Source organism: Budorcas taxicolor, chromosome 10, assembly GCF_023091745.1.
Source record: "Budorcas taxicolor isolate Tak-1 chromosome 10, Takin1.1, whole genome shotgun sequence".
In the NCBI taxonomy this organism is placed as follows: Eukaryota; Metazoa; Chordata; class Mammalia; order Artiodactyla; family Bovidae; genus Budorcas; species Budorcas taxicolor.
The window spans coordinates 4,251,913-4,396,091 of record NC_068919.1 but is presented as its reverse complement, the minus strand read 5'-3'; the positions used below and the strand labels follow the sequence as shown (position 1 = coordinate 4,396,091).

Genomic DNA, 144,179 nt, shown 5'->3' with positions numbered 1-144,179 from the left:
ACTGCTCCTCACCTTGGATAAGGGGTATCTCCTCACTGCTGCCCTTCCTGACCTTCAACGTTGGATGGCTCCTCTAGGCCTTCCTGCGCCCACGCAGCACCATTCCTTGGACGTGGGGTTGCTCCTCCTGGCCGCTGCCCCTGGCCTCGGACGCGGGTTGCCTCCTACCGGCCACCGCCCCTGACCTCGGATGCGGGGTAGCTCCTCTTGGTCATTCCTGTGCTGTAGCAGCCTGGCACTCTCGGCTGCTGCCCCTGACCTCGGATGTGGGGTAACTCCTCTTGGCCACCGCCCTTTGGGCATGGCGTTCTCCCGGCTTCTGCCCCTGACCTCGGATGTGGGGCAGCTCCTCTCAGCCGTGTTTAGTGCACCGGCCGCAGCCGCCGGCGCTTAGTGCGCTGGCCGCAGCCCCTGTACATTTAGTACTAATAAAGTACTTCCCTGGTGGCTCAGAGGTTAAAGCGTCTGCTCGCAATGCGGAAGACCTGGGTTTGATCCCTGGGTTGGGAAGATCCCATGCAGAAGGAAATGGCAACCCACTCCAGTATTCTTGCCTGGAGAAGAATCCCATGGACAGAGGAGCCTGGTGGGCTACAGTCCATGGGGTCACAAAGAGTCGGACACAACTGAGTGACTTACCTTTGACTAACTTTCAAAGTACATTTATTCGCCCAGGAAGGTCAAAGGCCCAGGGGCTGTGCTGATTTCAGACAAGGCTGGATTTAATGCTTCAACCATTGAGCTGTTGTTGGAGGAGGCAAAATGAATTCTAGGGAGGTAATCCACAGCTGTGTATGTTCTATTATTAGCATAATTATTTTTAAGCTACCACTATTTATACTGTCCCTTTAGTCGCTAGTACCTGGCACAGTAGCTGCATAATCCATGTTGAAGGAATGGGTTCTTTACTAGTGACAAAGGTGAGGTCAGTCCTCTCAGCCACCAGTCAGACAAGACAGGGCTGGTGAGAGTCAGGGGCATAAGTGAAGAGAACATTCTTCCCTTGAAGCATCAATAGTATATCAGACTTTAAAGCAGTTCTTCAGATCTCTGTTATTAGATTGTTTTGATTACATAGGAAGCATTTGCACATGTTATAAAGTGAAGTACACTTGATATCGCTATATAAATGGATGGTTTTAAGTCTTTCCCTCAGTGAGTGAGTCTGACACACTTCACTTTCAGCCAGGTTGGAATGCATCCAAAACGTGCTTGCAGATGTTGCAAAGGCACCTCCATTCTATTGCCTCCCTGTCTGAGCAAACGTCTTCCCACCCCTTGGACGGGGGAGGACGGAGGCAGAAGAGAGAGGAGGAAATTGCGAAGTCAGCTCCAGCAGTGCAGAGGGATGGTTCTTTCTTTTGCATCGTTCCACTCCTACTGCTTACTTTTTCTACCCTCTAAGCAGAGAAAGGCAGGACCAAGACTTTTGGTGGAGGACAGGACACAGAAGATTATGTAACTATTTCTAAATTCTCCCAAGAGTGGTACTGAAAATGACATATAGCTAGTACCATTCTGTATGCACAGAGATGAGATAATTCATCACTAGCACCATTGTATGTGCATAGAGCAGAATTCTTTCATTACATATAATGCATGTTTTAGAGCAGTAGAGAATAATTCTCTCATAGAACTCTGCTTGAGAAAGGGTGAGTTAGATCTTGGTAAATCATCAGCTTTGTTTTATTTGAGCCCCCTATTGTCTGTTAAAGAAAAGAAGGTTCATTATTTCTCTGGCCATGAACAGGAATGCAAACTGGGAACTGCTAAGTACATGCACATAGACACATGTATGTATGTGTGCACATATAACATATCGGTACAATACATATCGTGTTTGATATATTATATATATATATATCCAATGTCCAATATACATTATATATTTCAAAATATATGTGTATATATATGTATATGTGTATACATACATGTACACACACACATGAAGTTCTTTTTTCACCTTGGGAAGGAAGGAGCAGTGTGGCGTCCTGAGTGTGAAGGAGAGAAAACCCCTCCTCAGTACCCAGGGCTCCCCTTCAGAGATGCAGAAATTGCTGTTGAGGAGCATCCCAATGGCCCAGTGTTAGCAGGAAAAGACAGTGTGGTCAACTCCACCCCGCCCCCATCACCGGATTCTCTAGGTCTGCTCTGCGAAGGGCGGGTGTCTTCCCCCTTGACGACACTGTGTGGGCGCCCTGGGCCGTGGTCGCTGTGGTTGCGCGTCTGCTTGGGGAGGAGAGCCAGGTGAATCTCGTGGAGAAGCACTTTTCCTGTTGCCTCCTCCCTGCCCAACCTGGCAGCCCTTCTGGTGGGAAGAGGCCCCTCCCTTCTGCAGAAGGCTGAGCTTCGCCACTGCCTTGCCCTTTTCCATGAAGTAAATGAAAAGATTCTTTTGACATATCTGTCTTCGATTTCAGTGCCTGGAATGAGAGCTCCAAAGACGGGTATAGAACCATGAGTCTTCTGACAGAGTTACAGGCAGTGTCAGAACTATGGGGTAGAGACAGATGGGGGCTCTGTGCCCTTGGTCGTGGCTCCGAGCAGCAGCGAGCCCAGAGACTATGAAAGGAGCAGCCATGACCCAGGTCAGAGATCCAGATGGGGCATCTAGGGTTAGAAGAATCCTCCTGTCTTTGCTATGAATTAAAGATCCTTTCGCGGTCTGCACAGACCACATAGGAGTTGAATACCTTGAGTTTGCATAATGCTTTTCATCTCGCTACTTCAAAACACTTCTTTGGAGAGAATTTCTAAACAGAGAAATGAGAAGAAAATCGAAGCTTGATTGTCTTAGCCTAACTCTGGTTTTATAACATAGTGAGCCAGAACTGTCTGTCGTGTCACTTAATATTCCGGTGCTTTTTTTTTTTTCCTTCTCTCTCCACTGACTGCTTCTCAGGGGTAATTTAACAAGATCCAGCAGAGGATTTCATCAGTCAGGGCTACATTATGAAATTTTGACTCCCTGCAGGCAATTTGGTGAGCAACTTTTCAAAGCTGATTTTTCATTAGAAAGAAGATGGGAAGCTGGGGATTAAGTGGGAACAAAACAAACTGGCAAGGATATGTATTACAGCTGTTAAGTCAAACAAACAATGAGTCATCTGGTTTTGCCTCAGTTTTTCTCTGTGGAAGCTGCCCTGCCTGCGGACTGTGCTACCTTTTTGTATTTGTAAACTGCAAATAGGTTTTAAAACATTATTCTGATAAAGGGTGGATTCACTTTATTCTTGTTCCCTAAGGGCTGACCTAAGGATTGGATTTAGGAGTGGATTTTATTAATAAAAACTGTTCAAATATTTCATGATTTAAGTATTTATTTAATCCTTCATTTTTAAATTAAAATTCAACTGTCCTATTTCACATAGCCTTAGCCTAGGAAAAAGTAAAGTTTATCTTTTATTCTGGTGGCATTAGTGTGAAATATTTGCTTCATCACAAAACAAACTGAAAGAGCAATTTGAAATCAGGTCAAATAAAATCAAAAGTCAGTTTGGATAATAGTCTTTTCCTCTATCCTTGCAGGGTTAAATTTTTCATAAGAGAAAAAACATGTAGCAACAGAGAAAAAGGGCAAAAAATGAAAATAATAAAAACAGATTACTATGAAATTGTGTAGAACGTTTTATGACAAATTGCTGCTGGTGACAAGTGTATATGTATGGAAATACTGCACTTATATCTTCATTAATTTGTTAAATATTTATAAAGTACCCAGTGTGTAACAGCTATAGAAGTGATGCAAGCAAAGTGATTTTAGAAGGTCACGCTTCACAAACTCAAATGGCCAAGGAATACAGATGAGTGATTGTGACCAAAGCCGTAGGGGTGACCAGGCAAACAGAGAATGTTTATTCAGTTTAAAACATTCATATTGAATTTAAAGATTACTCAGGACCTGCTATGGACTTTCAATTTTCCATTCCTGGAACATGGAAGAGAAAGTCAACTCTTACAGAAAATCTTTTATTTACTTCTATTTATATTGAACCTTGCATGTTTCCCTGGTGGCTCAGAAGGTTAAGAATCCACATGCAGTGTGGGAGACCTGGGTTCAGTCTCTGGGTTGGGAAGATCCCCTGGGGAAGGAAATGGCTACCCACTCCAGTATTCTTGCCGGGAGAATTCCGTGGACAGAGGAGCCTGGCAGGGTACAGTAGTCCATAGAGTCGCAAAGAGTCAGACACTACTGAGCAACTTTCACTTGCAGAATGAGTAAAACTCCCCGCCCTCACCACCAAAAAAGAAAAAGAGCAGGAAGGGCATTCTAACCTGAGACGTCTCACAAGCACAAGCCTAACTGGCAGGGGAGAAGAGCCTTTGTGGGTCGGGTGAGGTCTTGAACGCCTGTGTGCGGAGTTTGAACTTTATTTATTGTGCATAGAATAGAATTTTTAGATCTGCTCCAAGTATCTCCTTTTCCCAGGTACCGTGGCTCAGAAATGTGGCTACCATTCCACCTGTCAGTCTGGCCCAAACCTAAGAACTACCATTTTCTACTTTCTTTTTCTCTCAGACCTCAGGGACAGAGTCATGTTTTGTGGATGTGAATCTCATAAATTGGTGATGGGTTCTCTTCAAGAGAAAGGCAATATAGCCAGGTGCAAATATGAGTATTTCGGGTGGTCTGTGCAAGTGGCAAGAAACCCACTTCTGCAGAATTTATATCAAAACTATCATCGGAATCTGCTGCCTCTATCTTGAAAAATACATTTCCAGACCCAACTGCTCCTCTTGGCATCCACCACTACTTCTACAAACCAAGCAACCATCAGCTCTGGTATTTGTTGTTGTTGAGTCACTCAGTGGTGTCTGACTCTTTGCAGCCCCATGGACAGCAGCACACCAGGATTCCCTATCCTTCACTATCTCCCAGAGATTGCTCAAACTCATGCCCATTGAGTCGGTGATGCCGTCCAAGCATCTCACCCTCTGTTACTCTTTTCTCCTCCTACCCTCAGTGTTTCCCAGCATCAGAGTCTTTCCCAGTGAGTCAGCTCTTCACATCAGGTGGCCATTCAGTTCAGTTCAGTTCAGTCGCTCAGTCTTGTCCGACTCTTTGTGACCCCATGAATTGCAGCATGCCAGGCCTCCCTGTCCATCACCAACTCCTGGAATTCACTCACACTCACATCCATCGAGTCAGTGATGCCATCCAGCCATCTCATCCTCTGTCGTCTCCTTCTCCTCCTGCCCCCAATCCCTCCCAGCATCAGAGTCTTTTCCAATGAGTCAACTCTTTGCATGAGGTGGCCAAAGTACTGGAGTTTCAGCTTTAGCATCATTCCTTCCAAAGAAATCCCAGGGCTCATCCCCTTCAGAATGGACTGGTTGGATCTCCTTGCAGTCCAAGGGACCCTCAAGAGTCTTCTCCAACACCAAAGTTCAAAAGCATCAATTCTTCGGCACTCAGCCTTCTTCACAGTCCAACTCTCACATCCATACATGACCACAGGAAAAACCATAGCCTTGACTAGATGGACCTTAGTCAGCAAAGTAATGTCTCTGCTTTTGAATATACTATCTAGGTTGGTCATAACTTTTCTTCCAAGGAGTAAGCGTCTTTTAATTTCATGGGTGCAATCACCATCTGCAGTGATTTTGGAGCCCCAAAAAACAAAGTCTGACACTGTTTCCACTGTCTCCCCGTCTATTTCCCATGAAGTGATGGGACTGGATGCCATGATCTTCGTTTTCTGAATGTTGAGCTTTAGGCCAACTTTTTCACTCTCCACTTTCACTTTCATCAAGAGGCTTTTTAGTTCCTCTTCACTTTCTGCCATAAGGGTGGTGTCATCTGCATATCTGAGGTTATTGATATTTCTCCCAGCCATCTTGATTCCAGCTTGTGTTCCTTCCAGTCCAGCGTTTCTCATGATGTACTCTGCATAGAAGTTAAATAAACAGAGTGACAATATACAGCCTTGACGTACTCCTTTTCCTATTTGGAACCAGTCTGAAGCCTGCAATTCTGCCCCCTCAACTGGTCCCCTGCTGACTCTCTTGCCCTGCTGCAGTCTATTCCAGACACATCAGGCAGAATGTTCCTCTTAAAGTCTAAATCAGATCACATCATCTCTTTTCTGAAGATCCTTCAGTGACTATCTACCATACAAAGAATAAAATCCAGAGTCCTTCCTCTGGGTTTCGAGCTTCTAGTGTATAGCCTCTACTTCCTTCTCAGGCAACACCTTCTGCCCCTCTCCCCACTGGTCACTCCACTGCAACTACACTGGCTTCCTGGCTGTTCCTTTAACAAGTCAAGCACTCCACTGCCTTAGGGCCTTTGTATTTGTTTTTCCCTGTGCTTGGATCACCCTTTCCGTAAACATTTTCACATCTCTCCCCATCATTTTATATAACCTTAGCTAGAATGTCACCTTCTGATCACCCTGTCTAAATGTACCACTCTTTAACCTCTATCCCTTTTCTTTTACTTTATGGTCTTTATCACTGCTTACTTTATGATTGATTTTTCATGTTACTGTCTATTGTCCCCACTGCATGTAAACTCCGTGAAGGCAGAAATTTAATCTGTTTTACTCACTTCTGTTTTCCCAAAGCCTAACAAAGTACCTGCCACAGAGAATAGTGTAAATCCTTTTCTGGAGATAGATGGGATTCTTCAAAGCCTCCACAATTTTTCTGGAGATAGATGGGATTCTTCAAAGCCTCCACAATTTTTCAAACCCAGCGTTTCCTTTTTAAAAAAAAAACTCCAGGCATACCAAGAAGGAGGACCAAAAGAAAAGAAATAGAAAGTAGAACGATACCTTAAGTGACCCACTTATTGAAATTATCAGGCACAAACTCTATATTAATTAATACCTTTTAAAAAAGCCAGATTAAACACATGAGACATGATGAAGATCCAGATGCAATGTGCTAAAAAGATCTAACATGAGTACAGTGGGACTTCTAGGGAAAAAAAGAAGAAATAGGCTAAAAATAATGGCCAAGAATCTTTCAAAAGTCATTCAAAAAAAAAACCCTTGCCACGAATTCAATCAGCTCTCCAACCGTCTGAAGGGTTAGTGTAAGTCGCTCAGTCGTGTCCAACTCTTTGCAGCCCCATGGATTGTAGCCCACCAGGCTTCTTTGTCCATGGGATTCTCCGGCAAGAGTACTGGAGTGCGTTTCCATGCCCTTCTCCAGGGGATCTTCCTGACCCACAGATTGAACCCAGGTCTGCTGCAGTGCAGGCTGATTCTTTACCATCTGAACCACCACCCTGAAGGGATAAATACAAAGCAAAGCATGATGAGGTGCATCATTGTAACACTGCTGAAGGTGACAGAGAGAATGCCTTAAAGAAGAAGGAGGAGGGAAGGGAAGAAAGGGAGGGGAGAGGAAGGAGAGGGGGAAAAGGAAGGTAGGAAATTAGGCACTTCCTTCAAAAGAATGACAATAGGACTGACAAATTAGGTCACATTGGAAGATGTGGCAGAAGAGGGACAGTGGCGCTCAGAAGGCAGTGTAACGGCATCTTTAAAGTGCTAAAGGAAAATGATTGTGCTCAGTCACATCAGTCGTGTCCGACTCTCTGTAAGCCTATGGACCATGGCCCACCAGGCTCTTCTGTCCATGGGATTCTCCAGGCAAGGATACTGGAGTGGGTTGCCATTTCCTTCTCCAGAAAAAGAAAATAATTACCAAAAGGTAAAATTATGTTACCTTTTCTGATCCACAGAAATGTCGGTGATAACCCCCCTGTGATCTTCTCAATGTGGAAACCAGTTCTTCCAAGGCCTCCTACCAACACTGGCTCGCTCACTTCCTCTGCAGGCCACCCAGGGCTCGCCTCGGGGCTCCCGTCCAGGCCCTGCGCCCTCGGCACACTCTCATCCCCAGCTGCTGCTCCTCTGCCCTCACCTGTACTCCATAGCGTTGCTTCCTGCTTACCCAGCGACTACAGACCGGCTCCAGGCTGGGAAAACCAGTGAACCTCTCTACCATCCAGTGGTCCGAGTTATACCTCCCACAAGATCTGAACTCCTGTGTTTGTCCTTTCTTAAGAATTCTCTCAAATTCTCAAATAATCTCTCCTAATCTCTGAAATTCTCAAATAGGATGCCACCTCGAGTTTCCTTATACTTTATAGTCACTCTTATCAGGGTGTAGTAATTCTTTATTGTCTATTAACATTATTAAGCTTCTACTGTTAAGCCACTGATTGGACTCAGATTAATACAAAAGACTATGTCAAAATGATAAAGGGCCATTTCACCAAAGAAACAGCAAATTCTAAATTTGAATTCAGCTAATACAACTTCAAATTACACAAAACAAAAATGGACATAACTAAAAAGAGAAATGAATTAATGTATCAGCATAGAAATTTAATATCTCATAGTAACTGAAAGAAAAAAGCAAATCTCTATATTCCAAAGCTGTTCTTTGTATAAACATCCTTGAAAAGGTGTCTCAGAACAGAAGCAGCCTGTGCCTCTATACACAAAATTTGCAGAAATTCAAGAGACTCTGTGGAAAATTATCTCCCAACAGTTGTTTGGTGGTATATGGGTAAAGAAAAGTTTAAATATTTTTCCTTAGCAGGCAAGTTTAATTTTTCTTGCTTAAAGCATTTGACTAATATTTTTTTAATGTGAGATTTGCACTATGTATAATACATTGGTGGGGGACCAAATGTTCCTGGGCCCTTATACGAGAACTATAAGGGCCCAAATATTCCAAATATAAGGGACCAAATATTCCTGGGCCCTTTTTCTTTTTTTGGAGGAGAAAGAAAGAGTGGCTTTATTACTTTGCCAGGCAAAGGGGGAACACAGTAGGCTAGTGCCTCAAGACCTGTGCCCCTGAGAAGTCTTAATAGATGAAATGAAGCTTATTCAGTGTCATTATCCATGTCCACTCTCAGTTAAGTGTTCACTGATAACTCAGGCAGCTCTAACTGGAGTGCCTTAAAAATAACACCGGTTAGTATAAATTCTGCCATATCCATGTAAAACCCAGCACAAGTCTCATTTACAACAAGATAATGTCTTATCTTAAATTAAATGGACATTTAATGTCTTGGAAGAATATAGAAAAAGGGGCTTGGGGTTGTCTGGGAAAGGAGAGAAGGGCTAAGAATGTACAACAGGAAGAGCTACCTGATTCCATTACTTAACCATACACAAAGAGAGAGAAGCTTTTCTCTGAATGCACAGCAGCGCTGACCTCCCCTCAGGTATCATGACATAAGTCGGACTTCACTTCATCAGTTCCAGTGTGGAGGGCACCAGCAGACTTTGGAGTCAGATATTCCAGCCTTTATGGCTGACTAGCTTTGAGAGTTGTGCATAAGTTTCACGTTTTTGCTCCTTAACTGGGAAGTAGATATAATAATAGCACTTACCTCATAGGGCCATTATGAAGAGTAAATTCTGAAAAGTGCTTGTATAGAGTCTAGTATACATTGTCAGTAAATGGTAGCTTATATATGTGTTGAAAAGACATTAGTGATGATGGTCTTAATGATATATGGGGGAAAAAAAAAACCATGTCTTGTCCTCTATTCATATTCCTCACATACGTGAGACAAAAGCCATTCTGTAAATCACCAATGGTGAGTGTAGACTCGCCATCAGAGTGATGAGGCATCTCTGATACTCAGTGCACCTCCAGGCCACAGTAAGGTTTCTCTGGCTAATGATCATCTGTCCATTTCCTGGACTCTGTGCAGCCATAGAGCTCCCAGATCCAGGAGTGGGCTGCAGGGTGTGGTAGTTAAATTTACAGAATGTTCAATATGTATTCTGGTTCCAGTTCTTTTTTATATTGAGTTCACTTCTTTTTCATATTGAGTTATCCCTGGTGGCTCGGATGGGAAAGAATCTGCCTGCAATGCAGGAGACTCGGGTTTGATTCCTGGGTTGGGAAGATCCCCTGGAGAAGGTCATGGCAACCCACTCCAGTATTCTTGCTTGGAGAATCCCATGGACAGAAGAGGCTGGCGGGCTACAGTCCAGGGGGTCACAAAGAGTTGGACATGATTGAGAAAGTAACAGTTTCATACTTACACATAGTTGATATACAATATTCTGTAAGTTTCAGGTGTACAACACTGACTCATAATCTTCAAAGGTTATATTATAGTTATTATAGAATATTGGCTATATTTCTTGTGCTGCACAAATATATCCTTGTAGCTTGTTTATTTTATGCATAGTAGTTTGCACCTCTTAATCACCTGCCCCTATCTTTCCCCTCCTCCCCCTCCCCCCTACTAGTCTCTTCTTTGTATTCATGAGACTTTTTCTCTTTTCTTATATTCTCTAGTTTGTTTTGTTTTTTAAATTCCACATGTAAGTGATCACACAGTATTTGTCTTTATCTGACTTATTTCACTAAGCATAATTCCCTCCAAGTTCACCCATATTGTTGCAAAGAGCAAATTTTCATTCTTTTTCTATATCTGAGTAGTATTCCATTGTGTATATGTATATATGTGTATATATAGTGTTTTTAAATGAAACAGAATACTACTTCCCAATCATCTGGGGTCTAGAAGAAGCAGCTCTTGCAGGAAATCTGAAAGTCCTTAATTTTTTTTTTTGTCTTACTCATTTTATTTATTTATTTAATATAAATTTATTTATTTTAATTGGAGGTTAATTACTTTACAATATTGTATTGGTTTTTCCATACATCAACATGAATCCGCCACGGGTGTACATGTGTTCCTCATCCTGAACCCCCCTCCCACCTTCCTCCCCATATCATCCCTCTGGGTCATCCCAGTGCACCAGCCCCAAGCATCCTGTATCCTGCATTGCACCTGGACTGGTGATTCGTTTCACATATGATATTATACATGTTCCAATGCCATTCTCCCAAATCATCCCACCCTCTCCCTCTCCCACAGAGTCCCAAAGACTGTTCTATACATCTGTGTCTCTTTTGCTGTCTCGCATACAGGGTTATTGTTACCATCTTTCTAAATCCCATATATATGCGTTAGTATACTATATTGGTGTTTTTCCTTCTGGCTTATTTCACTCTGTATAATAGGCTCCAGTTTCATCCACCTCATTAGAACTGATTCAAATGTATTCTTTTTAATGGCTGAGTAATACTCCATTGTGTATATGTACCACAGCTTTCTTGTCTATTCATCTGCCGATGCACATCTAGGTTGCTTCCATGTCCTGGCTATTGTAAACAGTGCTGTGATGAACATTGGGGTACACGTGTCTCAGAAAGTCCTTAATTTTAGTGAGCATAAGAATCACTCAAGGAGCATGTCAAAAGTGCAAAATTCCCAGGCTCTACCCACAACATTTTTAAGTGAATAAATCAGGTGGTGCCCAGTAATATGCATTTTTAGTAAACTCCCTGGAGATTCTTCTGCTGTCGGTGATGCATGGACCCCCCTTTGAGAAATATCGCCTCAGATGTACCAAGCTGGTTGGGATTACTTATTTCTGTTTCTCTTTTACCATATTCCATCATAAAAATCTGCTTTTCAGCATGAGATGTAGAACATGGTGAAGATCAGCCAGGGTGAGGCAGGCAGCTGTTCTATTTCCATCCCAGAATCCTAATGTGGGTATCAGGGCCTGGACTTGACACTACAAATAAAAAGTGAATTTTCCAGTGATTGAGAGACTGTGTCTTGGTTTGAGAGAAGAGAAATGGAGGAATTTCTGACTTTAAGGGCACAGAAATACATGAAAGAAAAGGTTATCAAAGAATAAAGCAAACTGTTTATTAAATAAAAGGAACACCATCCGTTAATGTGGCTGGTCAGTGAAGATTCAGGTTATTATACAGATAAATTCAGAAGTTTATATGTTTTCAGTGACAAAAATGGACCCTCAGGTTATAATTCTGTTAATTAATATCTCCTGTACTTGGAAAAGTCATCTGAGGATAAAAGTGATGATAAACACTGTGTCCTCTTCCATGTTATCATGTTGCAGGTGGAAAATACATGATAGAGAGTGGCTGTCAGTTCTTGCCCACAGTGTAGGACTGGGGGCAACTTGGTTATTATGGTCAGTTCCCAGCTGGCTGTTTCCTAAAGAATGAAGTATTTCTGTTACAGAGACTCTGTGTTTCTACAGGTGCTTTCCTGTTCATTATTCAAATCCATACAAATACCTGCTTCAGCAGCAAAGTTTCTTTGCTTCAAAATGGCGAGGTATAAATAGTTTTGTAAAACTGAGTGCCTGCATCATATAATGTTGAGAACATTGGCATATAGCTGTGAATCAGGTTTCAAACTGTTGTACAATTTCTTGGGGGGAAAAAAAAGAAGTGTACTTCTTTAATTTATCCCTCAAAGGTCTAATGAATTTAATTGCTCCTATTTTCAGCCTGGCTTCAAACAGTATACTCGATTAACCGGGCTGTATTTAAAGGAGGAGGGAATATCATCAAATCAAATAAAAATGCAACACCCAGAGATACAAAACTGAAAACAGTGTTACTCTTTATTGAGTCATTTTTTGAGAGGAGTAAAGTGACCTCTTACATGCTGCCGCTGTTGCTGCTAAGTCGCTTCAGTCGTGTCCGACTCTGAGCGACCCCATAGACGGCAGCCCACCAGGCTCCCCCATCCCTGGGATTCTCCAGGCAAGAACACTGGAGTAGGTTGCCATTTCCTTCTCCAATGCAGGAAAGTGAAAAGTGAAAGTGAACTCGCTCAGTCGTGTCCAACTCTTAGCAGTCCTATGGACTTCAGCCTACCAGGCTCCTCTGTCTATGGGATTTCCCAGGCAAGAGTACTGGAGTGGGGTGCCATTGCCTTAGCAAAGTAATACTCAAAATTCTTCAAGCTAGACTTCAACAGTACATGAACTGAGAACTTGCAAATGTTCAAACTGGGTTTAGAAAAGGCAGAGGAACCAGAGTTAAATTTCCAACATCCACTGGATTATAGAAAAAGCAAGAGAATTCTAGAGAAACATCTACTTCTGCTTCACTTACTATGCTAAAGCCTTTGGCTGTGTGGATCACAACAAACTGGAAAATTCTTAAAGAGATGGGAATACTGGACCACCTTACCTGCCTCCTGAGAAATCTGTATGAAGGTCAAGAAGCAACAGTTAGAACTGGATGTGGAAGAATGGGCTGACTCCAAATTGGGAAAGGAGTATCTCAAGGCTATATATTGTCACTGTGCTTATTTAACTTATATGCAGAATACATCATGTGAAATGCTGGGCTGGATGAAGCACAAGCTGGAATCAAGATTGCTGGGAGAAATGAAAATAACCTCAGATATGCAGATGACACCACTCTTATGGCTGAAAGTAAAGAGGAACTAAAGAGACTCTTGATGAAGGCGAACGAAGAGAGTGAAAATGTTGGCTTAAAACTCAATATTCAAAAAACTAAGATCATGGCATCCAGCCCTATCACCCTATGGCAAATAGATGGGGAGACAATGGAAACAGTGAGAGACTTTATTTTCTTGGGCTTCAAAATCACTGCAGATGGTGACTGCAGCCATGAAATTAAAAAACACTTGCTCCTTGGGAAAAAGTTAAGATAAACTTAGACAACATATTAAAAGACAGAGACATTACTTTACCAACAAAGGTGCATCTAGTCAAAGCTATGGTTTTTCCAGTAGTCTTGTATGGATGTGAGAGTTGGACCAAACAGAAAGCTGAGCACAGAAGAATTGATGTTTTTGAACTGGGTTTTGGAGAAGACTCTTGAGAGTCCCTTGGACGGCAAGAAGAACAAACCAGTCCATCCTAAAGGAAATCAACCCTGAATATTCATTAGAAGGATTGATGCTGAAGCTGAAACTCCCGTACTTTGGCCACCTGATGTGAAGAACTGACTCACTGGAGAAGAACCTGATGTCGGGAAATACTGAAGGCAGGAGTAGGGGATGACAGAGGATGAGATGGTTGGATGGCATCACCAGCTCTATGGACATGAGTTTGAGCAAGCTCTGGGAGTTGCTGATGGACAGGGAAGCCTGGCATGCTGCAGTCCATGGAGTTACAAGGAGTCGGGCATGACTGAGCGACAGAATTGAACTGAACTAAATGACCTGGAGACATGAAGTCTCCAGGCCATCCTGTATTTGGAAGTGAACATGGACACAGTGAAATGGAATGATTGACTTCCTTCACCAGGAGGAGTACACTGATCCACAGCCCAGTGAGGGGAGAAGAAACTTTCTTCTCCATTTCTAACACAGAGAATATCACACCTCCATAAATTCCTAAGAGAGAAAGTCTTCCACCACCCTCCTGAAATTCTGTCACAGAGGATATGACAGATGCTGTGAAAGATACTGATTCAGAAACTTTCCTATAGTATCTTTAAATGAAACAGAACACCGTTTGCCAATCATTTTTAATCAATAAGACAACCGTGATTTGCTGTGCATACCTCGTTTTCCTGGCCCTTATTTAGATCGAGCTGTCCAGCCATCCATCCATCTCTTCCCTCCCACTCTCAGATTCATTGTTCAGAGAAGATCATTTCCCCAACACTTTCCACTGTGGTCACTGACTTGTCTAACTTCTTATTCCCTCTGTTCAAAAATTATCGAAGGAGAGTGATGAAGCTCAGAAGGCTGGGAATTACTGCATCTTCACAATGTACCACAGTTTCTGTGCACGTTTGAGAAAAGCACTGGGTTTGGGAAAACCAGATAAAAGTAACCAGCTGATACTTTAGGGGTGTTTATCATGTGTCTTTGGCCTTGTTCTAATTTGCTTGATCTCTACATCAGGCCATGCATTTATTATATCCATTTTACAAAGAAGTGAATCAAGGAGGAGGAAGGGTCAGTGACTTGCTCAAGGTCACAGTTCACAAGGTTTGGAACCAGGATTGGAACACGGGCTGTAGAAGCTATGCCTTTAGCCACTATGGAAACAGGAAGACTAACCAACAGTGTGCACTCAAGCCCTGTTCTCCTGGCCAGACGTTAAGTGGACCGTGTGACTTGGGGGAAAAAAAGGGGGAAGAGCCAGCGCTGCTGCTGTCACTCAGAGTGGAGAGGGGCAGCCTGTCCGCAGCTGAGAACCTTTGGAGGAGGCTGCTGGCAATGTTACGTGAGCCCCTCAGACCTGGGCTCTGGAAAATAGGCCTCCTTTCTGAAGCTGCTAGCTCAGCTGGTAAAGAATCCACCTGCTATGTAGGAGACCTGGGTTTGATCCCTGGGTTGGAAAGACCCCCAGAGAAGGGAAAGATTACTCACTTTAGTATTCTGGCCTGGAGAATTCCATGAATTGTATTTTCCATGGGGTCACAAAGAGTTGGACACACTGAGTGACTTTCACTTCACTTCCTGAAGCTGCAGGACTCTAAAGATCAGTTGACATTTCACTGTAGGTGTCAAGACGTCCATCACATGTGCTGGTGGGGAGGGAGCCACTGTCTTTTGTCCTGACTCTGTGTTTTATCATTATTAATTTTTATTTCTTTATTTGGTTGCACCAGGTCTTGGTTGCATTCAAGATCCTGTGGCCTACAAACTCTTGATGTGGGTGTGCGAGCTCTTGGTTGCTGCCTGTAGGATCCAGTTTCCCAGCTACTGATAGAACCTGGGCCCCCTGTGTTGGAGTCTTAGCCACTGGACCGCCGGGGAAGTCTCATGGCTCTGCTCTCTTGAGCCTTCTCAGCTTCATTCGCTAACACAGAGGTGCCAGAGCTCCCCCCACTGCCCCTCTGGTTGGCGGAGTCCTGAGCTGTGAGGATGTGGTGCAGATGGAGGGGTTTTCTCTGTGAGCAAACAGGACCCTCAAGGCCCCAGGTGTGGCAATGGGAGGTGCACGCCTGAGAGAAGGAAGACCCACTTCCTGTTAGGGCCTGGTCCAGCATGGCCCTGGGCACTCACACAGCGACACTCATGGGCATCTTTCCTGTAGTCCACTCACGGGGCAGCCCCTTTCATGTGGCCCAGGATCAGGTTCCAAGTGCAAAAGAGTATGTAAATTACACCTGTTTTAATCACTTCAGATATGTACGTGTGTGTGTATATATATATACAAACTCAGAAAAATCTCTAGATGTTGTCTTCCTTTCTCTTTTTCTTTTCTTGTTTTTCTCCCACACGATTAAAGCACAGAGTATTGTCTGTAGTTTTGAACAGCAGTTCTCTTTGCTAATGTTCCCTTCACTGTTTTAATAATAGTGCAGTAATTTCTAAACTTCAGTGCAATGCAAAGCTTGCTTGTCTTTGACAAGTAGAAAACCATTTTTACAGAAACAAAAGTGCATACTTCTGTTTATGTATGTTTGCACTAACATGGAAAAAAGATTAAAAGAATGCACCCTGGGTCAGGAATATTGGTTATCTTGGAAAGGGGGGGATAGTAATAGGGGGGTAATTGAGGCAGTTTATATTATTAAGGTTTTCTTTATATGTTTTTTTTTTATTGTTTTACTTGTCAGAATAAGCATTTTTTTTTTTTTTTTTTTTGTAGACTAAGAGAACATTTTCAAAGGAAAATGGAGACTTCCGCTTCTAAAAGGGTGGGGTAGAGTATACACACTTTCCTCTCCTGCTCCCACCAAGTGCAACTAATAACCCTAGACAATTTATATAAGACAAAAATAAAAATACTCCGAAAGGTAGAGAAGAAGGCAGACCAGCGTCGGCCAGAGGACTCCATGGAACAACTTGGTATTTAATTCTCTGGGTTTTCCCTTCTGCCTTCTTTATTCCTGACTTTGAGCTAAAGAAGCTAGCCCCTCAGAAAAGCCAGTGGATACAGACACAAATAAAGCCTAGCAAAAGCCTGCTGTTTGTAACCAAAGGACCCGGGAAAGGGCAGTCTAGTAAGACAGAAAGCATTTAGATAAGAACCACTCTCCTCCAGCCAGGCACCCAGCAAAGGTTGAGTGGGGAGCCTAGACTTCTACCCCCAGCATACTGTCAGAAGAGGGTGTCAGAAAACACCAGATCAAAAGCCACTGTGCTTGCCAGACAGTAATAGCCCCACACCTTTGTGATGTCAGGTGGGAGCGTGCGGGACCTGGCCTTCCACCCTGCAGGGTCAGTGACAGGCACCCCCCGCTTCCTACCAGGTAGCATCAGGGCAGTCACCACCATCCAATGGCAAGGAGATGCCCTCCCCCCCAGGCAGTGTCCATTGGGCAGTAACAAGGGACTTCCAGCTCCTCCCAGCCAGGGAGGTACCCACAGAGGCCTCATGGGTATCACCACAGCCCCTCACCCCCACCGTAACATCTATCACCAATTTTTAAAAGCTGTGAGACTCAGAATAGGCAGAGTTGTATCTTTACTTGACCACTGAACTACTAATTAGCAATTCACTCAATATGTGCCTTGAATGTTTGAAATACCTGGTTTCCTAAAAAATTTTATAGAATATATGAATATATTCTAATTTAAGAGTCTAAAGTCTATAGACGTATGGAGAAGACAGTCACAGCTAGCAGTTTGATGTATACCTTTCCAGAAAATTATATATCCATTTATATAAATATACACATATATATTTATAGACCTATGGATAGAAAAATAGTCTTTGAAAATTTTAACGTAAGTGGAATTAGGCTTATGTGTTATTTTACTTTTTAAAAACTTATAAACTAAAAAAAACTTAGCACAATATCATGGAACCCTTTACATGGTAGTACATACTAGAACATGATATTTACGTGACACTGAACAGTCTTTTCTCCACTGCTGTGTATCTATTACATGCATATATCATAATGCCATCATTACCGTAATGAATATCTTTGTATTCTTTGGGCACATATATATGTATTTTTCTAAGGAAACTCTCTAGAAATGAAATTTCTGGTTTGAAAATCGTGGCACTTTTAAAATGTTGACCATCCCACCGCATTGTCATCAGTAAAGCGTGTACCGGTATCTCCTCCCAACGTGAGGGAGCCTCATGCCTCTGTATCTGGAACCCAGCGTCTCTGATGTGGGGGTACTTGCCAGAACAGACCGTCGCCTGCAGCAGCTCTCCAACAGTGTCCTCTCTCAGCCCACTTCTTCTTACTGTCTTTCAGGAAATTTTCAAAACATCTGTTAGTGGCAGTCCTTGTTTTCTAGCATTCCTTTATTTATGTTTAAAATATGGATCTTGTTAATTGAAAGGATTTGGAGAGGTGGGTATGTGGGCATGTCATTCTGATCTTTAAGCTCTGCTCAAAGGGAAGATGAGTGATTCAGAATTGTCACAGGAAAAAGACTTACTAAGAACCTTTACATAGAAATTCTCTAGGAAATTTTCCTCTTTTGGAAATCTCTGACCTTGAAATCTGCCAGTGGGCTCTATGAAACATCATCTGTCGTGCCAGTTTTTTTGTCGTTGTTGAATGTTTCTCTCTGTGGGTCACGGGGGCAGAAGACATTAGATTTTTGTATCATCCTAATGGATTAATGGCTCAAAATCATATCCTGGCAGAATATCAAAGACTTACATCAGAAACACAAGGGTGAAAGTTCCGTTTCTTGAAAATGTATAATTTGGGACTTGTTGTAAATGTTGAATATATTTATCATTTTCTTTTCATCTAAAAAGTCGAAAGAAAACCACATGGTACCAAAGTGAGAAAGCAAGCCTCCAAAGAACACAAAATAATTTTGGAAGCAAGAAAATCCACTTTAAAAGATTTGCTCATTTTGAAGAGCAGCTCAGTGACCTCATATTGTGTATCAGGTTTCTGAAGTCTGGACGATCGTATTCTGTTCTCTGTGTAAAAGTCCCGTCCCAGCATCCAGGCACTGCTTTCTCCAGCTGCGTTGTGCCTCGAGCTGTCTCTGCTCTTTTACAGGATTTCAGTCGCTTCAGGTGGCAGGAAGGTTTCCAGCCACAAACTCCATACTCAGTGCTGGATCTCTGCAACGCTGTGAAGTCAAGAGATTTTCTTTTTAATCTGACTTGCTAGTTTGAACAGCCTTTTTCTTCTTCCTCTGCATTTTCCTCCGTCTCCTGGCTGTTATAAATCTTTGGTTCTTTGTTAGGTTTAGGTTCAGATAACCGTCAATAGCTTAAACATTTACCCCTTTAAAAGTACCTGCCTCTGATCATCGACGCTGTAAATGTGACGCCCTGCTGTCAGCAAGCAGGTGAGGGGCTGGTGACACAGGCCTCTGTGGGAGCCAGCACCTTCATCTGCTTCTCTTCTCCTCAGGACTCTCACCTCCTTGCAGCCAACCAGTTCCTGTGCCTTTTCTGTTCAGAGTCTAGAGTCAGCAGGGCTTCATATGGTCACTGCTTCGGAGTGAGCCCCTCAGAGGGCTCCAGGGGAGGAAGTTGGTGAGGGCAGGTGGGACTCCCGTCCCTCCCTAAACCCGTACTTCGACCAAAGTAATTCTTATTTTTTCCTTTTCTTCAGTGTAAAATGTTTCAAAAGGGGGTTCTGTAGCCAAAGGAAAAATTAAAAAAAAGGAAAAAAAGTTGTCTGGAAAGGGAAAGATCTGGGCTCTAACTCCAGCTTCCTGGAGCTCAGGTGAGTTCAGTATACAGTTGTATATTGATGAATATACATGTCAGAATATACATGTATGAATGGGCAAATTTAACTCAGATGACTGTTATATCTACTACTGTGGGCAAGAATCCCTTAGAAGAAATGGAGTAGCCATCATAGTCAACAAAAGAGTCCAAAATGCAGTACTTGGGTACAATCTCAAAAATGACAGATTGATCTCTGTTCGTTTCCAAGGCAAACAATTCAATATCATAGTAATCCAAGTCTATGCCCCAAGCAGTAATGCTGAAGAAGCTGAGGTTGAATAGTTCTATGAGGACCTATAAGACCTTCTAGAACTAGCACCCCCAAAAGATGTCCTTTTCATTATAGGAGAATGGAATATAAAAGTAGGAAGTCAAGAGATACCTGGAGTAACAGGCAAATTTGGCCTTGGAGTACGGAATGAAGCAGGGCAAAGGCTAGTAGAGCTTTGCCAAGAGAAACACTGGTCATAGCAAACATCCACTTCCATCAACACAATGGAAGACTCTACACATGGACACCCCCAGATGGTCAATACTGAAATCATATTGCAGTGAAAGATGGAGAAGCTCTATAGAGTCAGCAAAAACAAGACCAGGAATTGACTGTGGCTTAGATCACAAACTCCTTATTGCAAAATTCAGAATTAAATTGAAGAAAGTAGGGAAAACCACTAGACCATTCAGGCATGACCTAAATCAAATCCCTTATGATTATACAGTGGAAGTGACAAACAGATTGAAGGGATTAGATCTGATAGTCAGAGTGCCTGATGAACTATGGACAGAGGTTCATGACATTGTACAGGAGGCAGGGATCAAGACCATCCCCAAGACAAAGAAATGCAAAAAGTCAAAATGGTTGTCTGAGGAAACCTTATAAATAGCTGAGAAGAGAAGCGAAAGGCAAAGGAGAAAAGGAAAGATATACCTGTTTGAATGCCGAGTTTCAAAGAATAGCAAGGAGAGATAAAGTCTTCCTCAGTGATCAATGCAAAGAAATAGGGGAAAACAATAGAATGGGAAAGACTAGAGATCTCTTCAAGAAAATTAGAGATACAAAGGGAACATTTCATGCAAAGATGGGCACAATAAAGGACAGAAAGGACAGAAGCAGAAGATATTAAGAAGAGGTGGCAAGAATACACAGAAGAACTATACAAAAAAGATCTTCATGACCCAGATAACCATGATGGTGTGATCACTCACCTAGAGCCAGACATCCTGGAATGCAAGGTCAAGTGGGCCTTAGAAAGCATCACTACGAACAAAGCTAGTGGAGGTGATGGAATTCCAGTTGAGCTATTTCAAATCCTGAAAGATGATGCTGTAAAAGTGCTGTACTCAATAGGTCAGCAAATTTGGAGAACTCAGCAGTGGCCACAGGACTGGAAAAGGTCAGTTTTCATTCCAGTCCCAAAGAGAGGCAATGCCAAAGAATGTTCATACTGCCACACAATTGCACTCATTTCACATGCTAGTAAAGTATTGCTCAAAATTCTCCAAGCCAGGCTTCAACAGTACGTGAACCATGAACTTCCAGATGTTCAAGCTGGATTTAGAAAAGGCAGAGGAACCAGAGATCAAATTCCCAACATCCACTGGATCATCAAAAAGCAAGAGAGTTCCAGAAAAACATCTACTTCTGCTTTATTGACTATGCCAAAGCCTTTGCCTGTGTGGATCACAACAAACTGTGGAAAATTCTTCAAGAGATGGGAATACCAGGCTACCTTTCCTGTCTCCTGAGAAATCTGTATGCGTGTCAGGAAGTAACAGTTACAACCAGACATGAAACAACAGACTAGTTCCAAATAGGGAAAGGAGTACGTCAAAGCTGTATGTTGTCACCTTGCTAATTTAACTTATATGCAGAGTGTATCATGCGAAATGCCTGGCTGGATGAAGCACAAGCTGGGATCAAGATTGACGGGAGAAATATCAATAACCTCAAATATGCAGATGACACCACCCTTATGGAAGAAAGTGAAGAACTAAAGAGCCTCTTGATGAAAGTGAAAGAGGAGAGTGAAAAAGTTGGCTTAAAACTCATCATTCAGAAAACGAAGATCATGGCATCTGGTCCCATAACTTGATGACAAATAGATGGGAAAACAGTGAGAGACTTTATTTTTGGGGGGCTCCAAAATCACTGCAGATGGTGACTGCAGCCATGAAATTAAAATACACTTGCTCCCTGGAAGAAAAGCTATGACCGTCTTAGACAGCATATTAAAAAGCAGATACATTACTTTGCCAACAAAGGTCCATCTAGTCAAAGCTGTGGTTTTTCTAGTAGTCATGTGTGGATGTGAGAGTTGGACTATAAAGAAAGCTGACTGCTGAAGAATTGATGCTTTTGAACTGTGGTGTTGGAGAAGACTCTTGAGAGTCCCTTGGACTGCAAGGAGATCCAACCAGTCCATCCTAAAGGAACTCAGTCCTGAATATTCATTGGAAGGACTGATGCTTAAGCTGAAACTCCTTTACTTTGGCCACCTGATGTGAAGAACTGACTCATCTGAAAAGACCCTGATCCTGGGAAAGATTGAAGGCAGGAGGAGAAAGGGACATGGGAGGATGAGATGGTTGGATGGCATCCCCGACTTGATGGGCATGAGTTTGAGCAGGCTCCAGGAGTTGGTGATGGATGGGGAGGCCCAGTGTGCTGCAGTCCATGGGGTTGCAAATAGTCAGACACGACTGAGCGACTAAACTGAACTGATATGAATGAGTGTCTGTGCCATACCTGTGCCCTACAGCTGCTGCCCAGCTCAGGCCACACATTTGTAGAGAGAGGACTTTTTCACTCCTCCTTGGGGCAGGAAAGATAATGTACATGAGTACATAACCAAAAACCACCTGGTTTTTAGTAAACATGGAAAAGCACACTGTTGTAAGAGACATGTGATATTTTAACTGACTCTCCAAGCCTCAGTTTCCTCATCTGTAAAATGGGAATGATGGCAGTGACCTCATCGGGCTGTTGTGAGGACTGAGTAATGAGGAACATGCAAAGCAGTCTGCCCACTGTTTGGCCCACAATCAGTGTAAGTACAGCTATTATCATTAAGGATATGCTGTTCTGTTTCATTCTCCCATCTCTTTTTGTGGGACAGTGTGTCTCCCAGCTGGACAGGAAGTAGTTGGAAAATGTCCTATGTTTTTAAACTCCTATTTCCCTACTGCACCTAGCATGGTGTCTGACATATCATGGATTCTCAACAAAACTTGTCGGTTGAGTCATAAATATTGCAGCTGAGATCATGAACTCTTTTCTTCTGAAATCAATGAAATTGTGTCACCTTGGCTGACCTCATTTCTGTTTGTTCTTCATATATATAGAACTCCACATTTCCTTCTAAGCACTTTTTGATTTTTTTCAGAAAGAAAAGTTTCTCCTATTTGATCTTTTGGTCTATGTACATGAAAATGTAAAGGAAAAGAAGGGATAAAAATCAACTTCCTCTGTGTTTTTTTTAAATGTACTTTTGAGTCAACTCAGTAAGAGCTTATATTTTCTGCTCTTAAACTATAGCATGTTGGAAGAATCTTTTGTTTTCATTTTGCTTTATAGTCTCATCTTATAAAAAGAAGAGGAAAATATGTTCCTGTGTCTTACAGAGACTGTTTTGTTTTTGTAAGATTAGAGAGGTAAACATCAAGAAAGATCAACTGCATAAAATGTGTTCAATAGTAGGGACACGAAGAGAAGAGGATTACATTCTCTTCCATCGTTGGGTGGATTTTAAGTTAAAAACAGATCTGATACAAGGTTAGGTTTGTAATTTATGAGGTGGCAAAATAATGACTTCATTAAGTTTTTTAAGATTTGTTGTTGTTCAGTAGCTAAGTCATATCAGACTCTTTGTGACCTGATGAACTGCAGTATGCCAGGCTTCCCTGTAATTTTAAGAATTACAGAGTAAATATTGTAGTTAATATTAGATTACAAACGAGTTTTCTTACTTAACGTATGCTTTATAAACAAATAGGAATAAAGTGGTAGAGTTACTCCAGAATACAGTTGGGTAGTTTCTTTACTACTAAACATGTGCTTATCATACAACCCAGCAATTGCCCCTTGGGGGATTTATCCCAGAGGAATGAAAGCGCATGCTTACGTAAAACTTGTACACAAATATTCACTGCAGCTGGAAGCAACCCAACTGTCCTTCAGTGCCTAAGAGGTCAAACAAACTGTGGTCCATCCATTCTCAGCAATAAAAAGATGAGCTACTAATATACACAACAGGAATTATGCTGAGTTAAAGAGCCAATCTCAAAATATATGGTATTCCATACTGTATGACTCGATTGTGACTCCATTTTCTTGAAGTAGCAAAATTAGCACTATGGAGAACAGATTAGTGGTTGCCACGGTTTAAGCAGGGAGGGCATAGCTGTAAAAGAGGAGCAGGAGGCAGCCTGGTGTTGATGACACAGTTCTGTGTGTTGATTGTGGTGGTGGTTACATTCATCCACACGTGTGATAAAATTGCATAGAGCTGAACACAAACATGCACACACATAAAGGCATGTGATGCTGGTGCAACTGAATAAGCTCTGTGTGTTCTACCAGTGTCAAACCCCAGGTGTTGGTATTGAACTAGCTATGCAGATGATACACTTAGAATAAACTGGATAATGGGTATTTGAAAACTCCCTATGTATTTAGCCCAGGTATGTTTATTAATCTCTTAAAAATCCAGGAGCATTCCCCAGCATACTTATCCATATATTTAGGGAAATAAAGCATAAAATGTCTCACTCTATGTCTCACTCATAAACTCTATATAGTTTATGCTACCGAATTATTAGCATATAGTTTATGCTACCGAATTTCTGTTATCCCAGAAATTCTTCATTCTCCGCTATTCTCTGTATTTCTTTGATCCTCAAAATAATCACATGGGATATGTAGGGGAAAAAAACAGAAGTATAAAAATCTTGTGTGTATGCTCAGTTGTGTTCGACTCTTTGTGAACCCATGGACTGTAGCCCCCCAGACTCCTCTGTTCATGGAATTTTTCAAGCAAGAACATTGGAAGGGGTTGCCATTTCCTCCTCTGGGGGATCTTCCCGACCCAGGGATCAAACTTGCATCTCCTGCACTGGCAGGCAGGTTCTTTACCACTGAGCCCCCTGGGAAGCCCGGAGAACACTGTGTTCTTGCTGTTCAGTCCTCAGTCAAGTCCAACTCTTCACAACCCCAGGGACTGCAGCACGCCAGGCTTCCCTGTCCTTCACTATCTCTCAGAGCTGGCTCAAATTCATGTCCATTGAGTCAGTGATCCCAAACAACTCATCCTCTATCATCCCCTTCTCCTCCTGCCTTCACTCTTTCCCAGCATCAGGGTTTTTTCTAATGAGTCAGCTCGTCACATCAGGTGGCCAAAGTATTGGAGCTTCAGCACCAGTCCTTCTAATGAATATTCAGGACTGATCTCCTTTAGGATGGACTGGTTGGATCTTCTTGCAGTCCAAGGGATTCTCAAGAGTCTTCTCCAGCACCACAGCTCAAAAGCATCAATTCTTTGGCATTCGGCCTTCTTTATGGTCCAACTCTCACATCCATACATGACTACTGGAAAAACCATAGCTTTGACTAGATGGACCTTTGCAGGCAAAGTAATGTCTCTGCTTTTTAATATGCTGTCTAGTTTGGTCATAACTTTTCTTCCAAGGAGCAAGCATCTTTTAATTTCATGGCTGCAGTCACCATCTTCAGTGATTTTGGAGCCCCCAAAAATAAAGTCTGCCACTATTTCCACTGTTTCCCCATCTATTTGCCATGAAGTGATGGGACCGGATGCCAGGATCTTAGTTTTCTGAATGTTGAGCTTTAAGCCAACTTTTTCACTCTCATCAAGAGGCTTTCACTTTCATTAAGAGGCTCTTTAGTTCTTCTTCACTTTCTTCCATAAGAGTGGTGTCATCTGCATATCTTAGGTTATTGGTAATTCTCCTGGCAATCTTGATTCTAGCTTGTGCTTCATCCAGCCCAGCATTTCGCATGATGTACTCTGCATATAAGTTAAATAAGCAGGGTGACAAGATACAGCCTTGACGTGCTCCTTTCCCAATTTTGAACCAGTCTGTTGTTCCATGTGGCTGCTAATATTATAGTTCTTCCATGAACTGCCCAGATGTTCATGCATACCCAGGCACAAGTGCCCCCAATAGCCCAGAGACCACAGGTACCCCTCAAATATCACGTAAAGGACCCAGTGTGCAGTGACTTGACAGGTCCTGCAAAGCACTGTGCTGATCCAAGCATCGTGTTGTTTGCCTCATTACATTCCCTAACACTTTGTTCTCTGACAGTCCTGTGAGGTAGGCATCTTATAAAGAATCCAGATAACCTGTAAAACTTGTTGATGGAGTCTGTAGATAGGTAAGCCCAGGGCAAGTCCTGGCCATGCCACACTTGAAGTGACTCTATGCTCTGTGGGTCATGCAGTGTGGGTGTGAACTTCAGCTGTAGGGTATGAGCTGTGCCATCCCATCTATATGACCTCTCTGTGCCACAGTTCATCTGTAAATTAAAGGGTATGATTGGAGTGCTTTGAAGATCAAGTAAGTTAATACAAGTAAGTCATTTAGATCGGGGGCCATCAAGCTGTGTCCTGTGGACCTCATCCAGCCCCACCCCTGTTTGGGAAAATTCAGTGTCGCTGGAACATAGCCATTCCCGTTCCTTCCCTGTTACCTCTGGCTGCCTTCTCACTGCAACAGCAGAATTGAGCTCTGCTTGCAACAAGACCATCTGGCCCACAGACTGAAAACATTTTCTGTCTGGTCCTTTACAAAAGTTTGCCAACACCTGAGTTGGATGAATGCTTGGGGAAAACTCAGTGTTTAGGAAGTGGTGACTGTTGTTGTCACTGTTAATAAAGTTGACACAGAAGTCTTGGGGCACAGTTTCGCCCCATCCATTGAGGGCCTAGTGCAGTTCAGACTTCAAGTAGTTTATCCTTCAGTCGTCATTCTGAAGCCTCACACTACGGAAAGCCACACGGTTGGGCATGTCTTAGGCCTCTGTTACAGGCCTCAGTCATGAGGGCAGTAACCTGATAGAACTGTTCCCTACTTTCAGAGAAAACTGCAGTCACTCTGATTAACTGAGTATAGCTGACCTGTCAAAAGTGCCGGGTCTTGGCAGAGCTGCAGCATGGCTTTCCCAGGTCAGACCAACAGATGCGTTTGCTAGGAAATCATGAGGCAGCGGACTGCTTCTCTCCTCGACTAGGTCGTGATGCTCATGTCCTCTGGGGATGGGAAAGGTTATCACCCAGAAGGCCCTGCTGTTTCTGGAGGTCACGTCTAAAGATAAGGAGAAAGAGAAACTAATCCGGATTTGCCAAAAACAGAAAATAAAAATAACAGCCCTTTCACTCACCCGAGGAGAACTCCTAGGTGAGTTGATATCAGCCCAAATCACAAAGCTAACATAGATCCATTTGTCACACAGCATGCCGCTCCATCTGTGAAGACACAGACCAGATTACGTCCCTCCTTTGACTAAAATCTTTCACCAGCTTCTCATTTTAACCCAAAATCAGAATTCTGCGATCCCGCTCTGCCACTTCTCTGACCTCAGTTTGCCACCCTCCTCCCGCCTGCTCACGGGGATCCATCACGTAAGCCTGCTTTCCTTCCCGGCGTGTGTCAGGCTCCCCCGCCCGGGCTGTGTGTGCCTGCTCCCCTCGCCCTTCTGCCTGCCTGGCACACCGTGTCCCCGCATCTCCACGGGGCTGCCGCGTCCTGCTCGCATCTCAGCTCAGATGGCACTCCCCCAACCCGTTTTCTCTCAAGATCTCCCACTCACGTTCTCCATGACATCTTCCTGTTCCATTCTGTGCAGAGCCGTCACTGCTAACTGAAATGATCTTATTTGCTTATTTGATAACCATCTTCTTCCATGAGTACATGAACTCTGTGAGAACCTAGAATTTCCCTGGTACATGGTTGGTCCTTAATAAGTAGTTGTTTGATGAAGAATGAATGAGTCGGCAAGGTTTTTACCTCACAATTTACCAAAAGTCTGAGGTAAAGAATGGTAAAAAAAAAAAAAAAGAAAGAAACAAACATGAATAAAAAATAAGAACTTTCTAGGGAAAATTAATTTGGGTCAAAAAGCAAGGTATAGTGGAGTGTTGTTAGTATAAGGTGGCAGAGACTGTGTCAAGCAGAGGTCTCCTGGATGTGCTTCCAAAAGATGATGTCCGGATAGGTGCATCCTGTCTCCTGCCACTTAGGCTGGGCTTTCCTACTTGAAAAGTCTATGGAAGTGTGTTTTAACTAGCAATTCCATTCCTCCTTGTTAATCTTCATCAAAGTGCCATTAAGGCCAGCAGACAAATGAAATTTCCCCCAGTGCTGAGTTCACCAACATGTCTGCAGGTAATTTTTTCCTTTCAGGTAGTTTTTCCTCTAGCAACGTGGTCAAAAGGTCAATCAAGTCCCTCTTTCAGAAGAGAACAAGAATCACTTATAAACACTTTTGAACTTTTGGTTAATGGTTCCATTTCCAGTTAAAAAAAAAACAAACAACGTAAAATGTTATTAACATATAAAAGCCCATTAAGGAAAATCATGTTGTATGTGAGCGTGCGTGCTCCTTCTCTCAGTCATGTCTGACTCTTTGTGACCCCATGGACTGTATGTCCCTCTGTCCATGGAATTTTGTTGACAAGAATACCAGAGTGCGTTGCCATTTCCTACTCCAGAGAATCGTCCTGACCCAGGTACCAAACCCACATCTCTTACATCTCCTACATTGACAGGCAGAGTCTGTGCCACCTAGGAAGCTACGTATGCGAGAGTAGTTCTCTCATATTTTCACAAAAACTAAAACTGGATTTGTCATATGGAAGAAATGATGTCATTAACTATTGGAAAGACCTCAACCATAAGTTCTTTTGCATTATTACAAAAATTAGACAAATATTCCACACAGAATGTGAGATCTAAACAGCCTCTTAAATTATCTATACTGGCAAACCAAGGCTACCGTGAAAGCACCCATCTGTTCTTCAGGTATGTCTCTTAGGACCAAACATGTCTAAATCATTTGTCAATAGTACATGCATATTGTCATTGAAATGTGTTTAAATCTGCATGCAAGGTAAAATGTACACAGTTCATACACGTGAAAAGCTCTAGATAAACTTGAGAAATCAAAAACAGGGAAGAGTTTAAAATAATTTAATGAAAAGAAAAACTACATGTAATATTCTGTGTATTTAGATGAAAGAAGCTTACCCTAGTACAGATCTTATTTTCTAGCCCAGATGGCAAAAAGTGTGGCAAAAAGCTTACTGGTTCATTCACCATTCATTCACTCAACAGTGACTTATTAAGTTCCTACTATGTACCAGGTAAGATTTTAGAATAGAACTTCTATACTGGTGAAAAGAGACAGATAATTATGCAAAAAAAACCCCAAAAAACACAGAACTTACATACTAGACAATTATCTAAAAAAAACACACACACAAATAAATTCAATTCCATATTTAAATCTGGAAGTTTTAAATGTCAAACAGATGATCTGAAAATGTTATAGTCTTGACCAAGCTTTAATATTCTTCATGTAAATTATTGAATGTTGGTCTGAACAGACTTAAGGAATATTAACTCTAGCAAGAAATCTGAATTTCTCATAGATACAGATTTGAGTGAGAATTTCAAAGTGGGACAGATGAGAAGTGTGTCTTCCAGTAGGATTTTATTTTTAATGAACTGAAAGAGGATTGGCCCCTGATTTTACTGAAGCAAATTAAATATTGGGTATTTGCTCTAATCATGTAACAAAATACATTTTCTAAATGGAGTTTATAAAACAAAAGAAAGCTTTTCATCTATTTAGTGGCTTAGAAAGGCCAGTCTTTCCTGGAACCACGCATTTCGCTTTTTCCACAGAGTGCTCCTCTGAGAGAGCATGTGCAGGAAAACAGGGCCTGAGGCTCTGGGGCTCTTGCTGGGCTCTGCCAGGGTGCAGACGGCTCTACAACCTTATTTAAACAATCACCTTATTTAAACCTCACAAACAACCCACCCAGACACGCAAAGACAATGACCGGAAACAGTTAAGTAATTTGCCCAAGGTTTGCACAGCTAGTGGGTCAATGGGAGAATCTAGGTTTGAATTTAGGTCTGACTCAAGAGTCCATCCTGGAGGAGGGCACGGCAACCCACTCCAGTGTTCTTGCCTGGAAAATCCCATGGATAGAGGAGCCTGGTGGGCTACAGTCCATAGGGTCCCATGCAGTTGGCCATGACTGAAGCAACTTAGCATGCACGTACGAAAGCAAGAGTCCATAAACCCTCAGCTGCTTCACTGGGACCTCTCTCAGTTGAGAAATATCTGGTGAACTTGAATTTGAATCAAGACAGTGTTATGGGCCATTTGACTATTTCCCTAAAGTGAACTCCTCAAGTCCCCTGGATAAACTCCTGGCATTTGACAGGCTTGTTTTAACAGTGCTGGTCAAAGATATTTTGTCCCAGCGCTTTTGTTTTTCACTGTGGATCTTCACTGTGGGTTTTGCCTTAAGTTTTTGATTCTTCCCTTTAAGTTTGTTAATAAACCTTATCCAAAGGAAATTCATGACATAGTTAAATGCTAAGAGACCAGGGGACAAACCTAGGGCTGGAGACAGTGACCTGGTTTCTCTAGATATCACAGTAAAATTACTGATTTATAGGTCGCTGCTCTTTTTTCTACCAGAAGTGTTTGACTAAATTAGGTTACAGCCTGTAGGCCCTTCACCTGTCTCTCAGATAAATAAAATTTCCCAAGAGTGGCCTCTCAGCCCTGCTCATTGGATGGCTGACAAAAACATTTGAACTAGTAAAAATTACCTTTAGTTTGTTTGTTCCAGGAGAGACTTGGTTCCCTCAAATGAGCATGGGTATGATATGAAGATCTGCTCAAAGCCAACGGTAAGTGATAAAATGTGTCTGAAAGGATCCTTCTATGCCTAAGACTCTTCGATTATAGGATATGGAATTGAAATTAATGTGACATGTTTCACATAAATGAGCAAATCTAAGATTAGAAGTATGTCATGATTTAAAGACAACTCCAAATTTGTTTTTAGGCTACATCAATCTTTCAAGGTTCCTGAGTTAAAAAAACACATACTCTGGTTAGTTTAAGCAAAAAAAAAAAAGAAAAGTTTTATTAAAGGTTTTAAGTAGTTCTCAGAATCTTAGTGAGGACAAGAGAATCAACCATGGATGCTCTGAGACCGGGAGCCACGTGCAGGTTACATAGGAGGATGGCTCTAGAGGATACCCCGCTGTCCCTGTCTCCCAGGGTCCTCCCACCCCAGTGCTAGAAACGAAAGGCTCCTGCTAGGACCTCTGGCCATGGCCTCTAGAAGGCGCTGCCGAGCTCACTTCCCCATGGAGTTCTCAGTCAGGTGGGTCTGATTGGCAGAATCTGGACCCTACATCCTCAAATCTAAGGTGCCAAAAGAGTTTATGACTTCTCTGGAGAGCAGACTCTTAAATTAGTACATTCTCCAAATACGAAATGAGCCCAAAGGTAATGAGTAGCCAAATAACATGACGAATGCCCGCTTCAGTGAAGCAGTATGACCTCAGCTTCCCCTCCATGCCTGGGGAGAGTGAGTCATGCCTTGCCAGGGTAGTTAACGCTCCACGGGGCAGACTCATGACCAGCGGGAAAATGAGGAGTGGGAAAGAGCTAACAGATCAGTTCCTTCCCTTTCCCTTCCCCTGATTGGCTGCCTTGCGATGCAGTAGCTTATCTGGTCTTACTGAACACATCCCATGAGATGGAGCTTAACTCTACGTGTTACCAACCACAGGCGCACTCCAGCCTCCCTCGCTACACTTCCCCTCACTGTCGCTTTCCTGACATGGCTTCTCCTTAGAAAGTGGCAGCTCATCAGCTTTTCCTGTAGGCTTCTTGCAACCCAGAGTACAAGAACATCTCTTGCAGATGCAATATAGTCTCACTAGAATCAATTATTTTCTCTAGAGAACTGGTAATAGCAGCTTGTGCTGATTTGTAAACCTGTGTTTCCTATAACTGTCACTCATTTTGAAACTTTTCTATTATCTCTATTTTTTTCTCATGTGCCAAAAAAAAAAAAAAGGAATTATTCACTGGGTGGGGCTGGGTTGTGAGAGTGGCAATGGAGGGATTAACTAGCTTCTAGTTAACTGTCTTCTAGTTCCCTAAATGAGCCATTGGGTCTCATTTCTCTGTGCCCTCTCTCAGATTATTTTCTCTTCTGAAAAGTTGTTTGCCCTTTTTTTGTCCTTGAAAACTAAGCTTGGGTGTCTCCTCTTTAAGAAAACTGTCTTGAGGACCTCTGATCCCAAATTTAATTTACACTGGGTTAGGTATTCCCATAATAAGCTGTACATCGTATTTATGTGGGCCACGCTGGACTTCACTTGTTGGTTTTCCTTGAACATCTGTCTTCCCTAAAGGATCGTAAGCATTTTAGGGGCAAGGACATGTCTCATTTGGCGTTGTAGCCCCAGCTTAAGTCAGTGTAACTGGCACTTAATGATTATTCAATAAAACAGCTGCTGAATATGTGATTAATACTTATGGGATGACTCATGGAATGATTCCATTCATGATCCCTGTGCAATGCTGTGGCAGTGCTTGGGAAAGTCCCCCATCCAAGCTCTTTCCTGACTGGAAGAGCTACCCTTGCACCCAGCTAAGAGGTGGTAATTGCACTGCAGTGTCCTACCTGAAAAAGCCCAGTAATTTCCCCAGGAAGGAAGAGAAACCTACGAAAGGATTTAGTGTTGTATCTGTGCTTGATTCCTGAGTGAGTGAATGAAGGTGATAAAAAAAAAATTCCTACTGAAAAAAATATAAGTGTAATGTCACCTAAGATTTGCTTCATGAATGACCAGTGGTTTTGTTATCTACATACCACTTGGCCAGTGGACAAAAATAGTTGTTAAAAAAAAAGACATTTATTTGCTCTTGTATTTGGTAACTCTGTCTAAAGTTAGTCCTCATTTAGTATATGTGTCCAAATATGTTCTAATTTTCTGTTTAGACGAAGAGGGAAACAGGAAGATGGACAGGGCCACAAAATGCAGGATTTGTAGGTCATTTAAGGAGTCTGCTCACACACAATAGGGAATAAGAGACTACCAAAGATGAACAAAATTATTGGTAAACATTAACTTGTGAACGTCAAAGTTACAAGTGTCTAATCTTTTGGTTTATATTCTGAAATAAGTAGTTGAGTTTTTTTTAACTGTTTATATCATATAGAAATTAGTAGTATTAAAAACTATTCTAACAATTTTCACTAAAAAGACTTCTTAGATTTAGTATAAAATTTGGGAAAGTGAAATCTATTTGAGAGACTGAATGTCAGTTGACTGTATTTGAGAATCTGAATATGTGAGTAAATGTTTTTATTTTCCTGCCTGGGTTTTAACTGGTATGTGCCTTCATACCCTAAATGGTGATAGATCCTAAGAAGAACATTCTAATTTTCATGCATAAAAGATGAAAATATTTTTTTGTTAAGAATCATAGTCTCTCTACTGTTGATTATTGTCTCTCAGGTGCCATCTGGTGGATAAAAACGAAAATGCAGTTTTCTGTTTGGGAATGAGAAGCAAAGATGAGGTTCTCAAATTTCACTGCTAAGAAATCATTAAAGAATATGAACTGAACAGGTTGAAGATTAATTTTGCTTACACTTTTGATGTTCGATTTTCTACATTAAATAGGCATCCTGGGGTCAGATGTAATGGAGAGAACACTCTAGAGAACAAATCCAGGAGAGAGCATGCTCTCCTAGATTTGGCAGGCTTTGAGTTCTGCTCAGATTTCTGACAGTAAATAGCAAGATGATTTGCTTTTGTTTTTTCTTTTCTAAAGAGCTTCCAAGTTAAACGACGAGATTAGCTATAGATGGAAAAGAATCAGATTGTTCCTGGACTTCTCAGTGGCAATACTGGGTAGAATAGAAAAGAGAACGATATCTTCAGTGTTTCTGAGGGAGAATTTCTTTCTTTCTCTAGAGTACTCTACTGAGCCAGGCTCTCTCCTTCAGGTACGAGCAAAATAAAAGCACTTTCAGACATACATAGGTAAGAAAGTTATCCTTTCATATAAGTTCTCTCTAAAAGAGTTACTAATTTCAATGTCATCTTTGTTAGGCCCTGTGTTTCGGTTTAACTTTAGATATTTTCCTTTTTGGCTATTGCAATTTTGGTGTTCATGTCTTTTTTTTCTTTTTTTGCTTTTTTTTAAACTTGCATATCCATGATGTCTTCTGACTGGTTGTTTGTATAAATGAAGGCAGTTCATTTTTGCACACTAATCTGGTATCCATCCATCTCATAAGTTCTCATATTGTTTACAACAGATTTTTAACTGAGTTTATTGGGTTTTGCAGGTATACAGTTATCTATTAATAATAATAATGTACCACTCTTCCAGTGTTGTTACCTCTTATATATTTCTCTTGTCTAATTGCATTGGTTAAGCCTCTAGAGTTATGCTAAATAATAGTGGTGACTGTGGACATAATTGTCTTGTTGTTGATTTTAATGGGAATACTTCTAGTGTTTCCTCATTAAACATAGATACTGGCTTTTAAGAAATATTTATCTTTCCTATGTTGTGAAGATTTTAAAAATTAATTATGGATGTTGAAATTCATCAAATGCCTTTCCAGCATATTTGAAGAAAATTGTATACTTTTTCTCCCTTTTAACCTATTTTATCAGCCAGAATTCACCTGCAGAAAAGTGAAAGGGATTGAAAGGGATTTAATACAGGGAATAAACTGCTTCTGAATCAGTGGAGAGCTGGAGGTGCAAGCTCCTCTGGGAATATCGCCCAAATCCACACTGTAGACCTGACCCACCAGGAGACCCAGTCCCCCTGCCATAGTAGGAGGTCACGCCTGCACTCTTAGCTCCAAGAGCACACTGTCTTCGTGTGGTCTGGGAACAAGAAGTTGCTACCAGAATTCTTAGCTGCAGGAACATACCTTCTTCTCTCTCATACCTCTGAATAAGGAAACTGATGCTAGAATTGGCAGCTGCAGGGTTTTACTGCGTCTGCTGTGATGTGTCCTGGAAAAATGTGCCTCACCAATGTGTCTTCCCCTACTCAGTTGAGTTCTGAAGTGGAATTTCACACAAATGCATCTGATTAGCAAAATAGATTTTACATTGCAAACCCTAACTACAAGGGAGCCTGGGAAATGAGGATTCGGAGCTTTTCCGTCTCTGCAGTATAGATGGCACACCAAAAGAAGCTGAAATAGATGCTGAGTGAGCCAGCGGGTGGTACCCAACCACTGCGTAATGGGAAATTATACTGAAACGCTCTTATGATACTGGGTGGGGACAAAGTAGTTTTCTTTTAATTCTTCCAATATGTTACTGGATTCTGTTTGCTGAAACTTGGTAAACACTTTCTGCATCAATATTCATAACTAATTTCTTTTTTGTGCTATTGCTGTCAGTTTTTGGTAACAAACATATGCTGCTATTAGAATTTGGAAGTTTTCCACTCTTTATCTCGGCTCTGGAACAATTTAAAATGCATTAGAGGCTGTTTGTTCTGTTAAGTTTCATAATATTAGTCTATGAAGTCCTCTGGGCCTGGTGCTCTTTGGGAGCCTACCATTTTAATATTTTTTCCTTTTTTTTAGGTTTTTAATATTTAATGTAGATTTTTAATTTTCCAACTTTAGTAAGTTGTATTTTCTTAGAGAAATGATCCATTTCATCTGGATTTTCAAATTTATTTGCAGACAATTGTGAGCAAAGTTGCCTCCTGTGATTTTTCTTTTCTTTCATTTTTCTTATGTATGTTTAGTGGGGCTTTCTTGATTTTAATTCTTGATCATGTTAGCTAGTGATTTATCTGTCTTAACTGGTTAAATTTATTCATTAGAATTGTCATTTCCCTGTTTTTTATTTAATTTTTTTTTATATTTCTTAATTCATTTCTCCTTTTTTCCTGTTCTGATTATTGATTTTTTCCCCATCTTCTTGAGTTGAATGGTTAGTTCATTTATTTTTATTCTTCCTTATTTACTAATATAAATACTGAAATTGCTTATTTTCTTCTGAGGATGGATTTAGCTGTATTCCATGGATGTTGGTTTGTAGTGTTACCAATGTATTTTAATTAGATTGCAGTTTTAGTTTTCATATTTTCTTTGACTTGGGAGTCTTAAATATTTATGTAATAGAGTCTTTATGTCTTTTCAGTTTTGTGTATGTGGGTGTGTGATCAGAGGATTATATCTGCATTGTTTCTGCTTTTTGACGTTTATTGAGGTTTTGGTGGCCTAAATATATGGTCGTTTTTGTGACAAAAATGACCCACTTCATGAGTGTTAAAAAAAAAGTATAATCTATGCTTCCAATGAATACATTTCAGGATATGTCAATTGGAATTATCTTATCAATCCATCATCTAATCTACTCCATATTGAAAGCTCCTGTCTGTGCCCTTCTTCATATAGTCTCCCCATGGCCTGACAGCCTTAAAGAAGGAAAACAATTCTGCAATAGATGTCTGATAGCTACAGTCCCAAACTCTGCCAAGTAATTGAGCACTCCTGCCTCCCAAGCTAAGGACTAGCCTTTGCAGAAATATTGACAGACAGAGGAAGCAAATCTTACTCATTTACACTGACCAATAGCCAAGTCAGGCACACACTTGGCTGTACATATTTGTTCAAAACCAAAACCTTTCCTTTTTTTCTTTCTTTCTCTCTTGATTCCACTAAGGTTTTCACCAAGTACTTCCTGCAGACAGATCTGTATCACCCTCTGAGCAATCTTTCAGTGCTGCCCAAGTCAGGGTGGGCTGTCCACTTCCTTGTATTTTCCTGTCCTTGGAAACCTGGTTTGATATCTATAGTCTTTCACTGATAATGGCCCTAACACTTATTGATTTTCCTTCCAATGTGAGCAAGTCATATAGTGTCTTTGTGCTCCAAATTTTGCCTATCACTAGACATTTCCTTTCTGTTATATGTTATAAGCACTGTAGAAGGAAATGTCAACCCACTCCAGTATTCTTGCCTGAAGACTCCCATGGACAGAGGAGCCTGACAGTCCATGGGGCCGCAAAGAGTCCGACACCACTGATCCGGCATGCATGCAGAAGCACCATCTGGGGCCTCCCCTGTGGCTCAGCAGTAAAGAATTCACCTGCAGTGCAGGAGACACAGAAGACATAGGTTCAATCCCTGGGTCAAGAAGATCCCCTGGAGGAGGGCATGGCAACTCACTCCAGTATTCTTGCCAGGAAGATTCCATAGCCAGAGGAGCCTGGTGGGCTGTGGTCCATGGAGTTGCAAAGAGTCGGACATAACTGAAGCGACATAAGCACCAGCTAGTATTAAAATGTTAAGATTATCTCAGTCTATGTGTAACAAAAATTCAAAAAACACTGGTTTAAAAAATAGTTCTTTTTCTCACATAAAAAGAAGCCCAGAGGTAGCCAGTATATAGCTGCTCAAATTAATATATATAATTGTAAATAAACCTCAAACATTACAGAAGTCCCAACCATTCAGTAATATTTTCTGTATTATTTTCATGATGTACAATTTATTAACTTTCACATTTATATAAAGAAATGTTTTTGATTTAAAATTCTCAAGTAAGAGTAAATAAGTCATTGAAAATTTATTATGTTCCTATGAGCCAGGAGTTCCTGACATTTTTTGGTATAAATCCAAGGGAATATATATGTATGATGCATGAGTTTAATTTTCTATCCAACTGTAGAAGAATGACCCTGCAACATCTTCTGAAATTAATTTTTAATGGTAGGTTCATGTTCATCAGATGGGTTTGAATTTTCAGGGAAAATTGCTCTATTGGGATTAAGGGGTGTAGTCATAAAACTGTCAACCATACTAAAGATTTTTCATTTCCTAAGGCTGATTTGAAAGATGTAAACCTAGGACCACCCGAACAAAAATAACCAACATCCATTCAAACACAAGTGATTCTCTTCTTTATTTTTACTTGTCTCCCAGGGAAAAAAAATATTTTTCAAAAGAAAAAAAGAGACTTAGAGGTTTTTTGTTTGCTTTTGTTTTTGCTTTAGGAAAATAATTTTAACTATTAAGTTAGATCCAAGTCAGATCCAGGCTTGATGCTTGGCTCTGCCATATTCTAGCTATATTATCTTAGAAAGTTTATTGACTAAGATTCTCAAACTTCATTTATTTATAGCAAAGAGTAGTTATGTGTGTTGATAAGAGTGTTTGGCACCAATAGGTCATCAAAAGTGAGGATTATTATTTTTAAAGTAAATAGTCACATTTTCCCCTTTTATCTAGACCTACTCTCAAATTGTCGTAACAGTTTCATCTGATGTAAAGATCCACTGTTGTCGCTTTGGCTGCTGTTGTTGTTATTGTTCAACAGTAAATATTTCTGGCCCTCCCCTAGGGAACTGACAGCCTGTTGAAGAGTATTTGGTTAAGGAACTCTAATATTACAAAAAAACTATAAAAAAAGAGCTGAAAGACTGGGAACTCTTTAAATCACTTTCTCTTTTCAGTTTCTAAGAATATAGCTGTTTAAACAATTGAACATTTTGCATGGGGATAGTCATTTAATGGTTAGTAGAAGGCGTTCAGCTGTTTTTATTTGAGAATGAAATGAAAATTGTTGAGAAGTTATCATCTTTTACATAGGTAATAGGGCTTGCCTGGTGGCTCAGTGGTAAAGAATCTGCCTGCAGTGCAGAAGACCCGGGTTCAATCCCTGGGTTGGGAAGATCCCCTGGAGAAGGAATCTTGAATGGCAACCCACACCAGTATCCTTGCCTGGGAAATCCCGTGGACAGAGGAGCCTGGTGGGCTACAGTCCACTGGGTCACAGAGTCGGACACGACTGAGCGACTAACGCTATATAGGTAACATCAGTTAGCTTGTATTCTAATTTCTGAAGTCAATATGAGACAACCTTATTCTAGCCCTGTCAGTTTATACTGATGAATTCTATAGCTCATCATACAATTATCCATTTGTTAGTGTTTAAGAAGATAATACAAATATTTTGTTATTAATTAAGCCTTATATAAAAGAATAAATCCAGTACCCAGGCATAAGAGTATATGTGATTTTGCTTAACTGTCTGGAGCAGTTCCACACATTTTCGGCATATTATTCTGTGACTTTGGAATGGGTCATAACTGTTTCATCATGCAATAGTGATCTCTACATAATTATTAAGACAAAACATTTGCCTCTTCTAAGTCCTTGTTCCATAATCTGACCGTGCTGGTTGCTTCAGTTGTGTCTGACTGTGCGACCCCATGGAGTGTAGCCCACCATGCTCCTCTCTCCATGGGATTCTCCAGGCAACAATACTGGAGGGGGTAGTCATGCCCTCCTCCAGGGGATCTTCCTGACCCAGGGATTGAACCCAGGTCTCTTATGTTTCCTGTTTTGGCAGGCAGGTTCTTTATCACTAGCCCCACCTGGGAAGGGGAGCCCAAATTGACAGCCTTCTTCTGTCTTCCTGTCTGGAGTAAGTGTGAGAACTGGAAAGAAACAGATGACATTATCTCTATTTGCAGATAATGTAATTGTATAAAGGGAAACCCTAATGTAAAAATATAAAATTAAGAAATCATTCTTAATTGTACAACCCAAATTAAAAGAATTGATTAAAGTAGCAATATAAAAAACTAACAAAGAAAAATCAACAGTGTTTATATATCCAAAGAATAACACTAGAGGATATCAAGGGAGGGTAAATCACACCTGTAGTTGCAATAGAAAATTATTAAAACCTAGGAATAAGCTTAAAATACTCATTCCTCACAGGTGCAAAAGTAGCCTTGAACAAATGAAAGGCCTTTGTTCACGGGTAGGGCAAGTCTACATCATACATATGTAAATTCTCCCCAAGTTAAGAAAACATTTAATGTAATTCCATTAAGAATATTAAGATTCTTCTCTTAAAGTAGACTCTTGATTCTAAAGTTCTTTGGGGGTCAGGAAAAGGCAGAAAAATCCCGTAAAGAACAATGAGAGGAACTAGCCCTGTATGATACTAAAACATTTTATCATTGCCCTGTAAATTTAAAAAGGCGCTTTCATTGACACATAACTAGATATACAGAATGGCAGACTAGAATAAAAAATTTAACATAGAACAATCATATGGGAAAAGTGATACCTCAAGTCACTGGTGAAAATATACTGTTTTTAATAAATGTTTTTGGCATAACTAGATAGCCATTTGGGAAAAGTAAAATTGAATCCATATGTCATCCTGGATACCAGAATGAAATCCAAATAATCCAGACATCTATATGTAAAAAATAAAACTGCAAAAGAAAACAGATTCCTTTCTTTATAAACTGGAAGTGAGAAAAACCTTTCCAACTATGATTACCAATCCAGAAGCACCAAAGAAAATACTAAAACACTGACAGACTTGACTCCATAAAAATAAACTTTTCAAAGCAAAGGGGGAAAAAAGCAAAAGTCACTAATCAAATTAAAATCCAGAAGAAAATATTTGTAATTTATATCAAAAAAATCACAATCACTTAAGTGATAAAGAGCTCTTATAAACTGGAAAGAGAAAGACCAAATACCATTGAGGAAAGATATGAACAGAATTTAAAGAAAAAGCCGATGTCCTTCAACTTACAAAAAAGAGCTTCATTCATACTAAGAGAAAGGCATATTAAAATTACTTACACATACTATGTCTCACCTATTGAGATTGTCTAAAATACAAAAATTTGAAGAACTGTGATGGCAAATAATAAGGAAACAGGCACCCTTAGGCAAAGCTAGTGGGAGTGCAAAATGGTACAACTTTCTATGGAAGGGAATTTAGCAATATCTAACTACATTGCCTTTGCATTTATCATTTGACTCAGCAATTCCACTGAAGCTACACTTCCCCAGATATGAAATACTAATGATCATTACTTGTGATGGAGTTCAGGGCAGGCCAACCCAAAGTATGCTACTTTGACATATTGATTGTTTTGAATTCAAGTTGAGAAAGAGCCAGTGCAAGAAGGACATTCTGACCCTGCCCTCTTCCCCCTGAAATCAGGAAATAAATCTCCCATCCAAAAGGCAGCCTCTGAGCACCAGGGCATGGGACATCTTTATGTCCAGGGATAGAAAATTCAAGACAGAGACGACTCTGCTTTGTTTCTTCACTCATTAGTACCCAAGCCTAAGTGTCTTTGTCAGTTCTTCACAAAGAAATCTATTGTTTCTTTTCTAAACAATATAAAGGCTGCCTGCTTTAGTCATTTCTTTGAGTCTCACATTTCCATGAACTCCCATATGTGTGGAGTTAAAATTTGGCCATTTTCTGTTAATCTGTCTCATGTCAATTTAATTATTAGACTACAAGAAGAACCTAGAAAGGCAGAGGAAAAAAATTTCTTCCCCAACACTGTAACTGCAAAAGATTAGAAATAACCTATCCTCAGTGTGTCAATAAATGACTGAAAGTGAAAGTGTAGTTCCTCAGTTGTGTCCAGCTCTTTGCAACCCCATGGACTGTACCCCGTCAGGCTCCTCTGTCCATGGGATTCTCCAGGCAACAATACTGAAGTGAGTTGCCATTGGCTTCTCCAGGGGATCTTCCCAACCCAAGAATCAAACCCAGGTCTCCTGCACTGAAGGCAGATTCTTTACTGTCTGAGCCACCAGGGAAGCCAGATAGATGACTAGCTGAGTGAAATACGAGCATTGTGGTTGTCGTTCAGTCACTAAGTCGTGTCCAACTCTTTGTGACTCCATGCTCAAATTCATGTCCATTGAGTTGGCGATGCTATCTAACCATCTCTTCCTCTGCCACCCCCTTCTCCTTCTGCCTTAAATCTTTCCTAGAATAAGAGTATTATGCATTCATTTTTTAAAAATAAGGAATATTTCTGTGAACTTACTTCAAGGAGTTACAGAATCAGTTCAGTCAGTTCAGTCGCTCAGTCATGTCCGACTCTCTGTGACCCCATGGACGGCAGCACGCCAGGCCTCCCTGTCCATCACCAACTCCCGGAGCTCGCTCAAACTCATGTCCATCGAGTTGGTGATGCCATCCAACCATCTCATCCTCTGTCGTCCCCTTCTCCTTCCGCCTTCAATCTTTCCCAGCATCAGGGTCTTGTCCAGTCCAAGAGACTCTCAAGAGTCTTCTCCAATACCACAGTTCAAATGCGTCAGTTCTTTGGCTCTCAGCTTTCTTTATAGAGTTACAAGATATATTAAGTTAGACAGAGTGAGGTGTAGAGCATTATATACGTGCTAAGAGTGGGACTGTGTCCCCTAAAGAGATATGCTGAAGTCCTAATGCCCAGTATCTCTGAATGTGACCTTATTTAGAAACCAGGTCTTTGCAGATGTAATAAAGTTAACATCAGGTCATATGTGATTAGAAAGAACCCTAATCCAATGACTGCTGCCCTTATAAGAAGAGGGAAATTTGGACACAGAGACACAGGCATACAGGAGAGAAGGCCATGCAACCATACAGGCGACGACTGGAGTAACGTTTCCACAAGCCCAGGAATAATACTTCAGGTAACCAGAGATGGTAGGAGAGAGGCGTGGACCAGATTAACCCATTCTGAGTAGGGAGGAGCTGAGGAACCAGGATCAAAGCCTGGCTGAGATCATGGAGGAGATAATGAAGGTTATGAGATTCTTAACTGTTTTGTTTTGGGGAATTTTTCATCCTAACAAAACAGGAAAAATCTTAAAGCAGGTATTTTGCATATTGTTGCCACATTCCCTTAAGAGTGTCCAGTGGCCTCCCCATTGTCAAATCTAACCATCAGTTCTGTTGTCATGTCACAGCCTCTGGGCAGCAGAGCACAGTTGATCATCCTCTCCTTCTTGAAACACTTCCTTCCATAGGATTGCGGACCTCTCCCCTTCTTACAGACCTCTCCCACCTTCCACGTCATATATGTTGGAGAGTTCTAGGCCTCACTTTCCAGACTCCAGTTTGTACTCTTCCTGAGCAGCCTCGTTAGGTCTTTTATGATATTTTCTACCTGGAGATGAAGACCAAATTCATATCTTTAGCTCCAGTCTTTGTCCAGGGCTCCAGCAGCATTTATCCATCTGCCTGTTTAACATTTCTACCCAGATGATCTCTGGAGTCAGGCCACCCAAGCTTGTATTCTAGTTCCCACCTGTATGATCTTGTGTTACTTAACTATATCTGTGAGATGAAAATGATAATAGTACCTACTTTTCTAGATTATTTAGAACAGTGCTGGCACAAAGTAAATGTTCAGTAAATATGCTGTTTACTTGTTTGAAGTCACTGCTAGAAGTTTGGAAAGAAGGAATCTTGTGTGTTCACTTGATTCAACAGTTAATTTTCCAGGGCTGGCAGCTGGATATTGACTGAATGAATGATTTGATGAATGGATGAATCCATTCCTTTAAAGGAAGAAAATGCAAGACAGCACAAACTAGCTGAATTGTGTCTGGTTGCACATGCCTTGACTGGAGAAGTCATCTCTGCCTTTCCCCCCGCCGCTTCCCAACACTGTATCTTTGGAATTTCTCTTCTCTTTGGCCAAGTCCTTGGAGTGGGCCATTCCTGCTTCTGATATCTGATGGGGTGGGGCATGCTCTGTTTTGTTTGTTTGAAAATGTGAAATATCGTTTATTGTTTAGGCTCATCAATCATGTTTTTTTCATTTTATACTGTTTCACCAGAACTTAACGGAAACCTAGAAAAAAGTTCTATTATGTAAAGTATCTATCTTTGTTTTTTTGTGAAGTTGCTCAGTGGTGTCTGACTCTGCGATCCCGTGGACTGCAGCCTACCAGGCTCCTCCATCCATGGAATTTTCCAGGCAAGAGTACTGGAGTGGGTTGCAATTTCCTTCTCCAGGGTAATCTTCCTGACCCAGGGATTGAACCCAGGTCTCCCACATTGCAGGCAGACGCTTTACCGTCTGAGCTACCAGGGAAGCCCAAAGTACCTATATCTATGAATATATCGATACCTATATATATAATATATATGTGACATGAATAAATTTAAGTATGACAGTGAAAGACAGTGAATTTTCCTGGCAGTTAGGGAACCGGGGGCGAGGAGAAATATTTTTGCCGAGTAAGAGTAGATACATGGACGGTGATATATCAACACTACCGCGCCACACAGCACGGCACAGCCCACCCCGCGACCCGGTCCCCACCCCCCGCCCCAGGCCCCCGCCCCTCGGCCCCCGGCCCCCGGCCCCCGCCCCTCGGCCCCCGGCCCCCGGCCCCCGCCCCTCGGCCCCCGGCCCCCGGCCCCCGGCCCCCGGCCCCCGGCCCCCGGCCCCCGGCCCTAGGCCCCGGGTCCCCGGCCCCCGCGCCCCGCCCCCGCCCCCGCCCCCGCGCCCCGCCCCCGCCCCAGTCCCCGCCCCGCCCCGGTTCCGGCCCCGCCCCGCGCTCCGCCCTCGCCCCGCGCCCCGGCCCCGCCCCGCCCCAGCCTCCGTCCCGCGCTCCGGCCCCGCCCCGCGCCCCGGCCCCGCCCCTGTCCCGCGCCCCGGCCCCGCCCCGCCCCAGCCTCCGTCCCGCGCTCCGGCCCCGCCCCGCGCCCCGGCCCCGCCCCTGTCCCGCGCCCCGGCCCCGCCCCGCCCCAGCCTCCGTCCCGCGCTCCGGCCCCGCCCTGCGCTCCGGCCCCGCCCCGCGCTCCGGCCCCGCCCTGGTTCCGAACCCGCCCCGCCTCGCCCCTCGGCCCGGCTCCGCCTCGCATCTCCGTCGCGCTCTGCATCCCTGTGGAGGAGCCCCGCCGCCCCGGCAGAGCCCGGATCTCCTCACGACCGAAGCCCGCCACTCCAGACCCGGGTGGCCGCCGCTGGAGCGCGCGGCGCGGCGTGAAAAGATGGCCGCCCTGACGACGGTCGTGGTGGCGGCGGCGGCCACCGCCGTAGCCGGGGCTGTGGCGGGGGCGGGCGCGGCCCCGGGAACCAGCGTGGGAGCCGCGGTGCCGCAACAGGTAAATAAATGGAGGAGGCAGAGGTGGGCCTGAGGGGGCTGCTGGCGCCGGAGGCGCGGGACGGGTCCCCGGCTGAACAGGTGTCCTCTGCAGCGCGGCCGGGAGGCGGGAGCCGCGGCCGTTAGCCTCCCTTCGCTCGGGGCCTGGCGCTTGCCAGCCTTGTGCTTTGTTCGCTCGTGCATTTTTAACTGCTGTTACGGAGCCCCCTCCCTGGTGGTTTGGGAGTGGAAGAAAGTCTGGGTGGAAACCCTGGCTCTGCCTCTGTGATAGGAACACACTTAACCTCTCGTGACTCCGTTTCTTCTCTAAGCGTTGGATCTGATCATACGCACCTTCCTGAACCCTGCACCTTGTCTGGGAAGCCCCTGGTACAGTGCTTGGTTGGAGAGAGAGTCAGTGCCCAGTGACTGATGGCTGCTCTATTATTGTGTCAGCGCTGGGAACACAAGGAGCAATCAAACTGGGATGGTCTCCGAGGCAGATGTGTTTCCAGAGATCTCCTTGGGACCCCTTTCTCTGCAGTAAGGATTAGGAGATTCCCGGAAGAGAATCGTTGGAGCCAGCAGCTCTTGTCAAAGATCTCGACTCCTCCGCATTCTCTCACAGCCCACACCCAAAGCACAGGCAATTCCTGTCTGCCCTACCTTCAGAATAAGTCAAGAATCCCACTTCAAGCACTACTACCCATGTCCACACCATCATTTCTCCCTTAGCAGAAACACTTTCTTAGTTGGTTTCTATTCATCCACTCTTGCCTTCCTGACATATTCACAACAACCAGACCGTTCAGGAATGACACTTGTCTGCCCAGATCCCTCAGAATGAAAGCAAACGTTTTCACCATGTTCCACACCTTAGACTCTACAGGGCCTCTGAGCTGCCCCCAAGATCTCCCTGTCACCTCATCTCCAGTCCCCTGCTCTGGGTCTGCTGCAGTCATACTGGCTTCCTGTGGTCCTTCAGACAGGCGAGCACACTCCTGCCTCAGGAGCTTTGCAATTGCTGTTCCCTCTGCTTGGAACGCTCTTCCTTCCTGGTCTCATGGCCAGCACCATCTCCACCTTCAGATATCTTTGTTCATATGCAGTCAGCTCAGTGGTTCTTTCTTTGACCTCCCCAAACTGAATCCCCTTACCTAGCACACCGTTCTCTTTTTAGGTTTTTTCTATATCCGACTGAAGCGACTTAGCAGCAGCAGCATAACACTTATTACCCTATAATATACTGCATATTTTATCTTCATTTTTTGTGTGTTGTCGTTCTCCTCTCCATCGAGGAATGTAGACCCTGCCCTCTATGAGGGAAGAAACTTTTGGAAATTTTATTCACTGTTACATCCCCAGCACCAGAAACTGTGCTGCTTTCGTCCAGAAACATAGTAGACACTCCCTGAATGTTTGTGGATTGGTCCAAACCTCAAGGAAGGCTGTTATGAGCTGAGGACAGCTTCCATCATTTTCTTCCTCTGAGGAGATACAATATCTTTACGTATTTCCAGAAATTCCACTTCATCCTGGTTTGCATTTCTCACAAGTTGCTTAATATTGTTACTGACGCACACTCCTGCCCCCTACAGTGGTTCTCAGAGGTTTGCCTTCCTCAGTGTTGGATCAGAATCACCCATGGAGCTGTTTCAACTGTCCCTTCAGCCCCTCACATTTAGCAGTGTCTGGAGACAGTTTGGGTTGTCACAACTGCAGGTAGACTGTGGAGAAGGCTGTGTGTGCTACTGGCATCTAGCCGGCACAGGCTGAGGGACAGTCCCCCACAACAAAAAGTCCCCTGGTTCAAAATATCAGTAGGGCTGAGGTTGAGACACCCAATTTTATATGCTCTCACCAATTTAGAGAAGGCAGAGCCTCATGGTAGTAGTAGCAAGGTAGAATTTCTCAAGGGTGTTTGGGTTTTAAAAAAGAAGTAGAATCTCTAGCAGATTGTGACTTTTGAGGAGTTTATGTGTTATCTTTCTTTGTACCCCCCCAACATATCACATACACACACACATATACACATATATATATACAAACGCATGCACATTATAGGCTCAGATTCTGTAGCCCAGCCCTGGACTTGAATACTTGTCATAGGAATTTGTGAATCTATGACCCTGACAGTGAAACAGCTAACGTGTTTCTGAGAAGAGATCATTTTCCTCGTGACAGCCTCATGATATTAGAGGTATCTGCCAAAATACTAAGGTTCCTAGATTAGCCTGCCCAGGCTTCCATGACAAAATACCACAGACTGAGTGATTTAGATTACAGAAATATATATATATATATATATTTTTTTTTTTTTACACTCTGGGAGGCTGCAAAGATCCAGCCGAGATCTTGTGCAAGATGAGGGAGCTGTCGGGGTTGGTTTTTGGCTTGTAAACAGTTGCCGTCTTGCTGTGTCCTCACATGGCCCTTTGTGTACATGCAGAGAGAGAGTTCTCTGGTGTTCCTCTTCTTAAAAGGACACCAGTCCTGATGGATTAGGACCCTATCCTTATGACTAATTTAACCTTAATTACTTCCTTAAAGGCACCACCTCCAAATCTAGGGCCTCCACATGTGAATTGGGGGAGTGGTAATTCAGTCTATAACAGTTCCCTTAAATTATTTTGGAACAATTATCTTTGAAGTTTTAGAACTATTTTATATTTTTATTTTATTTTATAGCCTCAAGAGAGTGTGAAATCTTCTCATTCATCATTAGGAAAAGTAATAATGTACCCTATCTATGTATTTTAATGTTTGTATATTATTTGTTCATAATTCCTCTCAGCCATTGCTTTTCAAGACCAAAGACTACAAATTTCTTGATTCTCCTCTTAGATGCCATCTCCCTCTTGATCTTTTTAGCACGTTTAATTTTGACTTTTTTGAAGTATCTCTGGCTGCATCACACGAGTGTATGTCCCGGTTTTGCTCCAGACTAGGGCTGTGTCCTCTGTTTGTCTCTAGTGCCCTCTCTGTGATGACCTGTATTTAATGGCATTCGGCTGACTGGAGTGGTCCTTCAGTAATAACCACATTACTTTTCTGACTTTACATAATTACTCAAAATGGATTTCCTCTAGAAGATCACACAAATGAATAGAGCTGTGTGTATATCCAGGTGTGGCAGAGTGAAGAATTCCCCACCCCTCCCATATACACCATTTTTTGTTCTTCTTTTGACATTTCCCTTAATGTTGTTAATACAACAAATACAAATAATACAGAATAAACACAAATAGGGGTGGGGGGATCCTTTGTTATTAATATATTTTTACAAGCAAGCCTGTCCCAGACAGCTGCTTGGACAGTCCATCTCTTCTCTACTCCATGTCAGTCAGTCATTTCCATCTGCCTCAGACACAGTGGATTGTAAGTCAGTGTGCATCCTCACTGTATCACTATGTTACCTCAAGGATAGTCACATCCTAACCCCCAACACCTGTGAACATGTGACCTCATGTGATAAAAGGAATTTTGCAAATATGATTAAGTTGAGGCTCTTGAGGCAGGGAGTTTATGTGGGATTATCTGGGTGGGCCAATGTATTCATGGCGAAGGAAATGGGAATCCACTCCAGTACTATTGCCTGGAAAATCCCATGGACAGAGGAGCCTGGTAGGCTACAGTTCATGAGGTCGCAAAGAGTCGGACACGACTGAGCAACTTCACTTTACTTTCCAATGTATTCACAAGAGTCCTTGTAAGAGGGAAGCAGGAGGATTAGAACCAAGAGGAGATGTAATAGTGAAAGCAAGAGGGCGATGCGATATGAGGAAGCGGCCATGAGCCAAGGAATGAAGGTGGCCACTAAAAGCTGAAAAAAGGTAAGGGAGTAAATTCTCTGGGTCTCCAAAAAGAATGCAGTCTTTTCAACACCTTAATTTTAGACTTGACCTCAAAAACAGTAAAAGAATAGCTTTGTGTTGTTTAAGTCTCTTGAGTTTGTGGTGAACTGATTATTTTGGAAAGTTTGTTGTAGTAGTGATAGGAAATGAATGCAACCAGAGAAAGCCTAAGAAGGCGTGAGCTCTCATCTTTGGCTGACCTTGAAACTGCAACAGGAAATGAAGGCTAAAGTGGAGTTGTAAACTGCTTGCCCCAGTACTGATGCCATGTTCCAGCTTGCACAAAGACCCTCTCAGCAAAGTGTGGGGACTTATAGGTTCAAGACATCTAAGAAAATCTTTGACCAACCAATCATTCACTGACAACTAAGCTAACAAAGCAGAGATTTCAGTGCCGCACAAACAAAGAATCCAGACTTTACTGAATTAGTTGAGAGAAATGACTGAAAAAAACCTAGCAACAACAGCAGACCTTGGAAAGAGGAAAAAAAATCTCATTTTTAGTGTTGCCACATTACATATTATTTAAAGTGTTGAGTTGCTGACAAATTATGAGATATGCAAAGAAATAAGAAAATATGGTCCACACACAGAAGAATTTTTAAAAAAAAGAATAATAAAAAGAAACTGTCCCTTAAGATGACCAAATGTTGGAGATACTAGACAAAGATTTTAAATTATTGATTTAAACATGTTCAAAAAGCTAAAGAGAACCAGCTCTAAAGAAATAAAAGTATGAGAATGGTATCTCACCAAATAGAAAATATCTATAAAAAGAGACTGGAAAAGGTGAGCTTTCAATCCAATCCCAAAGAAAGGCAATGCCAAAGAATGCTCAAGCTACTGCACAATTGTACTTATCTCACACACTAGCAAAGTAATGCTCAAAATTCTCTAAGCCAGGCTTCAACAGTATGTAAACCGTGAACTGCCAGGTGTTCAAGCTGGTTTTAGAAAAGGCAGAGGAACCAGAGATCAAATTGCCAACATCCACTGGATCATCAAAGAAGCAAGAGAGTTCCAGAAAAGCATCTATTTCTGCTTTATTGACTATGCCAAAGTCTTTGACTGTGTGAATCACAACACACTGTGGAAAATTCTCAAAGAGATGAGAATACCAGACTCCTGACCTGTCTCCTGAAAAATTTGTATGCAGTTCAGGAAGCAACAATTAGAACTGGACATGGAACAACAGACTGGTTCCAAATCGGGAAAGGAGTACATCAAGGCTGTATATTGTCACCCTGCTTATTTAACTTATATGCAGAGTACATTATGAGAAATGCTGGGCTAGATGAAGCACAAGTTGGAATCAAGATTGCTGGGAGAAATATCAATAACCTCAGATATGCAGATGACACCACCCTTATGACAGAAAATGAAGAAGAACTAAAGAGCCTCTTAAAGAAAGTGAAAGAGGAGAGTGAAAAGCTGGCTTAAAATTCAGCATTCAGAAAATGAAGATTATCGCATCTGGTCCCATCACTTCATGGCAAATAGATGGGGTAACAGAGACTTTTATTTTTGGGGGGCTCCAAAATCACTGCAGATGGTGACTGCAGCCATGAAATTAAAAGACGCTTGCTCGTTGGAAGAAAAGCTATGACCAACCTAGACAGCATATTCAAAAGCAGAGACATTACTTTGCCAACAAAGGTCCGTCTAGTCAAAGCTATTGTTCTTCTAGTAGTCATGTATGGATGTGAGAGTTGGACTATAGAGAAAGCTGAGCACCGAAGAATTGATGCTTTTGAACTGTGGTGTTGAAGAAGACTCTTAAGAGTCCCTTGGACAGCAAGGAGATACAGCCAGCCCATCCCAAAGGAAATCAGTCCTGAATATTCATTAGAAGGACTGATGCTGAAGCAGAAACTCCAATACTTTGGCTGCCTGATGCAAAGAACTGACTCATTTGAAAAGCTCTGATGCTGGGAAAGATTGAAGGCAGGAGGAGAAGGGGACAACAGAGGATGAGATGGTTAGATGACATTACCAACTCAATGGACATGAGTTTGAGTAAACTCTGGGAGTTGGTGATGGACAGGGAAGCCTGGCTTGCTGCAGTCCATGAGATGGCAAAGAGCCATACACGACTGAGCGACTGAACTGAACCGAACTGATAAAGAGAGAAGTTATAGCAAAAGAATGGAATAGAAAATTTGGAGCTAAAAAGTACAAAAATGCAAATGAAAAATTCACTAGAGAGACTCAACACTGTGTTTGGGCTGGCAGAAGAAGGTAGGTCAATTTAGATTATCCAGAATGGGGAATCTAAAGAAAGAAAGAATGAAGAAAAGTAAACAGAGTGTTAAAGACCTGTGAGACACCATCAGATGTCACAGCTAATCAGAGTCCCAGGAGAGAGGGAAAAGTGGGGAAAGAAATTTTGAAGAAACGATGGCTGTAGTATTGATCTACACATTACTGGAATTTAGTGAACTTCAAGATCCATACCTAGACATGTCATAATCAAACTGTAAAAAAGAGACAAAAAGAAAATTCTGAAAGTACCAACAAAGAAATCAGTTCAATACATATTAGGCATTCTCAATAAGATTAACAACTGATTCCTCAACAGAAACCTTGGACTTCAAAAGTATGGGATAATATGCATGCATGCTAAATTGTTTCAGTTGTGCCCAACCTTTTGCAACGCTATGGACTGTAGCCTACCAGGCTCCTTTGTCCATGGGATTCTCCAGGCAGGAATACTGCAGTGTGTTGTTGTGCCCTCTTCCAGGGGATCTTCCAGACCCAGGAAGCGAGTGTATGTCTATGTCTCCTGCATTGGCAGGTGGATTCTTTACCACTAGCCCCTCCTGGGAAGCCTCATGGGATAACAGACATAGTCAAAATGCTAAAAGAAAAGGACTGTTGACCAAGAATTCTGTGTCCAACAAAATAATTATCTAAAAATGAAGGAGGCTACATCAAACTGAAAAGATTCTGCACAGTAAAGGGAATATCAGCAAAATGAAAAGATGACCTACTGAATGGTAGAGAAACATTTGCAAATCATATTTTGGTAAGGACATATCTAAAAATGTAAATTCTTAAAACTCAAAAAGACACCCCAGTTTTTAAAATTGGAAAATGTATAAGTAGGTATTCCTTCAATGAAATAGCCAATAAGTACATGAAAAGATGCTCAGCATCATTAGTCATTATGGACTAATCAAAACCACTGTGAGATACTACTTCACATCCAGTAGGATGATTATAGTAAAAGAGACAGACAATAACAAATGTTGGTGAGGATGTGAAGAAACTGGAACTCCCGTAGCATGCTGATGGCAATGTGAAATTATATAATGATGCAGCCACTGTGGAAAACAGTTGGATAGCTCTTCAAAAGTTCAAAACTTCTGTGCTTCAAAGGATATTATCAGGAAAGTGAAAAGAACTCTGAATTGGGGAAAATATTTGCAGGTCAAACAAAATATGTTAGTCATGTGGACTATTACTTAAGCATGAAAAGGAATGAAGTACAGATTCATGGTACAATGTGAATGAATCTTTAAAATATTATACTCAGTGAAAGAAGCCAGACACAGAAGGTTGTATATTGTATGACCCTGTTCATGTTAATTGTTCAGAATAGGCAAATCCATAGAATCAGAACGTAGATTAGTGATTACCAGGAACTGGGCGGGAAAAGGGTATGGGAAGTGACTGCTTAATGAGTGTGAGCTTTCTTTTGGGTATAATGGAAATATTCGGGTACTAGGTAGTGTTGCGGAGAAGGCAGTGGCACCCCACTCCAGTGTTCTTGCCTGGAGAATCCCAGGGACAGAGGAGCCTGGTGGGCTGCCGTCTATGGGGTCGCACAGAGTCGGACACGATTGATGCGACTGAGCAGCAGTAGCAGCAGCAGATAGTGTTGATGATTGCATGACTTTGTGAATATAGTAAAAAACACTGAATTGTAAACTTTATGTGCACATTCTATGGTATGTGAAGTAAATCTCAATTTTAGAAGTAGTAACCTAAAATCATTACTTTATTCTTGTTTGCTCGTTCCTTGAAATTTGACGGCTTGGTTCCTTTATTATTATTTTTCTAATCTCTCAGGCTGTCAGCAGTTCCTCTTGGTTATGCCTCCAAGATGCATCTAGGCTCCTTACTTTTGGCCTCCACCATCACCCTGGTAGACCTGAATGCCATCATTCCTAGTCTTTGTTGCTGCTTCACTTGTCTCATTGATTCTCCTGCTTCCAGCCTTGCCTCGCCTCTTCCTCCACCTCCCTGAATTTGTTCTTTAAAAATTAGAAAGATTTTCTTTAAAAACTAAATGTATCGTGGCATTCTCCTACCCTAAACCCTTCAGTAAAATTCAGACTCCTGTAGTGACTTAAAATGCTGGTGTGATATGCCATTTGCCTGACTCTATACCTCAGCTCCTACAAAGCTCTGCACTTCACTCATCTTATGTCACAATTGCCTTTGCTCTGCTTGAACCAGCCAAGCTTTTTTCCTGCTGGAGGGCTTTTGGACACCCTGGTCCCTCTGCCTGGCACACCTTTCCTTGCAGCTTTTGGCCTGGCCGGCTCCATTCTTCCTTAAACATCATCCCCTCAAATAGACCTCTGTGGCCATTCTAACTGAAAAGAAAAAACAAAAAAACAATCCCTTGTCCCCTTTATCTTCATCTCAGCACTCTTTATTTCCTTAATAGCCCTTACAGTGTTGGGTTTTTTTAAAAAAATGTATTGCTTATTTACTCTTTTCTTAAGTCTGTTTTCCTCTCTAGATTTTAAGGCAGAGGCCCTATTATCATGGGGGCTTCTCCAGTGGCACTAGTGGTAAAGAACTCGCCTACCAATGCAGGAGACATAAGAAACGTGGGCTCGATTTCTCAATCTTCTGGGTTCAGAAGATCCCCTGGAGAAGGGCATGGCAACACACTCCAGTAGTCTTACCTGGAGAATCCCATGCACAGAGGAGCATGACGGGCTGTGGTCCCTAGGGTCACAAAGAGTTAGACACAACTGAAGCAACTTAGCATGCAGCGCACACATGTTACCGTGGACCATCTTTGTTTCCCTAGTGTCTAGGCCAGCACCTGTCACATCGTAAGTGTTCAATGCATATTGGTAAACGAATGAATGAAAGAGATTTTTCTAAAACTCCCTGAAGACTTTACATTTCTCACTAATTTAGCATTTTAAAACACATATTCCTTCTTCCACAAGCTGTATTTTTAAAAATTAAATAAGATTGGCCCCAAAATTATCCCCTGAGAAACTCCATTATTGATGTTTTATCTCTGAAAAAAGGGCTTCCCTGGTGGCTCAGACAGTAAAGAATCCACCTGCAATACAGGAGCCCTGGGTTCAGCCCCTCTGTTGGGAAGATGCCCTGGAGGAGGCATGGCAGCCCACTGCAGAATTCTTGCCTGGAGAATCCTCGTGAGCAGAGGAGCCTGGTGGGCTACAGTCCATGGGGTCGCAGAGTCGGACACCACTGAGCAACTAAGGACAGCACACACTCTGAAAAAAATTCCACGTTCATCTCCACCATTTTTATTATTGAGGATAAATTTGTTTTTGTTTTCTCTTCAGAATGATGGCTGTCTTGGTACTTCAGGTGGAATTCGTCCTTTTCAGCTTCAAAACTGGAAGCAGAAAGTTAATCGAACTAGGAAAGCAGAATTCATACGTACAGCTGAAAAATTTAAAAATCAGTAAGTATAAGAACAGTATCTTCAAGGAACATTATCATCATTTTATTATGAACAATATAAAGTTAATTCTCCCCCAGTCTGTCTAATCCCATACCAAAGACTAGTCACTAGTCTTTCAAATGTAAAACAAGGGACCAGTGAGAAATGTGAAATATACAAATGATAGTAAACTATTTAATATAAAGTTAATTTTAAGTAGAGTTCTTTAAATCTTAATTTCATTATTTTGAATCAGTGTATATCAAGGAGAATAAAAGATTTCTTTAGATCACATATATCAACTAACAGATTGAATACATTTTGACTTAGCAAAGTAAGCACTTGGTAAATATTTTTGAGTGAGTAATTTTAATGAAGAGTCCTACTGTACTCTTGAGTTTTTTTTTTTTAATTGGCCTTTTAATTGGTCTCCCTTCCTTGGTCTCTACCTCTTTCAGATCCACCCTGTACATTATGACTAGAAAAATTGAGAAGGTGGCATTTAAGTTTTAGTGTTTATGTATTTTTTCAATAACCAGTGATATTTACTGAATGTTCAACATTGTTAGTAGCACCATATGATTTAACAAATATAATGAGTAAAGGGAAAAGAACTAGAGCTCAGGCAGCTAACCCTCTCCTATAGCTGGAAGCTTTATAAAATACTGCTCTGAATTTATGCAGTATCAATTTGCTGAAGAACCAAGAGAAAAGGAGGCTTTTGTAAGAAATGATCTCTGGACCAGAATTAGTGGCAGTTGTCTGTTTAGAAATTCTACCAATAAATAGTATACTGTTTGAATTTTAACAAGTTATACCATAGTGCAGCCCTGTGAGACTGAATTCTGACTGTATTGGTTTAATTCTCATTTTTAATACTCAGAATTTGATAAACTACAGTTTTTTTTTAAATTTATAAAATGCATTATCTTAGATAGAATTGGACTCTAGGTTAAGATTTCTGGTTTATGTTTCTTTCTAGATAAGATAATCTGCCAGATGATTAATGTACATAAATATAGCAAGCCAGTTACATTATGCCAGTATAGATAGGTACCTTATCTGTGTATAGGTTTTATAACTCTGATTAGGCTTTCTTCATCTGTTATAAGGTTTTGGAAAAACTCATTGAAAGAGTATTAGAAAAATCCATTGAAATTGAATCCAACAATTCTCATTGAATATAGAGAAGAACACCATTTGTAATATTTTTACTTTCAGAATAGGTTATATATTCACATAATTCAAAAATTAATTCAAATCAAAGGATCCACAGTGGAAGGTCTTTATTTCACTTTTGACCCATATCACCCATTTCCCTTTTCCCCAAACAACCATTTTTAGTTTCTTATGTATCCTTCCACAGGTATTTTATGTGTTTTATTAAGGACATAAAAATGCATATTTAGATGGTTCCTTTTCTTTTTAAATAAATGGTAGTATACTATATACATTGTTGTGCATCTTGTTTTGTATTTTTAACTTAAGAGTATATCCTAGATACCAAGAAATTATTGATTTTGTTCAGGCATGATAATGGTGTTATAATTATACAAATCAAATACTCATAATCTCTAGAAATGCACACTGAAGTATGTTGGGGTGGAAGTACATAATGTAGTGGGTTTCCTTTAGAGTACTTAAGCAAAAAAGGAAGAGGAAAGATAAGAAAAGGAGATGAAAGAGAGGAAAAAGGCAGGTAAAATTGTTGAGTTAGAGTGATATGAGGTATATATCATACGAAACGATATGAGGGGAATCAGTTTACCAGTCTCTAGTATGTCTTAACATTTACATGTAAAACTTCTGTTAAAAAGGAGAGGATCTTGGCGATCTTTCCTATCGGTACATAGAACATGGTACTGCATTGTATCCTACTGTATGCATATACCATCACTTATTTAATCTGCCCCCTGGGGAATCCCAGGGATGGGGGAGCCTGGTGGGCTGCCGTCTACGGGGTCACACAGAGTCGGACACGACTGGAGTGACTTAGCAGCAGCAGCAGTGATAGACATTAGATTGCAGAAAACGTTAAGTTATAGTAGATAAATGCTTAATTAATTGGAGCCTCCATGGAGGTTCATATCATTTTGCACATCTATGAGTGTATCTTTAGGAAAAATTCCTACAAGTAGAAGTGCTGGATCAAAGGTATATGAATTTATGATTGTAATGAATAGTTTCTGATTATTCATGATTGTAATGAATAATGAATAATTTCTAAATTGTCGTTGATAGGCCATTTATGATTTCACCAACAATATATGAGAGGACCCATTTCCCCACAGTTTTATCATCAGAATATATTAAACTTGTGTGTTTTTTCCCACCAGTCTGATAGATATACCATGTTACCATGGTATAGTTTCAGTTTTCCTTTCTCATGTTACGAGAGAGGTTGAGCATCTCTTTTTCTTTGGCAGTTTATCTCCATTATACATTTTGAATACCTATATGGGTCAATATTGGAGAAGGCAATGGCACCCCACTCCAGTACTCTTGCCTGGAAAATCCCATGGATGGAGGAGCCTGGTAGGCTGCAGTCCATGGGGTTGCTAAGTTGGACATGACTGAGCGACTTCGCTTTCACCTTTCGCTTTCATGCATTGGAGAAGGAAATGGCAACCCACTCCAGTGTTCTTGCCTGGAGAATCCCAGGGATGGGGAAGCCTGGCAGGCTGCTGTCTGTGGGGTTGCACAGAGTCGGACACGACTGAAGTGACTTAGCAATAGCAATGGGTCAATATTTCAAATCCAGGAGTAACAAAGCATGACTGACTGTCATAGCATAGCCTGTGTCCATGATGGGCATTTCTGTCTGCTTGTAGTGCCTTTCCCCACCCCAGCCAGAGTCGAGACGGGCTGGCGCTCAGTGCAGGGCTGCAGGAGCTGCCCTCAGCTTGTTAGACTGACCTGCAGACCAAAGGCTTTTTGATGTCTCTGTTCTCCCCCTTCCTTCCTCCCAACACAGATTGAAGCTCTGACTCCCTCAGCCTTGGGGCAGCCAGGTAGGGCCTGTGGCATTCTCATCTATTTACCTCAGGGTGCCTTATATATTAAATTCTTTTCTTGGTGTGGCAAGCGAAAAAGATTGGGAAACTCTGCCTTATATAGTTGCCCCTCAGGATAGAGGAAAGGCAATCAGTGACTAGAGATACTCCACTACTCATTAAATTCAGGATTCGTGGAGACGTATTTATATTAATTTCCACCTTGTGGGAGAAAGAAAATAGATGTTGAGAAAATAAATTTCTTTGTCCAACCGACAAAGTTTCTTGATGGTAAACTGTTTCGTTTTACTCCAGGGTTCAAGCTAACATTAGAAGTCTTACTGGTAGAGGGAGTAAAGCCAAGGAGCAAGGGTGAGATGGAGCAGCTCTGAACTAAATGTACACCATATCCCGTAAAAACACTGAAATCCCTGCCTTCATAGATTGCTTGCCTTTTGAAGTTTTAGTTTTACTAGCATTAATAACTTGCATTTCTATAGTGCAGTTTGCTTCCCTGGTGGCTCAGATGGTAAAGAATCTGCCTGCAATGCCAGAGACCCAGGTTTGGTCTCTGGCTTGGGAAGATTCCCTGGAGAAGGGAATGGCAACCCACTCCAGTATTCTTGCCTGGAGAATTCCATGGACAGAGGGGAGCCTGGCAGGCTACAGTCTGTGGGGTCACAGAGTCGGACATGACTGAATAACTACTGTTTTGGTTCCATAGCCTTATTGATCCAAGTAATTTTATTTTGAATCCTTTGATGAATTAATACAAAGTACAGATTGTGAGTATATTCATATTTTAAACAATTAAAAATGTACTTAAATCATATTTGTACTGTTTGTTTCTTTCCCTAAAGGGTTATTAATCTAGAAAAAGACAAACACAGTCATTTCTACAACCAAAAAAGTGACTTCAGAATTGAACATAGTATGCTGGAAGAATTGGAAAATAAACTGATTAACAGCAGGAAAACAGAAAGTAAGTTGAGTTCATGATGAACAAAACCCATTGAGAGATATGAAGTCATAGTTTTGCCCTGTGCTTTGTCCTTGTGTATTGACAGTTACAGTCTCTATGAAGATACATTCTAGTGGGTGTAATGAGTTTATCTTTTAAGGATATGTATTTATTTGGGGGGGGGGCGGTCACTATTTAGTCTGGATATTTATACCTGGATTGTTATAACTGGATTGTTTCCTGTGTATATCTCATCTTAATAGGAAAAAGAGTTTTGTTTTCTGGTTGTCAAACCAGTTAATGATACTACATTATTTTAAAGGAAAGGAAGGGTGCCTTAAAGATCTGCATAGGCTGGGCTTGCGAAAGGGTCAGCAGGCCTTTAGCTGGAAATGTACTGTAGCCTTCCTTGGAAGAGGAACAGAAGAAACATAAAAAGACACAGCTGGCTCAAAGTCCAAATTCTTACTTTATGTATGTAAAATGTCCAGGTAGCTACAAGATTACTTACAGCCAGGCTTACACAGTGGTGTTTGGTGTAGGTTTTTCAACTGTTGTGCCAGCCAATAGGAGGAAAGGCCAGACTCAGAAGGATGTTCATTTAGAAGAAAGCAATACTAATGATCCACACAGTTTCCTGAATCTGTGTCCTGTCACAGAAAGCCTTTTCAGTTCAGTGATTCCAGGTAATCTACCAAGATAATGTAATTATGTTTAATTTTTTGCAAGGTTTGCGACAACGCTCTCGTATTTTGGTGTCAGGTTTTAAATAAAGCTTTGATTATGGGCAACAATTTAAAAAATAAAGGAAAACTGCTACTGGGTGTCTGATCTTAGCTCATCACCAGGATCCTATTGACTGAAACCCAGACTCAGTAAGCATCAACAGATTCAGAACCTGTATGACCGTTAAAGCGCTCAAGTCACATAGTTGCTTAAACCTGAGTTTACTTGTCTGTGATATATTAATAAAACCTGCCATTTCTACCATAGGAGAGCTGTCTGTGCATCTGATGAAATAGTATTGGGTAGGCTCAAAGCTTCGTTCAGGTTCTTCCAGAAGTTGTTATGGAAAAACCCAAATGAACCTTTTAGCCAACCTAATATATAAGGAAGTGTTCGAGACTGTACAGTGAATGTGTTCTACTGCTTGTTGTGGACATTAATAATTATTAACTGTACTCAATGTTGGCCTTAAAAAAGAATTTTACAAGAACACCTTGTTTCCTTGTAGAGTAGATTTTTTAAACTGTGAAGTCCTTATTTTATAGTAAAAACACGTCTTAACATTGATTAAAGGAAAAGTAATGGTTTTCAGGGGCTTCCCAGGTGGTGCTAGTGGTAAAGAACCTACCTGCCAATACAGGAGACATAAGAGATGTGGGTTTGATCCCTGGGTCAGAAAGATGCCCCTGGAGGAGGGTATGACAACCCACTCCAGTATTCTTGCTTGGAGAATCCCATGTATAGAGGAGCCTGGCAGGTTATGGTCCATAGGGTCGCAAAGAGTCACACACAACTGAATCAACTTAGCACAGCACAGCACAGCAATGGTTACCAACCAACTGAGCTTTATAAAATATTAAGACTTATTACACAGAGATTATACTGCTCATGAGACACCTTTATAGTTAATTAAAAGAAATTTTTAGTAAGTTTTTCCTTTCAGAATATAAGATTGCACTATTTTAAAAAGTCGTCTTTTGTCAGACAGTGGCAAGAATCATTCTCTCTCTTCTGTTGGAATGATGAGACCTAACATAAATGCCAGATTTCCAGTTCTCCTCTTTGATTCATAGAAGAATCTGAGCATCCCTTGTTTAATATTAATGTTTCTTAATATCACTCAGTTCTTGTACAGACAAAAAGGCTGATCTTTCTGTCTCTCCATCATGCCGTTGAGTATCTCCATTCTGTGCATTTTAAGTCACTTGATTTTCTCCCTTTTAAAGCACTTTATTTTTATTTTCTAATTTCCCTTTGTCTACAATTTTGCTTCTCTTTATTCATACTTTGTGTTTATCTTATCTTGGAGAAGAAGGAATGCATTGCATTAATATCAGAATATAGAAATTTCCCTTTCACATGTTTCAGCTCAGAAGCATTAAATAGCTATACTTTACCTCAAATATTATGTCACATTTTAGCATGTATTTATGTAATGTTGTACTTGAATGCTTTGCCTATTTAGTGCAGAATGTCAGTTCCAAATGAATTAATAAAAGATAATTTTCCCTATAGTGGTATCATTGTAGCTATTCAAACTATGGCCAATATAAAACAACAGAAAACACTTCCCTGATTACTAGGGAAGTTTCTTGACCTAAAATTCCAAAAATGAGTAAGACCTTATAAAATACATTGGGTAAAGTTTCTACTTGCATAGCACTCTGGAATTTTAATAAAAAATGGAAAAATCCAAAGTCATATATGCATATTTGGGTTTGTTTTGAATATCAGCACTGGCTTCCAGCCTAAAGATAAACTTTAAAAAAAATAACTGTTTTTAAGGACTTTTGAACAGAGCCTTTTGGTGTTTCATGTTCATTTGTGGAAGAGTTGCAAAAAAAAGGGGGGGAGGTACATAAGCAAAATACCCAAAGATGATGATCAGATATTAGTATATGAATATGTATACAAATATGAATATTCGACTTTATCCTAGGAATTTAAGTAAATGTTACAGTAAGGCCACTACTTCAGAAGGGAAGTATGAAAGAAGAATCCAGTCTTCCTGCTGATGATACAGAATGTCTGAAAATGGCTTTGAGACGCTTTGCTCTTCAGGCTTTTATTGTGGGCCTAGCACCTTACTTTAGACTGGTCCTTTGGCTGCACTTGGCAACCTGTAGCATAGCAATAGCAGTGTGAGTCTCTCAGACGTGTCTGACTCTGCAACCCCACAAACTGTAGCCCACCAGGCTCCTCTGTCTATGGGATTTTCCAGGCAAGAATACTAGAGTGGATTGCCATCCCCTTCTCCAGAGGATCTTCCTGACCCAGAGATTGAACCCAGGTCTCCTGCATTGCAGGCAGACTCTTTACCATCTGAGCTACAGGGAAACCTATAGCATAGACACCCGTAAATGGCACCTGAGATGTCTCCTCAAGGCCATGACTGTGATACCAGTGGGTGTCACCAGCCCGTCTTAGATGGTGTGGTTAGATACAGTTAATTCTCACTGGGCAGTTTGTCAGTCTTCATAGCATCAGTATTGGCAATACAGTTTTAATATTCTAACAATAATTGAGATCAACTCTATGTCCATAAATTATAGCAAAAAGGAAAAAACCGTTAAAGAATAAAACATGACTAAAATTATGCTGCTGATCCATGTATTGGAGTGTCCAAAAACTCAGTCTCCAGAGTTAAAAAAATATTTTTAAGGACATTTCCCTGGCACAGGTTATAATAAGACTTAACCTATTGTGCCTTAAAATATTAGACAAAATTAGATGCTTTCTTTAGAGCAAGAGTTGGTTCAGGCTATTTTAACACTCATAAACCTTTTGTTCTTTAATTGTTCTTTAATTGTTCTTCAGTAATTTACCAGGTGAAGGAGATCAGTCTTGTGTGAAGAACCCTGAATTGGTGACCGTATTTGTCATAGACGTATCTTAAAGTACATCCTTCTTTCCTCAATCAGCTCAGTTCCCTTCAGTCGCTCAGTCGTGCCCGACTCTTTGCGACCCCATGAATCGCAGCACGCCAGGCCTCCCTGTCCATCACCAACTCCCGGAGTCTACCCAAATTCACGTCCATCAAGTCGGTGATGCCATCCAGCCATCTCATCCTCTGTCGTCCCCTTCTCCTCCTGCCCCCAATCCCTCCCAGCATCACAGTCTTTTCCAGTGAGTCAACTCTTTGCATGAGGTTGCCAAGGTATTGGAGTTTCAGCTTCAGCATCAGTCCTTCCAATGAACATGGAGGACTGATCTCCTTTAGGATGGACTGGTTGGATCTCCTTGCAGTCCAAGGGACTCTCAAGAGTCTTCTCCAACACCACAGTTCAAACGCATCAATTCTTTGGCGCTCAACTTTCTTCACAGTCCAACTCTCACATCCATACATGACCACTGGAAAAACCATAGACTTGACTAGACAGACCTTTGTCGGCAAAGTAATGTCTCTGCTTTTGAATATGCTATCTAGGTTGGTCATAACTTTTCTTCCAAGGAGTAAGCATCTTTTAATTTCATGGCTGCAGTCACCATCTGCAATGATTTTGGAGCCCAAAAACATAAAGTCTGACACTGTTTCCACTGTTTCCCCATCTATTTCCCACGAAGTGATGGGACCAGATGCCATGATCTTCATTTTCTGAATGTGGAGCAGTAAGCCAACTTTTTCGCTCTCCTCTTTCACTTTCATCAAGAGGCTCTTTAGTTCCTTTTCACTTTCTGCCATAAGGGTGGTGTCATCTGCATATCTGAGGTTATTGATATTTCTCCCAGCAATCTTGATTCCAGCTTGTGTTTCTTCCAGCCCAGCATTTCTCATGATATACTCTGTATATAAGTTAAATAAGCAGGGTGACAGTATACAGCCTTGACGTACTCCTTTTCCTATTTGGAACCAGTCTGTTGTTTCATGTCCAGTTCTAACTGTTGCTTCCTGACCTGCATACAGGTTTCTCAAGAGGCAGGTCCAGTGGTCTGGTATTCCCATCTCTTTCAGAATTTTCCACAGTTTATTGTGATCGACACAGTCAAAGGCTTTGGCATAGTCAATAAAGCAGAAATAGATGTTTTTCTGGAACTCTCTTGCTTTTTCCATGATCCAGCGGATGTTGGCAATTTGATCTGTGGTTCCTCTGCCTTTTCTAAAACCAGATTGAACTTCTGGAAGTTCACAGTTCATGTATTGCTGAAGCCTGGCTTGGAGAATTTTGAGCATTACTTTACTAGCATGTGAGATGAGTGCAATTGTGCAGTAGTTTGAGCATTCTTTGGCATTGCCTTTCTTTGGGATTAGAATGAAAACTGACCTTTTCCAGTCCTGTGGCCACTGCTGAGTTTTCCGAATTTGCTGGCATATTGAGGGCAGCACTTTCACAGCATCATCTTTGATTTGAAATAGCTCAACTGGAATTCCATCACCTCCACTAGCTTTGTTCGTAGAGATGCTTTCTAAGGCCTACTTGACTTCACATTCCAAGATGTCTGGCTCTAGGTGAGTGATCACACCATTATGATTATCTTGGTCATGAAGATCTTTTTTATACAGTTTTTCTGTGTATTCCTGCCACCTCTTCTTAATATCTTCTGCTTCTGTTAGGTCCATACCATTTCTGTCCTTTATCGAGCCCATCTTTGCATGAAATGTTCCCTTGGTATCTCTAATTTTCTTGAAGAGATCTCTAGTCTTTCCCCTTCTGTTGTTTTCCTCTGTTGCTTTGCAGTGATCGCTGAGGAAAGCTTTCTTATCTCTCCTTGCTATTCTTTGGAACTCTGAATTCAGATGCTTATATCTTTCCTTTTCTTCTTTGCTTTTCACTTCTCTTCTTTTCACAGCTATTTGTAAGGCCTCCTCTGACAGCCATTTTGCTTTTTTGTATTTCTTTTCCATGGGGATGGTCTTGATCCCTGTCTCCTGTACAGTGTCATAAACCTCCGTCCATAGTTCTTCAGACACTCTATCAGATCTAGGCCCTTAAATCTATTTCTCACTTCCACTGTATAATCATAAGGGATTTGATTTAGGTCATACCTGAATGGTCTAGTGGTTTTCCCTACTTTCTTCAATTTAAGTCTGAATTTGGCAATAAGGAGTTCATGATGTGAGCCACAGTCAGCTCCCAGTCTTGTTTTTGCTGACTGTATAGAGCTTTTCCATCTTTGGCTGCAAAGAATATAATCAATCTGATTTTGGTGATGACCATCTGGTGATGTCCTTCTTCCTTACAGGAGCAAAAATCCAGCAACAATTGGCCAAAATATACAACAATGTAAAGAAACTTCAGCATCAGTTAAAAGATGCAAAGCCTACACCTGATTGTAAGTAAATTTACATTTTCAATTTTTTTAATGTATTAGTTTTTTCTATTGTTCCTTAGAAAAATATATATTTTTAAATAAATTTTTCTATTTGGCATTAATGTAGGAGCTAAACCCTACTTTTCGTTAGAGATTTATAAGGAAACATTGGAAAACTAATATCTGCTGTTTATATATTTTTTAGTCTTTAAAATGCTATTAAATGCTTACAAATTATGAAGTAGAACAAATATTAATGTCATATATAGGATGAATAGGGCTTCCCAGGTGGCACTAGTGGTAAAGAACCCGCCTGCCAATACAGGAGACATAAGAGATACAGGTTTGATCCCTGAATGGAGAAGATCCCTTGGGAGAGGGTATGGCAACCCACTCCAGTATTCTTGCCTGGAGTATGCCATGGACAGAGGAGCCTGGTGGACTAGAGTCCCTGCAGTTGCACAGAGTCAGACACGACTGAGGGACTTAGCAGCAGCAGCAGCTTCAGGTGAGGAATCTGTGGTATGCAAAGATTCAGGTTCAGGTGATAAAGAGGAAAAGATTCTTGATTCTTTGCCTACTGTTCCATCATTTGCTAATTGAAATTACTGCCTTTCAGAGGCATTTCAAATACCTGAGGGAATGGCTAAGTAGTATTTGGGCAAATTGTAGTCATTTGTGAAAGACAAAGTAGTGTCCTTACCTCTTTCCTTATACCAACATTCATTCCTGAGAGATCAAAGCAGTACAGTCAAGTGCTCAAAGCAGTAAAGTGCTCAAGATGTGTGGGCTTAAGAATCAGGCACATGCTGGGTCAAATCCTTGAAGTGTCCGGTAAGTGGCTTTAGGCAAGTTACTCAATCTGTTTGAGCTCTCACTTACTGAGCTCTGAAATGGAGACAATCATACAGCCTGACTCAGAGTTGTGGGAATGAAGTGAGACTGCACGTAGAGTGCTTATGCACTGCTTATAGCATAATCACTAGAAATAGTGAATATCCGAAACCATTAAAAATATTAGAAAAGAACATGGATTACTGTTTTTATGATTATATTATAATTTATAAGAATGACAAAAGTCAGAAGTCATAAAGAAAAAAGTGGACATAATTGACTATTCGAAAATACCGCAAACCTATCAAAAAAGTTGAAATACAAATTAGGATAATATTAGCAATACATATATAACTTAAAAAGCTAATATCCATAATGTGTAAAGAGTGTCTACAAATTCGAGCAACAAAGGTAACAGATCAAGAGAATGGGCAAAGATTATAAGTTGCATATTATAGCCAAAGAAACACAAAACACATGTGGAGAAGTGCTCAGGCTTAGTAATTATTATAAAAATGTCAGTTAAGTCAATGATAATAAATTTTTGGTTATTTTGGAAATGGCTGGAATTGCATGAGACGGAGCACTCTCAGGAGCTGTAAATAGCTCGAGCCTCTTTGAAGGACAATGTGACAGTATTTTACATACTGTAAAGTGGGCATACTTTTTATAGCAATCAGTTATCCTCTAAAAATACTTACTTGGGGGGAGGGATAGATTGGGAGTTGGGCATTGACATGTACGTACTGCAAAATAAATAGGCAACAGGGACCTATTGTATAGCACAGGGAACTCTGCTTGATATTATATAATAACCTGAACATGAAAAGAATTTGAAAAAGAATGAGGTGAGGTGAGGTGAAGTCGCTCAGTCGTGTCCGACTCTTTGCGACCCCTTGGACTGTAACCTACTAGGCTTCTCTGTCCATGGGATTCTCCAGGCAAGAATGCTGGAGTGGGTTGCCATTTCCTTCTCCAGGGGATCTTCCCGACCCAGGGATCGAAGCCGGGTCTCCCGCATTGGAGGCAGCCGCTTTAACCTCTGAGCCACCAGGGAGGCCCCGAGAAAGAATAGATGCATGCATATTTGTAACGGAATCACTTTGTTGTACACCTGAAAGCAGCACAATAGTGTTAGTCGATGATAGTCTAATATAAAATGAAAGTCAAAAAATAAAACAAAAACACTTATTTGAGCACCCAAAAATATGCAAAGATAGTTACTATAGCATTGCATCTATTGAAAGGTTCATCAGTTGGAGAATTAATGATTTAGGGTAGCATTAGACAACAAAAGGCCATGTAGCCATACAAAGAGTGAAGTACCATATGTATGTTGATATGGAAAGTTAATTACAACATATTGTTAAAGAAAAAGTACAAGTCAGAGAAAACATATGTGATATAGAAGTTTTTTGGAAAAAAATAATATTTAAGGTATGTATGCTTAAGAAAAAATCTGAGATAAAATCTCAATCATAAAAATTTACTTTTTAAAAGAACATTTTTTTCTTATCTTTTAGGCTGAGAAATGTTTTTTAATTACGAGAACATTCTAATTTTCTACCTAATTTTTACTTCTTAGTCATAATAAAATATGACATAATTTTTCCCTTTTTTTTTTTTTACAGTTGTTGAAAAGCTCAGAGAAATGATGGAGGAAATTGAAAATGCAATTAACACTTTTAAGGAAGAGCAGAGGTGGATGTATGTTTTAAACACATTTTAATTTAAAATTATTTACCTTTATTTTTCAATAACTCTTTACTAGGTAGTTGTATGTAAACTATTTTATTGTTACAAATTTAATACTAGTCTTACACAAAAGCAATATAATACCTCTCTTTTGCTTTAGGTTTTAGACTGCTTTTCATGTTTAAAGTGAATTTTCATTTATATTTGGAGTCTATAAACTCTCAAGAGTTTGAAAGATTGTTTTTTCCTCTGAGGAAACTCTTTGAAGGCTTAGATTTATAAATGTTAATAATGTGAAGTGGAGAAGATATCAAATGAGTTGGGAATAATAAAATTTGAAGGAAAACAAAGGGCTAACATGGATTGGTTTGTATCTTATTTTTCAAACTTTTATTTTTAAAATTTTAGATATGAAGAGCTTATTAAAGAAGAGAAAACAACTAATAATGAGTTGAGTGCCATATCAAGAAAAATTGACACATGGGCTTTGGGTAATTCAGAAACAGAGAAGGCTTTCAGTGCAGCATCGAGCAAAGTTCCTGTGGACAAAGTCACACCAAGTGCTCTTCCAGAAGAAGTGGTAGAGTTTGAAACGTTCCTCCAGCAGACAGGAGGGCGCCAGGGGGGCTGGGATGATTATGACCACCAGAACTTTGTGAAGATGAGAACCAAGCATAAAGGGAAACCAGCGTTCATGGGAGAAGTTCTGGAGCACCTTCCCGGAAGAACGCAGGATGAAGTTCAACAGCATGAGAAATGGTATCAAAAATTTCTGGCCCTAGAAGAAAGAAAAAAAGAGGTAATAAGAATTGTAATAGCTATTAGTTACTGTATATTTCTGTGTTCTAGGACTATGCTACACTCTTCAACATATATTATTAACTTTAGTGCAACCCTATGGAATATGTTAACAGTTTCCCCCATCTCATAGCAGGTGAAACTGAGGCATTGAGAAGTTAAGTCATTTTAGTGGAACTATAGTTGACATAGTTGGGACTTCCCTGGTGGCTAAGAGGTTAAAGCGTCTGCCTGGAATGCGGGAGACCTGGGTTTGATCCCTGGGTTGGGAAAATCCCCTGGAGAAGGAAATGGCAACCCACTCCAGTACTCTTGCCTGGAGAATCCCATGGAGGGAGGAGCCTGGTAGGCTACATACAGTCTATGGGGTCACAAAGGGCTGGACACGACTGAGTGACTTCACTTCACTTAATAGTTGACATACTCAACATCCAGCATAATCTACTCTAAGAAATAATACAGTGAGTCAGAAAACATCAGACAGTGGTCAACATTCTCTGTCAACTGGAAATAGGAAATTCAGATTTAACCAGGCTTTTGATAAAAGTCATCATACTGGTGAAGTCCACGTTATTTTCAACAGAAAATAAAGAGGGCAGTAGGGAAAAAAAATTCTTTGACTCAAAAGTTTCTAAATAGTTTTGGAACTTTAGTTGCACTACTTATTTTAAAAGACTCAAAGTTTTGGCAACCCCAGAGTACAAAGTAACTCTTAATTGTAGCAAATACCTAAAAGGTCCCATTTTCACAAAAATGTTACTGTGTCTCTGGTTTAGATTAGGATTCCTCAACACTGGCATTCATGACTGTTTGGACTGGATAGTTCTTTACTGTGAGGGCTGTCTTGTGCACTGTAGGGTGGTTAGCACCATCCTTGACCTCCACCCAGGAGATGCCAGTAGCACCACCTTAAATATGGTGATCAAAATATCTGCAGACATTACTAGATGTCCTCTGGAGGGTAGAAATTGCCCCTGGTCAAGAACCATAGGCTTAGATAGTCCTAAGTTGTTGTTGTTTTTTTTTTTTTTGTAGACTTGAGCGCAATAAATTTTAATTCAATTTGGTTTGACAAGAAAGGTATGACGGTTCAGCAGACAACATACCCAAAAAGGAGCATTAAAGAAATACTTGATTCTACATATAAAGTATTAGAGGAAATAGCTGGTGGTTTGTTGTTGCTATTGTTTCTCTCCAAAATAAGTTGAATGTTCATAAGGTCGACACTTAAAACCTTAAGAAAACATTTTGAAGCATAAGTCATTAAAAAAAATAACAATCTAATAATTATTTGCACTTCCCTGGTGGCTCAGGTGGTAAAGCGTCTGCCTGCAATGTGGGAGACACAGGTTCAATCCCTGGGTCAGGAAGGAAGTGGCTATCCAGTCCAGTATTCTTGCCTGGAAAATCCCATGGATGGAGGAACCTGGTAGGCTACAGTCCATGGGGTCACAAAGAGTTGGACACTACTGAGTGACTTCACACACAAGAATTATTTGGGATTTTTTTCCAGGGGCCAGCAAAGTGGTCTGAGGACTAGCAAAGTCAGCATCATCTGGGAACTTGTTAGAATTTCGCAGGGTCCAACCCCAGACCTAGTCTGAACTCAGGGAGTGGGGCCCCAAAATCTGAGTTTAAATAAAGCCTCTAGGTTATTCTGTTAACAAGCTCAAGTTTCAGAACCACCTGTCTAGGGTAAAGGAACAGACAGTGTTGCTTAACTGTGCTTCTTGTAATAAAGGTAAACCACCTAGATTCTGGCTTTCTCTTCTTGTTCCCAGCCATTCTGTGTCCTGATCCCTAATGACTGATTGAATGTCGGGGTGATATAGGAAAGAGTGTGAAAGAGGAGATGTCATTTACTAAAGCAGGACATGTTTGAGGAGAAGTGGGAAGTTTGGGAGTATAGCATCAGGAATGCAGTTTTGTATTTTGGGGGTTTTTTTGGCTGCACCCTGCGGCATGCAGGATATTAAATTCCCTGAGCAGGGATCAAACCCATGCCCCCTGCGGTGAAAGCATGGAGTCTTAACCACTGGGTGGCCAGGCAAGTCCAGAAATGCATTTTAAATCTGTTGAATTGAGAAAGTTGAGTAGAAAATTTACCATTCTTATCTCCCACTTCCTTTAACATATCCTACGTTTTGCCTAAATGAACATACTTCTTTTCAGACGCTCCATGAACTTTCTGGTCCACGTCCTCTTGCTGATCTTGTTCTCACTTTCTGGAACCTCCCTCTTTCTTCCACCCTCCACTGCTAACTCACCTACATCTGCCCAGACCATATGCTGCTTCCTTTTGCCTGCTCACCCCTCAGAATTTCACTAGCACTTGTTTATATGTCTTGTGTGATATGCAATGGCGTGTTCTAAAATATGTTCTAGTAGTTACGCGCATGTCTTATCTCACCTAGAGCAGTGCTGGTCAAACTTGGTCCATGGACTAGATGTTAGTTTGCAAACTATTTCTGGTCTTCAATGAGTTATTGTGATTATACAAGAATCAGCTACCCAGTAAGCATGCTATTTTGGAGAAGGCAATGGCACCCCACTCCAGTACTCTTGCCTGGAAAATCCCATGGATGCAGGAGCCTGGTGGGCTGCAGTCCATGGGGTCGCGAAGAGCTGGACACGACTGAGTGACTTCACTTTCACTCTTCACTTTCATGCATTGGAGAAGGAAATGGCAACCCACTCCAGTATTCTTGCCTGGAGAATCCCAGGGACGGGGGAGCCTGGTGGGCTGCTGTCTGTGGGGTCACACACAGACGAACACTACTGACGCGACTTAGCAGCAGCAGCAGCAAGCATGTTATTTAGTTCAAGTGACTGTTTTTTCATAGAAAACTCCCTCGTTGAAAGACACAGTGCATTGATTTGCCTTCCGGCACGAATTCCTGATACTGTTGTGGACTGGGACTTTGAGTGGCACTGGCCTAGATGGCATTTGGTATTGTTTAAGCACCTGTGGTTCCTATTCACAGTGTCTTGCATATCGTACATGCAGCATAAGCATGTATTTAATGAAAGTGGATGATATATCATGAGGAACTTCAGGGGAAAGTAATTCAGTTTCCTTTATGGCATAGAAAAGGCCGCTAGAATTTTGAATAATCTTTACATACCCACATATAAAGATATGAAGCAATTTTCCTTTTTTTTTTTTTTTTACACTTTGGAAGCACTATGTGCCAGGCACTGACTCATTTAAACTTCAGAACAACCCTGTTTGAGAAATGCTACCTACCATTTACAGATGAGCAAAATGAGGACAGAGACATGTAACGACTCATCCAAGGTTACATCTAGTAAATGGCAAAGCCAGGATTTGGTCCCAGATACCTGGCTTCAGAGCACATATCCTCACTTACCTCACTTTAAACTCCTTTTCTGAATTTGACCAGAGATGGGTCACTCAGAAGGGATTATAAGCCTAGAAAGAGAATTTGGAAACAGAAGTGAAATGATCAGAGGAAAGGACTGTTTCCCCCTGAACATCAAGGAAGGAGGTAAAGGGGAGGAGGAGACTTCATGAGGTGCAGCCCTTGTGTACCTGGTGATTCAAAGAGGAAGAGAAAGGCCAATGGAAAGGCCATTATTGAGTGTTTTAAAAGATACATTAAATTTTTTACAAAGAGAAGTAGAAAAAAATTGCATTGGTTTAAAAAACCACTTTTCAAACCTAAGCAACAAGCATACTGCAGTCACTATGTAGAAAGAGATACAGATTTGAGGTTGTATTTTAAAATGCTTTCGGCAGGAATTCCCTGGCAATCCAGTGGTGAAGACTTGGTGCTTTCACTGTCGAGGCCCAGGTTTGGTCACTGGTTGGGGAACTAAGATGCCACATGCTTCACGGTGCAGCCAAATAAAAATAAAAAATAAAATGCTTTTGGTTATTAAAAAAAAATTTTTCTTGCTATTGTTTTTTAACCACATAGTCTATTCAGCATTGGAAAACCAAAAAGCAGCAAAAAAAGGAGGAAATTTTCAAATTAAAGGAAAAAGACAGCATACAAGTACTTTCTCATAGTAAACAGGAGGATAATCAAAAACAAAAAGAAGAACAAAGAAAGAAGCAAAAATTGGCCATTGAAGCTTGGAAAAAGCAGAGAAGTATAGAAATGTCAATGAAAAATGCTTCCCAGTTAAAAGAGGAGGAAGAGAAAGGGAAAAAGCAGCAGAGAGAGCGTCAGCGCCAGTGTAAACTAAAATTGCTGCTGGAGACTTACACCCAACACAAGAAAGAACAGGAAGAATTTTTGAGACTTGAAAAGGAGATACGGGAAAAGACAGAAAAGGCAGAAAAAAGGAAAATTGCTGCTGATGAAATTTCCAGGTTTCAAGAAAGAGTGAGTAAATACATTTCCTGAATAATTTTTCAGTGATACACATGGAGGTATTACTTCCAGGCTCAATTCAGGAAAAATTAATTGAATGCTTCTTAGGTATCTGGCCTGGACCTAGCGTTAGTACTCCAAAATAAGTAGGCTGTGCTCCCTGCTTTCTAGTAGGTTATAGTCTAGTGGGGGTGACTGGTGTGCAAATAGGGGACTTCGCGGTGATACGGTCAACAGTGTGGCGCTTGAGGTGCGGACAGACAGCTTGGGGAGGTGGCGTGCACGGCGGGGGGCGGGGGGGGGGGGGGAAGCTCACCACAGCTGCGTGAGACAGGAGGCGACACTTGCGCCTTGAAAGAGAAGAAAGGGAAGGAAAGGGGAGCTCGCTTCCTAGCGGAGGGAGCAGCATGAGTGGGCAGCTTGGAGGAGCGTAGCACTAGCTTATGGGGGAACCTGTAAACACTTCAGTATTCTTAGGGGGAGACGGAAGCCGGCAGGAGGCGAGACTGGAAAGGCAGCCACAGTCCAGGCCAGGAAGGTCTTGTCTGCTCTGCCAGACTGACTGGGATTTCCCCGTAGGCGATTTGCTTACTTGGTCACTGTCCAGCTTCCTACCATAGTGTAAGCTCCATGAAGGCAGAGGTTTTGTCCTTTTTGTTCATGCTTTACCCTAGGGTCTAGCACATTATACTCAGTATATACTTAAAGGAATCAAGGTTATTGCTGAGAGGTAGGATTATAGTGATTTTAAACAAATGTATACAAGAAAACTCCTAATCAAAGAAAGAAGTTGCCGTCTCATCAGATAGGGTGGAATTCAGTCCAAATATATTAAAGACAAGGAAGGGTACTTTAAAATGAAAAAGAGTACAAATGAGAGATAACTTAAGAATTGCATCAAAATATACATGCAAATATGGGCAACACTCATAAAGCAAAACATAAGGGAAGTACAAAGAAAAATAATAAAAAATAATAGGCATAACACATTACTAATGGTATTTCTTTTGGCTCGTATATAAAAGTAAAAATCTCCCTAAACAACCAAAGATCCATTCCCCAAAAAGCCAAGCAAGTCACATAATAAAAGACTTAGAGAAAAAGAAAACCTTGTATTATACAGAAAGTATATGCAAGAGACCTAAAACCAGACATCTCTGTATTGATAACTGAAAATTTTACCCATTAAAAGAGAGGAAGTTTTAGATTGACCCATAAAATAAAATAAACAGTTGAAAGAAAGTGATTCCGAAAGGATGTGCATGTGTTATATTGATATTCAGAGAAAATAAAGCTCTTAGGTTTTCTCTTTTTGGAAAAAGTTGATATTAAAGGTATATTGCTGTTAAGGTAATTTAATTTTACATGCAAGCAACTAAACTTTGAAACAAATTCTAGTTAATTTTACTTCTTAATGTTATCTTTTTTGTTGGTATATGTCTTTTAGGATTTACATAAACTTGAATTGAAAATTCTGAATAGACAATTAAAGGAAGATGAGAAGGCAGAAAAACAAAGAAAACTGGCAAAATTAAAAGAAAAGGTACTCTACACTGAGATTAACTTATTTTCATTGTTATAATTCTTTTATTTGTAAGGATACAAACATAAAATCCAATTCTCTTTTATCTCCATCTCCTTTATTTCATACTTACTTATTTACCAATTACAAAGCAACTGTTTTAATTCTACCATTTCACATTATAAGCACCTCGTTTTCTTGTACCCTGAATTCCTTCTCTCTTCCTGCTCTTCGTTCTTTTCTTCATTCTTCCTATGTGAAAAAAAGTGAAAGTGTTAATTGCTCATTTATGTATAACTCTTTGCGACCCCATGGGCTGTGGCCCACAAGGCTCCTTTGTTCATGGAATTCTCCAGGCCAGAATACTGGAGTAGATAGCCTTTCCCTTCTCCAGGGGATCTTCCCAACCCAGAGATCGAACCCAGGTCTTCTGCATTGCAGGTGGCTACTTGTATTGTCTGAGCCACCAGAGAAGAAGCCCCCATTCTTCCTATATGAGCCTGTATTTTAGATCTATAGCAGCTGTGAGCATGGTTTAATTTCATTGGTGATAAAGATACTAGTGACTCTCACAGATGAAACAAAGGGCTACTTACTGGTGGTTATTTATCTTAAATTTATTGTCCGTCATAGTTTGCTGAGTTAAATTTCCCTCATGCTGCTGCTGCTGCTGCTAAGTTGCATCAGTCGTGTCTGACTCTGGGCAACCCCATAGACGGCAGCCCACCAGGCTCCCCCGTCCCTGGGATTCTCCAGGCAAGAACACTGGAGTGGGTTGCCATTTCCTTCTCCAATGCATGAAAGTGAAAAGAGAAGTCGCTTAGTCGTGTCCGACTTGCAGCCCCCCATGCTCCTCTGTCCATGGGATTTTCCAGGCAAGAGTTCCGGAGTGGGGTGCCATTGCCTTCTCCGACTTCCCTCATGAGAGAAATACAAAAAAATAACAGCGGAAGTAGAATAAAGTAACTAGAAAAAATAAGTTAACATTTTATTAGTAAATTGATGTAATCCAAATTTTATTTTAGCTGTATGAGCACAATTAGAAGATTACTGAAGAGGTTATTAACAGTTTTATATCTGTCTAGGGAATATCAAGTATTTTTCTTAAACCTGCTTTCTGTTACTAGGATCTTACAAGTACAAACTGAATAGTTCATATAAATTAACTGGCACTCATTTTCCTTCCGATTACAGGTTGAAAACAATGTTAGTAGAGATCCCTCTAGACTTTACAAACCTACCAAAGGTTGGGAAGAACGGACCAAAAAGATAGGACCAACAGGCTCTGGGCCACTTCTACATATCCCACATAGGTAAAGGAGGAGTTAGAATGGGTGTTCACTCTATAATAAGCTAATAAACTGTATATGAACTGTATATATTTTATGTAATTTATATATATTTTATAATAAAGTTTACTATAAACTTTTTAAAGAGTGTATAGATAAAACAAATCTATATACTTTTTAAAAGTTAACATTTAATCAAGACTTTAAAAAAATACCCTATATATTTATACTCTCTTTTCTTCTCCTTAGGGCTATTCCAACCTGGAGACAAGGAGTTTAGAAAATATGGGATCGTGAAATTGGCATTCAGTTGATGAGAATGTTAGCATATGAAGTTATAGGAGGAGGGAATGACCATGTCCTTAGAATTTTATTAGCCTCTTCAGATTGATTATTGTGTTGCATGTGAATTGGCAGGTATTAAGTTCTACAATGCATTGTCGTTAGTATTTCTTGTTTATACTAAGAGGGTAATTAATATATGTTGGCCTGCTGATGTCAAAGTTCTTTGAATAAGTTTATGTTAGAAACAGTATTTTATTTAAATACTTAAAACATTTGAAAGATTTTTTTTTTTGTCATGGCATGGCAAAATAAATTGAGACAATCATACAGTGACATTTTTAAACCAAGATTTTGTACCATTTATAACTTGGAACTAAATTAACTTGAGTAACAAAAATTTTAAGTTTTTTCTTTTGAGTTATGAAATAAGTTAGAACTTTTTCTAAGTTTAACAAATTGGTAATTTGTCAGTTACTACATTTTTGTGTAACAAATATTTTGTATTTGTTTGAAGCATGCTTTGTTTTATAAGGAAAATATTTATTTTAAAAATACACTTCTCACCTCCTATATATTCTGTTATTTGCATTATTGATACACAGTCTTACTGGTCTCCTTCAGCTGTTTCACGTCTCCGTTCAGCCTTCCTGGGCCCACACGTTTATAAACCTGTGTCCTTCTCATCTTCTTCCTGGGCCCACACGTTTATAAACCTGTGTCCTTCTCGTCTTCTCCCTGGGCCCACACGTTTATAAACCTGTGTCTTTCTTATCTTCTCAGCTGATGCAGTTTTCTTTGGTGCTTTGTTTGCCTCAAGATACCAAAGTTTTGTTTTTAACAGCATCGGAAGTAAGCTGACTTTAAAGGACTGTGATATTTCTTAGTGGTATTTAAAATTTTTAAATTGGTAGACTAATACATTTGGTCAAAAGAGTCAGTTTTAAAATTTCCAAACTTTTATAAATGAAAACACAATTTAACTTCATTCGACTCGATTTTATGAAAAAAATTTTTTAAAATCTTAGTTCCTAACTTTAAGTAGTTCCCACCATACAGGAAGGGCATCACATACATGATAAATATAAGAAACTTCATTTCTTATAACTTTTATCTCAGAGTATGTTAATTATAATTTGATCGTTTAGGTCAAATGATTTAGATACAAATTTACTAGGAGTAGTGTTTAAAACCTTTTCTTATTTCACAGTTAATATTCAAAGTAGATGGCTTCCAGATTTTGGAAACTGAATTCTATTTATACAATTCTTGGTTCTAAAAGAGAGAATTAATATAAAACACGGTTTCTCAGGAATGCCCATTTTATTTGTTGCACTTGTTCTCCATAACTTTTTAAAATGATTTGAGGTGGCTTAGAAATAAAATACAAATAACAGGACAAGAGTATTTAAAAACAGAATTGAATAACAACAAGATAGAGTAAAGTAAAGGTTTCTTATGCATTGCTTTCTAACATGTTGCTTTTTTGTTGTACACAAATACAGCTTTCTGTTTCCCGCATTTAAGGTAAGCCTATTGTATTGGGTGAGGTGATTCTTACAGTTTTTACTTAATTTTTTTTTTTAATAAAAGAAAGTATAGTATTTTGAAGAAACTTGTCCTCGTAGTTGTATCTGAAGTAAATAAGGAATTTATCATATGGATCCTTTGTATAAAGGATGTAGAGGAAACATAATGTCTTCAGTTACAGGCTCATGGAAAAGATGTCAAATAAACATTTCTTATACTGGATTAAGAAATTGAGGGAAAAAACACTAAAGGAAAATGTCATAAAGCACCCACAATTCTACTACTCTAAAGGTAACTTCTGAAAATATACCTACATATTTTAAGTAGCTATTCTTAGAGTACATTTTAGATACTATACTATTATCACTTAGCATTACATCACATACAGTTTTTCTATGTTTCTATATAATTCAAACATTATCATTTAATAGCTAAATATTCAGTTTTATAGATACTCTGTCATTCCTATACTTTGAAGACTTGTGGTCTACGTTTTTTAGCTGATAATGTGCAGTGACATTCTATGTGAAGGGTTAGATTCTGTCACATGTATGTCAGAATTCTTGTATGGTCAGAATCACCCATGAAAAGGTGGGTGATTACTTACCTAGGAAGTATATTCTCTCTCAGTGACCACCATAGAAATATTTTCTCCATTTGGATCATATTAGTAGTTCTTGAGCTGAAAATCAGATGAAATATTTTGTTTCTTGCTAAGAGCCAGGTTGAATAGACTGTCTTTCTGTCTGAGCTTTGAATAGCTTCAGCCATTTGGTGGTGTATCTGTGCAAGTGAGAAAAATCTTCATTGTAATCATGGAATGAAAACTCCTCTAGACTGGACATACCTATGGACAGTGACTCTTGGCCTCCATGTTTGTACAGAAGCACCAAGGACAGCCCTCTTCCCATATCTGGTAGTTTGTTAATGCAGTATTTGTTACAGACATGTAGGAATACCTAGAATAATTAGTTACTAGTACCTAACATTCACAAAATGAAGATCATGGCATCCGGTCCCATCACTTCATGGCAAATAGATGGGGAAACAGCAGAAACAGTGTCAGACTTTATTTTTGGGGGCTCCAAAATCACTGCAAATGGTGACTGCAGCCATGAAATTAAAAGAGGCTTACTCCTTAGAAGGAAAGTTAGGACCAACCTAGATAGCATATTCAAAAGCAGAGACATTACTTTGCCAACAAAGGTCTGTCTAGTCCAGGCTATGGTTTTTCCAGTGGTCATATATGGATGTGAGAGTTGGACTGTGAAGAAAGCTGATCGCCGAAGAATTTTGAACTGTGGTGTTGAAGAAGACTCTTGAGAGTCCCTTGGACTGCAAGGAGATCCAACCAGTCCATTCTGAAGGAGATCAGCCCTGGGATTTCTTTGGAAGGCATGATGCTAAAGCTGAAACTCCAGTACTTTGGCCACCTCATGCGAAGAGTTGACTCACTGGAAAAGACTCTGATGCTGGGAAGGATTGGGGGCAGGAGGAGAAGGAGACGACAGAGGATGAGATGGCTGGATGGCATCACTGACTCAATGGACGTGAGTCTGAGTGAATTCCGGGAGTTGGTGATGGACAGGGAGGCCTGGCGTGCTGCGATTCATGGGGTCGCAAAGAGTCGGACACGACTGAGCGACTGAACTGAACTGAACATTATGCAGGGTGCTTTGGGTTGGTGAAAACTCCAGCCGACATGGTATGCTTTTTAAGAAATACATTTCTAAGAAGGCTAACAAAATTATGCCCAAACTTGTATTAGCTGACTGTAAAAATCGAGTTCAGACCAGGTCCTTGCGTGGATATTTTCCCCTAAGACTACCTCATAAACTTTTAAAGGGAAGAATGTATGGCTGAAGCAACTGAAATCCCTCTTTTTGAAGAAAATTAAAAAGAAGCTTATGTTATTTCACTTTCTAGCATATGCAATGGCAACCCACTCCAGTACTCTTGCCTGGAAAATCCCATGGACGGAGGAGCCTGGTAGGCTGCAGTCCACGGGGTCGCACAGAGTCGGACACGACTGAGCAACTTAGCAGCAGCAGTATATGCATATTTGGAGAACACCTAGCGTTTATTTGCTGTTGCAAATTGATGCATTATTGATGCTGGATGACACACTGACTTAAAGAGTAAAATCTCTAGTCTCCTAAAAGAAAATGATACAAACCCTCGTATGCAAATCAGCAGTGGTGTGTGTGTGATACAAACCCTTATATGGGAATCAACAGTGGTGTGTGTGTGTGTGCGCGTGCACGCACATGCAATTCCTGGTATTCTAGAAGACTAGAAACATCTCTTGGTAGCGTCGATAATGATTTAATGAGCATTTAGTTATCTCTGTATTAGTTTTGTAGATTTTCTCCATTCAGCTTAAAACTGTGGCCCTCCAAAAATGAATCTGTTGGCAACCCTATACTGACTTATTTCAGTTTTCGTATATACCATCTTAATGTTGTTTCAGTTCAGTTCAGTCGTTCAGTCGTGTCCGACTCTGCGACCCCCATGAATCACGCCATGAAGCACGCCAGGCCTCCCTGTCCATCACCAACTCCCGGAGTTCACTCAGACTCACGTCCACTGAGTCAGTGATGCCATCCAGCCATCTCATCCTCTGTTAGGGCCCTAATTTTTTCAAAACGACCGTGAAGCTATTGACCTTGCACTTCTTCCCCAAAATCGAACGAAGATAAAAGTTCTGGAAGGATTTGTCGGCTGAATTTTACAGGGTTTAAGAGGTGTTTCCAAAACTTTGGGCTTAGAGTACAAAAGGGCAAGATCGTGCCCCACCAAAGGGTAAATCTGAGGGAGAAATTGCCACGCAAGGCCTTCGGTTGACAGCATGTAGTTTTAATCTTCAACTCGGGCGGGGGCGGACGCACGCCCCCTCCCCACGCACGCCCCCTCCCCACGCACGCCCCCTCCTCACGCACGCCCCCTCCCCACGCACGCCCCCTCCCCACGCACGCCCCTCGGTTTCCTTCGAACCGCGCGCCAACTGCTTCCGGGTCGCCGCGGACGTCGTTTCCGTAGCAGTATGGCGGCCACGGAGGATGAGCGGCCGGCGGGGAGCGGAGAGGGAGAGCGGTTGGATTTCCTGCGAGACCGGCACGTGCGGTTCTTCCAGCGCTGCCTCCAGGTTTTGCCTGAGCGCTACTCTTCTCTGGAGACCAGCAGGTAATTGGTAGCTCACAGTCAGCGGGGCCGACACGGGGCCCGGCCCCCCGAAAGGCGCTGCGGAGCTTGACGGCTTAGCGGGCACCCGCAGGGGGCTGCGCCGCCGCCCACTGGGCACTGCCTCGCCTCCCGGGCCGTGGTACAGTCCCCATTGCTCCCGCGAGCTAAGGCGAGAGGGCTGGGACGAGCTGGAAATCGCGGGCTTTTGGAATCTTCAGGTTCCGCCCTTTTTCACTTCCCAACCATTTTTTTGTATCAACTCTGACCTGCTTCCCCGAGCCTGTGAGTCACTTGGCCTCACTTCAGAGTATAAAAAGAGCATTTGTTATCATATTTTAACTAATAATCTCCAGTGCTTCCCTTGCCTCCGGAAGGTCATTAACTCTTCCTTGAATGTCTATAAGGCATTCAATGGATAGGCGCGGCAGAGAGCCTCTGAGGTTTTCGTAGATAAGAACTTTGCAGGAATTCTAAGTCTAAGGATTGGCGTAAAAGGTAAAGTGCTGGTTGGAGCAACCTGTTAAAGTTTTATTTGCAGTAGCATTGTGAGTTGGGGTTGTCTGAGGACTGTGATCTGGCAGAAGCTAAGAAACTTATTTAGCCATTCAGAGTAGAAGTCGGGATGAGAAGAACGAGAGGAGGAGGCGATCTTTGCTCTGCATTGCTGTATTTCAAAGTGAGTTTCCAAAGATGCCTTGGACTGGCTTGGAAGAGAAGGCAGATTGGTTTTGCCCTGATCTCTTTCCGTATTTTCTTAACTGAGCCTGGGGTTAAAGGGTTTGACCGTTTCATGACTGGGTCAATTTGGGAAGTTTTATAGATTACTTCTGCATACACGGTCAAGAAATATTATATAGGTGCTGGAGGACAGCTGAACAATACACTCAAACAGTTTCAATAGGGCTTTCAATAGGTTCCTAAACCAGATTTCCTTCAACCCCTAGTCACCCTTTCCAAAAGAGACTACTTCCAGTCACCACCTGAAATATATTGATTGATTGATTTGTTTAATCTTTCACACGGATTGTAGACGTCAGGAAGGCACAGTTTTTGTCTTTCTTGTTTACTTCTATAACACCTGGACTGCTTCATCCAATTTGGTAGCCACATTTGGATATTTAAATTTGAATCAAAGTTAAATGAAATTTAAAAATCACTTCCTCTGTTTGCAGTAGCTACCACACTTCAAGTGCTCAGTCACCACATTGGCCTATGGCTTTTGTTTGTGTTTCAACATTTCCGTCGTTTCAAAAAATCCTGCTGGACAGCATTGCACTGGATCCTTGACTAACCTGGCATAACGGCAGACAATAAGTACATAATTTTGTTGAGTAATCATTCTGAGCTTAGCCCTGAAAGATGAGCAGATTTTTGCTAAAGAAGCAGTGAAGCATCATTTATATTCCTTTCTCCATCCTTGTGCATTGTTTGACTAATAGAGCCTATAGCTTGACCTAAATTAGCATTTCCAAAACTCAGTTGATTGTGATGGTATGGGATGTTTAGAAATATACTGGTAAATCACATTTATAGTTTATGATGAGTAATTTTATGTGAATTTAAGGCATTTGAATTAAAAATATCATCCTGTTTTGACTGTTGAACAGTTGAACTTTGTTGGTAGCTACCACAGGTCTGTGTTGCTTTTTCAAAATGCCGCTAGTTGGCTGCTGCTGCTGCTAAGTCGCTTCAGTCGTGTCCGATTCTGTGCGACCCCATAGACGGCAACCTGCCAGGCTCCCCCGTCCCTGGGATTCTCCAGGCAAGAACAATGGAGTGGGTTGCCATTTCCTTCTTCAATGCATGAAAGTGAAAAGTCAAAGTGAAGTCGCTCAGTCATGTCTGACTCTTAGCGACCCCATGGACTGTAGCCCACCAGGCTCCTGTGTCCATGGGATTTTCCAGGCAAGAGTCCTGGACTGGGGTGCCATTGCCTTCTCCGAATGTATGTTGGCAGTAAACTCTAATCTTGCTCATAGCGTAAGTAAAGCAGCAAAAATTCTCTGATTAAACAATTAACAATTGATTTAATAACCATATAACCTTAGAATTTACACCAGGCATTGTATATTAGATAACAGAAATGTAATATATTGTGCTAGTAAAGAAATAGTAATTATATTCTTTTTATGCTTCATGTTTGTTAACCTAATCACTTTGGATTTTTTTAATGGCTCAGTTAATAACCACGTTTAAGATACTCTGCACATACTGGTTTTTGTAGTGACTTTTTAGAAGTTTTTCAGTATTTCTTGATTCAAAGGTTTTGCTTTGCTTAGTTCAGCATTAAATCCTTTTGTGGTGTATGCGATTCATAATTGACTTTAAGATGCTTGTGAAAGAAGCTTCAACTTTTTAAGCAAAGGTGACCAGTCACAGAATTTTTACTTAAGATGAAACAGCATGTTAACTAAGTCATAACTGTTAGCTGATATTGTAGTTAAATTCCACAAGCATTTATTGAGGGGCTGCCATGTGTCTGGGTATGAGGATATGGTGTAAAGCAGCAGTACCCAGCTTATTTGGCACCAGGGACCAGATTCATGGAAGATGATTTTCCATGGATGGAGAGGAGTGGGGAGGGTTTCGGTGCAGGATTCGAGCACATTACCTTTATTGTGCAGTTTATTCCTATTATGATATCAGCTTCAACTCACATCATCAGGCATTAGATCCTAGAGGTTGGGGACCCCCGGAACGTAGTGATTAAGGTGTTCTGTGTTCGTTTTTTACCGATAGATATGAAGTAGCTGACTCCTAGGAAGGCTACTGTTGAACTAGACATTTAGACTCTTATTTTCTGACACATCATTTTGGCAAAAGCATTTCTCTCTCTCTTTTAGCCAGACCAACAGAATAATTTTATTTTTATTTTATTTTTCTAATAGTGGCTTTATGAAAATTAAAAGGTTCACTCAAGGTTTTTCTTTTATCTTCTGAAAAGTGGTTAACTCAGGTGAATATAGACCTTGGATTGTGAGCTTTATCAGTGAGCAGGTTTCTTTTCATGAATGGTTTAGAGAGCTTTTTGGTTATGTGATATTGTTGCCATTTGTGTTGAGGCAGTGGGCATTAGAATAGGCATTTTTAAATTGAGAAGCAAATATTGACCATATTCTGTTATTTTTAACGATCCAGCTCTTCTAGAAGGTTTAGACAATTTGTTTTGTTTCTAAGACATTTACAAAGTCTTTCTATTCTGGTGTCCTCCATATCCCCTGTGTATCCTGTGATGTCACCACTTAGCCCCCTACCAGCTAGCAACTTCTCTGTCCTTTGGTTTCCTCCCTTATCTGAAGTATATCACAGTCTGACAGTGTGTCTCTCAATCAGTGATAACAGGGTACTTATAGAAATACATATACCCGAGGCCCCTCCCCAGATCTGCTGCATCGGACTTTCTGATGGGCTTGGGAGTCTAGCAGCATAGTAAGCATCCCAGGTGGCTCTCATGCCCACTAAAATTTGAGACAGTTTGCCTAATAGGAGAAACAAAAGTACAGATGATTATAGCAGTGCACCCCAACTCTAACGTGCATGTGACTCACCTGGGCGTCTTGTCAACATGCAGATTCTCAGGGTGTAGGTCTGGGCGGGGTCTGAGATGCTGTGGTTGTGACAGGCTCCCAGGTGAGGCTGAGGCTGCCGACCCCTGCTGCCCCACTGTGAGTTTGTTTGCACAAAAGCTGTGATCGTCACAGGGCATTCTGGAAGCACCTGTGTAATTCCACTCAAAGAGAGACTCAGAGAAGAGTCTAGTCTGAGGCTTCTTGGGAAAAGGTAACCCTGGAGCTAAATATTAAACAATGTGTTGAGTTTTCATGTCGGTGGGTGGATAATAGGCAAAAGGACGATAAAGGCAATAAAGATGGATAGGCGAGTGTTGAGCAGAGCGTCGTCAGTCAGTTCTCTTCACAGTGGTTCAAAATGTTAGGCAGATATGGTTGGAATTTAGTATGGAGGAGTAGGCGTGGACTTTGCCATGTCAAGAAACTGGGAACTAAATATCATGTGAGTGATGGGAAGTTGCCAAGCAGTGGGTCTTCCTGGTTAGATAAGCATTTCAGAGTGATCACTAGACTTTAGATAGGTTATTATATTAAGTGAGACAAGACCAGAACCAGAGTCATCAGTAGTGCCTGAAGCTGTTGCAGTCATCCAGGAGCCAGGTCCTGGGATAGCAGAAATAGAAAGGAGAGGATGGAGAAGGAAGGAGGAATCCCAGAATTCTGGGGTTGAAACTGCCAGCTAGAGAACAAGAGGCAGAAGGATACAGCTGCTCAGTAGTTTTCCCCGCAAATTTCACCTGCTTAAGTTTAGGATGTTTGCCTTATTTATTTTTGTCATGACATCTAGTCTGTAGTGGTAAAGAATCTGCCTGCAATGCGGGAGACCTGGGTTCAGTCCCTCGGTTAGGAATATCCCCCTGAAGAAGGGAACGGCTACCCATTCCAGTATTCTGGCCTGGAGAATTTCATGGACTGTATATATAGTCCGTGGAGTCGGAAAGTGTCAGACACGAATTTCACTTCTAGTCTGTAGTAGATATTCAGTAAACGTTTCTTATTAAAAATTAGTTTGCAGGAGAAATTTTATTTTGCATGTTAAATAATTCCAAAAATGTGTGACTGTTCTTGAAAGTATTTATAGGCTGAGTCAGCTGTTTCAAGATATTATGAATGAAGAATAGGCTTAAAATTCTGGAAATCATGAATTTTTCCACCATTCATTCCAAATTGTTTATTGCTGCTTCTATGTACTATGTATTTTAACTTGATGATTCTTTCTAATGTACACTACCAGACTCTCCCTTTCCACTGTTAATTTTATCAGCAGCTGTGCTTCTGTTTCTTGATGTAACTACTTGTTTATAATTTTAGAACTCTTTGGCAGCATGATTTTGGCCAGGTTGTCGTCCTCACTAATTTGTGTCTGACTCTTGTGCGACCCCATGGACTCCTGCCTGCCAGGCGCCTCTGTCCATGGGGTTTCCCAGGCAAGAACACTGGAGTGGGTTGCCATTTCCTTCCCCAAGGGATCTTCCCTGACCCAGGGATTGAACCTGAGTCTCCTGTATTGGCAGGCAGGTTCTTTACCACTGAGCCACCAGGAAAGCCCTGGTTTGGCGATAGCCCCACCTTAGATCTAGGCAGGAATGCCGTCTATTGCTGAAGATGCTGGTAGATATCAGTAAAGAAATTTGTACTAAAAAGTAGCAGAGCAAGTGACCCAAAATTTGAGAATCTAGTCAACTCCCATGAAAAGAAAGTGAAAGTCGCTCAGTCATGTCCAACTCTTTGCAAACCTGTGGACTATATAGTCCATGAAATTCTCCAGGCCAGAATACTGGAATGGGTAGCCTTTGCCTCCTCCAGGAGATCTTTCCCAACCAGGGGTCAAATCCAGATCTTCCACATTGCAGGTGGATTCTTTACCAGCTGAGCCACAAGTAAAGCCCAAGAATACTGGAGTGGGTAGCCAATCCCTTCTCCAGCAGATCTTCCTGACCCAGGAATAGAACCAGGGTCTCCTGTATTGCAGGCGGATTCTTTACCAACTGAGTTATTAGGGAAGCCCTGATCCCTAACTCCCATAAGTCAGTGTTGGTATACCCCAAATGATCATTCACTTGCTCTGACCTGATGGTGGAGAAGGCAATGGCAACCCACTCCAGTACTCTTGCCTGGGAAGTCCCATGGATGGAGGAGCCTGGTGGGCTGCAGTCCATGGGTTCGCAGAGTCGGACATGACTTCACTTTCACTTTTCACTTTCATGCATTGGAAAAGGAAATGGCAACCCACTCCAGTGTTCTTGCCTGAAGAATTCCAGGGATGGGGGAGCCTCGTGGGCCGCTGTCTTTGGGGTTGCACAGAGTCGGACACGACTGAAGCACTTAGTAGCAGCAGCAGCAGACCTGATGGTACAATATACTCAGATAGTAGCATAGGAAAATCATATCACAGCTGATCCTTGAGCAACTTGGGGCTCGGGGCCCAGGGTGTGCAGTGGAATATCAGAGGTCAGGCTCTCCTTATCATAGGTTCCACAACTTCAGATTGTGTGTAGTACACTGTAGTACGTATTTACTGGGAAAGAAATCAGCCTATAAGTGAACCCATGCAGTTCAAGTTTGTATTCAAGAGTCATACTATAGTATGGCTAGATTCCCGCCGCCCGCCCCCCCCAACACTGCACAGAATGTTTTCCCTTTTTCCTTTTGGTTCTCTTTAATTCTTACTTCTTTTGTGCTGTTTTCTAAGCCTGAAACCAGTTGTTCATAAGTCTAAAAAGTTGAGGCCTTTTGGAAGCATCATTTAGTTTATGTCTCTTACCTGCAAATTGATCTGCTGGTGAAGGAACTTCATTGGGCTCAGGAGGAGTGGGGTGGAGATGTTACTTCTTCATCCATGTAAGATAAACTTTTTATATGTAATGTTCAGAGTCGGAGAACGGGCAGGAAGACATGGCTTACTTTGGTTTTTCAGGCTACAGACTCAGAGTTCAATTCTGGGGGAAAGAAGAAAGGAAGAAACAGACAGATGCACTCTGAAGAAGTAATAAAGTGAAAACCACTTCACTGGCCTCGTCTTAGAAGCGTGCACTGGCACAGTCACCCCTCTGGAAGCCGGCACCAAGACAGGTTGCCTGACAGTCTCTACCCCAGGCGCCATAAAACCTCACGTTATTTCTCCCAGAGGCTCCCAGCCCAGAATTCCTTTTTATTCCTTAGGAATTGTTTAATTCTCTTGCTCTCAGAGTTCTAGGACCACTTGAGAACTCTAGTGTGGTCCAAAAAAGAATCTTTTCTTATTATCTTATCTTAGAGGGAGGCTGGATGTTTGCTCCAAAGGCTTCTTGGTTCTATTCTGCCAGCCACTGCTGGATGCTAAATTTGATAAACAGTCTTTTCACTATAGTGCTGTTAATCCTATAAACCTTAGTCTAGAGTGCTATGGGTTGAAAATGCTGGACTTTAAGAAGCTTTTAATAAGTATACAAGGTTTTAAAATAGTTTACCATCAGATGACTGATTTCCATACCATAGTACAAGTATAATTTTTAAAAAGATCATTCAGGTAACACTTGCATGCAGATAACAGTAAGACTTAAGAGCAGTTTCTAGACCTCAGCACTTTTGACATTTTGGTCCAGATACTTCTTTTTTGAGTGGTGCTGTCTTGTACATCATAGCAGCATACCTCACTTTTACCAACTAGATAGCAAGGAGCACCCTTCTCTAATGATGAAAACCAAAATTGTCTTCATAATGGCCACTTGGGAGCAGTATTGCCCCAGTGGAACATCACTATGCTTCAGTAAGCCTTGCTGGCCACTAGAATCACCTGAGAAGCTCACTACTTCCCATCCCCACTCACCCAAACCCCAGGCTCCAGACCCTGCCTTCCATCTAGAATTTCTGATCTCTTTGCTGCGTAGTGAGGTCTTGGCCTCCAGGTTTTGCTGGTGGTGTATTGTTTGTCTTTAAGCCGATTCTAATTGTGCCATGCTTGAGAAATAGCCCTTTGACTCAGAGCCCGTTCGGTAGTTTCCCTTGGTTATTTAGCATTGAAATCTGAAGTAAGTTACTTGAGTTCTTTGGATTTTATTATCTTGAGCTAGAAAACTAAAGAGATAGACTGGATGACTTCTGCTTTTAATTTAAAAAATAATACCTACTTATGTTTACAGCCCCTTGTTTATGTTTTTCTGTAACATATTTTAGTAATGGGAAGATCATTGTTTCCTCAGCGTCTTCATGTTGTCTCTCACTTGTATTTCTCTTCATTTTGCTTAAAGGTTCCGCCAGCAATGCGGGCTAGGCAGGATCAGTCCCTGGGTCTGGAAGATCCCCTGGAGGAGAGTACGGCAACCTGCTCCAGTATTCTTGCCTGGAGAATCCCATGGACAGAGGAGCCTGGAAGGCTGTATAGTCCATGGGGTCACAGAGTTGGACATGGCTGAAGTGACTGAGCACATAGTAACGATTTAATAGATGCCTTATTTTACCTGACTATGGTCATTCACTTTATAGATTTCAGCAAAACTGAACCCAGTGATAGCTCTCCAGGAGGGTTATTTGTTAGTTAATTCTGTAAATTATTTGACTGCATACCATGCACAAGGCAGACTTTATCTCATGAAACATAATTTTCATCAAGAGAAGTGACTTTCAAATGTGGGTACTGTTAGGTAGAAATTTCCCCATGTCTAAAGCATTTTATTTTAGAGAAGAGTGGTTGGGGGTAGGGGGATGGTGGAGATTGCCAACCAGTGAAGAGGCCTGTAGTGTTAAGACGGTGAATGTTAGTGCTGTCGCTTCAAATCAGGAAATACCAGTAGTAATAGCTTCAATTTATTTAGTGCTTGCTTGTGAGCAGGCAAGCACAATAACTGGGTGAAGGATAATGATTTACAGGTAGGGAAGCTGGCTTAGAAAAGACTTAGAAAGGGTTAGGTAACTTAGCAGATTACAGATGGATAGAAATTGGCCAACCGAGGATTTGAAGCTAGCTCGTTTGACTGCAGATCTGGGCTCTCAACTACTGCTTCCCACGTAAAGGTGTGCCACTCCCCTTCATGTATTCCTGATCTTACTCAGATGAATCACCTCTCTAATTCAAGTGAATTTCAGTGACTTGTTGGCATTAAACTGAGATAATAAATGAGAAATTTTCTAGGTCAGCGCCTGCTGCTGCTGCTAAGTCGGTTTAGTTGTGTCCGACTCTGTGCGACCCCATAGACGGCAGCCCACCAGGCTCCTCTGTCCCTGGGATTCTCCAGGCAAGAACACTGGAGGGGGGAGCCATTTCCTTCTCCAATGCATGCATGCATGCATGCTAAGTCGCTTCAGTTGTGTCCGACTCTGTACGACCCCATAGACAGCAATCCACCAGACTCCTCTGTCCCTGGGACTCTGCAGGCAAGAATACTGGAGTGGGTTGCCATTTCCTTCTCCAGGTCAGTGCCTAATACACAATAATAATCTCTCAATGGGCTTCCCACGTGGCTTGGCTGGTAAAGAACCCACCTGCAATGCGGGAGACCTGGGTTCAAGTCTGGGTTGGGAAGATCCCCTGGAGAAGGGATAAACTACCCACTCCAGTATTCTGACCTGGAGAATTCCATGAACTGTATAGTCCACGGGTTCGCAAAGAGTCAGACACAACTGAGCGACTTTCACTTTCCACTTGCCAATCTCTCGATAACATAAGACTCCCAGGATGTCTTCTTGAGTATACCAGTATCTCACTAGTTTTAATTTTTGCCTTTAAGCTTTGGTTGGAATTAAATTGCTCTCTGACTTCTCCTCCTGTTATCTAATGGATGCCAGCCGTTTCAACCAGGGATTAGAGAGAGAATTATACCCTTTAAAAAAATGAATGAGTATTTTTCCATTTCTCCTAAAGTTCGTAATACTATTCTAAATGCAGAGAAGAGAAGTTAATTATATACAGTGATTACCTTAGTGCATTAAGTCTTAATTTTCTCTTGGGATCTCTATTTAAAAGGTTATAGAATGCATTTAGTGGTTCTGCGAGAAGACTAGACCAGATAATTTGAAGTACTAGTTTGTCAGTATTAGTCATAGGAATTATTAGAATGTGGAACTGAGATAACCGTGTTCCATCAGACAACACCATAGAATGCATCTCAACAGGAAAGGAACTATATATGTGACAAACTCTTCTTGTAATAAGCAACCACTGCGGGGACCAGTTTTATATAAGAACACAGGCTTAGCTTTCTGACTTAGTGCACAGTCTTGGAGGGGAAGGATTTTGCTTTAGAGTGTTGTATTTCATCAAAGACTGTTCATTTCTAGGAAATGGGAGTTAAAATGCATTTGCATTTTTAGTGTTCCTTGTTCCCCCTTTTTTCCCAAGGAGTTACATTATTTATAAACAAATTTGAATAATGATAGATTTATTCTAACATCCTTAAAAATTAAGCACCAGGTATAAGCATAACTGCAGATGGTGACTGCAGCCATGAAATTAAACGATGCTTACTCCTTGGAAGGAAAGTTATGACCAACCTAGACAGCATATTCAAAAGCAGAGACATTACTTTGCCAACAAAGGTCCATCTAGGAGAAGGCAATGGCACCCCACTCCAGGACTCTTGCCTAGAAAATCCTGTGGACAGAGGAGCCTGATAGGCTGCAGTCCATGGGGTTGCTAAGAGTCGGACACGACTGAGCGACTTCACTTTGACTTTTCACTTTCATGCATTGGAGGAGGAAATGGCAACCCACTCCAGTGTTCTTGCCTGGAGAATCTCAGGGACGGGGGAGCCTGGTGGGCTGCCGTCTGTGGGATCGCACAGAATCGGACATGACTGAAACGACTTAGCAGCAGCAGCAGCAGTCAAAGCTATGGTTTTTCCAGTAGTCATGTATAGATGTGAGAGCAGGGCTATAAAGAAAGCTGAGCACTGAAAACTGATGCTTTTGAACTGTGGTGTTGGAGAAGACACTTGAGAGTCCCTTGGATTTCAAGGAGATCAAACCAGTCAATCATAAAGGAAATCAGTCTTGAATATTCATTGGAAGGACTGATGCTGAAGCTGAAACTCCAATACTTTGGCCACCTGATGCAAAAAACTGACTCCTTGGCAAAGACCCTGATGCTGGGAAAGATTGAAGTCAGGAGAGGAAGGGGTTGACAGAGGATGAGATGGTTGGGTGGGATCACCGACTCAATGGACATGAGTTTGAGTAAGCTCCGGAGTGATGGACAGGGAAGCCTGGCGTGCTGCAGTCCATGGGGTGGCAAAGAATCAGACATGACTGAGCAACTGAACTGATAAATTGCTCTTGGTGAATCAGTGAAAATTGAGATTTGTATATATTTTCCATCCTTTTGGCCTTATATATACTGACTAGGTGCATGGAATTCTTTCTCAATTCTACTTTTAGCCTTTAGGTTGCTCATAACCTGGCTTCAGTAAATTCATGTATACTTCAGATGAGTAAGATGAGTTCTTAGGCCTTAAACGTCCCTTTATTAGAAATTAAAACAAAGATTTGATTGATATTATTAAATTATAAGGCTAAATTGGGTTTTTCTGATTTCACAAGTTGGGGCTATTATTTAAATTATTGTAAAGTTAAAATGAGTTTATTATTTTTCTGAAACAGAAAGACTTCATTGGTTTGATAAGATGGAATTTTATATTTTTTTCTTTTTAGGTTGACTATTGCGTTTTTCGCACTCTCTGGGCTGGATATGTTGGACTCCTTAGATGTGGTGAACAAGGATGATATAATAGAGTGGATTTACTCCCTGCAGGTCCTTCCCACAGAAGACAGTGAGTGAGTTTTTAGCATTTTATTTTTAGTGTGACTAGCTGTACCTAGTGTAACACGTGTGTTGGACTTGGAAATCTTCGTGTATTCACAAACCATTATCATATTGGGTTGGCTGAAAAGTTCGTTCGGGTTTTTCGTAACATCTTACAGAAAAACACGAACAAACTTTTCGGCCAACCCAGTATTTCATTCATCTGCGTTTTCCTTGTGATGCGGCGCTCCCTTTCTGTTTGAGCAAGGTGCTGGCCAAGGTAGGCATGTGCCTTGAGAGGCTGCTCTGAGGTTGAGCGGGGATTCGCAGTTGTGCGCCATGCTGCTGTGCACGTCCACCCTGACAGCCGCTGCTTGACGACTTGTATCCACGTTCATGTTTGATTGGTTTTGTAGCATTCACTCTGTTTTTCATTCTCAGCCATTCTTTTTGTCTCTTCACTGAAAAACTCCTTGCCATCAAAAAGTTTCATTCCGGCCTCTTAACCATTTTCCCCGCTAATGTTCCGTTAGTGTTTCTTTAATGGTTTCTTAGAACTCTTGGTTGTACTTCAGTCATTTTTATGGCTCTTAAAACTTTATATATTTTGATCAATTAAATAAATTCTCAGAATTCATAAATTACTGATCAGTTAAATACACATAAGTTTTATAAACTCTGTTGTTCACTCCGTTAAGTTTAAAATACCAAATATTGATTTAACTTATAAATGTTAGAAATTCTAACATTGAGTTGAATTAGATCAAGCCCAAATAAACTCCCAGAAAGTCATGTACTTCTTATGTGTGATCACTGCTTACCTTTCTTTTATGAGTCAGCATTTATAATTTAATGATATGGTTCATTGGTTGGAGTAATCTCACCCAGGTAAGCTTTGGGGAAATAATAAACCAAAGCTTTATTTAGAAAGAAAGAGCTTTGATCTATTAGCAGATACCATGGGACATAGTGTGAGCTTTCTATTTTATTATTCTTGAAGTTTGTAGTATTTGTTTATAATTTTAAAAAGTCTTTGCCTATTATTGAATTCTTGTTAAAAAATGGTTAGGCAGTTTTGGATCTTTCAGAATTCTAATATAAAATCTAATCATTTTTCACCAATGACTTGAAACAGCATATGTGATATACTGATGAGTAGTTATAGATTCCAACATGTTGCTGAGTAGTATTTATTGAATGTTCTGCTAAGAATACTCTGCTAAACTTGAACAGAAGGACTGTTGAAAATTATGAGATATGGTTCTCGTTCTCTAGGAGCTTGTGGCTGAGGTGAGGCTAAGTTCTAGTCACCTGCTAAATGGAAGTAATTTGTATTTCCTTTTTAATCAGATTTTTTTTTCACTAGTCTGAGTGAAAGTCTGGAAGTTTTTAAAAAGTTAGATATTAATATTAAACAGATGTAAGGTAGTTTTGTTACAGATTATGTGTAATTTTTGTTTTTACTAACAATGCATGTCCTAATTATAAATTGTTGTTTCCTAAGTATATTTCACATAGTACAGATAGGAAATTATACACTGTGGTATATAGCAAAGCTATTCTATAAGAAGTTTTTGCTAAAATATATTGCTTTTAGACATTACTTAAGATACTCATTTCCTTGGAATAAAATAGCTATGGTCCCTCTAGAAATGTAGGAAACCCATGCTATAGGTTACAACTATCAGAACACTAGTCATTTTTTTCATTGTGCTTCCTACATTCTTTTGTATTTTTATCTGCCTTTAAGGACAGTTTGCTGGCTTCATGATAGAGCTAATTAATACCATATTCGTTTTGAAGGCTTCTTACTTTTCTCATTATTTGATCTTCTGTTGCAAGAGCCTTGCCAATTGTCATCTGAAACTGTCACGTTTTCCCTGATAATTGTGTTAGCTGTGCACTCACTAGAATGACCAAAATGAGAGAGGTGGGAAATACCAAATGCTGATGAGAATGCTGCACAAGTGTAACTGCTATTTTATAGCCACTGTTTGGCAGCATTGACTAAACAAATGTACATTCTGTGGCAGTGATTCTACTCCCTAGTATATACCCAACCAGAAATGAAAAAATGTACTCTCCAAAAGATGTGTACTAGAATGGTCATTCATAGCAGTATTTTTCACAGGAGCCCAGGGTAGAAATATGCAAACTGCCCGTCATTGGTGTTGTAGATCAGTGATGTATCGGAATTCACACACTGGATCACTGCACAGTAAGGGCAAAGGACAATTTAGACCTACATACAGAAATCTGGATGAATGTCACAAACCTATTTGTGATAAACATATAGTATATTACTCTATTAATACAAAATAAAAATATCAGTAAAGCCAATGTGAGCCTTTGGGGAGTGCCAAGAAGGAAGCAGGACGGGCTTCTTGGGTGCTGGTCATGTACTTTTTCCTGAGCAGAGAGCTGGTTATACAGGTAAGTTTACTTTGAAGAAGTTCATTAAGCTGTTTATTATACTTTGATGAAAGTTAAAAAATTTTTTGAATTTGGGTGTATTTACCATCTCTTTTGAGATCATTCAGAATTCTCTTTCCCATTGTACTTTGAACTGCATGTACTTCATAGATTGAAGCCCATTGCTAATTTTTTACTTTTTCAGTCATTGCTGCTTAACTGTTGCTTAAAATATTTTTGCTTATGTCTGAATTGTAGACTTCTGGAGGGCAGTGAATGAACCTGTCTTAGATTTTTTTTTCTCTTTTCATGTGTAGTGCATCATTGTGTATCAGCAGTTGTTGCACTGTAAATTACTTATACCTTTTCCTATTTTTTTTCTTTTCTGTATTTTCACATTTAGCCTACAGCATTCTCTGGCTCCTCAAATATTTTCACAATTGTAGGGCATTTGCAAGCTGAATAGAATGCTTTCTATAACTCCTAACTCTCTATTTGTCCTACTTTGTGATATCACATAAAATCTTAGGGGACTTAAAAATCTTAAAAGTGTTAAACAGAACCCAGAGACCATAAAATAAAAATTTGGTAGATTTGATTAAATAAATATTTTCAAATGTGACATACGGAAAGATAAAATTGGATAAATAACAGACTTGGAGGAAATTGTGCCACTGTATATACTAGACAAAATATCAATATCAAAACTGTAAGAAGTTGTTAAAAGATTGAGGAAAAGATGACACATTGCCATTTAGAAAATGACAAAACTTGCGAATAGATACTCCACAAAAGAAGCACACAGTCACTAGATACATGAAGAGAGGGCCGACCGATAGTAGGGATTAGGGAGATGCGGTAGAAACAAGAGATTAGCATTATTTCTTACCTAGCACGTCAGCTCACCAGAAAGTTTCTAAAAGTTGGTAAGAATGTGGGGAAAAGAGCACTTTAATACTCTGTTGTTGGAAGTGAAAATTGTTGTAACCTTTGGAAGGGCGTTTTAGGAGTGTGACTTTTAGCCCTCACCTATCCTTGTGTGTGTTGTATCTAGTTAAATCATGGTCCCCCAAAGACATATGCACCCAGAACCTCAGAGGGTGACTACATTTGGAAGGAGGGTCTTGGCAAGCATAATTAGGGTAAGGATCTCAAGAAGAGTGACTGGTGTCCTTCAGAGAGAACGGAAGGGAGGTACTTCACGGAGGACAGGCCATGTGAAGACAGACGCAGAGCTCAGGGGTGGGTCCGCGTGGTAAAGAGCATCAGGAATGCCCACCGGAAACTCAGAGGAGGTATACACTTGGCTTTCCCTCAGAGCCCTCGGAAGGAGCCAACCTGCTGACAGCTTGATTTTGAACTCCTGGGCTCTACAGCTACGAGAGAATACGTTTCTGTTGTTTAAAGCCGCCAGGTTAGTGGTAAGTTGTTGCTAACCTCAGGAACCTAGTACATGTGCACAGAACTCTGTAGAGGGATGTGTTGGCATTGTTTGTTACAATAATAGGTCAGAAACAGTATGTATCCACCAGAAGTGAAACAGTTAAGTAAGCTGTGGCCAGTAAAGAGTACTGCCCTGTAGTAAGGTGACTGCGGTAGATCTGTATATGTACTTACATGAAACTGTTCATCAATGCGGTTAAATGGTAAATACCAATGTGTACAGGGGTGTTTTGTTTTAACAATCTCTTAACATCAGTGTATAGGAAAATCTCCAAAAGCATGCATAGACAGCCTTTGTCGAGGGGAAAGTAGATGAGAACAGAGGTAGGAGATGGCTGGATAAGGTACTTTAGTTTTATTCTGTATTTCTGCATTGTTTGAATGCTGACAATAAATATTCTGTATTTTAAAAATTTTAGTTAAAAAATCTTTATCTCAGCCTCTCTTCAAAACACAACACAAATAAAAACGAAGCCAATTTATATGATTATACACAAATACTGACATTTTGCTACTGGCAGGAACAATTCAGTGCATTATTTAATATTTTGTAGTTTTCAAATACATCATCACATTGTTCTTCCCTCAGTCTGCCTTTCCCAGAAGTCGGGCAGACATTGAAAGGAAGAGTGAGTGAGAGGCCTGCCCGAGGTCACACAGAGATGTCAGTGACACAGTCAGACTGGAATCCCTGGCTTCTGACTCCAGGTCCCCATGCTGCTATACTGGGAAAGTATATAGTCCCTTGTGGAAACTGTTCTGTGTGGCAGTTAAGTACATTGTAAATATTTAATCATAATTATCTCCTAGGATTGTAAAGATCCCCGTTGTATCCTAGTAATAAGTGTGGTCAGACCATTGGAGGGTTGGGGCCCTTCTCATCAATGTCAGGAAGTATTTAGGAAACACCAGGGATCAGCCCGGGGACTTTGTTACCCTCTCTGATCAGGGGCACAACCAGACAATTTTGGAGCTAGAACGAAACAAGGAATATTATAGTCCATCAGTTTACAAGTAGATGTTAAGATCCAGAGAGAGTAATCATTTGCTCACAGTAATATAACTAGTTGATGTTAGAAGCAGAGTTAGAATGCAGCTTCCTGTTTCTCAATTTCATTTTTCCCTATACTGATCCCATGCACCAAGTGCTCTTTTTATCATGTGTATTTTTCTGTGAGATACGGATTTTTTCATGAGAACTCTGAGGCTGTCTTATGTGTCTAAAGGAAAATAAATCTGATATCTCTTCCTTAATAGAGCTCATAAAAATTAGAATTAAGTGTTTGGAAATGTAGATAAAGTGGTTTAATATTAAAATGTAAAATGTTCATTGATTTCAATTTTTTAGTAGACTTTCAGTGAGTTTGCGTCCTTTTTTTATTTTAAACAACATGCTGGAAATGTGAGTGTAGTTTCATGTGGCTGAACTGAGCATTAAACCTTTTAGAGGTCATAGAACACTTGTTTGGGAGGCATTGTAGATCACGCATTTTATGTAAAGACAGTGCCCCGGTCACGGGTTGGTTTACGTGCCCAGCGGCCCTTAGTCACTTATCTGGTATGCTATGCCACAAGTCTTTTCACAGCCCACCTGCAGTTCCAAATTCTCAACTTACTGTTTTGTTGGATGAAATGCTATTAAATTTCAAATCTCTATGAAAGAAAATCCCCTACCTGCCTTCTCTTTAACTGGTCTAGGTCCTATTCTAAAACTAATCTGTGGAATTTAGGAAATAGATACAAAAACGTTTTTTAAGGCATGTAGTATTTTATTTACCTTGTGGGGATCTTTCTTGACATCCTGAAACAGGAGTCATATAAGATGTTCTTTTACTAGGAAACCTTGTGTTTCTTGAGACCTGTGAGAAATTATTTCTATAGCCATAAAATGTAAATGTCTACTTTTACATTTAAAAAAAAATCACCACATTCGCTTGAATTCTTTCTGCATAGTGCAATAACATAACTTTGAAAATGAAAATTAGAATGTTAAGAACATAACCAAAACAAGTTTGGATTATATAAGCAGCACACCACCACTAGTAATGTGATATTTTAGCTCGAGTTATATTTTATTGGAAGCATTTAAATATAATATTTTATGTATTTTTATTTTGTCTCAATAAAATTTTCTCTTACAAGGGCAAATGCATTTTCTTATGAAAAGCAAAGTAACTCTGCTGACTAAAATAAATCTTTTTAAACTCTCATTAAAGTTTTACATTCTGTGAGTTTCTTTACTTTTTAGAGAATATCTAAATACATTGTCTTTATGATGCTTGGCATGGCTGGAGTTTCTTTGAGTTTAGTAGTCAAATCCTAAGTTGTAAGTCAGATATGACCCAGTCATCAAGCAGAAGTCAGCTTTGTAGCTTAATACTTATCTTTAATGTGCAAGCATGCAGATAAAGGGATTGTTTTCCTTTATGGTTGATAGCTAAATATGTTTTACTCTTTAATACATCTCTCTACGTACTTGGCCTTCCTTGGTGACCGAGTGGTAAAGAACCCACCTGCCAGTGCAGGAGACATGGGTTTGATTCCTGGCTCAGGAAGATTCCCTGAAGGAAGAAAGGACAGCCCACTCCAGTAGTCTCACCTGGAGAATCCCGGGCACAGAGGAGCCTGGTGGGCTACAATCCATGGGGTCGCAAGAGTTGGACATGACTCGCTGACTAGACGACAACTACGCACTCACACATAAATGCCCAAATGTATATGACACCCATTCATGTGCCCATTTTTGCTGCTGCTCCTCTTTCTTTCTGTTGACCCAGTTTCATTTTTTAAGTAATCTGGGTTTTTATGATGCATAGCTGTTTAAGCTACTTCCATATAACGAGGTAAACTTGTTTAACTTTATGGATGTGTTCACCAAATCTGTGGTTCTCAATTTTGACTGTGTAATAAGGCAGGGATTATTTTTCTTTCTTATATACATTAGTTCAGGCCCTACTTTGAGGGTTTTGATGTGGGCCAAGGTTATGACCCAAAAGCATCCAGATTTTTCCGAATGGACTTGATAATGTTCATCAGCCAGACCACATTTTATTTGCTAGTACTGAATAGGAACACTGGAAGGTGCTATCTCAGTTCAGTTCAGTTGCTGAGTCATGTCCAACACTTTGCAACCCCATGAATCGCAGCACACCAGGCCTCCCTGTCCATCACCAACTCCCAGAGTTCACTCAGATTCACCTCCATTGAGTCAGTGATGCCATCCAGCCATCTCATCCTCTGTCGTCCCCTTCTTCTCCTGCCCCCAATCCCTCCCAGCATCAGAGTCTTTTCCAATGAGTCAACTCTTCGCATGAGGTGGCCAAAGTACTGGAGTTTCAGCTTTAGCATCATGCCTTCCAAAGAAATCCCAGGGCTGATCTCCTTCAGAATGGACTGGTTGGATTTCCTTGCAGTCCAAGGGACTCTCAAGAGTCTTCTCCAACCTCACAGTTCAAAAGCATCAATTCTTCGGCGCTCAGCTTTCTTCACAGTCCAACTCTCACATCCATACATGACCACAGGAAAAACCATAGCCTTGACTAGACAGACCTTAGTCGGCAAAGTAATGTCTCTGCTTTTCAATATGCTATCTAGGTTGGTCATAACTTTCCTTCCAAGGAGTAAGTGTCTTTTAATTTCATGGCTGCAGTCACCATCTGCAGTGATTTTGGGGCCCCCCAAAATAAAGTCTGACACTGTTTCTACTGTTTCCCCATCTATTTCCCATGAAGTGATGGGGCCGGATGCCATGATCTTCATTTACTGAATGTTGAGCTTTAAGCCAACTTTTTCACTCTCCTCTTTTACTTTCATCAAGAGGCTTTTTAGTTCCTCTTCACTTTCTGCCATAAGGGTGGTGTTATCTGCATATCTGAGGTTATTGATAGTTCTCCCGGCAATCTTGATTCCAGCTTGTGTTTCTTCCAGTCCAGCGTTTCTCATGATGTACTCTGCATAGAAGTTAAATAAGCAGGGTGACAATATACAGCCTTGATGTACTCCTTTTCCTATTTGGAACCAGTCTGTTGTTCCATGTCCAGTTCTAACTGTTGCTTCCTGACCTGCATACAGATTTCTCAAAAGGCAGGTTAGGTGGTCTGGTATTCCATCTCTTTCAGAATTTTCCACAGTTTATTGTGATCCACACAGTCAAAGGCTTTGGGATAGTCAATAAAGCAGAAATAGATGCTTTTCTGGAACTCTCTTGCTTTTTCCATGATCCAGCGGATGTTGGCAATTTGATCTCTGGTTCCTCTGCCTTTTCTAAAACCAGCTAGAACATCAGGGAGTTCACGGTTCACATATTGCTGAAGCCTGGCTTGGAGAATTTTGAGCATTACTTTACTAGCATGTGAGATGAGTGCAATTGTGCGGTAGTTTGAGCATTCTTTGGCATTGCCTTTCTTTGGGATTGGAATGAAAACTGACCTTGTCCAGTCCTGTGGTCACTGCTGAGTTTTGTCAATTTGCTGGCATATTGAGTGCAGCACTTTCACAGCAGCATCTTTCAGAATTTGAAACAGCTCAACTGGAATTCCATCACCTCTACTAGCTTTGTTCGTAGTGATGCTTTCTAAGGCCCACTTGACTTCACATTCCAGGATGTCTGGCTCTAGATGAGTGATCACACCATCGTGATTATCTGGGTCGTGAAGATCTTTGTTGTACAGTTCTTCTGTGTATTCTTGTCAGCTCTTCTTAATATCTTCTGCTTCTGCTAGGTCCATACCATTTCTGTCCTTTATTGATCCCATCTTTGCATGAAATGTTCCCTTGGTATCTCTAATTTTCTTGAAGAGATCTCTAGTCTTCCCCATTCTGTTCTTTTCCTCCATTTCTTTGCATTGATCACTGAACAAGGCTTTCTTATCTCTTCTTGCTATTCTTTGGAATTCTGCATTCAGATGCTTATATCTTTCCTTTTCTCCTTTGCTTTTTGCTTCTCTTCTTTTCACAGCTATTTGTAAGGCCTCCTCAGACAGCCATTTTTCTTTTTTGCCTTTCTTTTCCATGGGTATGGTCTTGATCCCTGTCTCCTGTATAGTGTCACGAACCTCATTCCATAGTTCATCAGGCACTCTATCTATCAGATCTAGGCCTTTAAATCTATTTCTCACTTCCACTGTATAATCACAAGGAATTTGATTTAGGTCATGCCTGAATGGTCTAGCGGTTTTCCCTACTTTCTTCAATTTAAGTCTGAATTTGGTAATAAGGAGTTCATGATCTGAGCCACAGTCAGCTCCTGGTCTTGTTTTTGTTGACTGTATGGAGCTTCTCCATCTTTGGCTGCAAAGAATATAATCAATCTGATTTGGTGTTGACCATCTGGTGATGTCCATGTGTAGAGTCTTCTCTTGTGTTATTGGAAGAGGGTGTTTGCTATGACCAGTGCATTTTCTTGGCAAAACTCTATTAGTCTTTGCCCTGCTTCATTCCGCATTCCAAGGCCAAATTTGCCTGTTCCTCCAGGTGTTTCTTGACTTCCTGCTTTTGCATTCCAGTCCCCTATAATGAAAAGGACATCTTTTTTAGGTGTTAGTTCTAAAAGGTCTTGTAGGTCTTCATAGAACCGTTCAACTTCAGCTTCTTCAGCATTACTGGTTGGCGCTAGACTTGGATTGTTATGCCCAAGTCGCGAAATCTCCCAGTGACCACCAGGGAGCCGATATATGATGCAAAAAGCAAGAGAGTCTTTATTACCAAGCTCGAGCTGGGGCTCCCACCGTTAACCAACGCAGCAGCTATAGGGAGGAGCCCTGAGTTTTGGGTTACATTGCTTATATCGGGAGTGTTCATGAAAAAATTTCTAGGTTGCGGGAAGTCTGATTGGTCACTTTCTTTCAAAGGGTTGTGTGTTGGTTTTTGATTGGTCCCTATTACCTAGGTAGACCATAAGTTCCTGAACGTTAAGTCAGGAGATTCTGGTCTGGGTCCGATTGGCTCGTGGGTGGTGGGGTGAGGTCAGGGGATTTCCAAAGGCTCTTTTCCCGGAACCTTACTAAATGGAGTTTTTCTGTTAACAAAATGAAGTAGCTTAGATTCTTCAGGATTACTGTGATATTGAATGGTTTACCTTGGAGACGAACAGAGATCATTCTGTCATTTTTGAGATTGCATCCAAGTACTGCATTTCAGACTCACTTGTTGACCATGATGGCTACTCCATTTCTTCTGAGGGATTCCTGCCCGCAGTAGTAGATATAATGGTCATCTGAGTTAAATTCACCCATTCCAGTCTATTTTAGTTTGCTAGAATGTCGACGTTCACTCTTGCCATCTCCTGTTTGACCACTTCCAATTTGCCTTGATTCATGGACCTGACATTCCAGGTTCCTATGCAGTATTGCTCTTACAGCATCGGACCTTGCTTCTATCACCAGTCACATCCACAGCTGGGTGTTGTTTTTGCTTTGGCTCCATCCCTTCATTCTTTCTGGAGTTATTTCTCCACTGATCTCCAGTAGCATATTGGCACCTACTGACCTGGGAGTTCCTCTTTCAGTGTCTTATCATTTTGCCTTTTCATACTGTTCATAGGGTTCTCAAGGCAAGAATACTGAAGTGGTTTGCCATTCCCTTCTCCAGTGGACCACATTCTGTCAGACCTCTCCACCATGACCTGCCGGTCTTGGGTTGCCCTGCGAGTATGGCTTAGTTTCATTGAGTTAGGCAAGGCCATGGTCCTAGTGTGATTAGATTGACTAGTTTTCTGTGAGTATGGTTTCAGTGTGTCTGCCCTCTGATGCCCTGTTGCAACACCTACCAAAGAAGTTTAAACTTTATCCTGAATATGCATTCAGTTGTAAATTTGTAATAAATTGCATATTTATACTTGAATAGTTATCATGAATAGGTAAGCTTACTAGCATTATAAAAGACTTCATAGTAGCAGACAAATGTTGACAGGAACCAGAAAGAATGGCCTGACGAATTTTTTAAGATGATGATGTGTACTCCTGTTTGAAAATGGAAGAAAAGATATTTTTATTTTAAAGAAACTTTCCTTTATTAAGCCCCTACTATATATCAGCTCGATACGAAACTGACTTAGTGGGGGCTCCAGAAGGTTTCTTAAGGGAAGTATAAACTCAAACCTGAAACATGGAATCAGAGCTTTCTTTCATCAAAAGTAGAAATAGGATTTTATTTTCATAGAGAACTGTCAGCAGATCAGTAGCTTGAAAGGATAACTTTTAAAAAGGCAATCCAAAGGGGGAAAAGGAAAAGCTGATTGCAAAAGTTTAAGTAATAATAGTAAAACTTTTTAGGGTTCAGATAAAATATCGGACCTAGGAAAGTATATCGTTTAACATTACCCCTCACCCAATTCAAGATGGAGTAAAACAAATGACACTAAAAGGATAGAGGCACTCGTAGCTTGGTAAGGAAGGGGTAATTCATTTTTAATTTAAAAAATACAATGTTATATCCAGTTTGGAGTATGGAAAGAGTATTAGGCAGAATTCTGAAGATGTCACCTCCTCTCCCCCCATAATTCCTGTTCCCTGGTTTTTCAGTCAAGCACTACTCGGGGCACTACAGATGCTGCAGGTGAAGTTAAGGTTACTAATCAGCTAATCTTAAAATATGGAGGTTGTCTATGGTTGTTACAGTCACAGTATAATCACATACGCCCTTATTATAGAAGACAAACGAGAAAAATGCGGGGAAGGAGGACAAAGGAGAGATGCTGCAGAAGGGGAAGCCAGAGAGAGTCTAAGCATGAGAAGGATTGGGACCCCATTGCTGTATTCTGAGATACAAGGGCCCATAGCAGGAAATGGCAAGAGTGCCCTCTGGGAGGTAAGGGCGTGCCCTAGCTGACCTGGCAAGGGAATAGAGACCTGCAAGGAACTTGGTTCTGCCAAACAACCTTAAATGAACTTAGAGGCAGATTGTTCCCCAGAACCTCCAATAAGGAATGTAGCCCTACAACATAAAACAGATATTTTAGCCTGGGGAGACCTACCTTGGCCTTCTGACCTTACAGAACTGTGGGACAATAAATGAGCGTTGTTTTAAGTCACTAAGTTTGTGGTAATTTGTGATGACAACAATGACAAAGACAAAATTCAGCTTTATTCATGTCCCATAAAATATATTTATTCCCTTTGAAGCTTTGATGATAAGTATACTTCCTAATTATAAACTTAATACACATATATGTTTGTATCCTGCTTTTCTCTTAACTTGATTATATTTATCTCTCTGTGTTACTATGCAGTTTCCCCAAATCATTGCTTTTAATAGAGTAGATACATTGCTTTTCTTCGAGTAGATGCAATATGTTATATATTTAACCCATTGGACTTCTGTGTCACTTCAAAATTTTTATCATCAAAATACTACCCTGAGTGATTCTGTGCATATGGTCATCTCATATTTGAAGTTACTGGAGTGGATATTCATGTGCATCATTACCAAGTCAAAGGGTACGAGCCTTTTTATGACTCACGATGCATTAGCAAGTCTTAAATGGCTTACCAATTTAAAGTGAAAGTTGCTCAGTCATGTCCGACTCTTTGCGACCACATGGACTGTCCATAGAATTCTCCAGGCCAGAATACTGGAGTGAGTAGCCTTTCCCTTCTCCAGGGGATCTTCCCAACCCAGGGATTGAACCCAGGTCTCCCGCACTGCAGGCAGATTCTTTACCAGCTGAGCCACAAGGGAAGCCCTACCAATTGAAAAGTTTTTAGCAAAAGTGAGAGAACCATGTTCATCAAAATCATTATCACCATTAGATGGTAGTCATTTTTAAGTAATTTTTTTTGTTGTTAATGGGGGAAGATTCTTGGTGCAGAGTTTTAACTTTAGGGAAGTTGAGTTCAGTTCAGTTGCTCAGTCGTGTCCGACTCTTTGTGATCCCATGAATCGCAGCACGCCAGGCCTCCCTGTCCATCACCAACTCCCGGAATTCACTCAGACTCACGTCCATTGAGTCAGTGACGCCATCCAGCCATCTCATCCTCTGTCGTCCCCTTCTCCTCCTGCCCCCAATCCTTCCCAGCATCAAAGTCTTTTCCAATGAGTCAGCTCTTCACATGAGGTGGCCAAAGTACTGGAGTTTCAGCTTTAGCATCATTCCTTCCAAAGAAATCCCAGGGTTGATCTCCTTCAGAATGGACTGGTTGGATCTCCTTGCAGTCCAAGGGACTCTCAAGAGTCTTCTGTAACACCACAGTTCAAAAGCATCATTTCTTCGGTACTCAGCCTTCTTCACTTTCAGCTTTCTTCCAACTCTCACATCCATACATGACTACTGGAAAAACCATAGCCTTGACTAGACAGACCTTAGTCGGCAAAGTAATGTCTCTGCTTTTCAATATGCTGTCTAAGTTGGTCATAACTTTCCTTCTAAGGAGTAAGTGTCTTTTAATTTCATGGCTGCAGTCACCATCTGCAGTGATTTTGGGGCCCCCCCAAAATAAAGTCTGACACTGTTTCTACTGTTTCCCCATCTATTTCCCATGAAGTGATGGGACCAAATTTAGGGAAGAAGTTTCCTAAATTACTCAGAGAGTTAATGTATAAGCTACTATTCTAAGTATTTCAGGAGATATAAAACTGAATAGTGTGAAAGGTAGAGTCGCTCAGTCATGCTTGACTCTTTTCGACCCCGTGGACTGTATAGTCCATGGGATTCTCCAGGGCAGCCTGTCCCTTCTCCAGCAGGTCTTCCCGACCCAGGAATGGAGCCGGGCCTACTGCGCTGTAGGCGGATCCTTTACCAGCTGAGCCACAAGGGGAGCCCTGTCTCAGTGTCGAGTGCCTGAAACCAGTCATGGTTAGTCGTGCACCAGTCAGGAGGGATGTGAAGCTAGTTCCTCACCTCAGAACCAGTTTTTAAGTCAGCTTGATTTTTTTCCCCAGACTTACTTATTTTTTTAAAACTTACTTATTTTTAATTGAAGGAAAATTGCTTCACAATATTGTGTTGGTCTGCCGTACATCAACATGAGTCAGCCGTAGGCATGCATGTGTCCCCTCCCTCTGGAACCTTCCTCCCACCTCCCCACCCTTTCCCGCCAGTGTCACAGAGCCCCAGTTTGAGTTCGCCGAGTCATACAGCACTTTCCCGTTGGTTATCTACGTTACACGCGGTAGTGTATGTGTTTCCATGTTACTCGCTCCGTTCGCCCCGGCCTCTCCGCCTCCCCCCAGCCCGCGTCCATAAGTCTCTTCTCTGTGTCTGCATCTCCATTGTTGCCCAGTAAATAGGCTCATCAGTACCATCTTTCTAGACTCCGTATATATACATTAATATACAGTATTTGTTTTTCTCTTTCTGACTTACTTCACGCCGTATGATGGACTCCAGATTCATCCGCCTCATTAGAACCGACTCAAATGTGTTCCTTTTTAGGGCTGAGTAATCAAGTGTGTATGTGTACCACAACTTCTTTATCCATTCATCTGATGATGGATATCTAGGTTGCTTCCATGTTCTGGCTATTGTAAATTGTGTGTCGGCTTGATTTTTTTTAAATAGCAATGCATATACAGTCTGTTGGTACTACATTCCTGCCTTCTGTTTCTGCCATGCTGACTTTCTAATAGTTCTTAAAACCACACTTACCTTTTTAATGTGGGTATAACCATTTTTTAAATTTATATTTTTGAATTTCTTTCCAACATTACTGACATATATGTAAGTTTAAGGTGTACAGCATGATTATTTGATGTACATATATACTGTGAAATGATTACCACAGTAAGGTTAGTTAACAGCTCCATTCCTCTCCCAGAATTACCTTTGTGTGTGTGTGGTGATAAAGTTTAAGTTCTGCTATTTAAGGTCATATTAACTCACAAGGATACAGTATAGTATTGTTCAGTACAATCACCATGCTGTACATACATGAGATCCCCAGATCCTATTCACCTTACAGTTCAAAGTTTGTACCCTTTGGCCAGCATCTTCCCTGCCAGCCCCGACAACTACTAGTCTCCTCTCTCTGAGTTCAGCTTGTTTGGATTACTAAATGTAAGTAACATGCACTGTATGTCTTTCTCTGTATGGTTTATTTCACTTAGTGTGATGCCCTTTTCATGCTGTCCATGGGGTTCTCAAGGCATTACTTTGCCAACAAGGTCCGTCTAGTCAAGGCTGTGGTTTTTCCAGTGGTCATGTATGGATGTGAGAGTTGGACTATAAAGAAAGCTGAGCGCTGAATGCTTTCGAAATGTGGTGTTGAAGACTCTTGAGAGTCCCTTGGACTGCAAGGAGATCCAACCACTCCATCCTAAAGGAGATCAGTCCTGAATATTCATTGAAAAGACTGATGCTAAAGCTGAAACTCCAATACTTTGGCCACCTGATGTGAAGAGCTGACTCCTTTGAAAAGACTGTGATGCTGGGAAAGATTGAAGGCGGGAGGAGAAGGGGACAACGGAGGATGAGATGGTTGGATGGCATCACTGGGCATGAGTTTGAGTAAACTCCGGGAGTTGGTGATAGACAGGGAAGCCTGGCATGCTGCAGTCCATGGGGTCGCAAAGAGCCAGACACGACTGAGCGACTGAACTGAACTGAACTGAATGCCAATTAGGCTCATCCATATTGTTGCAAGAAGCATAATTTCCACCTTTTGATGGCTGAGTCATACGCGCGCGCGCGCGTGTGTGTGTGTGCGAGACATACATGTTTGTCTATAGATGCCTCACATGCTTTCTACCCATTCCTCCATAGTTGGACACTTAACGTTGTTTCCATGTCTGGGGTATTGTGGATAATGCAGTGAACATGGGACTACAGATAATCTGTTTGATGTAATGACACCATTTTTTTAATGTATATGCCCCAAAGTGAAATTGCTGGATCACATGGTGGTTCTAGTCTTAATTTTTTCAGTGGCTACAGCAGTTTACATTCCCATCAGTAGTGCACAAGAATTCCTTTTCATGGGTGTAGCTATTTTCTTTCTTAGGTTCCCAGTTATATTCCATTGATATCTTGAAAAATGAAAAATTTTAGGTAGGAAAAATATCTATGTGATTAAACATGCTATGAATAAGCAGATACCAGGTTCTAACTTCAGTATTCTTTGTGCAAAGTATTGTACTTAGAATGAAGGACTATCTTATACTAAAATGTAAAGTACATTGATTTTCTGCAACTGTGGAACAATTTATACCTAAACTTTCTCCCCTGTGAAGAAGCTATGAGTTAGGGTTAAAAGGCACTGGATGGGACTATTTGTATTGCTAACCAGCTATTACTGTGAACATGTCACTTATTATCAGTGCATCTGCTTTCAGTTCTTTAGCATGAGAGGTTGAATAGGTTGATCACATGAAAAATCATCATTTAGAAAAGGTAGGAAAACATTTTTGACTCAGTGACATAGGCTGAAATAAAAAGTATCTGGTAGGAAGTCATGTTTTGGTTTGGACTGGTTTGGAAATTAAATGAAGAAATCCACGTAAAGCTCCTAGAGCAGACATTCAGCATTAGGTAGCATGAAAATGGAGATAGTGACAAAGCTTTGGTACTAAAATATGCTTTTTCTGAAAGACTGTATAACTGAACTGCATTAGAATCTGTGTGAAAATAAGGTACACTTTAAAAGAACATGTTTTTATTTTCCAGGATCAAATCTAAATCGCTGTGGTTTCCGAGGCTCTTCCTACCTGGGTATTCCATTCAATCCATCAAAGGTTAGTTCTGTTTGGATTAGGAGGAAAGAGGAGGGGGGAGTGTAGAGATTTTAGTAAGAAAACTAAGAAAGTATATAGGAAGAACCAGGTTTCCAAGTTTTAGTGTACCTAAATAAATGCATTTTATGAACTGTAACTCTTTAAGGGAAAGCTATACCCACTTTACTTTCTGAAATAATGCACAGTATATAAACCCACAGGAATTCCTATTGTTACAAAAATTATGTTTTTGTTGCTATTGCACCTGCGTGTGTGTGTGTGTGTACAAATTATTGGTGATTTCTTGGAGAAAATGGAAATAAAGTACTCGAGTACATTTGTTCTCTAAGAAACCTTCCATGTGTTATAGTAGGACTTTATATTTGGTTCACATTTCTTAGGAATGAATGAAAATGTTCTTGCTAAGGTGCCGATTCGAGGCCCAAGTAGTGATGAATTATGATGACCTTCATGACAAAGGCAGGCTGTCTCCAAGGGTTCAGGCAGGACTTTGGTACTAGTACATGCAGGTGCAGAAAATCTGTGAGTCCTGACGGAAACTTTTTTCCTTCTTCAAAGAGGTAGACTGCAAACAAGCTTTTGTAGGTATTTCTTCTAAGTACAAAGTATTTTTCTACAATAGAAAGCAGAGAAAAGCTTTATCATTTTGTGGAAGACCTCACAAAATAGAAACTTTTTCCTAGATGGGATCAGCCTGCTTATATAATGGTTACAAGCCAGTATCTGGTTACACTGAGTACATCAAGATTTGTATCTGGTTCCAAACTGAAGGTAAATGGCATGCTACCAGTTTTTCCATACTCTGCTTCAAAAATTTGGAATAAATAGTGATTTTGGAGGAAGTGACATGATTTGACAGAGGCACCACTTCAGCTTTCTTCCTTTGCCTTAAGCTGTAGACAGGCATGCCTATGTGAGTTATATGACTTTGCTAAAGTATCTCCAATCACGTATGCCCATTGCTTTTATTAGAGAATCTAGAAAAAAAGATCTGTAAAAATTGTTCTTTTTATCTGATGCATAAAATACTTTGCAACTTAAGCCAGTGCTAAATAGAGATAGCTCTGCATTTAGTCATAATGGACAGGATATCTATAAGTCATGACCCTGATGATAATGACCGTTACACAGCACTATACCCTCTACAGATGTATACCTACACTTGTTGGAGTAAAACAGTTCTTTGATAACATTTCTTTAAGGACCTTTTTCCCCTCACCCCTCTCCCAAAGCATATTTAAAATAACAAAAATAAAGTTTAAAAAGAAACCTTTTTTGCCTTTGGTTCACAGGGTCTCCTAAAACCCATTTATGGCCCTATTTCATCAAGATCTAGGCATTTTCTGGGGAAGCTGGGTCCCACTCCATTCTGTGTTGCATTAATCTGAATGTTGAATGATAGAAGGAGCTAGAGGCTCTGGTGGAATCATACGGGCCCATGAGGAGTTGTCTGTTAGTGTGGTGGCTGAGAATCCAGGAGAGGGGTGAAACCAAGAGAACCTGAGGGAGCAATAAGATTTTCTAATATAGTATATAAATAAAATAACATCATCAGTTTTTCTTCTAAAACCACCTGTAGGCCATTGACTTACCTGAAAAATGCTCAGGGCCGCAAGTGGCCACAGAATACATTTTGAGAAACACTGATGGATCCTCTCAACCCCGTTTTCTCAGTTTTTCTTCCAACAGATGCCGTATTCTCTTTGAAACCATGTACTGTCCTTAAGACATACTGCATAACCAGGAGTTTTCCTTCTCTGCTTTACTTTTACTTTCCCTCCTACCTAAAGCCCCCTCTTCACTGTGCCTGACCAAGTCTCATCGTGCAGAAAAAATCTTTACCCACGCATTACTGTATTTCCACCATGGCACTTACCGCATCCTGTTTTGTACTTTACTTATTCAAATAGACCTCTCTTCTTCCTTCAAGATTAAGGTACACGTTTGATTTATGTTTGGATTCGCCACAGTGCTTTTAACATAGCAGATACTTAGTTTAAGTAAGTTCTAATACTTTGGCCAACTGATGCAAAGAGCCGGTTCATTGGAAAAGACCCTGATGCTGGGAAAGATTGAGGGCAAGAGGAGAAGGGGGCGACAGGATGAGATGGCATCACTGACTCGTGGGCATGAGTTTGAGCAAACTCCAGGAGATGGTGAAGGACAGGGAAGCCTGGCATCTTGCAGTTTGTGGGGTCTCAGAGAGTCAGACACGACTTGGCAGGTGAACAACAACAACAACCAAAAAAGAATTCTAAGAAGTCAGTTATAAATGTGGAATAGAATATTCAGGCATATTAGAGCTTAAGTTCTAAGGAGGAACTCAGAATGAAAGAGATACCACAATGAAGATTTGCTTGTCATATTTGTAAGACCATATAAGGAATTGTATATGTAAGACTGGATAGGTGGGGTGAGTTCAGATTTAGAGGAAATTTGAACACCTTACAAACTTATTCTGTAAAGAACTGCAGAAGGTCAGTTAAGGGTTCTGATGCAGGTAAGTGTTCTGATGAAGTGGTTCTAACGCCCTTGGGTCATGACTCCAAAGAAGTGGTGGCCCTTTTGATATTTGCCTTGCACTTGCATCATCATCAGTAAGATAACTGGCATCTGTATAGGCAGTAACTTTAATCTTCACAGTAACTCTGTGAAGTGGATACTAGTATCTCCATTTTTCAGAATGAGGCAAGCCAGTGAGTAATAGAGCCAGGATTTGATGCCTTTCAGTAGTGTAGAGGTTAACATTTATTGTAGAAAGCAGTGGAGTCTACTTTAACCCAAATCTTTGTATAAGATTCATTTTAACTTTGTAGTATTTTGAGCAGTTATTCAGGTATTTGAAGCAGTTATTGATGAGCCCAACTAAAACAGAAAGAAAGCCTATGAGAAAGATGAATTTAAAATGTGCTCTTAGTCTGTCAAAATCAAAACTTTCTTAACAGAGAGATAAATTAGTACAATGTGAAATTTTACATGTTTTTAAGTGAAATTAGCTTTTTAAAATAACTAGTTAATAGGATTGGTTATTTGAAAATAATTATAAAACTTTAAGTGCTTTGTGTAATGTGCAGTCTTAAGTTACTTGGCTTTACATTTTTACTTTTACTTTAAAAAGTTTTTAAGTTACTTTTATCTATGTCTGTGCCAACTGGAGTCTACAGGGTTTCCTACAAGGAGTCGCATATTTTATAAACCTTAAGAGAGTTTTGATAACTTTTGTAGTTTTCTTGGAACCATCAAATCAGTGAAACTAATTCAGCAAGTATTTTGGTAATACGAGTTTCCTAGTTTGACTCCCCAGCTCTGCCTGGGCAATTACTAGTCTAACAGTCTTCACAAAACACTTTACAGTCAATACTCATTTGAGATCTAAACTTTAAAAGTTAGATTATTTTATTCAGAGAATTTTTCAATGTTAGTATCTTAAGCCTTTGTATTTTTCTGTTATTTACTATTCTAAGTGTTAATGTTATTAGAAAGTAAAATAATTCAACTATATGAAAATAGGAAAAGATTTTTCAACTATATTGTTTTATATTATTTTTAAATGGTAATTAGTACTGTGGTACTTAATTTGAATTTGTATGGCATAAAACAATTATTTCTAGGTGCTTTTCTAACTTTATAAGGCTTAAATTATAATTGATCTGCTTGATCAAATAGAAAGTTGAAATAATTTGGCTTACTTGACTATCAGATCTACTTCCATAAAGCTTGAGGATAAGTTTTAAAACTACGTGCCTGGATAGTATGCAGTAATACATATGTTGAGACATACATGAAATTGAGTTTCATTTTTCTCTACCAGATGTCTATACAAGTCAGTAAAAACAACATTTGATTTTACTGTTTACTGAAACTTCTTGTCAAATTGTATAATGGAGTAAGATTTCATTTCAGTTTTCTAATTAACATTATATTAATTTTGAATCTAGAATCCTGGAACTGCTCATCCTTACGACAGTGGCCACATAGCAATGACCTACACTGGCCTTTCATGCCTAGTTATTCTTGGAGATGACCTAAGCCGGGTAAATAAAGAAGCTTGCTTAGCAGGCTTGAGAGCCCTTCAGCTAGAAGATGGAAGGTACAGGTCATTTTTTGTTACTTGTCTCTCTCTCTCTCCTGTTTGTTTTTTTTTTAAAGAAAAATCTTTTGAAACTAAAAATTAATATAGTACTATAGTAGACCTATAGAATTTGTCATAAATTCTTATTCCAACCACCTAAAAGTTCACTGTATAATATGGTTTAAATGCCTGATCAATGAAATATTTCTTATGTGAGTGAAAATAAAAGTAATCACAATAATAGAACTCCATTTTTATTTCTTTTTTTTTTTTTTAAGAAGACAGTAAGTGATCCATAAATAAGTGGTTTAATAGTTTCAGGATTAGGATCTACTTTAATTTACCTTTCAGGTAAAAAATTAACATTTTGAAGCAGACATAAATTTAGTCTCAATGTTTTAAAAGTTTATTTAGTCTAAACTTTTATTCCTTAAGGTAGTTATAGGGGGAAAAAGGGATAAATGTTGAATATTATATTCTAGTATAGGTAGTTTCTGTGATATTTTTAAAGGTTAGAAAAAGAAGTTAGTTCATTAATATTTGATGATTTGAGTCATGGGTCTAACAAAAAAGAGTTTGAAGGTGAAGCATTTTTTTAAGTCTTGGAAGTAATAAAGCAGTAGTGATTCTGTCTAAAGAGGGAACTTGGCAAACAAATCCCGCCATATTATATCTGTGTTCCGTCTACTGTTGTCTCTGTTTTCCTGTCATTATTTTAAAAACACTGCTCTTGATGAGGGGAAAATTAATGGAAACATGCAAGATAATTGGCATTGATTGGAAATACTATAAAACTAAATACTTAACGCAGCAAGTACACGTCACTGATTTCTCAGTATTTCACTGTAGTCTTTGGCTGCTGCTACCCTACCCTTGTTTATAAATAAAATAATAGACATAAAACACTCTTACATGCTTCTCTGCAGTCCACGGGGTCACAAAGAGTCGGACACGACTGAGTGACCTTACTTACTTACTGAAAACTAATTATAGGTGAAAATTAAAACAATATGATCAGTTATCATACTGGTTATCTATATGTACATTGAGAAGAAATTTTACATAGGCAAAACCAACAGTTGCCAGGTTTCACCTGCTCCTGTTTCTCTCATGGATTCTCAGACCACTGTGCCACAGCTTCCCGTGGCTGAGAGCGGATGAACTTACTCTGGAGTGGTGGCGTCTGGAGAGGAGTAGCTGCGGTCATGGGTTAAGCTACCCGGACACCAGAACTTTGGAGCAGAGTGATGATTTAGGGGCAGTTTTATATCATTCAAGTTAATAGTCCTGTTCTTTACTGAATAATGCAAGTAGTATATGATTTTTAAATCCGTTATTAGTGATAGGCTTTTCTGTGAGTGAAAACATGAAGTGGCTGTTTCTCAAAGGCCCCCTGTACAAATAAATTGCCGTACAGTAAATCATATTGTTCTTACTTTCAGTTTTTGTGCAGTACCTGAAGGCAGTGAAAATGACATGCGATTTGTATACTGTGCTTCCTGTATCTGCTATATGCTCAACAACTGGTCTGGCATGGACATGAAAAAGGCTATCAACTACATTAGAAGAAGCATGGTGAGTCATGTCGCCAGTGACTCTCACCTTCAGTTATTATTGCTGATACAGGAGAGCGGGCAGGAGAATGGGCCAACAGAGGATGAGGTGGTTGGATGGCATCACTGACTCGATGGACATGAGTTTGAACATGCATCAGAAATTGGTGACGGACAGGGAGGCCTGATGTGCTGCAGTCCATGGGATCACAAAAAGTCGGACACGACTGATGAGAGCTGAGGCATGCCTCATCTCTTCTATTAATAGCAGTAATTTGGAAATAGGGTAATAAGATTGCTTTCTAGGTACATCATATACCAGAATAGCCATGTAAAAATAATCTTCAAGGACAGATTGACTCTTTAGCCATTAAATTTTAAATATAATCTGATTGTATCCAAAGAAACAATATCTTTAGTGGAAAGAAATTGGTCAGCCTTGGAAGCAAAAAAAAGTAAAATCTCAAAGTAAATGTTGATAGCCTGTCCTAGTAGGGGTCCTTGAGAAGTCAGCCAAACTTAAAGGAGAATTGTTGTGCCCTTGGTGAGATTATTCCTATATATTGGGTGTGAGATGTTCCTTAAGCCATTTTAAATAGCAAGATTGGGCTGACAGTAGGTTTTTGGATCACTTTTGGTTTCTAAATAGTTTTATGTGTGGGTTCTTTTTTCTTTTTTTTAATCTAAGGTTTAAGGAGCGTATCAAGTAGAAATGTTTCTTTCACACAATATAGTTAGTCTTTTTTTTTTGTCAACAATAGTAAGGAAACCTTAGTCTCAGCCAGAAATATCATTTGCTCTTCTTTTTAGTCTTTCATATAAAATCACAGTAATAGAAGTGCTGCTTCCCAGGTTTATTTTACTTACTAAATATGAAATTTTTATTTTATAGATTAAAATATTTTAGGCTGTTAGCTCAGCTTTTACTAGTCCATATTTCAGAAGAGAAATGTAAGTTTTTAGAGGAATAGAGTTATTTTTAATTAAATATATAAATCAGAATTTGCAGAATATACAATAGCACAAATTTTTAAAAGCCTCGGGAGGCAGAAAGAACAAACCTTTAAAGAAGTTTTAAGACAAAAGGAGTTTGATATTATAGACAAAGATGGGTGATTGTTTTGCCAAAAGTTTTACTTTTGTTTTCAATTCAAAGGATTCGTTAGCCAAAGAAACCATTGTTACGCACATAAACAATTTATACTTTTTATAGAAGAAGGATAATTTGAAAAGAAATATAAAAAATAGAAGTAACAGTGTATACATCACAAAATTGGGCTGAGCTGCATCCAGACTTGAACAGCGCTAGGGAGTCCCTTGTCAACAGCAATCTGGAGGCCCAGTTGAGAAGAGTCCAGGGGAGATGCGTCCGCCCACCAGTGAGACTTCAGATCGCAGTTTCAGGGGCTTCTGCTCGTAATCCTAGGCCACAAACTGATATCATCATCAGTTTGCATCAGTGTGTGTGCAAAAATGCAGGTATGGTTTTACTTCAGTCTTTCTACAAGGTGGAAAGATTTGCTTCACCTTATGAGCTATAGAATTTCATTAAACCCTCCAGAGAGGGAGCAGGGGTTGCCCAGACCATCACGGGCTCAAGAATTTCAAGACAAATTCTCTTTCTAATCTGAAGTGCTGCCTGACTTGCTGTGCTTGCCCACAGGCATGGAATCCAGGCAGTGTCCACGCAGGTCAGAGCAGATCACAGGGCTGCTCTCCTGCTTCTGAAGCCTGAACAAGACTTTCCCCTATTTCCCTAACAGTGATAGGCATTGTGGCATGATTATTGCAGAAATAATACCGCATTCTTCTTGAGTGAAGTCGCTCAGTCGTGTCCAACTCTTTGTGACCCCATGGGCTGTAGCCTACCAGGCTCCTCTGTCCTTGGGATTCTCCGGGCAAGAGTACTGGAGTGGGTTGCCATTTCCTTCTCCTTTCTTCTTAGTGCATTGTATTTGGAGGTACAACTTGTTGATACGCCTTATTATTGGTGATGTTAACTTTGATCACTTGGTTAAGGTGGTGTATGCCAGATGTTTCTCTATAAATTAGCTTTTTTTCCCTTTGTGATTATATTTAGTATCTCATGGTGAGATACTTGGAGACTGTAAATTTCCTGTCCCTCATCAAACTTTTATCCTCTGGTGTTATCGTGCATTGATGATTTTCCAGCTCTACCATTCATTCTGTAATTATCAGTTAAAATTCTGCTGTTAAAAAAAGCTTTCCTTTCACCTTTATCTATTTATTTAATTTCAACAGGAATTCTAGGTTCTTGTTTGATTAAGTGAGTTATTATCTGTAACTGTCACTCATTTAAAAAGACCCTGACGCTGGGAAAGACTGAGGGCAGGAGGAGAAGGGGACAACAGAGGATGAGATGGTTGGATGGCATCACCGACTCAATGCACTTGGGTTTGGGTGGACTCTGGGAGTTGGTCATGGACAGGGAGGTGCTGGGGTCCAGCCCTGGTGGATCCAGGGAATTCGAAGCAGGATGGAGTCGGCGAGGAGAAATTTATTTATTTAGAAATACAAAGAGAGGTTAGGAAAGAATAGTGTAGTAGGAAAATTACTGGAGAAAAGAGGCTGAATAACTTGGTTTACACAGGAGACCAATAAAGCTCCAAGACAAGGGGCTTGCACTGTCTACGTAGGCCACTGGCGCCCGCTTGAATAGTGGAGGGTGCTCCACCTTGGGCTCCCTCTCATGTGGGTCTTAGAAGCCAGGGCAAATAAGTAGACACGGAGAGCCTCTGTGTTCCAAATGGGAATTCAGCCTGTAAAGGGAGAAAAGAACGACATGGGGGAGCCAAGCATTGGTGCCAGACCCACAACTTTATTTTCAAAAGCAGCTTACATACCCCAAGTTGTACATAAAGAAATAATGGAATATGCAGAGTTATGCAGGGGCAGCAGTCCTGACCCTTATTGAGACCAGGCTTTCTTTTTGCATACCTTCCCGAATACAAAAGGTCCCAGGTGGTTTTACATCATCTTCTGGCCAGGGGGCCTGTTAACATTTTTATGGCTCTCTTCCTAGATAAATGTCTATCAACCAGAAAACTCATTTTCCCTTGAAGTGTTTTTTCTTTAATCTGCATCACCCTCAAAGTACTAAATAAAGTTACATTCCTGTAGAACAAAGGTGCAGTGGGTTATAACAAAGAAAGTACTTAACTCAAAGATCTAGTGTTGCTAATGCCAGGGCTACTACCTGTTTTTTCTACATACCAACTATTCAGTTCAGTTCAGTTGCTCAGTCGTGTCCGACTCTTTGCGACCCCATGAACTGCAGCACACTAGGCCTCCCTGTCCATCACCAACTCCCGGAGTTCACTCAGACTCATACCAGCTATATCTACAAGCAAAAGATATGAAAACTTGGCAGCAAGTGTTGGCTTAACAATGAAACCCTTAATCAGTCCTATTCTAATGATTTTGACTCCTCGGAAGCCCCTACATTCCTAGGATGTTTAAAGCTTCCTGTGCCTCTTGCGGTGGGGAGGCTGCAAACAATCACATGCGCAGCTGTCAGAGTCCGGACAGACCTGTCAGGCAGGCTAGAAAGCCATCAGAAGGGTTTTTGGATTGAAACACTCTTATTATGCCCAGGAGACTTATTATCTAAAAGCTCTAAATTAACTTTTTCCAGAAAAAGGTGGTGGGGGGAGAGCCCCCGTAAGCCCCCTGTTAATGTTAGAAGAGTAGGTGGAAAGCATAACACAGTAAAGCAGGTAGACTCTGATTTTAGGAGTAGATGCTTGAGAAAATCCAGGGGGACCCCTGAGGCCTGATCCCGCCTTTGCGTTTGTCAGGCGCCCTTCCTCATGACCTTTGTCACGGGTGGGATTCCCCTTGCTGGCTCCCGGCAGGGAGGCCTGGCGTGCTGCGGTTCATGGGGTCACAAAGAGTTGGACACGACTGAGCGACTGAACTGATCATTTATTTTGATGCTGTCCCAGATTCAGCCAGCAAAAACCCCTTCATGCAGGCTCTTATGCCCTTTTGACGCGTCCTGTTCATTTTTGAGCACATCCTTGTTCTGTGGCACAAATTATTCCGGGTTCATAGTTTAATTTCCCAGCTTCATTTCTAAAATTGGTCATTTCTTCAAGAAGTCCTGGTTCTTCTTTTTGAAGGGTGGTGTTTAGAAACCAGGATTTGGGCACAAAATGTGCTCATTGGTACTAGGTTGTGATTGCTTCTAGCCCCTCTCCGAGAGGTAGGAAATGTATGTATGCATACACAGACATTCCCCTGACACACATCCACACGTTTATATCTGTTTATCAAAAGCCATGAATTTATGCTAGTGAAACGATGGAAGTCGCTTAGTCATGTCTTACTCTTTCTGATCCCATAGGCTGCAGCCTGCCAGGCTCATCTGTCCATGGAATTCTCCAGGCAAGAAAACTGGAGTGGGTAGCCATTCCCTTCTCCAGGAGATTTTCCCCACCCAGGACTTGAACCCAGGTCCCCTGCATTGCAGATAGATTCTTGACCGTCTGAGCCACCAGGGAAGCCCGAGTTCATACTAATTTTAATCCAACACCATTTGTTCAGTCGCTGACTCTTTGCGACCCCAGGGACTGTACATGCCAGGTTCCTCTGTCCTCCAGTATCACCCAGAGTTTGCTCAGATTCATATCCATTGAGCCAGTGATGCTGTCTAACCATCTCATTCTCTGCTGCCCTCTTCTTTTGCCTTCAATATTTCCCAGCATCAGAATCTTTTCCAATGAGTCCACTTTTCTCATCAGGTGGCCAAAATAATGTAGCTTCAGCTTCAACATGAGTCTTTCCAACAAATATTCAGGGTTGATTTTCTTTAGGATTGACTGGTTTGATCTCCTTGCATTCTAAGGGACTCTCAAGCGCCACAGTTCAAAAGCATCAATTCCTTGGCATTCAGCCTTGTTTATGGTCCAACTCTCACATCCTTACATGACTCCTGGAAAAAGCATAGCTTTGATTATACAGACCTTTGTAGGCAAAGTGATGTCTCTGCTCTTTACATACTTATCTAGGTTTGTCATTAGCTTTTCTTCCAAGGAGCAAGCGTGATTTAATTTTGTGGCTGCAGTAACCATCCTCAGTGATTCTTGTGGGCCCAAGAAAAGAAAATCTGTCACAGCTTTTACTTTTCCCGCTTCTATTTGCCATGAAGTGATGGACCGGATGCCATGATCTTTGTTTTTTTAACTCCATTCAGTTCATTTTAATCTTCCTCTTTTCGTTTGTAACTTCTTGCTTGGACAGTGACAAACCTGACTCCTGTTATCCAGAATGCATTGGTTCTTTTTGCTTAGAGCCCACAGGTATATCGTCAGAATGTTAAAAAACACTTTTTTTTTTTTTTTAATTCCCTCCACCACCACCTTACCCCCAACCTTTAGTATGTCTGTCATTTATTTGAAATAGAGTTGTTTGTTTGGATTCTACTTTAGGATCACCCCCCCCCCCCCCGCCCAACTTTGTTGATTTTATTTCCTTAATATGTGATATATTAACTTGCTTTTGAAAGGCAGAATTTAGGTTCAAAACTGTGTAACTCACAAGGGCTTCCCTTATCTTCTGCCTCCTTCCTCTGCCTAACTACCATGTTTGGCGCCATGTTGCCATTCACTCTGTAGGTAAATGTTCTCATTAGTTTCTGGTTCATCCTCTCTCACTCAGAAGAGTACATTTTTGCATTTTGCTTTCTTCGCTTGAAAGTGAAAAACCACCCTGTATCAAGTCAAAAAAACTTTCCTCATTCTTTGTTTTTCTTTTTTTGCAGTTTTGTAGTACTCCATTATGTGCACATCATAGTTTTTTCGGCTATTCTATATATAGGGTATGTATTTTCCTAAGGCGAACAGTGTTGAAACTAATCCTTTCTGCATGTATGGTTATGTATTGTTGGGAATGTATTTTCAAAATAAATTCCTAGAAGTGGAATTGCTTGATCAAAAAGTATATACATGCACAAATTTTCATTTTCACTCCAAAATTATGAACCAGTGTATATTCCCACCAGTGTGTGAGAGTGCCTCTGTCTACACAGACTCACCAATAGAATGCTGCTGCAGGATTTTTATTTTTCCCAATCTGGTGGGTGAAAAATGATACCTGGTGTATTTCCAAATTTGTGTCATTTTATTAGGATTGAGATTGACTGTTTTCTTAACTTCAGGGCTACAGAAAACCAGCCTCAGGCCAGGTTTAGCCTGCAGGCTCCAGATTGCTGACCCCTACTTGTAGTCCATTGTTTTTCCTTTTTCTTTAGATATTGCAATTTTGTGTAATTTTCTTTCTTTGCTCATCTTTCACTTCAACCACTTTCTCTTCAACTCCTTTCTCTTCAACTCCTTTTACTTACTTCTTTATCTCATTTTTATTCTCTTGGTTGTTTTCAGCCTTTCTTACATGCCCCTTAATGTCTTTTCCTGAAATCATTTAATTTTCTTTATTTCTTCCTACTGTTTATCCTTTTCATTTTTTAACTTTAGATCTCTTTTCATTTCCCAAGTGCTCTTTGAGGGTATACAGTTGAGTTTGGGGTGCTTTACTGTAGTTTTCTTTTGCTTTTCACCATACTTTGGAGGGGAAGGCAGATTTTCCTATACAGAGATATTTTCATTCTGATTGCCGTGTTTCCATCTCAGAGACTCAGAGTTCTTTTGTGTAGATTTGTCTTTTTCTGTTTAGTCATTAGTGGATTTGTTTTTTCTTTCAAGAATTCCTAGTTAAGTAAGAGTGTCATCTTTTCAGTGCAGAGAAACAAAGTATGATTTTTTTAAGTTAGAGTGTGGTTTTGTTTGTATAGTGATTGGGGAAGGGTAGTGAATTCTATGATTTTCTGCTAAGAGAGAGTTCTTTTTTGTTTCCTGGGTTTTTAAAGTTTGCTCCTTAGAGTTTTGCTTTATTATCTGATCTTCAAAGGGCCCTTCTTTCTTCCCTTTATTCTTCTGTCTTCACCAGAGTTACGTACTTAGAATGCTGCCACCTTGACTTGCATGCCCTCCTCAGCCCCTTTGCTGTGGTGAGTGCTCAGTACTACCAGAACTCCTCTTGTACAGGCATCCTCGCTTTGACTGGTGGCCCCAGACTATAATGATGGTTGTGCTGGCTGAAACCATGCAAAGTGATCTTAATCACCAGTGGGAAAAATGACACTTGTTCTGTGACCTTTATAAATTTTTTGCCAGAACATTTAAAATTATTAATGCTACTGTCAGTTATAAATGTATAGAGAAATTTTAATGGTAAACCAATATTTGTTAGTACACTGTAATTTAAAATATTAGCAATATTGAAAAAGTTTAGAAAATTCATAAGGAGTAGTTTGAACAGCCTTCTTTGTCTTCTCATTATATAACTTACAGTATGGAGCAGGCATCTTTTCTGTCTTGGTAAATGATTATTCTCTTTTCTAAGATTGTGTCAACTTCCAGCATTTCGTCCTTTGCATTGTCATTGTGAAATACCTGAGAATTCCTTTTATGTGAAGTTTTTGCCAACATCACTTCTCTAGAACATCTTCCTTTTCATGATAGCCACTTTCTTCATTCATGTAGATATTTCACCTTCACCTAATTTTTCTGACTTCATATCTAGTCTCAAACAGCCAGCACTATCATGATAACTATTTCTGTTACTTGGCTTGATCTCAATTTCACGTTCAGTGCTACGGCTGTTCATTTCTTTACTGCACTTCCGTCTTTGGTGGCCAGTCTCTTCCTTGGTTTTGACTTTTTGCAAACATCACGTTGGTTATTCAGTAAAATACAAAGAAACAGCACAACCCCATACGTTGCTGTGCTGAATAACGTGCAGTGAGTGACCAGTTACAAACAGACTATGAAAAAGGTGATGTGAATGTTCATAGCTCATGATACACATCTGCTATTTATGTAGTCATTTGTGGACTGAGGACCTAGCAGCAAGTTTGTACTTTTTGTAATTGCTCATAGTTACTATACTGTTACTGAATTCTATACTAGACTGAATACTGTACTATTACTGAAATGTGAGGCATACTGTGTTATTGGAATTTGTGTATATTGGAAGAATGCAAAACAAGGATTTCCTATAATTTCACACTTAAGGAGGCCTTTCCTTTTGAGCCAGTAATTTTAGGTAGTCTTAGACAGCCCCTCTCCTCTCTCGTCCTCATGATTTTTCTTGAATTGCCCTTGCTCTCTGCAAAAGTGTATCAGGAGTGTGAGATTTGATGTTTCTTTTTCTGTAGACAGGTAATTTGAAGCTTCAGCATGTCTTCTAGCTTTGATAGAGTTTCAGTTCTATGTAGTTGTATTATTCTTTTTAAAAAAATATTTATTTATTTTTAATTGAAGGATAATTGCTTAGTTGTAATATTCTTATCCTGTTTTGATTTTGTGGGATATGTGGGGAAATTCAAATTTTAGGTAGGACACCATTATCCTCAGCTAACCAAAAGCCTCAACAGATTTGTTTTGTATTTATAATGTTATATATATGGGTATGAAATCCTTATGTTTTCCTTAAACTCATACCTCTTGCAAGTGGGAGAGGAATAAAGGTTGAGGTTTTTTATTGAGTAAAGATTAAATATGTTAAGTGCCATTTTTGAACAGTCTATTCTCAGAATGTGCCTAGTGTATACATTACTGATTCAGCTTGGTGAATAAGACAAGATCAGGTATTTGAAAATGCCTAGATGTATTTTATTGTAGGAAAGAATACATATTTTGAAAGATAAAAGAGAGATAAAATTAGACCAAGAAGAAAATTTAGCATCATGACAGCATATTTATTTATTATTATTTCAGTATTAACTGAATATGTTTCTCTTTTTCAGTCCTATGACAATGGGTTGGCGCAGGGAGCAGGACTTGAATCTCATGGTAAGGCATCTTAAAATAAGTGGGTGTGTGGTTTCTTTTGTCTTTAAATAACATCATGGTATCTTCAACATGTAGGACCTCAGAAGTTTGTCTCAACTCTTGAAGCAGCCTGATTATCTTCTTTCCTACTTCTCCCTGTTGACACTGTTGTGCCAATTTGAGCCTCTTCTAGGTCAGTAATCATTCAGAGATTATTCAGACCAGAATGTTCAAACAGTATTTTCTAGTAATCTTTTCAACTGTTAGCTGCATGAAAGCATCTTGGGAGGATTTAAGAAATTGTTAGAAAACAGCAAGTTTTCTTTTTTGGTGTAATACTAAAAAGCTTCTTATTATTTAGTGTAAAACTAAAGGACTTCCCTGGTGGCTCAGATGGTAAAGCGTCTATCTACAATGTCAGAGAGACCTGGGTTTGATCCCTGGGTTGGGAAGATTCCCTGGAGAAGGAAATGGCAACCCACTCCAGTACTTTTGCCTAGAAAACCACATGGACAGAGGAGCTTGGTGCAGGCTACTATCCATGGGGTCGCAAAGAGTTGGGCATGACTGAGCAACTTCACTTTCACTTTCACTAAAAAGCTAGATACAGAATATTGAACATGAATCAATGAATTTGTGAAAAAAAATTTTTTTTACCTTCTTTAATGTAATTGTACTAAGTCACAGTGATAGAACATTTTTGTGTATGGCATATGTTCACTACACACACAAATATAAGTCTCTCTCATATTTTCCCTCAATTTTGGCAGAACCAGAAGACTGAGCAGTAGTCAGTCTGTCAGCAAATCAATAGCCTGAACTCTTCAAGTGGAAAATTTTCATGTGGAAGAAAATATACTTTCATGCTCCTTTAAAAAAAAAAAAAAAAAAGAGCTCAGATCAGGGAGGCTTTCTGGATGAACGCCGTATTTCCTCTTTCTCACAGCTGTGTTTTTGTGCTCCCTTGGCGTGTCCATCCCTCTGCGAGCACGATGGAGTGGGCAGAACACATCCGTATTCAGGTCTCAGCCCTAACACTAGCTGTGCAGCTTAGGCTCCTCACTGAGTGGCTCAGAGGCGTTCTTCTTTCTTTGTTAGAGATAAGAGGGCAACTGGTTTGTAAACCATAGAACGGGTATGAAAGTTTCTTAAACGTAATGCTTGTGCTTCCTCTAGGGCCCAGCCTCTCGGGTCGCTCCTCCTCTCTCACGCTCTGACGCCCTCCTCAGTGGTGTTTGTAGAGCGCGTGTCACTGAGGGGCATACCGAACACTGTCTGGGATTTTCCTCTGAAGCCATCCTGTGATGAGGACATCTTAATTCTTGTGTGTGCCTGAGTCTCCATGAGACTGGGGTGGCAGTAGCAGTTGTGTCACTGGTCATCACCCCTTGGCAAGGAGGAATATGCTTACAGTTGCACAAAGAGGAAATCTGGCATCTGTAAAAATGTCTGAGAAGACGGGCTCTGAGCTCTCTACTAAAGGATGTTAGTAGCACCCTGGCTGAGGAGATGCTTAGCAGTGCAGGAGACTTGGGGAACAGACACCAGAAAATGGTATTGCGTTCTCTGGAATGTGAAGCAGAGAGGGCTGCTCAAACCTGATACTCTCTGATGGAAGGAAAAAGTCTTGCTGAGTCACACAAGTAGTGATTTTGAGTCCATTTGACTCAAGTAGGTTCTCACCCAACAAGACCATCATTGATGAACTGTGGTTCATGCCTAAAAGCTTACATCTTCCTTTTACCTCTCTTTTTGGGTTGGTAGGTTTCAGGACTAAAGCTGTAGAGGGGAGGGCTTGCTTCTCAGGGTGCCAAGGTACAGGATACGCTGCAGAAGGGTTATAGGCCTGCCAAGCTATTGCTCACTTGCTCCTCGCTCACTCAGTGTTTGGGGCAGCCAAGACCTGGGTGTCTAGAGCTCCTCAGGTCACCACTGAGTGTCCTACAAATATCAGATGTTTTAATGTTCTTCTGTGCTGTGAGGTTAGACAGGCTGAGAAGTACTGTTCTGGAAGGCTTTGGTATAGCCTCCCTTCCTTGTCTTATCCCTATCTACACTGGCAAGAGAGACCTCTTTCCAAAAACGAGCACTGCAGTTCGGGCACTCTGCGACGTCATTGTGTGTGTTCTCCTTTCTTTCCATCAGAGAGTATCAGATTTGAGCGGCCCTCCCTCCTCCACATCCCAGAGAGCGTAGTCTCATTTTCTGGGGTCTGTTCCCCAAGTCTCCTGCACTGCTAAGCATCTCCTCAGCCAGGGTGCCCACTAACATCCTTTACAATAGTGAGCTCAGACCGTCTTCTCAGACGTTTTTACAGGTGCCAGACTTCCTCTTTGTGCAACTGTGAGTGTATTCCGCTTACTCAGCGGAGATGGCCAGTGACACAGTTGCTATTGCCACCCCAGTCTTCACTTCACATCCTCCAGGTATTGGCTCAAACGATATTTTTGGATAAGCCCCCTATTTAAAATTGCAAACCAGCAACAAACACAGCTCATTTTTTGAATTGCAAACCAACCATATATACATATCCCAGTCTCTATCTGGAAATCTTTCTCTTATTTGTATGTGCCTTCTCTTACTGCCTTCGATAAAGAAGGTTATTTATTTACATAACCTTCTTCCACTCAGGCATAATGAACAAAGGTTAGAATTTGGATCATTATTATGAGAAGCATTTCTTAAATTGTAGTTTAATATAATGATGGTTTGTTCTCGAGACTTTTGGAAGCTTGTAGGAATCATTGACCTAATCCTATTAGTATTTAGCCGTAAGAGCATACTGTAGTTGAGTTCTCGAGCCTGCTCTTTAGTAATGTTTTTAATATGCTTACTGTCAGAATGCTTCCTGTCTTTTGGCGTTTTCATGTCTGCCTCTTACACTCTTCTACCATGCTACTTTTAATCCAGGTTTTTAGAACTGGTTTTTTAGAATTGTTTAGATAGAAACCTCTTAGGAGTAAATGTTCATAAGTGAGTTTTAGCTTAACGCATAGACTTTGTAATAACTGTTTGGCTCTTCAGAGTCCAAGCTTACTTCAGAAGTTGTTATTTTCAAAATCTGGTTGTTTGGGCAAAGTAAAGAGTATTTTTATTTTGAATTGTTCTGGCTTGCTTTAAAAAATTCCAACAGTTATTTTGGAAAGTAGCAATAATGGAGAAGGCAATGGCACCCCACTCCAGTACTCTTGCCTGGAAAATCCCATGGACGGAGGGGCCTGGTGGGCTGCAGTCCATGGGGTCGCTAGGAGTCGGACACGACTAAGCGACTTCACTTTCACTTTTCACTTTCATGCATTGGAGAAGGAAATGGCAACCCACTCCAGTGTTCTTGCCTGGAGAATCCCAGGGACGGGGGAGCCTGGTGGGCAGCCGTCTGTGGGGTCGCACAGAGTCGGACACGACTGAAGCGACTTAGCAGCAGCAGCAGCAATTAAGTACTTCTTTATTTCTTGGTGTAGTTAGTTTGAAAAATTATGTACTTTCTGTTAGAGGCTTTATATTTAATGATGTGTAATACTTGAAGTCATGGGCAGCTTCATAAAAGAGAAATTGAAACTAGTAGGTCATTGAAAGAGGAATAAGATTGATAGTTGCTGAATAGAAATTAATCTAAAAGGTTATGATATATTTGTTTTACTTTTGTTTTACTGCTAACATAGATCTTCTCTTTTTTTTTCCATTGGGAAAAAAATCTGAAGACTAAATAGTTCTTACAGTGACCCTTTATCTATTTATTTGTTTGTTTGTTTTTATTTTTTGACAGTGACCATTTTAGTGTGATAGCTGTCTTATATTTCCTAGAGCGAATGCTCGCTTTTCCTTTGCCAGGGAATATAACCAAGATTTGTAACACCAAAAAGAGAATTGCAAAATGACGCATATTAGGAACAATCTATTTAAAGAGCTAGAATTAATAAAAATCTGTAGATGAAGTTGTAATAAATTGGAAATATGGAGTATTTTCAGATTGTTTGGAGTTGACAGCAGATAGTGCCAGTGGAAAGTGGTGGAATTTGTTCGTTGGTTTTTTCCTATGTGGAGAAATACTGACTTTTCATTTCCTGAGGAAAGTAGTTTCCTTTGTGACTATAGTGTTTCCTTTGATGCTATAACATTTTAATAAACTTAGGGGTGTAAGACAATGCAAATTTGTTCTCATAGCTCCAGAGGCCAGAAGTCCGAACTGCATCTTACAGGGCTTCAGATGAAGATGTCAGCAGGGCGGGTTCTTTCTGGAGGTGCCAGGAGGTCTGTCCCTTTGCTTCTTTCAGCCTCTGGGGACTGCTCATATTCTTTGGTTTGCCATCACATCGCTTGAGTCTCCGCTTCCATTGCCTCCTTTTTGATTGTAGTCTGTCCCTCTCTTACAGGGACACTGGTTGCATTTAGGGTGTCTCCCACCCAGGATAATCTCCCCATCTCAAATCCTTAACTTCCATCACGCTTTCATAGTCCATTTTGCCATATAAGGAAACATGCCTGTGTTCCAGGGACCAGGCCCTGGCTATCACTGGGCAGCGGTGGAAGGTGGGGTGGGGCGGGGCATTTTTCAGTCTAGCGTAGTGAGCATGGACATGTACTGTGCATCCACTTCCAGATACAGTTTTCTTCTCCACCCCCAACACACGCACTCTTTCCCTCTCCCTCTTCTATTCCTTTGCTTAAGGAACTTTTCTTCCTTAAGATAACTTAAGGCTTCCCTTAAGACAAAGTCTAAGGGCTTCCCCTGTGGCTCAGCTGGTAACGAATCCGCCTGCAATGTGGGAGACCTGGGTTTGATCCCTGGGTTGGGAAGATCCCCTGGAGAAGGGAAAGGCTACCCACTCTGGTATTCTGGCCTGGAGAATTTCATGGACTATATAGTCCATGGGGTTGCAAAGAATCGAACATGACTAAGCAACTTTCACTTTCACTTTTTCTTCCTTAAATTTCTGAAGCTGACTGCATATAAGCCTCTAGTTGATGTTATATGTAAAAATTAGTCTCTAGCTTAGGCAGATGGGACCTTAGTTCATAAACAGTACACTGTCATTTTTAAGGGAATTAAAATCAGACTCAGGTGTTTAAGAGTGGTAGACAGGAAATAGTAGCCCTAGACTTTAGTTTCAGCTCTCCCATTAACCGTAAAATTTTGAACTACTTTCTAAATCTTATATTTTTCATTTAAAAAAATGATTCTTATACTTTTAAAATATTTTAAAATTTTTTCTGTTTCATCAAGTTCATATTGAAGACCTCAGTGCCTAGTGGTTATTTTAAATAGTGAAATATAAGTAAATAAAATAGTAATATAAAAGTAAAATTATATTTCTTTTAATTTTACCTTTCTTTCACTGCTTTCTAGAATTAACCATTTTTTTTTCTTCAATCATTTCATATCACTTCCCTAGACATCTAATAAGTTTAAAGTACTGTGTGGTTTTAATTAACAGGAGGATCAACTTTTTGTGGCATTGCATCACTGTGCCTGATGGGTAAACTAGAAGAAGTTTTTTCAGAAAAAGAATTGAACCGGATAAAAAGGTGGTGTATAATGAGACAACAGAACGGTTATCATGGAAGGCCTAATAAGCCTGTTGACACCTGTTACTCTTTTTGGGTTGGAGCAACTCTAAAGGTAAGAGAAATAATAAAAATGAGAAACTTTTACTGTTTGTTAATAAAAACTGTGCTTAAACGGTTTGGTCTTTTTAATGTTCATTAAATATTGTTAGGTTAAAGCCAACCTGTTGCTCTGGCAAAGCTGGTCTCTGTATGGTTTTTCCACAGAATTCAGTTACTATTCTACTACTTAAAAATTTTTATTCTTACAGAATTCTAGTGTCCAAAACCTATGTAAGAAACTAGGTGTAGTGTTATAAAAAGCTTGTAACTGAAACTTACCAGTAGTCCACCTAGATGGAAGATCCGTCTGAAAATACCAGTAAAGGATTTATGGGAAAATACCTTAAAAGACAAATCATGGGTAATTCCTTTAAAAACCATTTAAAGTTTTCTGTTTTTTATTCATTTGTATAAGCCTTCTGAAATGTATTCATTAATATGGTCATACATTTTCCCCACCTCTGCTACCTTTTGACATGTGTAAATCCATAAGATTATTAGCCATTGAGTACCCACAAGTTTTCTATATCCTAAAATTGCAAGTATCACCTAGGCCTGATATTCTGGAATCTAACAAAAGTATATTCATCATCTATATAACATGTTAATTTTTTTCTCTTAAAATGTATACATGTGGTTGAGGTAAATAAAATAGAATGTTTTTTCTAGTCTCCTCGCTTCTAGTACCATTTATCTGGTACACCATTTTAATTTTTTTAATTATGGAAAATTTCAAACATAGTGAAAAGAGAAAATGGTGTGTCAGTTCAGTTCAGTTCGGTTGCTCAGTCGTGTCCGACTCTTTGCGACCCCATGAATCACAGCACACCAGGCCTCCCTGTCCAATCACCATCTCCCGGAGTTCACTCAGACTCACGTCCATCGAGTCAGTGATGCCATCCAGCCATCTCATCCTCTGTCGTCCCCTTCTTCTGCCCCCAGTCCCTCTCAGCATCAAAGTCTTTTCCAATGAGTCAACTCTTCGCATGAGGTGGCCAAAGTACTGGAGTTTCAGCTTTAGCATCATTCCTTCCAAAGAAATCCCAGGGCTGATCTCCTTCAGAATGGACTGGTTGGACCTCCTTGCAGTCCAAGGGACTCAAGAGTCTTCTCCAACACCATAGTTCAAAAGCATCGATTCTTCGGTGCTCAGCCTTCTTCACAGTCCAACTCTCACATCCATACATGACGACAGGAAAAACCATAGCCTTGACTAGACGGACCTTAGTCAGCAAAGTAATGTCTCTGCTTTTGAATATGCTATCTAGGGTGGTCATAACTTTTCTTGCAGGGAGTAAGCCTCTTTTAATTTCATGGCTGCAATCACCATCTGCAGTGATTTTGGAGCCCCAAAAAATAAAGTCTGACACTGTTTCCACTGTTTCACCATCTGTTATATAATGAACACTTAATATGTGCAATAGCCAATTTCAGCAGTTCTCATCTCAAAGCCAGCCTTTATTCATTCATACAGCCACACACTTTTCTCCTCACTGTATTATTTTAAAGCAATTCCTAGATAACCCCTTTTTACTTTATCTGGAAATTCTTCAGTACAATCATTAAATAAAGATAGCTTTTCAAAGAATGGAGATGTAATATTCTGTCTTCTAAAAATTCAGCCATAACTCCTTATTATCATTAAATATCAACTCAAAATGATGTATATTTCCTATTGCATCACATCAAGAGGAATATAATATGATCAGCCTCTGGTTGTCTCTCCTTTTTGATCTAAGGGCTCCAGAGTTGTCAGAGCTGATTTATCCATTATAAAGTTCCCCATCAACCTGTTTTTCTTCACTTTTTTTTATGGTGGTAAAATGTATGTAATGTAATATTTATCAGTTTAACTATTTGTAAGTGTACAGATCAGTGTTGTGTAATCATTACCATTATCTATACCCCAAACATTTTCATCACCCTAAACATAAACTCTGCTCATTAAACAATAGCTCCCCTTTCTTCCATTCCCCCAGCCGCTGGTAACCTCTTTTCTGCTTTCTGTCTCTATGAATTTGCTTATTCTAGGTACATCATATAAGCAGAATTAGGTAATATGTGTCCCTTGTCTGGCTTATATTTCTCAAGATCCATCAATATTGTCATGTATATCACAATTTTATTCCTTTTTATGGTTGAGTAATATTGTACTGTAGGTATATACCACATTATATTTATCTGTTCATCTGCTGGTGGACACTTGGATTGTTTCCACCTTTTGGCTATTGTGAATAAGGTGGTTGTAAGCATTGGTGTAAAATATCTGTTCAAGTCCCTCCTTTCACTTTTTCCAGGTAATTAACTAGGAGTGGAATTGCTGGATTATATGGTAGTTATGTGTTCGACCTTTTGAGGCACCAACAGTTTTTCACAATGGCTGCACCATTTTACATTCCCCCTGGTGATGTATAAGGGCTCCAGTTTCTCCACATCTTCACCAATGCTTCTTTCTTCCGTTTTTTAATAATAGCCATCCTGATGGGTATGGACATGAATTTGAGCAAGTTCTGGGAGATGGTGAAGGACAGGGAAGCCTGGCATGCTGCAGTCCATGGGGTCGCAAAGAGTCGGACACGAGTGAGCGACTGAACTGAACTGAATAATGAGTGATATCAAGCATCTTTTGATGTGCTTACTGGCCATCTGTATCTCTTCTTTGGAGAAATGTCTGATTTATCTATTTTTTCTTTTGTTGCCAGGGCTTTTGGTTGTTATTCCATGAAATCATTGCCAAATCCAATGTTATGAAGATTTCCCCCAATGTTTTATTACAACAGTTTTTAGTATTAACTCTTAAGTTTAGGTCTTTGATCCACTTCGAGTTAATTTTTGTAATGGTGTAAATCAAGGACTTCAGCTTCATCTTTTTACATGTGGATATCCAGCTTTCCTAGTACTGTTTATTGTAAAGACAGTTCTTTACCCATCAAGTGGTCTTGGCACCTTTGTAAAGTCATCTGATATTGTATGTGAGAGCTTATTTCTGTGCACTCCATTCTATTGCATCGGTCCTTACTATTTTAATTACTGTAGCATTGTAAGTTTCGTTATCAAGAAGTATGAGTCCTGAACATTTTTCTTTTTAAAGGTTGTTTTTGCAATTTCACATGAATTTTAGGATTGGCTTTCCCATTTCTTAGGAAAAAGGCTGTTCACATTTGTATGGAGTTTGCAGTGAATCTACAGATTGCTTTGGGTAGTGTTGACATCTTAACAGTGTCTTCCTATCCATAATGAGGGGATGCTTTTCCATTATTTAGGTCTTTAATCTCATTCACCAGTGTTTTATAGTATTTTGCATACAAAGCTTTTACCTCCTTGGATAAATGTATTCTCAAGTATTTAGTGGCTTCTTTTAGAAGCCATTATAAGTAGAACTGCTTTCTTAGTTTCCTTTTGGATTGTTTGTTTTTGGTGTGTAAAAGCTTCATCTTCTTACAGAATGGTTTTAGCAGCCATTGAGGCATCATTTCTTAGATCCATTGTGTCATTGGGGGTTGTTAATTGGTGATATTCTATCATTCCCTGTAAATTTACTAACTAGTATCCTTTTGTAAAGAACTTCACTTTGACTGAAGATGTGGTTGTGCAGAGAAAGACAGATGGTTATTTACTTTAATTTTAATAATGTTCATTCCATCCATTAAGTTGGTTCTCTAGCATCCTCTACAGCTTTCCAGTAAAATAATTTTAGGGTTTTTTTCTTTTTTACACTTTGAGCGCCATTGTGGACTCATAGATTTTAATATGTTCTATCTGTTTTAGTCCATTACATTGTTCTTGTTAATGCTCAGTTTGTCCCATCTCTAACCAGTATGAGCCCCTTCGTTCTTGAGTCTTTTTGTATGATTTTGGTGCCCTTTGACAACTTTCTAGAGGCAGCTTTTAAAAATTTTAATTCTTATGGATAGCTTTAAATAACTTTAAACATGCTGATTGCTTGACTTAACACATTTAGACATTATCGTTGATTCCCAGCTGTGAAAAATGAAGATTTGGTCTCCCTTTTTTCCAGCAAATTGTTACTGAGTTTTTTGTTTTTTGTTTTTTTTCAGTTCTGAACCTTTTCTCTTCCTCTTCCTTCTAAATCTGTTTACCTTTTTTGTATAATGTCAAGTTAGGTAACATTTGTATTTTGCTCAGTAACAATGATCAAATATTTTATGCTTTGCCTGTAGGTTGATTTTAAAATTTGAAAACTAATAACCACTTACTAGAATCATGTAAATATTCTTTATTGCTTAACCAAGTATAATTATAGTTTCTTCTCTCTATGTAATGACCCATGTGCTACTTATACTAGAAAGCGTTTCTAGTATCAGGAGTCTAGAGAGTCTCTGCTTATATTCTATTAATTAAATAAAAATGAATGAATAAGGTTGCTTCTTATTAGTACCATAACTTTCTAATTGGTTTTATTTTGCTTTTTGAGACATGATGCTGCTTTGTTAGTCTTTAATACTTTCTGTGGCTCTCTGGTTAATATTATTAGCACACTTCAGCTGCTTCGTGACACTTGAGCTTTCTTACGTGCTCACTATCCCCTGACCCTGTTCTCTTCACTATTTGATTTATCCTTTGTTTTTCCTGTTTAATAGGATCTTGGGAAAAAGAACAATACATGTCCTGAATCTTTAAGCTACTTAATCTTTTATGCTAAAATTGTATTTGTCTCACCTTTTGTCTTTCTTAATTAAAGAGCTTTAATTTTTTACTATTCTCAAAATTGTCTTTAGCATGTGATTAAATTTTTATTGTCCTTTTTTTGAAATATTTTTACTTATCATTACTATAGTTAAGAACTAACAGTTCAGAAATCTATTATAAGAGTTAGAATATGGGTAAGTAAAATTGCCCTTGTAAAAATAACTGGTGAAGTTGAACACATTGGCGAGTTGTGTTTTGAATATGTTGCAGAGAAGTCATTTGGATCTGTTTCAAAAGAAAGAAATAGTGAATGGGTCACAAAAATGAGAGTAGATGATTTTTAAAAAGTTAATGTGGTTGATAATTTTAAATGTTCAAGTCCCTTAGGCTTGCTTTGAGAGCCTTAACTAGAGAAAAGCATTTTTAAATTATATATATCTGAAAATTGAGCCACAGGTTGCTATGAAGGTTTTATGTCAATAAATTTATGTTTGTTACTGTCGTTTCAGCTTCTGAAAATTTTCCAGTATACTAACTTTGAGAAAAATAGAAATTACATCTTATCAACTCAAGATCGCCTCGTTGGGGGATTTGCCAAGTGGCCAGATAGTCATCCAGGTAGTTTATTTTTTGTGTAAATCCAGAGCAACCTTTGTTTTATTTATTAAATAGATCTTTAAGTGTTTGTCAGAAAGGGTATATGATAGAAAATATAGCCACAGTTATAAACTTCCTTTAAGTAAGGTTTTTAAGAAGGTAAATTGTTTAAATTTACAGTAGATTTAGGATCTTCAGGGTGTAAAGGAAGGGTTTGATTATCAAGATACTGGTATAGTTTGCCTTTTTTCCCAAATATTTTACTTAGCAATGTATTATTTTATTGCAGACAATAAGACAGGTGGTCTGAATGGTCCCAATTCAAAATAGAATAATTTGGTTCATCCAAAATCTTTAGGAGTATTAGCTGTCACTTGAGCTATGTGTAGAATAAATTACTCTTAAATCCAAAAGAGAACTAATTCTTATTCTTTGCAGAAGTCATTCTCCAAGCTACTTCCCCCTCCCTCTTAGGTTTCACCTCCAGTAAAATGATCTATTTACAGCCTCCAAAATCCCAATTCAAGAGTTTGTTAAAAATAAGTCAGAATGCTGATGCTTTTGATAAGCAGAATGACAAAGTATTAGCTATAAATACACGAAACTAGATTCAAGAAATGATTGCTTTTACAACATTGCAATAATATCGTGGTTTTTATTGTTAGCCTAGAACCTCTTTCCCTCATCTCTTGTCATAGAACTGTTATGGTCAGAATATGTACCTGAATTGAAATACAAAAAAAGGGCTCATGGAATCATATTTTCGTACCTGAAGAAAGCAGGAATATTTCCTTATATCCATATTTACTTGTTTTTTCATGCAAAATATGCTTCTTTTTTTAAAAAAACGGTACAATGCTTTTTATTTCTAAGTGTTAGAAAGTGTTAGTTGCTCAGTCACGTCCAACTTTTTGTGACCCCGTGGACTGTGTAGCCTACCAGGCTTCTCTGTCCATGGGATTTTCCAGGCAAGAATATTTGAGTGGATTGCCATTTCCTACTCCAGAGGATCGTCCCAAGCCAAGGATCAAACCCATGTCTCTTGAATCTCCGGCATTGGCAGGTGGATGTTTTACTACTAGTGCCGCCTGAGAATATTTAGAAATTTTTGGCATCTGTAACCCATAGCTGTAAATATGTTTTAAAAGTCCCTCAAGAAAACAGTTGTTTTGGTATCGATTCCTGTTTTCAACCAGTACATGGTACTGTTTTAACAAATAATGAGAATAGAGAAATGACACTCTTGAAAAGCATTTCTTATGTAAACATATTGAGATACATTTTGATTTTTTACAGTAGCTTTTTAAAAAGTTAGTTCTTGGAGCTTTTTTGTAGAGAGGTCAATTGCTAAGTTTAATATTTGTGTAAATACTTGGTTGTAATATTCTTTTTAGATACGTTGCAATGTCTTCCGATTCTATACATTATAAAGCATAGAAATCATTGTATGATAAATTGACTTTATGTGGAAAAGATTTGTTTGCAGAGCTGTTATAAAAATTATTTTAATAGGATTTTTAAAAATTAGCTTATGCTTGGTTCTAATAAATCAATCTATTGACAGATTTGACACAAAGAGATTTTATATACATTAACAGGAAAAATTTATTAAAGAAATTAAGTTTTACTATGAAGAAAATGTATATTTCTACATTTAAAGTGTTCGAATACATCACCACTTACAGATGAGATTATTATTTTTAAGATTTGAAATGTTTAACTTCTATTTCACTAGCTTTTATAAACAATCCTTTTGAGGAATAAAAATTTTACATTACCTGGAACGTGTAAGATCCTGTTTTACATTATTATGAGTGTATTTTCTGTTGCATTTTTTTCCTAGAAAAGTTTTCTCGTTTCTAGACAATAAAATTTAATGTTGCTTTGTGCCTTTTGTAATTTAACATAACTGCAAGAAAAATAGAATAGGAAAAATCAAAAAAAATTTTTTTGGTGTGAAAATTAGAGGAAAGTGAGCTAGAAGAAGTCTTAAGCATTCTCTGAAAAAAATATAAAAGGGGATTGACTTGGGCCTAACTGGTGAAATAACTTTTTCACAAATAACACTGAATAAGTACAACTATCTGTCATTCCTTTTATGAAAACTAAATGTTATTTATGAAAGTCAACCTTTCTCTTTAATTCTTTTGATACACTTTGACTTGTTTGGAACCTTAATAGCCCATGAAGCTGTAAATAATGACCAACTCAAAAATAGAAAAAAATTTTGACCAGTACAAAATCTATTTTTTGTAAGTGTTCCCATAACGGCGGAACTCTGAGCACTTTTAGGACTCAATATAAGGCTGTCATGCAGGCAACGGCCATGTGATTTCAGTGGTCATTTAATGGAAGAAAGTTACTGCCCTGGAAGATGGGAAACTGTAGTGAGGTCAGTGCAGAATCGTTCTGGTGTGAACAGTAGCATTATTACAACCAAACAGAATGTCTGAGTTTGTTTTTATTATCAGGTCGGATATTTTTAGAGTGACTGACATTACTTGAAATAGGAAAATTAAATATAGTACAGCATTCCAGAATGAGTTATTTTGCTCAGTCTTCTTTCATTTAACACAGAGTTGGCCTTGTGTGGTTTAGGAGTTGTCAGAGGTAAAACTTAGCAAGGAATGCTGTGCTGCTTAGATTCTGAGGTTTGTTTATTTTCATTTTTAAGAAGAAATTTCCTTTTATGATAGGAACATCTTTGTTTCCATATTCTGTTGTCAGCAAAGGAGAAAACCCATTAGAGTGAGGAGTCTTTGCTAGTACTCTCCCTGTTTATTCTTCAGTCACAGAAGATGTTGGTGGACTCACTTCTTAAGCTAGGAACTGTTTTCCTTGTTAGTGATATTTTCTTGAATATCATCTGATTTTGATCATCTAGTTTTTAAAAATTTGAGGTTTGAGACTTTGAGAAAGCAAATATTTCAAAACTATTTAGTATTTTTCTAAATTTATTTTTAATGTAGTGATGGGCTGATAAGTAGCTAAATATTTTGTACAAATAATAATGCTTGTTGTGATAAAAAAAAATGTCTTATTTTCAGACGCTTTGCATGCATACTTTGGAATTTGTGGCCTGTCACTAATGGAGGAAAGTGGCATCTGTAAGGTTCATCCTGCCCTGAACGTAAGCACACGGACTTCTGAGCGCCTTCGAGATCTCCATCAGAGCTGGAAAACCAAGGACTCTAAAGAGTGCTCAGAGAATGTACACATCTCCACGTGACTAACTTTAGACTGGGGGGCGGTGGGGAGGGTTTGTAGCCTAACTGTAGCTCAAGGTTTAAAGCCATGGATAACCAAGTGTGCTCTTTTTTTAAGAGGTAGTTTTACAGTCGAATCTTGTGCCGATGTCACTTTGGGATATGCTCTTGAGCCAGTAACCTTTGTGCTAGGTTTCAAGAAAATCTTTGTTGAAGTTTGAACCACAGTGGACTTCGTCATGGTTCTTAAATGTTTATACTGTATTTCTAAGTTCTTTGAGGCAAATTAACTGTATGTATGTAGGTTATCTTAAAAAAAAAAAAAACTTCAGTACAGAATTGTATCATATTATAAAATGGACACAAATCTTCAAAAGAAGTTTACAGTTCACATAGCATTGGTAATCTTCGGGTGAGCACTTAGTGATCATTTAAAAAGCTTGACTGCTTATGGTGGAACATTGCTTTAATGAATTAAGTATCTGGGGTTATTCTTTGAAAACAGATGATCCCATAATTTTTAAAAGAAGAGTGACTTATTTTGTCTTATTCTTAAGTAAAATGTGCCAATTAAACTTTTGTGGCCTATACAAATGAAATTAACTTCATAGCAAGAATGAATAGGCTTAACTAATACAGTAATTTCCTAAAGGGAGATTGTTATAAAAAGACTATTATGTAACTGAGAAGAAAGTAATTTAACTGTATGTGATTGTGAATGGGAAAGTTTTGTGCTGTGTGGGTCATCTATTTTAGATGTTGCTGGGGTAAATAACAGTTATGTTTGATTTTAATCTCAAATCATTAGTCGCTTTTTTTTTTTCCTCCTTTCTCCAGGGAAAGCCGTCTTACCTACAGGGAAAAACATTTAGTGGTTTTGTTTCTTTTTCTGAGATAAATTTTAAACTGTATTTTTATAACTGAATTATTTTTAGCCATTTGGTTTTTTTGTTGTTGTTGCTTCCAGTGTTTTAGCTTTTCTGATTTCAAACTGATAATTTTCTTATTTTTTGAAGTTAAATAAGTAAACATTTAAGTGAAAAAAAATAGCGCCTCTCAATTAAATTTAATGGTATAGCTCCATTCACAGTCATAATATTTTTGTAATATTTTCAGGTAAGTGGGAAGGTAATGTATGCCTTAGAGGTTAAGGACTGGGGTTTGCTTTTCATTGTTCTGTTTTCTTCATTCTGTGACCTACCTGAATTGTAAAGGAGTGGTGTAAAAACTTACCTTTATTAGTAATCAGTTTATCAGTGAATCACACCCATCACTGTTTGCTCAGTGGCAAAGTTATGACAGTAGTTCTGAAACGGAGAAGGAAATCACTTTACCAGAGAGACAAGGTTTAAGTTAAAATCTTGGTGAAAATAAATGTTGGAGTTTTTAGGTTTACAGGTAAAGTATCAAGATAAAAACTAAATTACTAGTATCACTGTTTAGATATTGTAATATCTAAATTTTTATTTTTTAGTGTTGAAAAAAAAGTACTCTTAAATAATGATCCCAGGGGAAACCTAGTATGTACATGACAAAATGATTCATTTATTATTCACATGCTTAGTTTAAACCTCAGTTTGCCAAAGTCAGCTCTTTTTTTCTTTTAATAGAAATAAAATCAGAGAACTGATGGTGGGGAAAAAAAGAAACCTAGCAATAGATGTCATCCTTCCATGAGTTATTCCAGTTTGCACTGGTTTAAATCCTGACAAATTTAGACACCTGCATCTCAAACTAAGACATTTCTTAGACATCAGGAGTTAAAATGACATATATGTAATGGCTTTAGAAGTATATAAAAAGCCCCAATTTTTTTTTTTCCTGAATTGCCGTTAGTGGTTGGAAGCATAAAAAAGTTAGTATCTGTATTCGTATGACGTAGAATTCCAAGGTCAAAGTATTTCATAAACTGCTAAATATTTTCTAACTCCTTGTGTAATTTAATAACATAACATTATATATTTCAGTGTGATTCTAATTAGCGTGCTTTTGAGAGGCATTCTTAAGAACCTGTTGGCCAGTGAATGTTGAATTCCACAGCAGCGTATTGACCAAAAACCACCAGGCCATTGTGAATTGTGAAGAAGCTATGCCGAACTTTTTCTGAATAGTTACTTACAGGAAAGTATGAATAAAATAAATTATAAGCACTATTTCATATGTATACTTGATCTTTAGCAGCGGTAATAGAACGAGAAGGGGGATTATGAAGCCTCAGTCAGTCTGGTCCCTATGTTCTTTCCCCACCTCCAGTATGGTACTTTTTTAAACTGTGGTAGGATGTTTTGGACATCTGCATGAAAACAAGGTTGATCAGGTTGTTATAACACGATTCAACCTATTTATCATCTACAAGTGCTTTTAGACTTGACCTATAATATGTGTACATTTTAATTAGATCTTTAAATAATAATTTATAAATATTTAAGCTCAAATAGAACTTTTTTCCAACAGGGGTACATCATTTGGAACTGTGGTTTGTTGGGTCTGATGGTATTTGAGTGCATTATCGTAAAGAGGCGCTCTGGAGTCGGATGACTGGGGTTTAAGTCCCACACCTGCCAGCTCACCAGTGTCAATCTGGACCCTAACCTCCCCTGTGATAAAGGGAGGTGAGGGGATCTGACAAGGGTTTCTAAGTCACTTTGGTCATGTCCAACTCTGTGACCCTCATGCACTGTAGCCCGCCAGCCTCCTCTGTCCAGGGGATTCTCTAGGCAAGAATACTGGAGTGGGTTGCCATTTCCTTCTCCAGAAGGTCAGATGAGATAATACATATTGAGTATTTAGCATACTACCTGAATACAGTATACTCCTAGTTATAATTTCTGTCATAACCTTCTTCAAATTGTTTTTAAAACCTCTCTTTTCTACAGTAGAGACCCCACAGAATTTAAACTCCAGGAAGATGATGGCAGCAGGGTAGTTTCTGAGTCTTCCCATTCGACCCAAGTAACTAGGATCACCACAGACCCCATCCTGCAAAGCCAGATGACAGGGCGTCCCCATGAACTTCAACATGCAGTGTTGGACAACCCACTGACCAGCGTAGTTTCAGCATCTGTGTGGGAGGAAGTGAAAGGCAGGCAGCTGGTTTCTGTCAGCCTTGAGAACAGAGCTATAGCACTGCCCACAGTTTTCTCACTAGAAAGTGCAGCGGGCCAGTCTGAGAGCAAACGCTGGAACTGGAAGGGGTCGTACAGGTCCCCACGTGCACGTAAGTGTTAGATCAGTATAGTGTGGTCTGATCGTTGTGCGGGAGCAGCCTGGGCCCTGTCCTGTTTGCATCTTAAACCTAATGAGACAAAGCCCCGCTCGAGTTAGACTCCAAAGTGGACCGGATAGGTACCACAGGACAAAGAGAAGAGAGAGAAAGGCCAGGTATATAGGAAGAAAGGTCAGCATACATAGACCCGATATGGACATAGATGATCACTTTGTGAAAGTGAAACGGGAACTTACAGGGCCAGAGAACAAAGAAAAGGCGTCCTAGGGCACCACTTCCCCATGAAAGTACAGGAAAACTCACTTTGCCAAAAACAAAACCTGAGAAGGATTACCGTCAAGTCCTATTCAAAACTGTCTCAAGGAACAGGAGGAGAGTCCAGCGTCCCCTCAGACAGAGAAAGCACACCAGAAGGACGTGACCACGAGACTGGAAAACCATTACGACAGGAAATGTCTAGTTTCAGAACAAGACCAGTAGAAATGGGAAAAGCTAAAATTACATACTCAAGTCTTAAAAACTGGAGGAAAAAGCAAACCCAAAGGAAGTAGAAGGAAGGGATTAATAGAAACGGGGAAGGAGGAAAACGCGATAAGACAAACAGCCAGACTTTCTAACAAAAAAGGGAAAAGTTTCAGTAGCAAGAGAAATAACCACAGACCAGGAAGTTTTTCAAAATTACAATACTATGCAATTTTATGTGATAAATTAGAAAATAATAACTTCTTAGAAAAATGCCAATTGCCGAGATTACCCTACTTGATACAGAAATTTGATAACAAATGGACTTTTTACCAAAACAATATCAGGCCCAGATTGTTTCAAGGGTATTTCTACCAGACTGTCATGAAATAATCCTAATATTGTTTAAACAATTCCAGGGGCTATTAAGAGACTCTTGAACCCCAAAGGGTAAGAAAATACAAACCAAAAAAGACTTCTAAATTCATTTTGTAAAGTGAACATGATGGAGTTGTTTTTTTAAACCTAACAAAGGTTATACGAAAGAGAAAATTACAGACCGTTCTTACAGGAATATATCAGTGCACGTATTGTGCTGATACATTAGCAAATAATTCAAAAGTTTAATGGTTTAAGTCATGATTAATTTGGGTTTATTATAGGAATGCAAGAATAATATTAGTATATTATGTTAAAGAGTTAAGGAGAAAAATAATGATAATCTCCATCTTGGCAGAAAAGATATTTGACAAAATGGAGCATTCATCTATATTAAGTATACTCAATAAGCAGAAACTGTTGAGCAGTCCATTTTGCGTTGCACTTCTCCCCAGAAGCCAGCATGTTGACGTTGATACGCGAGGCTTTCCAGCTAAAGTCAGGAACAAGGCCTACTTCCTCCTTTACTGCTTTATTTTGTGTTGGGGGTTTTAGTCTATGATATTAGATGAAATGTGAACTGAACAGGTAGAGGGAAACTATTTGCAAATTTGATTTTATGTCTGGAAAGCCTAAAGGAATTTGTTGAAAAGCTATGAGAGCTTAGTGAAGTAGCAGTTGCACACAACTAATAGGTAAATATCAGTAGCTTTCACCAGGCATAGAGGAGTGCATGCTCTGATGCCATTTAGATGAAGTTCAAAATGGGCAGAACTAGTCGTGAACGGTGTCAGGGATCAGTGCCCTTGTTTAGTCACTGCCTCCCTTCTCAAATGTAAGCACCGTCATGACTTAAATCACCATCAGTTTTTGAGCTCTCTCTGAGTGGAGTCATAACTGACACATTAGTTTCCCTCTGGTTTCTGTTGCCCCACAGGGCCTGGCAGAGCACAGGGCAGAGCCTGTGGTGCTGGTGATGTTCTGGTTTATGATCTGGGTGCTGGTTACACAGGTGCGTTCACTTTATGAATATCAAGCTGGACACTCAAGATTTGTGCACTTTTCTGTATTGTAATTATAGTTCAATAAAAATGTCTACTAAAAAGAATAAAAAACTTTACATATAAACCTAAACTGGTTAGAAGGTGTGCTTAAAGAGAAGATTCCTCTTAATGACTGCAAAAAAAAAACGAACAGAAACCACCTATCTATAAACTTAAAATGTCCAAAACCTGTATGGAGAAAGTCGTAAAACTCTGAAAAGCCCTCCAGGTGGCTCTGGTGCACATCAAAATTTGAGAACCAATCACTGATTTAGAAAAAGTACCTTGGGAGGAGGAAAAGGTAAGTGAAGTCGCTCAGTCGTGTCCAACTCTTTACGACCCATGGACTGTAGCCCACCAAGCTCCTCCGTCCATGGGATTTTCCAGGCAAGAATACTGGAGTGGGTTGCCATTTCCTTCTCCAGGGGATCTTCCCGACCCAGGGATCGAACCCAGGTCTCCCACATTGCAGGCAGACGCTTTAACCTCTGCGCCACCAGGGAAAAGGTAAGAACCCCATAATTATTTGCAAATTTGAATTGTAAAAAGTTTTAGGTAATGAGTGTGATTCAACAATGTGATCGTTGTTCCCACCCTAAAAAGGTTAGTATGATCTTAGTCTGTGGTAGTAGGGTTGAAATGTAATGAAGGCTCAGCGGTGCTAAGAAGATGCAAATTTTCTCAAATGGACCCAGGCTTCATTTGCCCATGTCTTTGGCTATGAAAGGGTAGAGGAGGTTAAGGAGCAGGAGCATTTAAATTTGTCAGCTAACAGATCTCACTCCTCTGATATCAATGTTTTGTTTTGTTTTTTCCTTCTGCTCCTTGTTGTCTGTGTGTATGTGCCCCCTGGCAGTTCGTGGGGGGGTAGTTGGGGGAACTCTTGCAGGTTGCTGCCCTGATGTGGTGCCTACTGGGTGTCTGCCCCTGGCCTAGTATGGCCTTTCCGGGTGGGTTTGTGCCCTTTGTCTCTGATTACACAGTCCCAGGGCTGTGGCCTGTTCGCTCTAATCCCAGGCCACCACCAGTCTCGCTGATTTTAGTGAGACTCTTCTCTGTACCCACAAGTCCCCTACACACACCATCCCATCTCTGGCCTATGCAGAAACTCCTGGGTCTTTATTCCTGAAACCTGGTCTTCATTTCATATATCTAGTAACCTCCCCTCCCACGTCAGGGTTCCTGAGCCACCCTGGATGTAGAGGTAAGCGAAAACTTTCTCCTGGGACTTCAGGTCACAGGCCCAGCACATAAACTATATGTGTACATATTTTAAGAGTTGGAATTCATGCTAGGGAATTACATTCTATTGTGGCTCAGCTGGTAAAGAATCTACCTGCAATGTGGGAGACCTGGGTTTGATCCTTGGATTGGGAAGATCCTCTGGAGAAGGGAAAGGCTATGCAGTCCAGTATTCTGGCCTGGAGAATTCCATGGGACAGTCCATGGGGTCACAAAGAGTCGGACACAACTGAGCAACTTTCATTTTTCAAACTAACGAATGCATCATAATGACAGATTAGGGGTTGGACAGCAAGTGATGCAGAATAATTGTGAATAGCTTAAGTGCATGATTAATTTCACTTTCTACTCCAGGCCATGATTTGGCAATGACTGTTGCTCGTTTGAAGCGGAACAGACAGACAAAGGGAAAAGGCATCCCCTGGCTTGCCAGCCCTGGCTCCCTTCCATGGTTAGAAATATCAGCAGAATACGCATCCACTTTCTTTTGTTCTTGGAGGGAGTGTAGGGGGTGACCCTTGTGCACACACACACATCCCCAAACTTGGTCTTTCTCTGTCCCCCTGCACCTCTTCCATCCCAGCACAAGGTTACTCGACACAGTCTGAGCCAGGTGATCTTTGCCCACAGTCTGAGCCAGGTGATCTTTGCCCACGTCGTCTGTCCAGACTCCTTACCCACCAATGCCACCCACCCTATCAAGCATCTCAAAGGAAACAGGCTGAAATCTAGAAATCTTGGCTTCCTTAGGGATCACAGCCCATGGCCAGCCCTCTCCCCAACATAAGCACCCTCCCACACCTTGAAGGGCTGGCTCCCTTACGCTTGTGACAAGATTCCTATTGCCTCCAGCTCCCCCAGGCGGCTGCTCCGTCATCACACCTTGGGCCCCGGGGTGCACACACTAGCAGCACAGTCCCGCGAGAGCCCCATGCAGGTCCTGGAAAGTGGGCTCCCGTTGGAGTTCCATGATCCTTGGTACCTGGGGGAATGCTCCAGAAAGGGGGCCCGTCAGTCTCCTACGGGGAGCGCTGCAGTGGGGCCTCCTTGCCCAGATCTAAGGGCAGCACCGACAGAGCGCCCGCCTCTGTTCTCTTCCTGCACACCCGTCTAGACCTTGCTAGTAGGCCGTCCACACACCTTCACTCCATCTCTCTCATCCTCTGCACTTCCCCAGGGCTGAGAGTGACGATTTCTCATCTGTGTGTGTAGCAGGGACTTGTTTGTTTCCCAACTTCTCTCTACCATCGCCTTGATATGTTAACTGGAGTTTGATTTAGAAAATTCTCAAGTGACAGAGGCTGGCTTTATGGTTTTTATTTTGCTGCAGACTCTAAGGTGGTTTATTGCTTCCCTTTCTCCTTGCTGTAATATGCTAAACCTCTCAAGGTAAATGAGTGCCTCTGGTGGAACAGGAAATGCAAAGGCGAAAACACCGCCAGGTCGCTCAGTTAGCCCCTGCCTATTGAAGCATCCCTTCGGTAGAAGCAGGGCTGCTGAAAGCACGGAGGTGGTGACACCACCACGCCCTGCTCTGTCAGTTTCAGAGGACCACACAGCCAAGCGGTTACAAGTGGGAAGATTACGCCTTCCAGGGGGCGAGAAGAAATGGGCCGTGTATATCACAGTCAAATACTTGAGAGCCATTCTGTGGAGAAAGGTTTAGATGCATTGCCAACTCCAGAATGAGTTTGGTGGGGGCTTAGGGAGTGGCCATCAGGAAGAAGGTGAGGCCTTAAGGACTTCCTTGAAGCTGATTTGCGTGGCACCGAACACGTTATCTATTGTGTTTATTTGAGCTGGCTTCAGAGAGCAGGCGAGGAATGGGGGTTAATCCTTGTGTATACCCCTCATTTGTCACAATCTGGCTCCACCAGGAACTGCACCACTCAAATCTTTAAACATGTAAAACAAATAATATTTTCTGAATAATGGAATTGATAAAGGAGTCACTACATGAGAAAGATAAAGAACTTTGCACCGTCAGAGCTGCATGAAGCTGGAATGGAACCAGTCAGCTCCCCGCCCCAGAGAAGGTAAGCTCAGCTGGAAGGCAGGAACTGATCAGAGGACCACAGGCTGGCCGTGCGTGGCTAAACTTGCTTTTAGATTACGGTCAGTTTGGACAGCAAAATGTCAAAGAGGAAAACAAATACTATGA

The 144,179-nt window shown here is 40.4% G+C and overlaps 2 protein-coding genes across 2 annotated transcripts; both read left to right on the top strand.

The window, feature by feature from the left end:
• The first annotated feature begins 44,318 nt into the window (after positions 1-44,318).
• On the top strand, positions 44,319-74,682 carry CCDC112 (coiled-coil domain containing 112). The gene is made up of 10 exons (XM_052646949.1): positions 44,319-44,432; positions 53,826-53,947; positions 57,780-57,901; positions 63,788-63,877; positions 66,322-66,397; positions 66,794-67,184; positions 71,125-71,535; positions 72,971-73,066; positions 74,240-74,358; positions 74,584-74,682. The coding sequence occupies exons 1-10, from the start codon at positions 44,319-44,321 to the stop codon at positions 74,612-74,614; spliced, it is 1,572 nt and encodes a 523-aa protein (XP_052502909.1). The 3' UTR covers positions 74,615-74,682.
• Positions 74,683-79,189: 4,507 nt separating this feature from the next.
• On the top strand, positions 79,190-136,628 carry PGGT1B (protein geranylgeranyltransferase type I subunit beta). Its single transcript, XM_052646844.1, has 9 exons — positions 79,190-79,329; positions 90,522-90,640; positions 107,063-107,130; positions 111,069-111,220; positions 112,645-112,777; positions 121,583-121,628; positions 127,043-127,227; positions 132,374-132,482; positions 135,509-136,628. The coding sequence occupies exons 1-9, from the start codon at positions 79,190-79,192 to the stop codon at positions 135,688-135,690; spliced, it is 1,134 nt and encodes a 377-aa protein (XP_052502804.1). The 3' UTR covers positions 135,691-136,628.
• The last annotated feature ends 7,551 nt before the right edge of the window (positions 136,629-144,179 follow it).

Bases quoted from the DNA above. Each gene is read 5' to 3' on its own strand.
- PGGT1B (XM_052646844.1), top strand. From the start codon at position 79,190: ATGGCGGCCACGGAGGATGAGCGGCCGGCGGGGAGCGGAGAGGGAGAG. The intron at 79,330-90,521 runs GTAATTGGTAGC...TTTTCTTTTTAG, and splicing joins TCTTCTCTGGAGACCAGCAG to GTTGACTATTGCGTTTTTCG. The intron at 90,641-107,062 runs GTGAGTGAGTTT...TTTATTTTCCAG, and splicing joins GGTCCTTCCCACAGAAGACA to GATCAAATCTAAATCGCTGT.
- CCDC112 (XM_052646949.1), top strand. From the start codon at position 44,319: ATGGCCGCCCTGACGACGGTCGTGGTGGCGGCGGCGGCCACCGCCGTA. The intron at 66,398-66,793 runs GTATGTTTTAAA...TTAAAATTTTAG, and splicing joins AAGGAAGAGCAGAGGTGGAT to ATATGAAGAGCTTATTAAAG. The intron at 71,536-72,970 runs GTGAGTAAATAC...TATGTCTTTTAG, and splicing joins TTTCCAGGTTTCAAGAAAGA to GATTTACATAAACTTGAATT.